General features: G+C 40.5%; 4 protein-coding genes across 7 annotated transcripts; 2 read left to right on the forward strand and 2 right to left on the reverse strand.

The window, feature by feature from the left end:
- Positions 1–589: 589 nt before the first annotated feature.
- On the reverse strand, positions 590–45,977 carry LOC116330903 (myosin phosphatase Rho interacting protein). Of its 4 annotated transcripts, XM_039616013.1 has the most exons (25): positions 44,942–45,977; positions 38,817–38,894; positions 38,565–38,630; positions 28,525–28,676; positions 28,332–28,416; positions 28,059–28,230; positions 27,377–27,815; positions 24,218–24,344; positions 22,981–23,085; positions 18,580–18,636; positions 18,116–18,184; positions 17,938–18,027; positions 16,760–16,869; positions 16,028–16,583; positions 15,029–15,166; positions 10,446–13,019; positions 6,180–6,327; positions 5,938–6,055; positions 4,204–4,363; positions 3,966–4,079; positions 3,723–3,809; positions 3,461–3,623; positions 3,283–3,368; positions 2,866–2,940; positions 590–1,541 (listed from the first exon to the last, which is right to left on the reverse strand). In XM_039616013.1, the coding sequence occupies exons 1-24, from the start codon at positions 45,062–45,064 to the stop codon at positions 2,908–2,910; spliced, it is 5,850 nt and encodes a 1,949-aa protein (XP_039471947.1). In that variant the 5' UTR covers positions 45,065–45,977; the 3' UTR covers positions 590–1,541; positions 2,866–2,907. The 4 variants fall into 4 exon arrangements, with proteins under 4 accessions (XP_039471947.1, XP_039471946.1, XP_031609225.1 ...); XM_039616012.1 differs by lacking the exon at positions 2,866–2,940; XM_031753365.2 differs by lacking the exon at positions 2,866–2,940 and having other exon boundaries at positions 12,960–13,019; positions 44,942–45,972.
- Positions 45,978–46,494: 517 nt separating this feature from the next.
- On the forward strand, positions 46,495–51,902 carry dhrs7cb (dehydrogenase/reductase (SDR family) member 7Cb). The gene is made up of 7 exons (XM_031753312.2): positions 46,495–46,627; positions 47,795–47,951; positions 48,041–48,153; positions 48,932–49,142; positions 49,233–49,325; positions 49,737–49,898; positions 50,030–51,902. Exons 2-7 carry the CDS (start codon positions 47,798–47,800, stop codon positions 50,236–50,238), a joined length of 942 nt encoding a protein of 313 aa, XP_031609172.1. The 5' UTR covers positions 46,495–46,627; positions 47,795–47,797; the 3' UTR covers positions 50,239–51,902.
- A 33,385-nt stretch (positions 51,903–85,287) lies between these two features.
- Positions 85,288–99,357, forward strand: hs3st3l (heparan sulfate (glucosamine) 3-O-sulfotransferase 3-like). Its single transcript, XM_031753347.2, has 3 exons — positions 85,288–86,013; positions 97,135–97,364; positions 97,802–99,357. Exons 1-3 carry the CDS (start codon positions 85,514–85,516, stop codon positions 98,188–98,190), a joined length of 1,119 nt encoding a protein of 372 aa, XP_031609207.1. The 5' UTR covers positions 85,288–85,513; the 3' UTR covers positions 98,191–99,357.
- Positions 99,358–99,511: 154 nt separating this feature from the next.
- On the reverse strand, positions 99,512–129,613 carry LOC116330892 (germ cell-specific gene 1-like protein). Its single transcript, XM_031753354.2, has 5 exons — positions 128,952–129,613; positions 127,947–127,994; positions 124,048–124,200; positions 107,217–107,328; positions 99,512–102,418 (listed from the first exon to the last, which is right to left on the reverse strand). Exons 1-5 carry the CDS (start codon positions 129,250–129,252, stop codon positions 102,118–102,120), a joined length of 915 nt encoding a protein of 304 aa, XP_031609214.1. The 5' UTR covers positions 129,253–129,613; the 3' UTR covers positions 99,512–102,117.
- Positions 129,614–144,179: the final 14,566 nt, after the last annotated feature.

A 144,179-nucleotide genomic window follows, 5' to 3' on the forward strand; every position in this document is an offset into this window, starting at 1 on the left:
TTTTATTCCAAAAAATAGATTCCCTAATATTTGTTTTATGTGGAGTTGTTTTTTTTCTCATTTACATTCTGCTCAAATCAACTGGTTGTTGTGTTTGTTTCATTCAAAACATATTACAGTGGACATTGCAGAATGCCTTCCCATGGAAAAACTATGCGTCATTACTAGCACCAATAAAATGGCTATAGAGTGTTTCTCACATCTTTTTCCATTTCATTTTCATGTCTCTGCAGTCATACATACAAATCAGCAAATAGCTAATATTAGGATAGAAATCCATCTTGAAATCTGGGATGCTGTGTGTTGCTGAAAGGTGAACTTCAGTCCTTCGTTCTGACTCATCTTTGCTGTAGAGAAGCGACTTCTTAGCATGAGCCTACCACCACTGCGATTGTATTAACCAGAAGCTATGTAGAGGTTTGTATTTACCAGATATTCTTAATGGGGGTGGATGTCAGTTTTAAACAGTTGTATTTGATTGTCGTGTTCAGTGTCTGTTGAGAATAATAAAAACATAAAAACCCCAGTAAACACACCTCGAGTTCAAATGTGGTTTGAAAGTTGGAACTAAACTTCAAAACACACAGAAAAGGGTGCAAAAATATTTATTGCTAATAAACCTGTAGTCAGTTGGTGTATATTTGCTTTATATTTACAATAATAGAGTACAGAGGAATGGGAATGTGAAAGAAAAATCCCAACCACTTAAATAAATACAAAGGGACTGCCACTGAACAAGACTACAAACATAAACCAACTCCAGCAACTCCTATACAGTTGGACCAATGATTGCAGTGAGAGAAAAAAAAAATCTATATAAACTTTCATATATATTTAAATTATAGTCAGTGAATCTTGTCCAGATGCATTCAGCTGTCGCGCACTGATTTTATCTGATTTTTTTTCCCAGGACTGCAGAAACATCTTTGATGTTAATTTCAAAGTAACACGAAGCAGCAACATGGGTGAGCACTTTTTTCTAATGCAGACAAGCACTTTTGTTCTATAGCTTGTTTACTGAGCAACACTTCCATCTGTGCTGGAATGATAACGGAGAGGAGCGTTAACGTGCAGACTGAACGCCAGACTCATTCCTACGGTTTTGTTATGCAAGTATTACTCGTCATTATGTAGTTGTGTTTAGCCATTTAACATCACATTTATGCTTTTGGCTAGCAACAGTCTAGAGAGTTAAAACAGTAGCTTACACAGTCATAGTTCTAGTGTATGCATGAAAAATGCTCATTTAAAAACAGTATTTACAGTAAGGAAAAAAAATACAAAAAAGTCACAGTTAACTGAAGTGCATGGAATGCAAACTAAACATCAAACTTCATAGCATGTTTTTAATAATAAATGATCTGTGTTTGGTGACCAGTGTGTAGTTGTTACTAAATAAGTCATTACAGAGCTAAAATATAGTGGGCTTCTAAACATGCAGCAAGGTAGGCGGACGTGACGTGTCACTGTCAGAACTCCTTAGTGTCTTTATTTTCAAACAGGTGGAGTCTCTGCTCCGCTGTCAGCCCTTCCTTCAGACTCTGGTGGGATGAAGAGAGAAAAAGCAGACGCTAAATAAGTTTATGATGAACACAACTGTGGACACATGTGCTGTTTCTGAGCAAGCAGTGTTTCTCCCAGTGTAAACCTGATGTCACCCAGTGAGTTATCCCTCTCAAATAGAGTGTTAACACACCACACTACAACTGATAGCAAACCCTTCTTTAGCATGTGCGCTATGGAGTCCCAAAACTGATAAAAGGTAGCATAAAATGGGTTTAACACAACTGTGTTAAGTAAACACTTTTCCTTCACCTCCAAGTTTCTCCATTTTACATATATAGGTTCTTTTAATGTTCAGCTAATTGCACATATTCAAAAGCAGACTCCAAACCTCTTTGTTCTCACTGTTAACTTGCATTTTATTTTGCTCTTTTCACTGTAAACCATATGTTGCTTTTTATGTTTTTACTTTGTGTACATTGAATTAAAAGTATAACAAAATGTGCAACAAATAAAATGACCATTGTGACTGAAGTTCATATCCTGGACTTCATTTCACCATCGCCAACGTTTTATATTTGATTTACATTTACCTTTGTCATAATGTCAAACTGAAAAAGCATTTTTCAAGCTAGGCAGCTTCACATCAAAGCACTGTGGCAGTTAGAAAGGCTGTCATCTCTTTACTTCCTCCCTTATTCATTCACAACTTCCCTTCATAGAGATCGTGCTGGTTAGTCACCAACCGCATCTTTGAACTGGGAACTGATGCATTGGTGCATTAGTAAAATTATGTGTTTAACCAACCAGCAAGAACAACAAAATATCGAGTCCACTAGATGCAGACACTTCTAGTATTATTTTACTGTGAATATTAAACTATTACTAAGACAAAAACTCTCATGTTAACAAGTCTATTTAAAGATATTCAAGCAAAATACTTTTTGATTTTAGCGAGAAAGTGAAGATGAAGGAAAAGTTTTTCCATTTTGTTCTTGTCATTTTAATCATTTACCTGCCTAACAGTGCTGATTAATTAGAATTCAGGTGCATCTTGACTTGTCTGACAAACAGCTTTTTTATTAGGTTTGGGACTTTATTGTTTAGCACTGTGTAAGTAACCCCCTCATACAATACAGTACATGGCTGATAAAGTGAAAGGACCCACATATTAGTAATCAAGCCCAGTGTTAAGTCAGATACACAGTCACTCTGCCAGACCTGACATTCATTCTTCACCACCATGCAAGTGTGGAGTATTTGTGCATACTAATGTGCAGAATCTGATCTTTTGAGTGGCTTGAGAGGTGGAGGACAGGAGGGTGTGCTTATCCACCCATGGGTGCGTCTGGTTTGGTTTACCTAAAGGAGAAGGGGGAGGAAGCTTACACGTCGTCAGCAGCCCTAACTGTCCCAGGGCATGTCTCGACTCACAGACTGAAGACAGAAGGGGGAAAACACACAGGCAAGTGTGTGTAAGACTACTGCGGTGTTTCATTTGCAATACAATGCCTAGAATGCAGTTCTGACGGGAGTCACGACATGGATCAGGAAAATGCAGCCGGTGTGCATGCAATTCTGCATGCAACTTAGCAGGTGACCTGTAGGTGGCAGCAAGTCATTGGAAACAACTTCTCAGGCTTTTGAAGGCTGGAGTTAACCACTTTCAATATCTGCTGTTGCTTGAGCAATGATACAATGGGTGATAGAGTTCAATGAGAAACCCTGAATTAACACATCTGATTACACTCTTTGTATGTCCATTCACAGGACACTCACCTTTGACCTCATGGTGCGCTCTGAGCGTTTCGCTGCAGCAGCTGCCATCTTGAGGATGTCAGGGTTGCTTTTGGACTTCATGATATCTGGAGGGAAAAATGTGTCAGTCACAATAAGATACGAATCTGGGTGTGAGTCGCTTCTAACATAAGGTGTGTTCTGCGGTGCGTCTTCGTACCATAGCCCCCTCGTTCCACCTCCTCCAGCGCCGGCTCCCCGAGTGCCTCATGAGCCAGCTGCAGCTGGTCTCTGAGCCGCCCCAGATCTCGCTCTGCTTTGGCCTTGACAATGCTCAGCTCTGTGTAAATGTCCTTGTACTTATCTGTTGCATATTTCTTATCCTGAAAGCACATTGTTTGGCAGTTCAGACAAAGGATTCATCTTCAGATCTTTGATGAATTTATGAGGGGGAAAGAAAAAAAAAAAAACCTGAAACTTACTCTTTGGGCTGCTTGTAGTTCATCTTTAAGGGAGTTGATTTCCTGCTTCAGGTACTGGACTTCAGACTCCTTCACTCGCATCATAACCTGGAAAACAAGACGAAGAAGAAAATATGCTAAAAATATGAGCCAAGTCACCTTGAGGGTTGAAGCGTTTCCTGAGGAGAGGCTATTAAAACCTTACTAGCAGAGACTCGTTTTCATACGTTTCATATCCAGGAACTTATGCGACTTGAACCTTACTTCTAACTCGTAGAGCTCCTTCCCCTGTATTGTGGTGTTTGTGTCTCCCACTCCATCCTCAGAGGTCATGGAGCGCATCTTAGTGATTTCTGCTGCCAGTCGGTTGTTCAGCTCCTAAAAACATCCCACAGAAGCAGATCAGAAGACTCAGAATGACAGTGCGCTTTCATGCCCACTGGGGCAGTTATAACACGGTTATTTGTGCGCTCAGGTGAGCAGTGTGCGTTTCTGTCGGCACCTGGTTGTGCGCGTTGAGCTCCTGGTTCTCTCTCTGACACTGCCTGAGGGCCTGTCGCTCTGCCTCCAGTGCCTGGGCCAGGTGGGCGTTTTCCAGGCACTTCTGGGAATACTGTTCCGACAACACCTCAATCTCCCGCTGGAAGGAACACAACTCCTCCCTGAAATACAATTCAACACCATGCTGAGAGGAAAAAAATACTTCAGGAGTGAAAAAAACCTGAAGGTCAGGCAGTGCTTCAGCATCTGTTAGTTTGGGGTTAATGCTGAGTAGTTTTACTTCAGAGCAAATACTAAGTCAATAAACAGCGGCAAACTGTTCCCTGCAATTTAAAAAAGAGCTTCTCCTTTTATCTGGCATCAAAGTGAAAATAGAGAATTTAAAAAAATCGAAACCATTTTAAATGAAATGCAGTGTGATTTATAGTCAACACCTGCACTTCCACACGTTCCCATGTGAAGCATCACAGGGTGTCAAGCTGCTGAACACAGTGCATGCATGCATGCATGCATGCATGTCCCAACAAGTCAGCAGTGACACCTGCACAGTCAGCAGAAACCTATTAGTACAATTATCTTACACTCGGAGTTGAGCTACACGAACCATTACTTTTTTCAGTCAACTCTTAAATACATGTGTAATATTTGTACAGACAATTTTTAACCTTGGGCTCAATTCCAACAGTTTTCTCCGTTTTAGTCATCTTGTGGATTAGTCTGAATTTTTTCTCCTGTCTAGTGGACTACTTAGTCAACAGGAATATTCTTTTATGTATCCATGACACGCACGCATGATTGTTGGGATTTTCTCTACATTAATGAATTATTATTAAGGTCTTTGTCTAACAATATAAAATGAATTGAATTTTATTTCTTCGACAAAAAAGCAGTCTAATGCTTTGATAGCTGATAATCTTCAATAGGTGTTCAACTCAGTTGAGATTTGAGTTGAGGCCAGCTGTGGCCAGAACATAACTCAAATTATATTCATCCTCTAAACATTTGTATGGAAGGCTGCTTTTCTTCAATGTCAGGGAGATAGACTCAAACCGTGCCAGCCAAAATCCACCACTACATAACAGACCTCCACACCGTGCGGATTAATGGTTCAGTTTTTACCTAAAATTGTCTTTATAAGATATTCTAAGTATACAGTGGTCCCTCGTTTATCGCAGGAGTTACGTTCTAAAAATAACCCACAATAAGTGAAATCCGCGAAGTAGCCAACTTTATTTTTTACAATTATTACAGATGTTTTAAGGCTGTAAAACCCCTCACTACACACTTTATACACTTTTCTCAGACAGGCATGAACATTTTTACACTTTTCTCTCTTGTTTAAACACTCTCAAAGTTCAAACCTTCTAGAAAAATAAGTGCAGTATTATAGAATGAAACCAAAGGCACCTGCAGGTGACGACGTTTCATTGACATTGTTGTGTTTGTTGGGGGGAAAACTTAAACGTAAATTAAAACTTAAAACGTAAATTTGACAAGCTGAACGCATCCTGTACTGTACAGGAGACACGGCACGATTGACTGACAATGGTCTACAGCCAATCAGGACAATGCGCTGTATCTTCTCAAACTACTACTTCACAGCATTTTTGACATGTTCCACCAATGATGAGCACCTGGTTCAGCCAGCCTGATAGTTTGTCACTCCTCATCAGCTGAGATGAGTGAGGGGCTTGTTACAAACACTTTGGTGCTTATGGGTATGAGGAGAACTCACTCGTGCTGTCTGCGGATCTCCTCGATGTCTGCATTCTCCGTATTGCTGTTGGCTTTGCGAGCCTTTTCCAGCTCCTTCTCCAGCTCTGTACGGTGGGCGTTTTTCATTGCTTCAATGGCTGAGATAACAAACAGAGAGTTTCTTTTTAATCAAAACTTATTATAACGCATTGTAAGCAAGTTATGATGAGCTAAAGATATAGTAGGAAAAAGATACAATTGGTATGACTTTTTTCTATTTACCTGCGATGGTGGCTGCCGTCTCCTCGGCCAGCAGCCTCTCCTTCTCCTCCTTCAGGTTCTCCAGCTCTCTCTGGTGTTTCTTCTGCAGCTCGTCGATCACTTTCTGATGAGACTCCTCCATGGCAGCGAAGCCTCTCTCACAGGTGGCCTATGGCAAAAAGCGAGCACACTGCAGCTGTAAGTTTGCAGGTCACCTGAGCGTGGGACCAAAAGGTTCTCCTGATCAGGAGCTGAGCAGGAGGAAAAACCTCCTGGACCTTTATATAATTTATATGCCAGTAAAGATCATCAATTTAGTTACAGCAAATCACTTGCAAGCTTGAGCTTGTCAGCCATGAGCAAGTTGAGCCTGTGTGAGTACAAAAAGGATTAAAAGGAATGACAGGATACACAATGCACTGAAGAAAAGGGCAAAGACAATGAGAAAGGAGATGTAAGAGGAAAAAAAAGCTGCCATTTCCTGTCCACAGCACAATATCCGAGCTTCTGGAAATCCGGACGCAAACACCACTTATATCCTACAGCTAACGCACAAATCCTAATCTGCCTGGAGGCCAAATCTTTGGTGGAATGTGTGGTTAAAGCTGACAATTAAATAACTGGGTGTCTCAAACACTACATGTGTCATAGGACATCCCAGTCAGCTTGCAAAACTGCCACTTCTGGATGGTGAGGATAAAGTGAGGGAGAATAATAATCCTCAATAAGAAGAGATTTCAATAGCCTTTGCACTCGCCCAACCTAAAACCTTGCCCTACTTCCGTCCTGTATTCGCTGCAACTAATCTGGGTGTTTGGTTGGTGGCTGTGCCCTCCAGGTCCCCTCTGTTTGCCTGAAGTCAAAGAGACTATATGAGGAGCCAACACAAGTAAAACTCACTGGTGTGCTACAAAGCTGTGTGAATGATGAATTAAAATTTAATCTTCATGCAATCTTGCTACTTTACCAGTCTGTATTGCAATAAGGCCTAAAGTAAATCGTAACGCCCGCTTTGACAGGTATGCTGCCAGGTTTAATTCAGCTTCTATTTTTGTGTTGTTGGTGCCTTTTAGAGCATTTTTCACGAAATTACCCAACAAATATGGTCTGCTGTGTGGTCCGGGCCACAAGGAAATGTGTGTTCTAGTGAATGAAACTGTAGTGTTTTATTAGTCTGTTACTCAGCAGGCACTTGTCTGCATGTTGCACCCTCAGCTAGAGTTAATTGACAACTTAGGTCTCTTCATTGCTTCTGTCTGAAAAAGCAAACATCCAAAAAAGAAAACCGAGCCTCAGGTTTCTTGGCTTCCTGAAATAAAGGGTTGACGTCAGTGGATGGGTCGATCTTTAATATACGGTCTAGAACAACGATCCCCGACAAACGCAAAAAGTTTCTAACTGTTTAAGTAATGTTTGCTAAACTAAAAAAAATAAACTGCTTTCTTTCACTTGTTTTTAAATCTTTTAAAAGGGGATATGTTGAGAAGAAACAACACCCCCCCCAAACTGCTAAAAATATATAGCTCAAAATATAATGCCAACTCTAACCACAGATGAAAGGATCAGTTGTTTCAACTACATAATTTTATGTATGAGGATACCTTGATTCTGATTTCTAATTCAATTTTATTCATTTTAAAATCAAACCCAAGGAAAATTCCTCCCACTTTCACTATGGAAGCAGCCCTGTATTAAAATACAGTTCTCATCAGAAGTTTACATAACCTCATCACATGAATAAATGTCATGGTAATTTGTGGCTTTGCGTCATTTCTTTGAACAGGCTCAAATATATACATAAACCCCTACTAAATGTGCATCTGGTTAAGTTGCATCTTACCTTTAGGTAGCAAACAACAAGCTACTAACATAATTTAAGCTGACCACTGTGTGTGTGTGTGTGTGTGTGTGTGTGTGTGTGTGTGTGTGTGTGTTGGAACATAGGGTTGCATCTAAGTTTAAACAATCTAGCTTTACATTTGAAGGGTTGTTGATGAATTTAGAGGTACTCCTCCATTATTCCATCCACCTTTTACAGCCTAGCAGCCTGGCACATGATGCTACCACTACCATGCTTGACAGCTGGTACAGCGTTCTTAGGTTTGAAAGCTTCACTTTTACTCTTCCAAACATACCTATTGTCACTGGGGCCGAGCAGCTCAATTTTAGTCTTGTCTGACCACATACATTTTCTCCTGAAGCCATCTGGCTTCCAAATTTATAGCTGCAAATTTGAGTGGAGGTTGAAGGGTTTGATTTTTGAACAGGGGCTTCTTTCTTTGTTAACTCCCTCCTAGTTAACTTTGTAGTTAACTAGCTAGTTATCACTAGCAAACTAGCGGTTTCCAGCTCATGGCAGACTTGAGCCTTGCTGGTTCCTGGGTTGGTCCTGGCCAATTTCCTATCATGTGATGGTGATTCTAGGTCTTACTGGTCAATCCAATAAGTACTGGCAAATAATGCTAGCAAAGAGAAATTACCAGCTGCAGTCAATCATGATCACTAATGAATAACTAACGTTAATAAGCCTTGGAGTTGTCAAGTTAAAAGATATATTAGAACCTTTGTGACCACTTCTTAAAGGTTTTAATGAATATACGTTTATATTTGAGCCTTTCAGCGGAAATCCAAAATGAATTTGAAATTGTTCACCCAATCCTTGTTTATAAAGTGAATAAAGATCTACGCTATACAATCATTCCAAAGAATTCATTATTAATAACCCCAAATTATAACAACACTCATATCCACGATGAGTGTAAATAAACTTTTGACCAAAGCCATATGTCTATTCCCTCTTCCAGACATGCAAAATTGTAACTAGGTTCCGTTTGCCCTGTTAAAGTTGAATTGTATTTTTCTGCAACATCTACTGAATTCATGGTGTCACAGATTTCATTATGACAGAACAAACTGTAGCTGTGAATGACAATTACTACCTCAAAACTGAAACTTAGCAGACACAACCCCAAACAATCATTCATGTAAGCATATCAAATTAAACCTCCCTGCATTAAGTGCTCAGACACTGTGTTTAATAAACAGGTATGGCTGATTGTGTTAATTTATTTGTTTCTGCCTCTGTTAGCTGGATAATTCAAAAAGTATGGATGGACCTACTTTAAAACTTTCTCTAAACAGGGCACAAGTGAAGAGTGGGCAATAATCAGGAAGAAAAAAAAATGATACTGGATTAATGACTCAAAACTAAATCACAGAAAAAAAACCCTTGCAGGATTATGATGCCTCTTACTGATTTTTGGGGGATGGTTTTATTTCCTTTTAGCTTTGGTAATTTATGGCCAGCAATGCTAGGCCTAACATAGGAACAAATAACAATTGGAAGCCTATCTGGATTCAGGATCTTTTGGAAGCATCTTTTATCTTTGCAAGTCAGGATATAATTATGGAATTTGTATTAAAACTTCTCCAAAACAAATCTTACTGAAAAACTAGGAACTGCTGTCCTTTATGTTCAAGAAAATATCAAAGAATTTCAGATCAAGATATTTATTCAGTGATGTGTTGTCACTGAGGGCATTTTCACCATTGCAGAGGTCTGCAGTTTTGGGCAACTCTTGGAGCCAAATGGGAAACCCGCCCCCAGCCCTGTATATGAGGACAAGCCTTTATTATCTTAGGAATGGCATTTAATTTTTCTGCATGAGAAAATATTGGGTAGATTAAGATTAAGATTACTTTGTTAAATGCACTGAAATGTTAGCTCCTCAGTTGTCTTCAGTCACAATATGGAATAAACAGTAGAAACAGCAAAAGGAAAAGAATTAAAGTTAATATTAATCTGAAAATAGAAATGGTCTTTTTAAAATTCCTAACTCTAAAAGACTTCAAGGTGCTGCAAAGGATCAGTTATTTGCTTTGTAACTAAAACTGCCGAGATTAGATCAGTAAGCACACTCAACTACCAATAGAGGAACTCATTTCACAGAACAGTGGGGCACTGACAGATTTCTGAAGCCCAAATTCGAGAGAAGCCATCAGCTTCAAACTCCAAGTCAGAGTTTGAGGCTTCAATCTTGTATTCATTAAGGTAACTTTGACGAAACATCAACAAAATGGGTTCCTCAATACACAACTAAAGCAGCATCAGTGATAACATAAACCTACAGGAGGTTAGTTTTCATGCAACACAGAAGAGAATTGGTTTACGGAACAAAGAGCGAGAGAAGGGAGTAGATGTTGGGGAAGGGAGGGGGATCTGGGAATGCCACAAAGGAAAACAAGGCATCACAGATGGAGGATGGCAAGGACAAGGAGCACTTCCACCTTCAGGTTTTCCAGGTCTTTCTCGTATTTCAGCCGCAGAATGGTTATGTCGTCCTGCTCTTCGCGCCGTCTCATCTCTTCGGTCATGACTGAGACTTGGGTCACCAGCTCTTGGATGCGCTCTTTCAGGGTTAAGGCGTGATCCAAAGGTACGTTGTCATCTGCTTCATTCCTGCCTGCAGTTGCTGGATTCATCACGCTTCGCAGCTCTTCCATTTCCCGGTCAAACCTCTCCAGGAGACGACTCCTCTCCCTCTCGTGCTGCTCCTTCAAGTTCTCCATACAGTTCGTCAGCGAGTCAATCTCTTTTACATTCTCTTCTGAACGGAGACGAAGTGTCTCGTTGGCTTTTGCTATTTCCTGCCTCAACTTATCAACTTCCTGCTCGTAGCCATCTTTGACTTCTCGTAGCTCTTTCCTGTGCTTGGCTATCATATCATGAAGCTCAATGGTTTTATCGACTGAATCAATAGGTTCTCCTTCAATCTGGATCAGAGTTTGAGACCCTAGGGCAGCTTTCAAATGCGCCTCAGATAGTTGACTTTGAAGATCTGCCAATTTGGACTGAAGCCCACTGACAACTTCTCTTAATTTTGGACAATTTGGACAATTCAAGCCAGGCATCTTTACTTCCTCTTTTTTCTTTAGCTCTTTCTCATACTGGACTTTGAGCCTAATAATCAAGTAAGATATGTATGCTTCTTTGAGAGATTCATGCAGATGTTTGGAAGATTGTGTTTGTTGGCCAAAGCTTGCTAATGCCAAAGAATGGAGTTTGTCATCTTTATCAAGCTTCAAACTGGAGGCAATCTGCTTAAATCTTTGTGACTTTTCCTCCAGAATTTCTTTTAACTGTTTAAGAATCAGAGCATTTGTTTCATTATCAAGCCAGCTATACATCGATTCCAAATCTGTCACTCTCTCACTTCCAACGTCTGCCTGTGAACATATCCTCCTAATCAAGAGCATTAAACTCTTCTCAGCCATCATCTCTTCTTCTACCCCTCTGTCACGGCTTTGTCCTTCTTCCTTTGATTTTGCTACAGTGGTGCCCAACAGTTGGCTCCAGAACTCTCCCTTTAACACAAATGACGCATCCTTTCCACTCGGGTAAAATGTCTCTTCCTCTGAAGAGCAAAATAAAGTGCTTTTTAATTCACCAAGCATTCTCTCAACATCAACATCTACCTGTTCTAACATTTCTACAACCTGATTCATCGATTCAGACCTCATCTCAAACTCTTGTACTACTTTCTTTAAAAGTCCTTTATCATCCACATGCTTCTCTTCTGCCTCAAGAGATTCAACATCCTTTTCATCTGTACTCATGTTCATTACTAGCTTCTCTCTTAGCATCCTTATTTCATTTTCTGCTTCTTCTAGCTTCTCTCTGTTGACCTTCTCAATTTTCTGATTTAGTTCAACTAGTTTACTGTTCCTAGCTTCTAGTTCCATACAGCGCTGCTCTGTAGTCTGAAGGCTTGACTTGGTCTCAAATAACTTTGCTTCTGAGGCTTCAAGCAGCTCTTGGAGTTGCTCTTTCTCTGGGTTTAATTCGTCATCTTCATAATCTCCCTGGAAGCCCAGACCTTTCAGTGTGGCCTCTCTTAACTGTAGCTTCTTTTCAGTGTCTTTAAGGGTGCTGCCAAGCTCCTCCAATGTAACGAGTGCTTCATGGAGCCTCAAGGACTTCTCGTTCAACTCCCTCTCATAATACTCCCGGTCTATGGCATTGGCTTGGTTTTCAGCCAGTTCAGCTTTTAGTCTTTTCAGCTCCTCCAAGACAAGGTGATGCTGTTTGCCACCTTGCTGGCTGATGAGCTCAGCTTTCAGTCTGTCTATCTCTCGGTCAGCCTCAGTCAGTTGATTTATTATCTCCTGACATCGCTGTTTCAATGCTCCATTTTCACTAGTTAAAAGTTCAATCCTCTGAGACAGCATCCCAATAGTTTCATCACTCGACTCTGAGTAGTTTTCAGTTTTGGACAGAAGACTGTAGGAGCCCTTTAGGCTTTCAAAACTTTGCTTGTGAACTTTCCCCACCATGTCCTCCATGGTTAGAAGACGAGCTTCATATTTGCGGATGCTCTCTCCTGCTCTAGCTAAACTCTTTTTTATGGTTTCATTTTCTAACTCCTGCTGGTGCTTCCAGGTCTCCAGCAACTTCTGAAGTTGATGCTTCTCTGCTGTGTCTTGATTGCAGCTATGTAATTTCAACACTTTCGCCAGCTCCTTTAGAGTCAGAGGATTGTCATGCGTTAAGTCCTCTAGTTCTTGAATAGCCTCTGTGGTGTCCTGGATTAAAAAGCTAACTGTTTTTTGGACAAGTTCAGGGGGAGGGCCTTCGAGGATGGATTTTTTGTGGGGTTCAGAAAAGTAAGGGTCCTTGATGGGAAGGTGAGAAAGCGAGAGGCCAAGCTGTGCCTGCATATTGCGCTTTTTCAGCTCTTGCAGCTTCAGGAGCTCTTTGGTCTCCTGGTACTTCTTTGTTAAACTCTGCGCTTGAGAACTAACCAGTTCGGGCCTCTTCATCTGGGGCGTCACATCAGCCTCCAGACCCAAAGGTTGCTCCAGCTTGGAAAAGGGGACCAGACAGTTGGTTAACACACAGCAGGGGAGACACAAAGCTTGCTTATAATTTCCAGCGCTAACTACTAATTATTTCTCTTTAAATTATTATTATTAAATTAAAAAGTGACATTACATTAAGCATTCCCACATAACAATCCCAAAATTATGCAAATAAACAGTGATTCAAAACAAATCCAAAAATTTCTTTTGGTTTAAAGGTGTAAATTAAAAGCAACTGAAAGATTTAAATAGCTGGGGTTAGTTAATACCAATAGCATGCACATTTAATGGTTAAAGGTTACTTTAAGTGGTAAGCAATGCAATATTAGTTTCAGCTGAATGGTTTATTCAAGGATAGAAAGGCATACCAGGTCCTACAAACACACATTTCACAGGTTTCACGTCCAAGTCTGAGAGGAGATAATGAAATGCATTATGCAGCTCAAGTCTAATGCTTCAAACACCCTCCCAACTTTCTCAAAATGATTCACTGACTAGAGTAAGGGCGCTATACTTGACATCTGCCAAAAACAAAATTATATATAATTTACACACATATATATATATATATGTATATATGTATTTAAAACATCATTCAGCCTCACTCTGTAAAAACCCATCCATACATCAAAACACAAGCAAAGAAATCGACATCATACATTTATGTCAGTACACTTCTACATATAATATTTGTTAAAAGAATAACAAATGGGTGTCTTTATAGCAGTTAATAGAAGAATCTGATGTCCATGCAAATAAGTAGAATACAGGCCAAGAGGTTATTATTCCATGTCAAGACAAACATTTCAACAAGTGAAGCAATCGTGCCAGAGACTATGCAGGAAAATGTCACTCGAAACTCAAAGACAAAATTCTCTTCATGAATTCGGCAAGAAATAACTGAAAAATGAATCAAAAAGAAAAGAAGTTCTACTCAACTTTTGCTTTTTCCATTCTCTATTGCTATTAGGGCTGCCACAAACGATTATTTTGATAGTCGACTAGTCACCGATTATTTTTGCGATTAGTCGACTAATCAGATCATGCATCGATTGGACGTAAAACGTACAGCTTGAAAATATGTTAAACGTTTATTTTGTGACCCAGAAAGAATAATAAGAGTAATATTAAAACTAACTAGCTGCCGCCATTGTTGACAACTGCGCTGGGCCGCACTATGAATTCTGGGACACAGCTTCTTCTTCTTCGGGGTTTAACGGCAGCTGGCATCCTTTACATGCACTGCTGCCATCTTCTGTTTCAGTCCGTTATTACACTTTTAAATCCTACTACTTATTCCTGCGTCTTTTGTGATCTTACAAAGCTTCAAACGACGCGTCGACTATTAAATCAGTCGTCGACGATTTTGATAGTCGACGTAATCGTGACTAGTCGACTAATCGTGGCAGCTCTAATTGCTATAAAATGAATGAATGATGAAGTCAAAATGTAAAAGAGAAAATTACAAGGAGCAAAAAAATGCCATCTTTTCACTTTCACTTTTCTAATTGATGAATTTTCATGTTCATCTTTTTGTATTGATTCTATGAGAAAAAAACTAAAATATGGTAAATGTTAAAACACACTACAACATTATTCTTATATGTGTGTGTCTGTTTATCACTTTTCACATGCAATTAACACTTACAGTGAAATAAACCTCTCTAGTTACTGTAAAACTACAGTTCTTTGGTCCAAAATCAAGAAAATTACTCAACTCCTCATATGAGTCCTGATAAAGTAAAAACCTACAACACAAAGCGAGCAGATTAACTAGTATAAGCCAATTTAGTAATGAAACCTTATCGTTTTCCACATGCAATGAAGTCATGCAAAGGTGTTTATCTGTAGCCACTTTGTAGCTTCGTCAGTTTGGTTGCAATTTTCTCTCGATAAAATACAACATGCAGAAAATGTTACAAAATGAAGTAGAAACCACTGCTCAGTTAAGAATGTACTGCTCGAGTTTACAACAGGACTTCCCATAAGAGCAGAATAAAGGGACAACTCACCGGAGAGATGTAACCAGATCGGTCATCCTGGTCTCTCTCCAGAGCCATTCTCAGCTGGAGCTCCAGCTCCTGTTTGTGCTTATTTGAGTCCAGGAGCTGCTTGTGACAGCTCTTCAACTGCGCCTTCAGGTCCTCAATCTGTAACAAGGGCAGGAAGAATATTAGAATATAAAATATATAATGTAGTACATATATCTATATCCATCCATCCATCCTCTTCTGCTTATCTAATTCAGGGTCACAGGGGGGCTGGAGCCAATCCCAGCTGCCATAGAGTGAGAGGCGATTTTTAATCACCAACTGTCATAACCTCAATAACTGCAGCAAACGCCCAGTTATTGGTGCTGTGGGAGAAGGCAGAGAACCCAGAGAGGAGGGAGGAGACCATGTAATCCCCCCACAGAAAGGCCCTGACCATATGGTTATTTGAATAGGAGCGACTTAAAGACAACCTGAGTAAATACAAACACGTAGTTTTTAAATGATGATTTCATTTATTAAGGAAAAAGCTATCCAAATTTACTTGGCCCTATGTAGGAAAAGTAAATTCCCCCTAAACCTAATAGCTGGTTGTGGCACCAAAAACTGCACCCAATAGGATTTCAGTCTTTTTGTTTTGGTTTTTAGAGCCCCAGACCATCACACTACCACCACCGTGTTTGACTGTTGGTAAGATGCACTGTTAGTTTTATGTCAGATGTAGCATTGACTTCATTGGATTCAGCTTTCACTTGTTTAGCAAATACCTAAACCATTACACTACAGAGTTATTATTCATGACTATGTTATACTGTATGCAGCAATCATTTCAATGACAAGTTTAAATTTACTGAAGCTCTTAGAATGATTAAAACTAAATAAATAAAATCTAAAATGCATCTTCCCCCTGAAGCTTAAATACAGGCTTAGCTCTGTACTTGCTGACTGGATTCTTCACTCTGTATATTTGAATTTCACTCAAAACAACAGCAACAATCTAAATCAAACAAGGAAACATACCCCTTGCTTATAACTCTCCAGTAGCTGCTCCAGCTCTACAGTCTCTCTTGATTGCACTGTGGTGGGCAGCGGCACCCTCCTTTCCTCCCGTATGGGCGTCTTCTCTACCTGTCGCCAGTGTTCTTCGATCACCTCCTCCACCATCTGCTGCCTCTCCAGAGATACGGGACCTAGCGAATCCGGAGGTTCGTCTCCCCTCTCATTGTCGGTCCTCCCTCCTTCTTTAACCGATGCGGGCTCTGAGCTCGTCACGCTCTCATACCTCTTCCGTCTCTCCTCTCTTCTCCGACTGCGCTCGAGCTCCCCCATGTCTGCCTGGAGACTCTCTGCTTCCTGCGCCCGCTGTTGAGCCAGAGCCTGGGCTATGGGCCTGAACTCTGCCCAGTCGAATGTCTTAGAGCGGCCTTCTCGCCTGCGCTCGCGAGCTCGGCTCTTAATGACTCCAGAAGTGGCTTCTTTGTCTACAGATGAGGCCTCAGAAGAAGGAGAGTCCTGAGTGACATCTGGTCTGACCAAACCCTCCAAAGGAGAGAATGAGCCATGATCCTCGGTCGAGCTGAACGGCAACGAAAAGAAAGCAAAGTAAGTTTCTGCTTTCATGTTCTTTTTTTCATCTCTAAAGTTCAAAATTTACCTTTTAATGTATTAATATACATGAATATTACACGAAAGCATTGAGTTTCTTTATAATTGAGAAGCATGTGTAACAGCTAAACTGTGACTTGTACCCACCTTGCCACATCAGGGGCAGTGGAGGGTCTGACATTCTTCATGACTGCCTGGATCCAGTTCCTACGTATCCCTGCTGTCATGGCAGACAGAGTGTGCACTCCTTCCTGCGTCTAAACATGAAAAAGCACAGTGAATTACACACAGAGTGATGAGAAAGAGCGATATAGAGAGATGTAGCGGTCAGAAAATCCTGAATAGAAATCTCTCTTTATCGTAGTAGATTCATTAGCGCTTCTCTAGTAGCAAAGTTAGAAAAGTACGAAAACCCAAATAATCACACATCACTACAAATACAGTGATTATTTTTGTGCCTACACAGCTGCAGCATGTTCATAGATGTCCAATAAACAACAGTAGCAGTTCAGACTAAAAGTTATACACTTTTATTGTTTCATTTTTACGTGCGCTGCTGCCATCGTCGATTGTTAAGTAAGAGTTGATGGAGCTGCTCCAACTTTCCAAGTTGGAAGCCTGACTTGAGGGGGCGTTCCAGTTAAAAAATTCCAACCAGGAAGTTGGAAATTCTGACTAAAGTTGAACGCATCACATGGAGACGTCAGCTCATGGAGCTGTGTGGTTGCGTATAAGGAGTACTAGCAAAAGTGCCTGCAGCACTTTCCAAAGCCTTCATTCAGTATTTAGTGGCGACTCAAGGAAAATTAATATAAAACAGAGATGTCAGTAATGTGTGTGAGACAATATTCAGGGAAAGTTTCTTGCAGATTGGAGGGTACATACACACATTCTTACATTCTGAGTCACCAAGCAGTTTTTAAATTGGATCGGTGATTTTATGACTGCATTTATAGAATAAACCAAACAGACAGCCTCACATTACTGTTCACATAGGGGGTTAAAAAGGACCACTTGGTGGCCACTTTTTGGCAATGGCTTTGAAATAAACTAAAATTAATAAAATTAAAATATTCTTTTTGTTTAAACTAAATACTGAGTGACAAAAACACCCAGATGAGAGACAATATGAAATTTCATTGTGGATATCAAGTGGAAAATCTGGCATTTACCCCAGAAGACAAGGAGAACCACTAGCAATACTTAACATGTAATCAAGTGCAACCAAATCTAGAGCCAAACACATGAACTGATACAATGTCATCAGACTGAAAGATTTTTACTTGAGTGGAAAGGTTCGAGACAAAACAAGCGAAGGCTCTTACATGAATCTGAAAGCCATAGTTTCGCTGAGCCTGGTATTCAGTTACATTGTAGCAGGTGGACAGGTCCATCTCACCATCCAGGTCAGAGGCCTGAGTTTAGATACAGAGAAACAAAGACGTATTTTAAAGGTAGAAGGAAATAAGAACATAAGGTGCGAAAGAGAACAAATGAGCCCACCTCCTCTGCAATTGAATCCTTGTAGTATCTCAGGCTGTGATCAGTCAGCACAAACCAGTACTTCTTCCACTTGAGAAAAAATTATACAGTTTAAAAACAGAGCTGTGTAATACAGCAAAGTAGCACAGCAAGTCACATATCGAGTGTCCACACAGTCCTATGTGTCAGTGTAGAGTTTGTCTCTTTATATATCTTATAAAGAGATATTTTAAAGCTTCCTAGCACCACCCTCGTCTTTCAAGTCCATTGAAGATGGAACATCAAAGTGTGGCCACAGGTGTGTAAAGGCCATCGAACGCTACAGACAGACAGTAACTCAGGTGGACAGTTCACGTGCTGTTTGAACAGACGTTCACTCTTTTTTTTGGAAGACTCCAGCAATCATTTTCATTTAGCTTTCAATGTTTAATACCATTTTCAGTTTCCTCTTTACGTTTCTCTTAATTAGCTAATAAAAATGGTACCTGGCCTTGCTCGTCAAGTTTCACCATCCAGCCTTTCTTGAAGTTCAGCAAGTCCGGCTAAAAAATAAAGAAATAAATCAATAAAGAGAGGATACAGATTCTAAGAACACTTCACAAAGCAACATGTGTTGCAGCAGCAAACTACCACCACCCATCTTCATTTTAAAAGAAAGCATCACTAAGGACTTTCTCAAACAGCACCTAAACAAAACGAGAGGTAATGCTAGTGGCAGTGTGTCAAATTCAAGTTCAATACCTCACTGCTAGCATTCAAAACTCAGCAGCAGCTAAAACACATGCTCACTCAGTCGGCTGCAGGGAGAAGTTGACCCTGCCAGCAGATCAGACAAGTATGAGGATTTAAATGTGGACCGCTGACTGGGCCCAACTTCTGCCACATGTGTTGCAGGGCTGTGCTGCCCACAGAACCCAAGTGCTCAACACGGTGTTGCCTGACACACACACACAGACACGCACACGTGAACAGTGACCACAGGAAGCAGTAGGAAGTTGTGACGGGCTCACACACACTCAGACAGTCTCCTTTTTCCACCTTATATCTAGCAGAATGAATTCACGCAGCATAGCAAACCGCACACAGAGAAAGCAGGATGAGAAGAATAACCTGGAGAGAAGGGAGGGAGCAGGGGGCTGCGCCGCGCCCTGCAGCACAGGGGTTACAGCACCCTTGCACCACCACAACAACGCCAAAGGAACATTAGGAAAGAAATCATACATTGATAAAGTTTGTCAGAAGTCACAGTTGGTTTGCATCAGATATTCTATTTAAAGTCAATCTTATTTCCATCAGACTATGGCTGATAGAAATAAGACATGATCAATATAAAGTCAACAGAACTTGTTCCACCCTTATTTTACCAGAAAAAGGCCGATGATAATGAATTTAGCGCTACGTCGCGAGCAGCAGCACATGTGCTAATGTTGGGGCTAAAGCAGTTTTACAAACCAATACATTAGGAGCATGAGTGAAATAAACAACAAAATGACAAAACAAAATGTTAACGCTCCCATCAAAGCAGCCCTCGGCTCAAAAGACGACAGTGTTGAAAAAAAGGTAAGTGGAATTCAGTAATGTGGAGAGATTTTACACATTTAAAGTCAGATGAAGAAGGATCTGAAACAGTGCTATATCCTTGCACAGTTGCCCGTTTACCTGCACAATAAACTGCAAGGACAGTTACTTTCTCCTGTAAAATGCTGCAGCCAGTAAGTATCAAAAAAGGTTGGATATGAACAGCTGACTGAAGTCAGAGAAAGTTGATTCTGTTCATCTCAACGTACCATTATCTACTGGAGAAACATTTCGCCACTCATCCAAGTGACTTCTTCAGTCTTCTGAAGAAACTTTATAGAAATCGTGATTTTAATCATAGACAGAAAGCAAAATTTTATTACATATTATGTTATATATTGATAGAATGAAAAAATATAAATAAAAAAATCCTAACTGTGTATTAGACTGAGCCATACAGAAGAGGATTAGAGCCACTGGAAGAGGAGGGGGGGGGGAAGACCAAAATAAAAATTGTGGACTTCTTTTGGAATTTTTGAAATCTGACAATAATCTCAGAATTGTAGTTAAAGATAAATAAATAAATAAATACTGACCCTAATCCTCTTCCATAGTTCCAAGAGGCAACCTCTAGGGCTGAAAAATAAGCCTGCTTTAAAAAAAAACAAAAAAACAGTTCCTTTAAAGGTCACTTAAGACTTGCTCCAAAAACAAGTCAGTCCCCATAGACTCTCATTACATACCATTTAGTTGGACTTTTGGGGGTATTAAAAAAAGATATTTTTATTTGGTGGTTTGACTGTTAGCGATGCTAGTACACCAAGCGGACAGCTATGGGCTAAGCCTCATATGATAAATCTGTTGCTTGGTATTAACTAGCTGTGTCTATGTGTTGAACATCTGCAGTTTAGCTGAAAAAGAATGCTAGCTGACAACTGAGCGTGTCATGCTCTCATTGAACACTCATCCAAATAGGATACCCAAGATAAGTGTAGCCAAATGCTAACATTTAACCTCCAATGTGGGATCCAGAAACCAATGGATATCTTTATGGTGGCTTTGTCCTTCTTTTATTTACAGTGTACTCTAAATGCTCAGTTTCTGACATTTTTCCCCCTCTTAGATCTAAATGATGCCAAAGAAAGGGAGCATCCTTCATACGGTCACTTCAGGCTTACAGTCCTGGTTGTGTGCGCAGAGCCCCATCAACCTGCTATTCAAACCTACTGTTTGTGAGGAACAGCCAATGAGCAGAAAGTTTTAGATAGTGGCTGGAACTGAGGGGCTTCACAAGACCCAGTAATAAAATCAAAGAACTATTTTGAGCTGTGAGACTACTTGTAGCGAAACAAGATTAATATCAAGGTGGAAATGAACAAAAACCCTTCAAGCTCAAAATAGCGTACAACAAACCCATGTGCACCGTAATGCTCCACTTGCACCAACAGTGTTAATAACCCCACTAAATCTGTACATAAAATGTTTTTTGTGGCATACTGTTGGGTGATGTCTGCTGAGAGTTTGCTCAATGTTTAATTCTCCTAACTGTGTTACCTAAGCGAATCACGCCTCTTAGCCTCGAACAACAACAAGCCAGCGATCTCTCTCCGCTCGGCTGAAGCCCTGGCACTGCGGCTGACCTCTGATCCTCCGGCTTAACAGAACAAGAGCAGCTTTGTTTACGAGGCCACAGACAGAACGCACTGACCTTTCAGTCCTGGAGCGTTCAGGTCTGAAAATTATTAGGACAAACTTTGAACCTGCTCCTTTATTCATCACCCTATTGAACCATATTCATTACTGGTTCACCGTGGCTTTTAGCAGCAGCATGGCATGACTTCAGCAGAGATTACAAAACAACAAGTACAGTGACAGTTAAATAAGACACTTTACTATTTATGGATTAAATATTAATGTCAATATTCAACTCCCATTTCAGCCAAACAGTCCAGATAAACTTACTGTATGCTACCTGCACAAGCGTCAAGCAAGCTTAAAACTTCCTTTGCTGAGTTGCTGAAGACAAAACGAGTAAAAATAATAAACTGGATTTAGATGCGATGTGTGGAAATGTGAAACTTTATGCGTACTCTTAGTTACTGTATATGACTATTTGTGCATTTCCCAGATTTTTCATGTTGTTCTCCAGCTGAACTATATTTTAAGTAAATTAATAAATATCTTAACATATTTATTAATATCTAATCTTTATTTAGATATTGAATAATATCTTTAATATTAAAGTTGATTCATTTTTAGGCAAAGATTGTCCCTAAAAATAATTCAAGATTAAAGGGGACTTATTGCTACCATTTGCTGCTCCATATTTTGTATTCATGGATTCGTAGCGTTTTATGATTCAGTGTAAAACATAGATGAAGATTCATTTAATGAGCCTTGGTTCTTCCCCTCAGTTCACACTGATTGAAACAAGTAGTGCTTTTCCAGCAGTACCTACTCGGCAGGAGGTTTCAAGCCATCTGAGGCGATCAGAGAATGTGACGTCGTCAGACTGCTGACTGAACGGCTAGTCAGCAGCTTCATTTGACGAGTGATGAGAGCATCCCCTTCACGAAAATTTAAAATTGTCATTTTTTGAAAGCCAGCAACCTGAGAAATAGCAAAAAAACAACAGGGGGGTCCTCGAGTCTGACAAAAAGTCACAGACCGAGCAACAGGTAAACCATCGTATACAAATGACGTCATGGGATGTTCGGCCGGGTTGCTGTAACGACCCTACGCACATTAAGTGGTACTTGATTGTAATGGAAAACAAGTCCTAATGAGTCGTGATGCGTGAGCTTGTGTTAAGCCAATCCGAAAAGGACACTCACAGGATTTACTTGCGCTGACATGGTTAAGCTGTACAAACTCTGACTTTACCATGTTTAACATGAGCATCCACCACTGTCCAAGTATACGAGCGGGGAAAATGTTTTTTCTTTAAAAAGGAAACCTACTAGAGTCCCTATAAACGGGGCTCTTTTAGCCCAGTGAAACGTCCCTATGAGTGGCTTTAAATGTAAAGCCAACATTACACAACATGTTCAATGAATGTAAACAAACTGCGGTGCTGAAGTTTTTGAATCATCTTATTTATTTTTTAAAAATCACAAACAGTTTTTTAGGTAACTAATGTGTAAGGCAAACGTATAACACAACAAATGACGAACTAACAATTCCCATCAACATACTGAGCAAACAACAGCAGCTGACTTCTTATCATCTGCGCTGCTGCAGTGACTCTTGCCAATTAGTGAGTAAGGCTGGAAAACAAACTGTGCTCACTTTGAGAGGTCACTTCTCCAACAGGAACCTTTGGAGTTTTAGCATGATCGCAGACTTTACATAAACAAGAGAACACTCACCGTCATGACTGACTCAGTGGTCCTCCGGTCCAACGATTTGGCTCTCCTCAGAGGGGGCAGGGTAGAGGGAAAGTCCAGACCCTGACCCACGTCTTGCCTCTGTTCCTAAACAACACGCACATATAAACACACTTAAAGGAGCTCTCAGTAACTTCCAAGAAACTACTGTCACTAATGACACCCACAGCTATTTAGTGAACTACAGTCAGCATTCCCATGCTCAACATCAACAATACAAATGATGAGTAATTTATAACACTTCCACACGCCCTTACATTGCACTGCATCCTTCACATAAAAATCAGTCCATAGTACAGACAAAAAAAGGAAGCATAGATGCATGTTTCAGTTTTCTGTGAGACTTGTGTAAATTGGCTCTACCAGAATGTTTGCATAATAGTGCAAGTAATAAGTAGCAGGCAAATGTTTTTATAGAAAACACACAGAATAGGCAAGAATCACTGACCCATTCTTTTGTAATCAGGTCTGTTTGAGTGGGTATTAATGAGCTGTGGAGAAATTTCATGACAAACACTACTTTGTCGAGCCCATGTGTTTTATGAGGCCGAATCCGGCACTGAATCAAAGAGACTGAAAACAAAAATACACACTGTTAGCATGAGGCTAAATGCGTCAGCTGGAAATGTGTGCATTGTTTCAACGCGACAATAAGGAGAACAGAGCGTTTGTGTGCAGTAAGAGACACACAAGCAGTCTTGGCTGCTTTATTTGCGTACGTGTACGTAACATTTTTATGGTGAAACAGATCCAGGGCCAAACGGTGTCCGAGTGGGGACTCTGTGTCGGGTCACTGTCTTGCTAAACTCAGGCCCGAGTTGTTGTAACCGAGCGCAAGGGGCTAGGGTGGGAAAGGAAAATGTAATCACCAGGGGAATCCCACCACAGAGTGGAAACTGGAAATGAATACAGCAACCCCTGCTGACCTCTGACCTACAAGCAAAACAAAGACAGGACAGAGAGAGGGAGAGGACGGAGGGAAGAGGGTGAGGATAAGGGAAAAGAAAGAGGAGCGGTGGGATAGCGGCGGGGCAGAGGGGGAACCAAAACTTGTCCTGGTAGGTCCGCTGCTGAGAACACATCTGGCTTGCCATGTGATGTTGTTGAAAATCACTGTTTACACATATTGCCATATCTATTGTGAACTGCAGCACAATATTGGCACTGTTGGACTGAACACACCCACACTCCCACACACACAGACCCACACACACGTTACCTCTCTCTGGAAGCGTCTGTGTTCACTTCGGCCCTGTCTGACTCTGCTTCTCCCCGACTCCTCCACCTCCATTTTCTCTGGATTCTCCAACTCCAAGGCCTCCAACTTCTCGATAACACCGGAGCGACTGCAAACAAATGCACACTTTGGTTAAACATGTAAGGCATTCAGTTTCTATAAATCGTCATGAATGGTAATGACACTGAAAGGCTCTTAGGGTTGGCATGTTGACCTAACTTGTACTGTGTTATAAAACTGGTCAAGACGCTGGAGTTGGGAATGAGTTAACTGGAAGAAAATTAGAGACTTTCTTCTACAGCAGCCTGACAAACATTTAGAGTCACTAATCAGATCAGTTGTCCTAGCTCTGGGATCATCTACTTGTTTCTGTTCTTACAGTCTTGCTGACTGATCACAATGGACTTGTGCTGTTAAGACTGATTGATTTACTCATAGTAGAGTATAAATCTACAGGTCTGCTTAAAGCAACCTGTAGCATTATAGTACAAATGGATTCCTAATTCAAAAGTGCGAGGCCTCTCTGTGTAGAGACCACATGTTTGCAAAATTACCCCCAAAAAAGCATCATTCTCCAATTACTTGAAACCCTGGGAACTTTTTCCCTTTGGCATTGATGATTGGTGCCAGATACTGGAAGCAATGTTGCAAAACTTGCTTATATTTCTGATCCTGCAGTCACACAGCAGGTAAAGTTGTTGATATGTTTAGAAAGATTTTACTGCTGTAGGATTGTGCAATAGAAAAGATCTAAAGTCATTATGGGTTAATCTTCAGGTCTGTGACACTGTAGCAGCAGGTTTTTAAGTCACGCCTCCTAGTGGGAAATGAAAGCTTACTCTGCCAGTGCTGTCAAGAAATGTTTCTTTGGGTGAAGGAAAAAAAAATGCAAATACTTTAAATGTAAATGTAAAGAGTTGAGACGTTCCCAGTAATAGTCATGGGTCTTTGATGTAGTGGACAAGCTGATCATTTGCAACAGATTACGTTAAAGAAACTGATTCACAGAACGATCTCCCAAGGGTAAAATGAGTGCTGGATCACAGATCCGAGAACAGCCTACGCTCGCTCAAGTCCATCTGCAACCTTCCTCAGTCTGTGACACAGAACACCGCCTGCTCTGACACATTCCCACACAGACCTTTTGTTCAATAACAGAAATCCGCATTACAGAGAGGAAGAGGGCAAGAAGCAGTGGGAAATATTATATTACTCTTTTGCTTAAATGCTGCCCTTATTTGGGGACACTTCTGCTACAGTTGCTGCCCTTAAAAGGGAATAAAGCAGAGGGGAGGAGGATGAGGACAGTGTGGAGGCCACCGTTTGCCCCAGTCAGGCTCACATGAAGTTGTCAGAAATACACATCAGATGAGGAACAGACAAGGACCAAGGGTGGGCGTGTGCTTTCTGGCTAAGTGCTGTTGCTTCTGTTACTTCATTTCAGTTAGGAAAAAGAAAAGTACCACTTGGTGCATGCTGTCTTTTTAAAGAGAATTTCCTTGAACTTTACAGTATTATTCAAACTAAAACCAAATGACTGAATGTGAAATGGGGCAAAAGGACAAAGGTTCTTCTGTTAGGCAGGCAGGCCTGAACCAGACCATGTAAGCCCATCATACAAGGACAAAGGCTCGTGGCTTTTGATAAACCTGCATGAGGTAGCCACAGTGTGAATGATGGAGACTCAAAACTAGTAGAAAACTAACCCAACAGTAGCACCGTCTAGTTATAGATGGATCTTGCTGACCAGAGGCTTTGCTTCTATCATCTCATCCTGACCTGAACTAACAAACTCAGCAGTGAATAAGTATGAACTTTCAGGAAAGGGATTTCGGTCGTAATGGGATTTAATGACATTTCTCGACCCTTGTTTATGGTCAGGGACCACAGCTTCGAGTTGTTGTGTCTATTTTCCATTCTTAGCCCCACATAGCAAGGAATGTCAAAAAATATAAAGCTGGCTGCTGTTGCTACGCAGATGCCTGCCATGTTAATGTGCCATTTACATAATGAGGTAAGTGTTGGAAAGCGGCTCCGAGGCTGCTCCCCTGGTTGCTGTACAGACAGATGTGTGCTCACTTGAACATGAACTGGTTCAGGACACTAATAATGTTCAAGGGCCACTTTCCTCCTCCTCCTTTTCCCTTTAGGCCTGGCAGGCATGGAGCTATCTGAATGGCACAGGAAGCTGGTTCTGGGAGGAAAAAGATGACCCCGCTACCCCTCTAACAACCTCACCTACTAGGTTTGTTTGAAGTGTTGCCCTCACTGGTGTCTGTGTGTGCGAGAGAGACCTTTCACAAACATAACCAGTGGTGGAGAGTCAGATTGCTGAATGGAAAGTACAAAATCTGCACTGTGCGCTCATAGACACGGATGACTTTTTTAAAAGGAGGAAAAAGTTGAAAGGCAGGGGCAATTGTTAAGGAACACATTTTCCCATAAAAACACGGGTGAAATACTGATCCTATCCAATATAACCCAGAGAGCTGAGATTCTAAGAAAGCATTCCACTGACCTGGTTCATCAGGTTTAATCAGATGCTGATTAAACTACCAGTTCAGAGCAGGATCTTATCACCTTTGCTTATCAACATGCTACCTGCATGCTCATATGTAGTACTTTTTTCAATCAAATCCATCTGAGCACAAAAAATACAACTAACACAGAGCTAGAGCTCATAGCTTGTGTCATATATTTAAATGTCTGTGGACAAATGACAACACCGAGTGACTTAATCTAATTGTGATCAACTCCCAGAGAGCTTTACTGACAGTCAGGAGTGGCTGGCTATCGACCGTAACTAAGACTTAGAAGAGGTAGTGTCATTTATTTTCTGAGATATTGGGAAGATGAGACAAGATGGATCCAAAAGACGGCACAATAACTGTACAAGTCTGCACAATTCACCATTTCCACTTCAGTCTGACTGAATTTGTGACATCACGTTTTTTAAAAATCAGCCAGATTGCATTGACAGCTGGTTGCATACAAAGAGAGACGTCTTGTAAATATCTGTGAAATCAGATTATCGTTAATGTAAAATGAAAACAGCTCAGCTTCTAAATGCTTCACTTGTTGCCGTTTTGCTGGATGATTTGTATAACATAAGAGCAAGTTTAGAAGTCAGTGAACACTGACCTCCTCTCGGGGCTGAAGACGGCCTCTCTCTCCTGCCTGTCTGGGCTCCTGAACCGGCTCCTCTTCTCGGCCTTTCTAGCCTCGGCCTCCAACCGCCGAGACCGCGGTGTGTCGTGGTGGCTGTAGGAGTGACCGCTCCTCTGGGTGGCCGGGTGGCTGTCTGTGCTCGTCACCGTGCTGCCGCTGGCATCTGAGTCGAGAGAGCTGACCGAGCCGCTGATGTGCGAGCCGTTGGAGAGCAGGGAGCTGCCAGAGGGGAAGGGGTCACTGGGAGCTGGAGAGAGGCAGCGCGGAATGCCTCCCAGGCTGGAGCAGGAGCCGGTCGGGGACAGCAGGTCGCTGGGAGGCTGGGGGGTGGAGCCGTGCAACGGCAGGCCACCCCGGTCCACTTCATCACCGTTCACTGAGCCTGCATCAGAAGCCTGGGCCGCAGAGTCCCCTACAGATGAGGAACAGAGGATGCCATGATGCCATATATTTATTTAAAACAAAATTAATTGAATACGTTTGACTTTTTTGTTCGTTTGAATGTTTTTGTTCAATAATAAACAAACCATTATCTAGAAAATAACTGGCTGGGTAAATCCTAATGAAAAACTTAAATGTGGTGTCTTTTTCACTTGGTTACATCCTTTTTGAATATCATCTTTGATCTTATCTATAATGTGTTATTCCTCCTTACCTGCAGGGGGCAGTGGTGAGCCTGAAGGTAGCTCAGCAGCAGTCCAGACTGCAGCCCCTTCAGCCTCCCTCTGGTTCAGTTCTTCCTGCCAGATGATGGAGCTTGAATCTGGAACTTTTTCTGCTTCTGGGATACCAGACCCAGTTACTGCTACCTTGGCTGGGCCCGGCTCCTGGATGTGAACGCACAATGAAGTCAAAAATGAAAGCCTAAAGAAGGTGGCGCATGATCCTGACCTTTGAACGTTTGTGTTTGTGTTGTGCGTAGGATTACCTGGGAGGTGGCAGGCTCAACTTTGCGTTTCTTCTTCTGGTTCTGTTTGTTGGTTCGGGGGTAGACAATCAGCTGTTCACTCCACCTGCAGGTGCGAGCGTGCACAAACACACATGCACAAAGATTTCTGAATATCAGACATCAGCATCCAACCCTGTGACAACCCATCAGTAATCATATCTGGACAAATTACCCATTGATGATTTCCTTATTCTCTCCTCTGATGTAGTACTCCTGGTCGGGTGTGATGATGCACAGTGAGTTCTTCTGGCCCGTCTTGGGCTCTGCATCAATGACATCTGTACAGAGGTTCATGTTGACTGTGCCCTGAGGGAGCGTGCTTGGCTAGAAAAGACACAATATGAAAAAATGAGCAGAGATGCATCCAAATATTTGGATATTTATACACTGTGGATGTATTCAGTTTTCACTATATGATGTGGGTAACTGTTTTACTTTTTTTGCATGTGACTTGTGAAAGATCTCTACCATCTCCTTCATGGAAATCTCCCTCATGGCCAATCATTATGTTTAACATGCATGTATGGTACTCAGCACAAATTAGCCTCCATATTTGCTTAGATGCTTATGCGTCACATAGCTAAGCGAAGGGAAGTCTTAGGTTAGAGACCTTATTAAGACCTGTTCATTTTAAAAAAGAGAGAGAACAAATGTGTTGTGTGGCTGCCAAGCTAAATGCTCATATCACGTTCCAAAGGAAAACATGCTTCAGATCTCTGTCATACTGTACGAACCCTCGGCTGTTATCACCACGTCACCATGGTAACGAGTTGAGCAGTTATAGCACACTGAGTGAAAAGTGAAGGTAACAGCATGCTCAGTGAAGAACAGAGCTGTTTGTAGCATGGAGAGACTGACAGTTTTCAGTGTCATGGTTGATCCACAAAACACAAACCACAGTCAAAGCTCTGACATCACTTCCCTGTATGTTTTGTGTGGTCCGACTGCCATTTGAACCTGTATTGTCTCGTTAATGTCGAGAAAACGCCCAAACTTCCTCTCCGACCTTCTCCGTGTCTTGTCAGAATCCTGCCGCTCTGTTATCAGCCTTTGCTGCACTGTGCCTGCTACAGATGTAAAACAGGTGCTGGGTCTTTTTCCAGCTCCTTTTAAGGCCACTGAACACAGATCCAGCTTTATTAAGATCTGTCTGTAAAGCCCTAGGGGCTGCCAAATATGGCAATTACATGGCGTCGTACCTCAGAACTGAGACGCTGTGGAAGAATTTCCTCCAATAGAAAGAAAAATGATTATGTGTGAAAATAAGGACCAAATGGCTGACAACTATGTGGAAGTCCACAGGGTTGCAAGACTAATGCCACATTAATAAATTGAATGATATTTGCTGTGATCAGAGAAGCTGAACCCCAGCAGCGCTTTAAGAAGTGGAAAACAATTCTGTCGGTGCACTCTAGTAATCTCTTCTCAGCATTAGTCCTTTCTGACTCAACCTTTCTACGAAACAAACAGCTAAGCTCAGGAAACCAAAAAGTCCTTTTGTGTGGTCCTTTCTGCACCACCATCTATGTGGGGCAGATTTAGAGCTCCAACTAATGTGTTGTTTCCTTAATCAGTTAGACAAAAACTAACCAGTAACTGTTTTTATAGTTTCATAGTCACTTTTCTGTTTTTTCTGGATTTATGTTCATCAAATGATTTATTGATTAATTCAGAAAAAACTGCAGATTAATGAGTGGCCAATGAATAACCTAAAAAGGTTTTTAAATGACTATTGAGCAACAACTTTCAGGGCTGCTGCACACCTTATAAAATCAATTTTAGGACTTTTTAAGAACTCTCCATCCATCCATCTGCTTCTGCTTATCCTTTTTCAGGGTCGGGTTCTGGAGCCTATCCCAGCTGTCTTAGGGTGAGAGGCAGGGTATTCCCTGGACAGGTCGCCAGTCTGTCACAGGGCTAACACAGAGAGAGAGAGAGGCAACCATTCGCGCGCACATTCACTCCCGCATTCGCACCTATGGACAATTAAGTGTTTCCAATTAACCTATCTCCACTAACAGCATGTCTTTGGACATGCAAACTCCGCACAGAAAGACCCCGGCCTGATGGTGGAATTGAACTCGGCACCTACTTGCTGTGAAGCAACAGTGCTAGCCACCGTGACACTGTGCTGTCAATTTTTAGGAACTAAAAATAGAAAAATGAGTACCATGTCCACAAAACAACAACAGCAGTTTTAAGAATGAAGGTCTTATCTCTGCTTTAAGGCTGGGGAACGGAAATATTGTCCCTTTGATGGGTGGAGACTTGCACAACACAAGAAACACATAAATGTAACGTCTCTCAGTTTGAAAATTTTTACTCATTCAGCATGTAATTATTGACATTTATGGCCTTTATACTGCCAGGCCACTGAGTTTCATACTCGTCCTATACACCTGTGGCCATTAAAGTAATTCGAACACCTGATTTTAATGATCTGAATGAAGGAATGACACATAAAAAAAAATGCTCCACCCACACATACAATAGTAACTAGGCCACAGTCTAGTAGCTGAGGCCAATCAGCCTGCATCTCTGCTATATTTTAATGTTATAAAATTTAGGAATTGAGCAAGAAAAACTACTGGATCCGACCCTCTGTTGGATTCAGCCTCAATCAGCACTATTTTATGCAATAAAATAATCTCTCTTTGCCCAAGCACATCCAAACTGTTTACTACATACATAAGTACACCACACCGCAAACATAACTATGTTTCTTGCCAAAGCATGACCAGGAATCTCATCAGCAGCATGTCTGCAGGAAAAAAATGTTTGATGTGTGCGACGGAGTACTTCATATGAGAAGTTAGTGAGTTGTTGGTGTGATATGCATGTAGTAACCTGTTATGCAGTAAACTTTGTGTTGTATTAGGGAAAAAAGAGAATATTTTATAAAATAGCGCTGACTGCATCATGCGAAGATCTGCTTTGCTGGCCTGGTGAAGTAAAGCTGGAGCGTGAACTCTAGCTTGTCGGTCTGGTATCGGCCTCATTACAGATACAGAACATTACAGATAACAGCTGGATTTTTCTATTTGAGTGCAGCTAGCCGAAAAACATAGAGCCACTTACTGCTAAAGAGACAGACAGTGAAAGTGGACAGTATATCCTCAGCTTTAACATAAAACTCAATGCTGCAGCCTGGGGCGCAAAAGTGATTTTTAGTTATAGTCTCCTTATTTTCCCCTCAGTTATCGATTCTTTCACTGGTTAGCTAACATAAGCTAATGTAAGCCTATTAGCTGCAACCAAACCACATGACAGTACTGACAGAAGATGGCGCTAAACATGTTTTTGAAACTTTAACATTAAGCACTTATTTCTTAAATCCAGCTTCACAGACAGAGCTGATGATGATGTAAATTAGCCTTTATATGTTTAGTGTTTCATGTCCACCTTAAGAGGGTCAAACCCAAAATTAGACGATGACTCCTGAAGGTTTTCCTGCCCGCTAGAAAATCCCTTGAAAATTCTGAAATACAGTGGCCTTACTGTTTTCCTATGCAACCAAAATGCTGACTGTAAAATATTTTATTGAACAAAGACCTCAGCAGCCTTACTATTTTTAATGTGTTCAGCATGTGAACTTTTAGGAGAAGCAAACTTGTTAAAACTGGATTTCTTGTAATATATTTACTGGTGTTTGATCCAGTAAGTAAGATTGATTTCGCTGTTCACAGTGCCTGAAGGTGGCTTTACTGTATTTTGTTGCTGCTAGGTGGAGCTAGGTGGAGCATGAACTACTGCAGTCCAGCTGATGCTGACAGCATATAAAGGCAACTTGTTGCTTAGAAACTGCCCTCTGCTACTGGCACCAAAACAAAGGAGATGTATCTGCCAAGGCTACTATTCAAACACAAATGAATTGTCCTGGGTTTGATTTTTACAAAACCGGGCCAATTCCATATCCTCCAATTGTGTCTGTCTTCCATGTGGTGACTAATTTTAGCTTGGCTATGGGGTATTATTAAAAGAAACGACTTTCACATACAGTCCTCTCAAGATCTCTGGGTGACACGACACAAGAAACAACAACACTGAGAGAAAACTGCACTCAAACAATACGGCCCACACGAGACTGACAATTAAAATGCTTCATGCTAAGAAAATGGACGCGTCTTTTAGGTAAAATCTGTATTTAAAAAAACATTTTATGTTACAGCCCCAGCCCAACAGTAAACTTTTCAGAAAACTGTTAAAACGGCATGAAAAAAATAAGTGGGCCAGCTTTAGAATTGAGTGGAGTACACCCACTCCATAAATGATAAATCCTCCAGGAGGCTTTTTACAGGCAGAGCCAAAGGCAAATCCGCCACAGCAGGCTCTGGAGAGAGACTGCTGTTTTATGTGCTGCTTGTTCCTCGATACAGTTCCCCTCCATCAAAACCTTTAACACAGAGAAGCCTAAACAATGTTAAAACAACCATGAACTGATTGAGATGTGCTAGAGTGGGTTATTCTAACAGCACTAGTGACAGAAATCCCATTGCTTCCCTTTCTAAAACATGATGTAAAACAGAAGCAGCTCTGGATTAAAGCGGTCACCTCCCGACCCCTTCTTCAGCGTGTTCTCATGGTCATTGACCTTTTAACCTAAAACCTTTCAGGGTGGTCCCACTCTGTGTTAGATCTTCGTGAAAAATGTCTCACTTTCCATTCATTTACTTGTTTAAGAGTGACGTTCAAGTATGGGAAGCATTATGATGGGCCAGCATCAGTGGAGCAGGGTGCTTACTGTGGCAGGCTGTGTGTGAGGAATGTCTGGGTCTGGGGCATATCTGACGTTTCCTCTGTGGGTTTTTTTCCCCTTTTCTTTTTTTTTCTTTTTTTTTTTTTTTTTAGGGGCTAGTGCTCCTTTTTTCTTTCTCTGTATGGTCCCGGAGCTGCAAGTACACTGCAGTTCACCAAATAAGGGCATTAAAGGAGGAATGCTGCATTAGACAGAAAAGCATCTTTCCCTCTTTTCATGGAGAAAATAGTTCAGCTTTAAGGGTCTACTGCTTCAGATAGACTGCTGCCTAGATGGCGAAGAATATCAGACGACGTCATTGCTCCAAGTTAAACGATCTTGGGATTCAAGGAAACCGATCATTTTTCCCTCTTATTTTATCTTATATACAGTATATACACTCTTCCAGTGGCAGATGCTCATAATTAAATGCAGCCAAAGCGTTAAGTCCAATTAATCCTTTTAATCCCTGAGATTTCAGTGAAAAGGGATACTCTTAGCGGTCGTCTCCAACACACAGTTCTGGCAGTGAGCACAGAAACCCCAGCTATATGTGTTACCTATTGTTTATGTTTGTGTGAAGAAGCCAATCAGAAGAAAGCTTGCTTAAATGTGGGTGTCCGTAAAGCAAGAGGAACTAAACGGTCGAGCAGAGCATGACTTTTGAATATTAAAATAGCCAGAAGATTAAGAAACTATATATATTTTGTTACTAATTCTTGTCTAAATTAATTAACACTAGTTATTATTATTCTGCCCTTGAAGAGAAGGAGTATGTAGTGCTAGCAGTCTAGTGTCCGCAGTTTTCTAGATATCGCTTTCAAATTTTGTGTGACGGTAGATACCAATAACAGCTAGACCTGATTTTATCTGTGTGAACAGTGGGTCAAGGTCACACGAAATGTGAAAAAAACAGTACAACCTTAAGAGATAATATACTAGGCCTTGGAGGACATGAATACCTAGGTTGGCTTAGCATTTGACCTTGACCTTCATTGTTAGCGCCCAAAGTTCACCTTGAAAAAAATTTCAAGAAACCATATTGAGTAATATATCATACGAAAGGGCATGGTGAGCACACTTTAAGCTCTACGACATTATAATGACAGCATAACAGGATGTCATCATATTGTACTAAAAACAAAACATCAAAGGTCAGTCTATCCTTTGCCCTTTGGGTGAGTTTCACTCTGCGTGGTCTTGTTTTTTGTTCTTTTTAAAAATTTTACCGGCATGTGGTAGGATTTCTGTCAGGTTTCCAGTCACTCCAAATGTTTACTTGTCCTTCCCAACTAAACAGCTTGTTTCAGACATTTGCTGAACTGTGGCAATTCCAAGGATTATTTTGAACTGCAGAAAACTACAGAGTGCCTTTCAAGTCATACTGCTGAGCTCTACAGTGACGGAGAGAGACAGCGCTGGATTCTATAGTCTTTAAGGACTTCGTCCGTGCACATGTTCAGCACTTTGGCTAGTGGCTGCTGTTTGAAGTGCTTTATAAATACATTTGCCTTGGCTTTGCAAGTGTGTGTCAAAAATCTGTCTTGTCTGTTCAGCAGAGAAGCAGCAATAAGGAATGGTAAATGGCCTGTATTTGTATAGCGCTTTTCTAGTCCTAAGGACCCCAAAGCGCTTTTACACAACCAGTCATCCACCCATTCACACACACATTCACACAGAAGAATAAAGAAGAGGAAGGGCTAGCATTCTGCTGCTCAAGTGCAACAAGTGGTCTACAGTTTAGAAAGTATTATTTATAGTGCAAATTATTGGTAAATAGTTTTACAAAATGTAAAACGTTACACAGCATCTCCACCTGACTGAATGAGTGTGAACCATAATTATAATTAAAACTATTGTTTTAGTCTTAGTCAGTAAAGAGAAACAAACACTGAACCCTTCTGAAGCATCTTGATAGCAACGATATTAAATAAGGGTCTAAATGTGTCTGTTTTCCTTCATGCGGCAATAAAAGTGGAGAGAATGCCATCAAAACAGTTAAAGACAAAGAGCGAGTAGGAGTGGCTCATCTAAATCTCTGATACAACAAAGCCAGAGAAAGTCAGAGAAACAGGAACAAATGTCAACCTCAATCACATCATTTCAACCCTCTATTGATGGCTCGAGCCACTCTGTAAACAACGATGAGCCTGATGAGTTTGAAAACAGTAACGGTTGTCATAAGCTCCGAGGGCTTGGAGAGTTCCTATCTTCAGGGGTCTAGAGCACAGAGCGGCCACTTCCCTGACCCACTTTTCCTGCCTTGTGGAGCAGATGAAAAGACCAAAAGACAATGAGGCAGACAGTTTTGGAATCACTGTTACAATGAGAGGAAAACAACTGCACACCAGCCTGGGTGTCGCTGGAAACACATTACACAGTGGAAACGTGCACACGCACGGTCACAAACACCACATTTCCTCCCATTGTCATCACTGGCAACAGAAAAGAGATTCACCATGTGTTGATGTAAAGTCAGCTCATCTCCCTCCCCCTCACTGTCCTGCTCACTCACAAAAAGAAAGATGAAAGGTAAAGGTAAACACTCGTGTGACCTTTGATTTCTACAGGATACGTGAGAAAGTCACCCTCTGTGTTTCCGGCAGGCTGGTTGGTAGTGTGCGGCCCCCAGTGTTTACTCACAAGCAGCCTAATCTCCAGCCTGATCGGCTGGTATGGGTTTGGTCACCCGTGTCGCATTCCCCTGGCGCTACACTAGCACCAGGCGCAAAATCAGAGCGGGCAGGAGAGACTTCCCAGCCTTTTACTCTCTTCAACTTTCAGTGCATTCGGCTCAACTCTCCAATGTTTAACTCAAAGTCTCCACAACATTAAACACACACCTTTACATATTTCAATGAACTGATTCAGTTCTATTCGCTCCTCCATGAACTAGTGAGGGAAGTTTCTAGTGCGGTTGGAGATTTTCAGCACTGCTAAGTGTTTTTAATCAACCTTCAGTATCAAGATCACATTCCCAGACAGAACTGAGAACACGCTACAAACAATAAAATACTCTAAATGTTTCTCCAGCACAGCAGAAGCAAGTGAAGCAAGCAAAATTCCTAGGAGAACATCTAAAATTGGAAATGTGTGAGTCAGAAATCATTAAGCCACATCACATGATTTTAGTAGCTGCATTACTTTTGACGAAGCAGCAACAAAACATATGAAGTGCTCACTAGCTGCATGCTTTATCCACAACATGCATCAAAGTCATTATATACACACAAGCAGGTATGGGGTCTAAACTGAGCACATTTTACTGGATGAAGTGAAAAATTGTCCATACAAATATTGATTGCTTATTTAAGAATCATTTACAATTTTTCCATTGTTCCAGTTAAATGACTAGAACTCAGTTTATTCTAACACAGCCTTTATACAACCGTTTCAGTCTTTTTTCCACTTTGCTTACTGGCCGTGGCTGCGTAACACCCAAAAATCCCAAAAAACAAACTCGCCTTGCATATTAAAGAACAACTAATAGGCAGTTTAACGGAGTAGTATTTTCAACCAGTGAGGACAGAAACATTTAGATGTCTAGTGGATAAGTTACATTCTTATTTTATAAAACGTTTAAAAAGAAAAAAGATCATATTCCTTACACTGGATGTGCTTGAAATGCTTTAACATTTCTCAATTGCTAACCAATAACAAGTTGCCTTTGCAGCTGTGTTAAAATCAGCTGGTCTGTGGGTAGCTTATGTTTGTTGTATGCACATTATAATATATATATAATTCCTCCAAGTTTCTAAGTAAAAAAACAAAGTTTTTTTTTTTTTTTTTTAAACTTAGTGAGGGAAAACACAGTTTTAAAAACATTCCCTCACAGCTACTATCTGTGCTTTCATGCTGCTTCCCCCCCCCCACCTGTTTCCTCATCAACACGAACTCCACTCTTACTCTCTATCCTGTTCAAGCCAACTTTTCACCTTACGCATACTGTTATCCTGGTCAGGTTGCATACCCCAAAATCTTTTACCCAGGTAAACTGACAAACACGATACCAAATTTGGCTCAAGTGCCTTTATTTTAGCCAGTCTTGTAGCTGCTTAGCAGAGGAGAAGCACAGTTTTTCATTTACTGTGGCATCAAACACTGTGCACAACATCTGAATAACTGTTATACTGAATCTCGGGTCTGTCTAGACAGTTTATGGTTGATTTCAGTAACATAATCACTGTTGCCAGCCACAGCTTCCCACACAGTTGCAGCAGAGACAGTGTCATTTACTTCTCACAACAAATGACAACAAAGTCATCTTCCAGCTAGCACATCACCTTCACATCTGCACCACTTTTTACATAACTCACGCCAGCTTTTCTAAACTTTTTTATGTCCTGACATATAATCATGTTAAATGTCACATTTCTCTTAAGTATACTGATATAGGAGGGTTGTTTTTAACCATATTGCAAAGCCTTAATGAGCAGTTTCCAAAACATCTGTATAGACATCACACAAGAGTATAATCAAGTAAGATCAACAGTTATTGTAGGAAATGCTCCTCTAAAGAAAGGGAGTGACAGTGTTAGTGAAAGCCCTGATGGGTTGAGTGAAACTCAGTGTAAACCGATTCACCAGCAAAGCCCTGCACCACAAGCCTCAGTCACAGCAAGCTGACTTTTTCAGTGTCTTTTGAAGTAGGAATCACACATACCAAGAAATAGCACTACCCCTAAATAGGGCTGTTCGATATAACGATATATATCGGATGACGATATAAAAACATCTATCGTTTCATTTTACGCTATCGTTTGTTTCGTGGTGTCGCAAAATAAACTGTTTACGGCAATATTTTTTCATTATTTTGATGGTCACTGTAGTGGCTATATTAATTTCCTAAAGTTCTCTCTTTCTCTTATATTTAATATAACCACACTACAGACGGACAAGCGCTTGTTTTTATGCGTTCTCGTTAGCAACAACCTTTCACAATAAAGCTCAAGATCCTGTTGAGACTTTTCAAAATAAACTGGATCACGTGAAAGATGCAGAGTATTTACGGATGAGAAGCAAAAAAGAGCCGTCAGGTGCTAAAAAATAAACCTTAGACTCAAACGTTAGAACAGGCTTTTAAATACTCACAAAGAAAACGGCGGCCATTACAACCTATGTCTAAAAATGTATCGTTTCATGCATCAGTTAAAACACTCGACTCCAGGTACGCGACGCCCAGCTGGAAACACTTCACGCAAGTCGAACTGCCCGACATTCACAGAATTTACAGAAAATGTTACATTTTTGTGATTTATATCGTTATCGGCCGATAGATGTCTTAATATCGGGATATGAGATTTTGGTCATATCGCACAGCCCTAACCCTAAACTGTACAACTGCAACACACAGACATGGACACCTGCTGTGCCCTGAACTTTAAGATTTAGAAAATTTTGATCTTCACCTTCACAGCCTGGCTTCCACGCCCATACAGAATGTAATGCGTAAGCAGCAAAAAACATCCTTTACTCACCGATTCGTCCAGGGCAAACCGCAGACAGCCATGTTCGTACAGCACAAAAAATCTCCGTTGCCATTTCTGTGAGAAGAAATTAGGCATTAGTGGCTACCCTCAATTTTATTGACTTAGAGGCATCATACTCAGTACTCCTGTTACAGGGCATTTCTGGTAACTGGAGGTAGGTATGCAAGCATTAATGTCCATACAGTACATTGTACCAACATTTTATAGAGCAACATGCAGGACTACAACAAATGCCCTTACCCGAGATCTCTGCATAGGATTGTCAAAGTCAGTTCCTTCAGGGGCCAAACACAGCCATCCACCATAAATAGGTTTGGCCTGTAAAAAGAAAGAGGAAGTAAAAAAAACACCAATTAAGGTAATCATTAAAGCTGGAAAAGAGTGGGAAATAAAGGCGATGGGAAGGAGAGGGAGAAGGTTTTTTGTGCTTTTTGGATGTTGCCTCTCTTCATGCATTGCATTTTACACACGAAACCGCTTTGCGTGTCTTTTGATGTAATCAGCTCTATATGATGACATGCTTCAGTGCCTCTTTCCACCCATGTCACCACAGTAGATGAGATCCATATGACAAACTGACGGATGGCGTGTTTGACTGAAAAGTACCTCAATGAAAAAGATGGACAGAACTTCCATATAAACACCAAATGTGATCGCAGTTTTTTGTCTGCCAGTAGCAACAACTAAACTCAGATGAAGCTGGACGTGAAGCCAGCTTCATCATCTGTCATTTTATGTATTTGAATACTGAAAAAAATGATTTGTGTATCATTTAAGCCCAACTAAGGATAAGGGTTGGGAATTCGCATCAGCTACAATTGTGTATATTGGGTGCAAACAACATTAAACTGATTATCCCTATTAAATAAGCAAAATTATATCACAATGACACCACTAGCTGCATTCCTCAGAACTACAGCATCAGAAGAATTTGGTTCCTTCTAGTTGGCTCGGAGTCTGCCACTATGATTTCAGTACAAAAAGTAAAAATGATTTAATATGCCGCAACTATTAGCTTTCTACGTGTATTACTATTTTCATGTTAGCTAAAAAGGCATGGAGCGTGAACTGTAGCAGATTCAGTTCACCCAGAGAAAAGGTGTGGCTCTTACACCCCTCCGTCCTGCAACCAATCGATTGGTTGAAGAGCAGACCAAGACCATCTCTGGTTCGCCACACTCCAGGCCAAAAGTGACATCATAAATGCTGGCTCAAGTGCAGCAATGACAAGCATAAACTCTGCGTCACACTCGGTCTCTGTGCTTTAAATGTTATTCATTAACAAGCATCTTGCATACAAGCACTCACTCTCACACCTCTTCAATAAAACCCAACCTAAAAAGATTTTTCTGGAAAGTAAATGCATCCAACCGGTAGAGTGTTATTCCAATTCTCCTCCATGTCACTGCATGCCTACCATAAATCTATACGTGCCTAGTTCAACTTGCCTTGGCATGCCACTTAGGGGAGTTTTGGTGGGCTGAACCCAGTATAAAGGATATTTAGCATGGGTAGGTGTGATACAGTTCAAATCTGGGGTCAAGAGCTCAGATTTTCATACAGTTAGACACTTCTAATGTGGCTCTAATCATTCACATGAACAGCGTTGATTTGTTTGCGCATACAGACATGTACACAAGGAGATCGCAAAATTCTTGTCATGCAACAACACGGATGTGGAAAATGTAAACATTGCATTTGTAGCAGTGCATTGAGGGTTTAAGGCACAGCTATGGTCACTAAGCATGCCTCCCATCATGTACCTGTCAGTACCTCCTCAGACTGCAGTGGTTGTCCAGATACTACATGAGAATAGGAACTTAAGTTTATCTTTGGACTGGCGACAACACAGGGAATCCAGCTCTCACCTACAAAATAAAACCCACGTGGTAACCGTCTACAGCTGTAAATCCAGCTTAACTTAGGCTTTAGAGTCTCTGTGATCACTTACTTTTAACACACAACAGAGGTGCTGACATCTTTTCCTGCTGTGCAACTATTCATTCTGTTCTCAGCTCACAACTGCTGTCTAACAGGACCTAAAAGTACTTCCTGGACAAACCTTTAATCATTTCTATAATTGTGCCGCCACTTGGCAGCATAAACATAACTATATCACTGACTGCACAGTGTTGTGTGATGAGTTTCACTGACATGCAAAATGAGCAATCACTGAAACGGATGACAGAATGTTGGCTTCAACATTGCTGTTGCACAAAGGTACACGGGTTATCGTTAAAAAGCTCTCTAAATGTTTCTTCAAGCACTGCTTCCCCACAGAAGACACAAAATATATACGTTTTATTTCAACAAAGCAAAAGGTCTTGACTGCATACCACAATAATTATGGTCGTACTGATTTCTCTGATAGGGTATTGAAAAAAATAAATAAAAAAAAAAAAAATCATAAGAGAGATGCATTGGTGGTTCCCAACTAGTTTTAGTTAGTTTATTTTAGTCTAAAGCTGGACAAACGGACTCCAAACTCCACAAAGTCTGACGACAGGGATAAAAAAAAAAAAAAAATGGATGAAAAGAAGACATTTTATATCCATTTGAGCGTCCTTTTTAGGTTATTGAGACAGCTAACAGCTAACAGCAGTTTACATTTACTTAAAGCTTGTAACTTTCAGGGCTCAACATATTGCATTGGTCCAGTGGCCTGGAGCAAGTTAAATAAAACAAAAAGAAAAAAGTCAATTCACTTTATTTTTATTTTTTTTAGCTTCATTCTTAACACAGCAACAGCATAATTTAAAGACGAGTAAAAGTAAAAATTTACAAGGCAGTAGCCATTGTTAAAAAATGTTAACTTTTTCCTGGTGCTGATACCTGGCACAGGTCAACTTAAGCCTGGCCTGAGACACAGGTGGAAATCATGGTTTATCCACCAGAAGACCCAGGAACTGTCATTTTACAATAACTTTTATTCAGGAAGTACCTCAATATCCCAGTTCGCCTAGCAGAATCAAGATTAAGCAAACTCACCCTCCACATGCCATCCTTTGCAATACAGGACAATTGGACTTTGTCAGTCATCGTTCAGAAAATCTCGTGGTCTGCTCTGACTTAATTTCGAGAAATGTTTGCAGTGGCTGGTTTTTAGGAATGCCAAGTAAGCTACCAAAATTAATATCATACTCTAATGATCGATCCTGTTCTCTAAAAGCTGCTGCAGCTTTAGAGAGCACTAAACATCTTGCTGAATTTGAACTGAGGCATTGTTTCCTCCAACTGAAATGCAGATAGAGGAATTGAGTGGTAGTCCTAACTGTTACTCTGAGAAGTACGTTTATTTAGCCAGGGGTGCTGTTTTCACTGTCCGAGCTTGTTGGTGACAAAAACAAACGCAGCTGGGTGTGACACCAGGGGACCCATGTGAAAGCCTCCACACAAAAGACTGGAACAGAACTGACAGGCACAGAACCGTGGATATGATCTCTAGCCCGTTGGGCATGTAGCGCAGCCTGCGGTTAGTAACTGCGTTGGAACATTTGGTACGTGTTAAACCTATGGACTGGCTCAAAAGCTCAAATAGTGGGATGTTGAGCAGCTGCCGGTGGGGAGCTCTACTCTATTTCCCAACCCCGCACTTCCTCTCTCTCCCTGTGACTCCTGCTCCCACTCCTCAAGTCCCAACACATCCCAGCTCGTCTTTCTCCGGGTCTCCCACGTGTGTGTAAACCTTCGCCTGACTGCATGCTCTATCACTGTCTTGCCTCCCACCAACGCTCCCTGAAAACACGATCAGTTTTCTCCAATGGGAAGCGACTGCCAGCTCCAGTCTGCGAGCACAAAGTCACAGATTGAATGCTGTGACAAAAGACAGGGACCTTGTCGGGGCACACAAACTCCTTTGGTGCATGCCGACTGTAACAAAAGAATTTGAGGCAAACTCCTCCCCCAACCCACCTTTTATTCCAACAGCGCTGAACCGAGAGATTGTTTATACTGGACACTATCCCTCAGACATTCGGCTCTCTTCCCTTTGCATAACTTTTCAATGCGGGCTGCATGTTTCAAAGCTGAATCTGCAATCTTCAGCTGCCTTTGAGCTCTGAATAACTTCTATTTAATTTAGGACTGAAATTCACTTAGCCAAATCAGCTCGTCATGGTGTTTTAACAGCATCACGCAGCTTTAGTGGAGCCTTCTTTGGGTTGTTGAGTTCATCCCCTCAGCCTCTGCCTGGATCAGTGTCTCAACACTGGGAACATTTTTATAACTCCTAACCCTCATCTTGGACCTGCTGAACAAGACTCAGAAGTTTAACACTGATTAAATGGTGTTACATAACACAGGTTTAGGCCAGTAATGACCTGGTGTCTGGTGCGGAGCGCTAACTGGTTTGAAGACTCTCCAGATAGCATCCTCACAAAATTTACTAATGTAACTGAGCTCTCTGCAAACTGTTTGAATAGCTGACAGACATTTCCCAAAGCCTGTGGGCGACTGGGACAACAGAGATGAGCAAAGACTGATTTCTAGAATGCTAGAGAAGTAGGACTCGCTGGTTCCTGTGCCGTCATATGGGCTGTGGGAGAGAGTGCGGGCCAGGTCACAGGGAGATTAAAGGAAGTGATGTAACCGTTACTCAATCCATCCAGACTTGGGGGTGTAAGAGTTAACATCCAATAAACTCTTTTTTAAAAAAGAAAACAAGTGCGTGCCCCCCACACACTCGCACAACAGAAGATGCTGACGTTGCTGTTACGGCTCTTAAGACACGTTCACGGGCACATCTGGGCCTCATCATCTGGGATCAATTACAGGATACAACAGAGACTAAACTGATCTGAGTGTGAGGGACTGAAAAAACTCATGACATGATCTCAACTGAATGCAGCCTCACTTCACAATCCCATTCAATGATAGCCATGTGGGGCTGTGAAGCTGCACCATAAAAGCAAAGAGTGACTATAGGAGTTGTTTTTTGTTGTTGTTAATTTTTTGTCATTTCTGTAGTTTTATTCAACTGTGGTGTGAACTCTATTGTGGTTTCCACAGGACGTTAATCTAGGTATTGGGTTCGCCACACTGGACCCAAAGATGGAGCTACTAAAGGTAAAGTAAAGGGCTACCTCAGAAAAAAAAGAGAGAGAGAGAAAAAAATCAATGACAAATGCTTCTGATCGGTTCTGTCCACTATGATTCTCTTCTTGTGAAAATGAAGAGCTTGTTATAACAAAACCTAACAATCAGTTCTCAAACACTTCCAAATACGAGCTGGTCCTGGAAAGTGACAAATGCAGAACTTGCTATTCGCTAAGGCTGAGCCATCGATCAAATATTTGGTTAAATTGAGATTTCGATTTCCAGAGATTATAAATCTAGGTAGTCAGGACAAAACTACTTCTTTTTGGCTTTTATGATTGGCAAGAGTCCCTCGGCAGGCAGCCAAGGCTTGGTGAGACTGGCTAAATGGGCAAATAAACCAATTATTTTCTCAACTTACTTCCTTTTCATTTGAATTGGGCTGTACTTGAAGTTTAAGGTCATCACATTAAAAAAATGTTTTTAGTCAAGCATTCATTGAACTTTAATGTTTACCACAAAGGCGGTAAATGTCAAAAAATACAATCATTGACCAAAATAATTGTGATTATGGTTTTTGAAATAACTGAGCAACACTACTGCTCACAACCACCGTGGAAAAGAGGTATCAGTCCAAGTGTAGGCACTGATTCTCCAAGTCTCTGGTCAAACACAATTTTTCCAATACATATTCCTTCAACTAGTCTTTTGATAAAGGTCATGGCTGTCTAACACTTTGTTTCCCTAAGTTTTTCATTACAGAGATGTACTCGAGATAGCACAAATGACGAAGCATTTTCATGCTCATACCATTCTTGTTCTTGTAACAGTGACAATAAAGATCTATTCAGTGACTCCTGGCGCCCCGCGGATAGGTGACCATTAAACTAAGACTGCAAAATGGCCCCGCACAGGATACCATCGTTTTCTTTCCTTTTAGGCTTTCACCTGTCTGTATATTAAGGAAGTACAGAAATCACAAGAGTTCTTGTGATTCAGCCAAAATAAACACTTCGCCTTGACTTTCTCTACGCAGACACTGCAATGCTGTCTCGCAACTCTTTCGGAGACTGGTTGCATCACAAGCCAAGAAAAATTGTTTCTTTATTGACGTGATCGTTAATCAGCTCGACTCATCAAGAGGGCTGTGCCAACCTTTTGTTGTTTAAATATAACACATAACAGCTTTATAGCAACAAGCCTGTCACGGCCAGCCTTATTAGCGAGCAGTAATAGCCCTTCTTAATTATTATTTTTTTTTTTTTTTTTTTTTACAAATTTCGACATAAAAAGCCTTTAAATCATTGACTCTTTTGATCTTTTTTTCTTACCTGGGTCAAATCCTGGTCTGTCAGTAGGTGCAGCTCCCGGGGTTTGAAGCAGTTCTGACATTTACTTTTGTTGAAGAAGTTTGCTTGGAATTTCCTACAGGGATTTTCTTTAGCGGTAGACATTATATTTCACCTCTTAATAATTATAATATTTTTAAAAAATGAATAATTTCCGTGGGGAAACGCAGAAGGTGCAATCTCGCTGTTTTCTTGTGCGTCTCTTCTTATCCTAACTTGGAAAAAGCCCCAGCACACCGATGCATTGTCAAGTTAAAAAAAAAAAGAAGACCAAACCAAGAGTTTAACAGTTCTGGGACGACGTTCAAAGCTTCTTTTATCGCTTTAGCTGTATCCAATTGCTGCCTCCCAATAAATAATTAGCTGCCATCAAGCCAGCCTTCTCATCCTTCAGTGATGAATGCCTTTCAGTCCATGGCCTGCAACCACAAAGCGTAGCGGCGAGAAGGTAGCTAATATCCTGTTAGCTTTCCAATGGGTATCCAGATCAATAACGTGATGGTGTGAGCCGCAAAAGCAACATTTGTACACAGTTATGGCCTTCGAGCTCCGGGAAAACAGTGTCATTTAAGTAACAACACACTCCCATATGAAAGACTCAATCCAATAGACGGCTCACAGTCAGACAGGAGGCTACTATCCCGTTCGCAGCACTCAGTCCATGCAAAGTTCATCCAGTGCTCCTTGCTAAGCTAGCCCAGTTAGCTCGCACACAGATAGGCTAGCTAATGAAATCCTTCCCTTGCTGGCGTATTCAACTTTTTAAAGAAAAAGAGTCGGTCAAAAAAATCAAAAAGCTTCATGTGCTTTCCCCCTAGGTGGGAACGCAGTATGCAGGGCGAGCACCTCTTGGACAGTCACAGATGCCAAAACGAGTACTTAGGGCTTGGTTCCATAACTAGCCTGGTTAGCAGCAGTGGGTTTATTTTCTTCTTTCCCAACGGAGCAAGGGGGAGAACACAGAAGAGAGCGCAAATACACACAGCCTCCTGGAATTCTACGTGCTCTCGCGATAACTGCTCACTGCCGCCACCCACCGAAAGAAGACAGTTAATGAAATGTTTTAGTTATACATACTAGGGGGCGCAGGCATAGTCATGCTTATGTTTTTGAATGTCAAATGTGATCCTTTATTAAAAATAGAATTAACACCACTATTAATACCACTTTAAAACAGATGGAAAAAACTTGTTTTCTTTTCTTGATTTGTGTAAATTGTGTACACATTTTGCCAGCTCACACAACAACACACAGTTCAAAATATGTATTGATAGATGTTTTTGTTTTCCCCTATTAAAAAAAACAACTGACAACAGAATAATATATAATTTGGGGAAAATGTGTTTCCTTGAAACAGCAGTACAATGCAAACTCTCTGAAGACCAAGTGCAAGTCACACTCTCACTTATCGTCCATCCCCTCAGGTTGGCAACAAGGAAACATGCCTTAGATGCTGCGCACCACATATGTGTGTATTAATGGCTGACTGAAGCAGAGGCTATTATAAGCAGTAGGTTCCAGTGGACAGCAGCAGGTCAGACACACAGAGAACAGAGCTGTGTGAATGGACAAGGGACACTGAGGGAGGAGAAGGGCCTCTGTTACCTAACTAAACCCTGAAAACATCAACGGCCAGTCTTGCTGAAGGATTAGCTCCTGGTCAGCGCTGTAAGTGAACCAATAATAACACAGATTATAGGTTTGTGCATGCTTGTTGTGTGGTTGCTATAGATATGCACTTCACAAGCTGACTTAACCTCCAATCATGTGTCAGTCCAAACATGGGGCTAAGCTGGGAATTGGATCTCTGGATCATCAGTTTTAATATGGCTTAGGGGTTTCCTTAATGTGTTTTCCTCAAGTAAAGCAGGGAAAGTAAGGTTATTTAATTTATTTATAAATTGTATTACATTATAAATGCGAGGCTCCCTGGCTGCCCCCCTTAGGGTATCCTATGACATTATCCTGGAGGTGACATAGTGCAAGAAAATTCTGTGGCGGCATCATGGCCAGAATATATTTAGCTGTTCTCCTTAAACTCACTTTACATGGCAAGTGTGTAGCAAGGCCTCCAAATGCAGTCTGTTACCCTAGGACACTTAACACAGTTATAACAGAAGAACACATTCACAGCAAATATGCCAACTATATTGGTCTTAAACTCTCTTTCAATATAGGGAAGGTACAAATGATATTTCTCATTATAGGGTATATACTGATCTGCTTTTCAGCTACAGTTTAGAAGAGATTGCTAACACCACCCTCACATGTGTGCAAAATTATAAGTTGGATCAACAGCTGATTATCTCAGCTTAGTACTAAGACTGGAAGCAGGGTGAAACAGCAAGCTTAGCTCTGTCTAAAGGTAGAAATTTAACCTTCTAACAAATGTACAGAATTTCTATTTAACATATTATATATTTATATGTAAAATAACAACAGCAAAATAAATAAATAAATAAAATAAAATAAAGAGAAAAGAAAACATATGTGGTTTTACACTTAGTTACTCCAGATATGCTGTTAGGCTTTAACTATTTTTTCAGTGTTTATGTATACTGGTTATCACAGTCACCTAACATGAGAAAGATTCATTTGGTATATTTTGATACCATATATTAGAATAGAATAGAATAATCCTCTAATTGTCCCACAAGGGGAAATTTGGTTGTAACAGCAGCCAAAAAGACACATATACAAACAAACAGTACACAGGACACAGAACAGAAACATACACAATTTTTCTTACATATTTACTTACATATTATACGATATTATATTATAGTTTTTATGAGTATTCTCCACACACTGACCCATCTGTTTTCTCTGCTACAGAACATGGGCCTGCCCTCGGTGATAGTGTTGCCCCTGTTGATCGTTGTGGCAGCAGGGGTGTACTACATCTACAATGAGATTTTGCACTTCATGTCCAAGTCCTTAGTACGAAACAAAGTGGTGGTGATCACTGATGCTGTGTCTGGGGTGGGGACCGGTAAGGGATCCAATTTTTGTTTTTATTATTTCATTTTACTTTGATCTGAACTTGACATTTAATGAACATAATCTTCTTTTTTTTTCCAGAGTGTGCCCGTCTCTTCCACAAGGGTGGGGCCAGACTGATCCTTTGTGGGACTGGCTGGGATAAGCTGGAGTCTCTGTATGACTCTTTGACAACTGATGCTGACCCCAGAGAGGTGAGGAATTTATCAGTTAACTTTTAATATGGCTATTTCAGTAAAAGTAATGTCTGTTAGTATGTGAAGGAAGCTTTTGCAATAAAATGACAACCTTTAGCACACAGCAAAGCCTCCTCGTACTATACCAGAACAAATTCCCCAACTAACTGACAGGAATTAACATGTGACACCACACCACACAAGTTTTACAGTTTTCTTAATTAACAGAATATCAGGTTCTGTCCTTGTCTTTATCGTAATCCTGCTCACTCACCACCTCACAGATCACCACTTCCTCTGGAGAACACAATAGCAGGATATCATGTCAGACAGCAAGTAGTCCACCACATGCCTTCTATGTACAGGCCCAAGCACATGGATGTTTATGGGATGAAATCTAGTATATGTATGACACAAAGCTGAAACTTTTCTGCTTAGAGTTATGGTTGTTATCCTTGGAGTTATTGTTGACTGGCACTTTCTTTTATCAAGGATTATGTTCTTGATCTTTGAAGACACAGAATGGTGACAGAATTACTCAAAAAGCTCAGTTAACCCTCATAACCTCTTTCTAATGCTTTTCAGTTTGATATGAAGTCAAGAAAAGAGTACTAAATTTTGTCAAATGAAAATGGAGCTAAAAGAAAATCTTAACGCTAATATGAAGCTTGTGATTAGTTTAGCTTAGTAGCCTTTAAACCTCCAAGCAGGAGGAAAACAGCTTCAGTCTATCTAAACATAATTGTCCATCAGTTACACAGGTGTTCAAACTAAACTAACCCTTGTTTATTGACAGACCTTTGCCCCAAAGTTGGTAATTCTGGACTTCAGTGATATGGACAGTATGGAGGACGTGATTGCTGAGGTGGTCGATTGTTATGGTTGTGTGGACGTGCTGATCTGCAATAGCAGTATGAAGCTGAAAGCACCGGTTCAGAGTATCTCCTTGGAACAGGACAGAAATATCATGGATGTTAACTACTTTGGCCCAAGCACTCTAGCCAAAGGTGGGGTTGGCATTCTTAGAAATCCAGTAGCATTTCTTTAAGTTTGTTATTATTAACATCTTATGAATGATATTTTTAAAAATGTGGCAGGTGTTCTTCCAATGATGATTTCAAGACGATCAGGCCACATCGTACTGGTCAACAGCATCCAGGGCAGACTGGCTGTTCCATTCAGAAGTTCATGTGAGTTCCCGACAAAGGTCACTGCAACTCTTTAGAAGTACACTTAGCACTGAATAAAAACAAGAGCAGTGAGCAACATATTTGCAAGAAATACATTTTTACTTTTTATATATATGTGATTCCATTTTAAATAATCTTTACCTAATTATTTAAAAATACATGGAATTGCTAGTTAATGGTTAGGTATACCTAGGTACAACCTATGGACTCTGGAAAGCCTATTCAGCCTATTCAGCCTGTTCAGTAGTAGAAAAGCACCTTCACAGCATGATATAATACACGTGTGGATGTCTAGGGACAAAACAGAAAGCAATTAAACAAATGCTGTATGGTATGTTTGGAATTCTTCCGTGCCTGCCACACTTCTTTTGTGAGTGTATCATTATACGTGTTTGTGTTCATACCTGTCAGATGCCGCGTCTAAGCATGCGGCGCAGGCCTTCTTTGACTGTCTGCGAGCTGAAGTGGAAGAGTATGGAATAATTGTCAGCACCATCAGTCATACCTTCATCAATGCTTCTGAACCGCCGCCAGTAGAGGAACCTGTTCCCAAACCAAACCCTGTCGCTGAATGTGAGTAAAACAGTAGCAATGAAGCATTAAGGTGACCGAATGGTTCATGGAATGAATACATGTTCAGATTTCTGAAATGTTCCTGTTATTGTGGTGCATAGGCAAATCTAAATGAATCTGTCCTCTCGCAGTTATTGCCAGGCAGCTGACCCACGGTGTGCGCCCGTCGGTCCTGGCCAATGAAATCATGCAAACCGTGAACAGGAAGAGGAAAGAGGTTCTGCTGGTCCACCCCATCCCCAGGGTGGCTCTCCATCTGCGCTCCCTCTTCCCCCCCTTCCTCTTCGCTGTGCTGGCTGCTGGAGTGAAAGACTCAGTGTTGGCTGAGCAGATGCAGTAGAAGAAAGGCTAGTGTGTGAGAGAAAGAGATGTGAAGTAAAGCTTAGAGATTTATTTGTTTTGGATATGCCAATTAAGTAAATGTATATCCTGAGGATTCCAGATGGGTTTGTAATAATAATGCTGAACAGATAGTTAATAATGACCAGTAAAGCACCTTAAAATGCAATGATAGAGGCCTTAAAGGTGCTTTTTGGAATTACCCTCTGCAGAAATGAATGACTATCACCAGGGGGCAGTGTTTTACCTGTGGCTGTATAGCGATACGTGCTGCTGTTTAACCTTTTAAAATCTGAACCAGAAAATAATGACCAGAAAACGTTCTTTTTTGGGGGGAAAATGGAGTGTTTATTGGAGCTCCTGACATATAAGTTTTAATTTGCATCATATTTGCTACATACAACATTTTTTTGTCATAATTTATTGCTTAAAAAAGTATTGTGCAATTTATTGTTTAAGTTTTTCAGATGAGTGGTGTGGTGGGAGAGAATCATACCGATGATGAAGAAGTCTCAAAAACTCACAAAATCTCTTGTACTAAATATGATACCATAGGAGCTAAGCAGTTAACTTGTAATCTTTTTTGCTGCCACTTTAATTCCTTACCTGGGTAAATAATGGTTACATTAACTTACTGCACCATCTAGTGGTACAACTAAGGTTACACAAAAGTACTACGAGCCCCTTCAGTTTCAAATGATAATGCTCAACACAACGCCTCTATCCGTTTTTGTTTTTAACTTTCTGTTGACAGCTGAAAAAGAGGAATTTCTAAATGAATGAATTTATAATAGTTGCTTTTAGACAGAGGATGTTTTTGCCCATTTGTGGCAGAGGAAACAAGGTGTGAACCCATTAATCTCATAAAGCTTGAAAGGCTAACATGATAGCATTTGATTAGAAAGCCAACAAGCAGATTTTTGATAAGATAAAAGCTCTCTCGCATCTCCACCAGCAAGCATCCTGCTCTTTGTCTTCATTGCTCAACAGCATGTGATGAAAACGAAATTATATCAAATCAAATCACTGACCTGGGATGACCTCAAATGTTCCTCATTTATTGTAATTATATGGGTTGTGCTTTTTCACCGTATCTTATGTTGCCTGCCTGTTTATTCCTCTTAATTTAGACATTAAATTTCATGTATAGATTAGATTAGAGTGAAACTGCACTGATGCCTGCAGGGAAATGGATCTGATTAAGTGCAAGTCAAGCAGGAAGCGCTTTTGATGATTACAAAACCAAGAGAAAATGGAATAATTGCAATAAATATTAGTCTTAATTAAATAGCAAGCTCACTGTGTTTCCTGTCTTGTATCTTGCAGTACATTGGCTGTGTCATGCTATTAGCAGATAAGCCCTTCTCCAGAAATTAGTTTTCCCATAAGAAAATATAATGCATGATGGTGGTGTTCATGAGCTACACACACATGAAATGATAGAAGAGTAAAGTGATTTTCATCATATAACCATATATTTTCTTTTTCTTTTTCATGCAGTCATGGTAACAGGTTACACTGATCATTAATATATCTCTAGAAAATGCCACCAGACCGTATTCTCATGGAAGGGCTGGTACTTGGTCCTAATTCAGTGCTCCTCCCATTTCCTAAAGGAAATGAATTCACTTTGTTGGGAGTCTAAATAAACTGTTTTCCTCCCAAGATCTCCCTTTCTCTCTTTTTTGAGGTGCTATCAATACAAGTGGACTTAGTTGAATTATTACTATGTCGATCTCTCTGCTTGTTGTGTTGTGAATGAACTGGGAATAATAAATGGGAGCTGACATACACTTTTTGGTAAAATATTATCATGTTTATAGCTACAAATCAAGTCTGGGAGACTCTGCGTTGCTGCAAGAAAGATGTGTATCCAAAAAGAACTGAGCGGGTTATTAATGCATCATATGGGTCTAATGATGATTATTGCCAGTTAGCTGAACCTTTTGCTTTTTGATGCATGATATATAGAAATGGCCTGGACCCACGAGCCCATAGTGCCGATTATGCTAAATTCAATACACAGACCTGCCAGAAACTAACAGTAAGTAATGTTTTGTGTTCTTCTGCACACTGTCCACGTCAGGTTTACATGGAGTAATATTTTGATGTAAAGTAGCTGTAAATTTAAGAGCAGCTTTATATGTTCTTCAGTTCAGTCTGTCATTTGATCACTTTGCTTTAGCTAAAACTGAATAATGTAATAATTTTATATTTATGCAAAATGAAAAGTGCATGAAAATGAACATAAAACACTTTCATTCCTGGTCTTTGTTTAACTATTATCTTTAAAATTACTGTTATTTTGTTCCTAATTATTTGTACCTGCTTGGTAGTTTTTGTTATTTGAATTTAACGTGAAAGGGTGTTGTGCTCCTGGAATCATAATTTCCCTGAGGGAACCACCCCAAGGTATTAATAAAGTTCTATTCTATTCTATTCTATTCTATTCTATTCTATTCGTCTTAGAGAAAATACACATGTGATCTGACTACTGGCCCCTTCAACATGGTCTTTTATAAGTAACTATAACATTAACTTATGAATCATGGAAGCATTACGTTATATGAGAAAGATGCGTAAGGGGGCACATGTATGCGAAAGTCAAACTATAAATAAATGTATTTCCCTTCTTGATGCATGCTCAATCATCCAAGTAAGTAAATCCCCAAAAGTTGATTCTATTTATCTGGACGTAGCGATCCCGATAAATAGAATCAACTTTTGGGAATGTATTTCCCGGTACATCCTCCAGGTGGCAGCAGCGCATAGTTATTATGACACCACCACATGACTGGCGATGATTCTCCTTTCATAGTCTTTATCCAGGGGAAAAATCGCCCCAGCATTTATTCTGATGAAATATTAACTCCCTCTGCCAATTTATGACTTTATGAAATGTATAATGTATGATAAATAGACACAAATTCATAAGCTGTGACCTATTTTTCTTCGATTTTGTTTTTCGTCACCTCTCACTATGGCACCTCTCATCTACTGTTGCAACAACTGCTTTTGCTGTGCAATAGAAAATAAGAAAAACAAAACCAAACAAAAAATTCCCACAAAAAACAAGAAACCATATGAATTCCAGTTTGTTAATAACACTGGTTATTCCCTGTAAAAACTGCTGCAAGACAAAGAGCTTTTTCATGATGTTTACACAGATGTCTTCCGTCTAATTACATGCCGCTCTTGGATTTATTGCCCTCATCACTTCAGGGTTGCAAGACACGAGCTGCTAGAATGCTTTGGGATCAATATTCACCCATGTGCTTGGAACATTTGGCACATTATATCAGAGACAACACGTCATACAGGATGTCCAGTTCTTCTTGTTACAACCGTGACGTTAATGAGGAGTAAATCCAGCAGATCTGGTCGAAGCAATGTGTGTGTGGGAGGAAGGGAGAGAATATGTGCACCGAGTCCAGCTGGTATGCGTGAGTCTGTCCTCCAGGTCACTCTCCTCTGGGGAGTTCCACATTTTTTGTCTCCGGGGCCTCCGGACAGGAATGCCCCTTCAATGTTCACATGAATAAATGCAGCCCTGACACATTTCCACATGTCACACAGGAAAGATTTCTTTAAAGCACTCAGCTGGAGTCACCAAATTGGCATTTGGATCAGACACATTAACATACGTCACATATGTCATGTATGTTGCATTGAGTGCAAAAGAGGCCAGCTCTTTCATATGAATAATTGTTTAACAAGAGTTTCCTGGGAAGACTGGGAGCACGCGGCATTATATCAGCCATAAAATTGTCACATTCATTTCTGCTTAAAGGTTGCTCAAATGGAAAAGCATCAAGGTGCACGGGGCTATCTGTGAATGATCTAAGCCTAATAGTTTCTCTCAATCATCTGTCTGGGCTCGCTGGGTGAGCAATATGTTGATAAGACCCAAACAACATGGCGAGGATGATTGTCCTGAAGCCATATTCAGAGAGATGCATCCTGTATGCAAGGCATGACTTATATATGAGAATCACCTCACAATGACGTCTGCTGCTCAGAAATGCTCTTTCCATGAGCGGGGTGATCACCCTTATCAATTTTTTAAAGCCCGGGTTATTGACACTATCCTGACTTATGAAGGTTATGTAGAGGCCATGGTAATGATTCCCTAAGCTTCCACATACAACACCAGAGGGGCTGGCTCTTACTCTAAAATATTGGATGATAGCAGATTTTACTGCGCCATTGAGCATTACTGTAATGTCTTCTTTGTCCATCTGGATATTTGTATTCTCCTCTGTGACATGCAAAACAAGACATATTACAGAAAAAAGGTCAAAAATGACCATGAAGCGTGCATGCTTTTCAATATCAATTCAATATTATTATTTACAAGATGCTGAACAGGTTTTCCTCAGCTAAACTAAAAGCTGCACAAAGAAGACTCAGACACCACAATCAACTAGCTTTTTATTTAGTTTTGCATTTACTTGGATTGTTTTAATCTTTCATTAATGATGAACTTTACAAATGATGGAGTAAGTCCAGGTGTGACAGCCATACATTAATTTGTGTAACACACATCTGCACAAAAAGCTCTAAATGAATTGCTAGTTTCCAGGATCAGCTCTTTGTAAGCACTCATTTCTCCTAGACACCCCTGGAGATGACCCACCACCAAAAGAAGATATTAACTTTTAAGGGAATGTGAACAGCCAGTCTGACTAGATTATCTATAGGAGGCAGTTAATGTTAAGATGGTATAATAGAGTGGCAACACTACTGCCACAAATTTGCAGGTGTCATAGGCGTATATGCTGGAAATAAGTTGTCAAAAATAATGTAAAGAAATTATGACTGTCAGCTCACACAGAGGCTATTTTGAGCAGATGTATATACTGAGGTTTGGCATGTGACATCATGTGCACATGCTCAAGAGCTGTCTGCCAGATTGGATGTGATCACGTCCAACAACTTATGTTGTTTAAAGAAAATAATTGCTGCTGTTTCTTTCCTCACAGTGCCCATATTCTGCTGTTGGGTGCAGCAATCATCAAGGACAGAAAGAGAATCTTTCTTTATCCCTTTCATGCTGATTTGGATAGAAAAAAATGAACCCCCTCCCCCCCCCCAAATATTTATCTGATACAGCAGCATCAAATTATTACTAGGGAGATAAAGATTTGTATCACTTATAAGTTAACTGATCACCAGTATCTATTTGATCATTTATATTTCTATTTTCTCCACCACTACTCTCCTCATCTCCATCTCATCCTCTTCCTCCTCACCTTAAACCCTCACTCCTGAACTAAAGTTTGGGTTTTAACTTAAGAAATCCTACAGAAAGATGATGATTTATTCTTGATATTCTCACAAATCGTTATTGACAGCATATCAGACATGCCACCCTACCAACTGTGGACAGCTGAAAACAAGATAACATTATCAACTAACAGAATGCCAGCTAATTTTAGACTGTAGTATCCTAAAAGTCTTAAGCTACTTTCAGGAAATCAAATATCTTTGTATATCTACTAATCTAATAATGTAATAAAAATAATTATCATGTAAAAAAAATAAGTAATTCAAACACAGCTTAAGTACCTTTGTGGAAATCTGTTATAATCAAAAGATAGACTGCTAAGCTAGTGTAGCTGTGTAGAAATCTCAGCAATAACAAGCTAAGCTAATGTGCAGATGCTACATTTAGGTTTAGTTTGGTTTAATTTAGTTTAGTTTAGTCTGTTACTGTTACTGTATTGGAGCAACTGTAACCCACATAATTTCCTTAGGGATTAATAAAGTTGCTGATTCTGAATCTGTAGCCGGTGAAAATCTTTGTAAAAGGTAAAATATTAAGTTTTAGGGATTTTTACGACAACTTACAACATTTTAAAACTAACTGCAAACAACTAATTGTGCAATCTGTTTGTATCACACATTTTTATATTAAAAGTAATAACTGTATAGCCAACTGATTTAGAGGATAAAATAATGTGTTAATTTATAATAATTTAATTTTGTTTTCACTTTGTATTGTCGATACATGTAGTTGCCATTAGGCCTATAACAATTCAGCATTTGCAAGATTTTTTTTTACAATGGCTGGTACCAAGAGAGAAACATTAAGACATTAGGAAATCAGAAATAATTACAGAGTGCAACACATTATACTGCGCAAGAGTTTAAACATTATTCTGTATTTGTTTCAGGGGTGTTTACAATGCAGGTTTTGGTTTAAGTACTCCATAATTCATCAAAGCAACAATAACGACTATTTTTCAAAAGACAGTGAAAAGCAGTAGTACTAGTGACAATTAAAACTACAATGCAGGGTGGCAATTTCAGAATTTAAATATACTGAATGGCATCTACTGAAAAATAAATAAAGCTACACCAATAACCTCATTTAAAGACTTCAAAGCAAGAGTGAATTTACCAACCAACTAAAAAACTCTACTTACTGTTTAAACCTGATTGAGCTCTACTAAACATCTGTTTGTAATATTTGGTTCCAAATGGAGAATTAAATGCACACAAAGGGGAAGACTTTGGACAGAAGCAACCAGTCAGCCTAAGCAAACTACACATGATTAAACTATTCTTTCAAGGCATTATCACAGCATCACGTCAAGTTGATAAGGGATTCTTTTAGTCATAGAAGTCTTCCTAATCCCTCAGTCTTGTTTGGTTTAAAGATTACACATATTTAATCTTAAAGCGAAAGTTTGCCTTAATCTCCCATAAATCCCAGCAAGCGCTACTTCCCACATATCCGTGCACTTCAGAAACAAGTTTCTCACAGAATAAGGCCAAGCTGCTAGTTACAGATTAGGGATTTTTAATGTTTAATCCTTCGATTTTCTTGCTTTTGAGACAGAAAAGTATTATAATGTTTCTCATGACCCTCAAATCAAGAGGGAGCGCAGATATAATTATGTTACCAGAGAGATTTGAATCAGCATTACAGCTGGCCAGGCGAAAGCCTTCAGTCTTAATCCAGAGTCTTTGTTCTGAAAATAGATTTGGGTTAATTTGATAAGTGCAGAACTTATGGTTTCTTTTTAAAGTTTAATTGTGACCATCGGTAACAGTTCTCTGTTAGGATGTCAGAATCCTTAATGATCCCACTCAAAACTAACTGAAGATGTTAATAAAGTTTGAGTGGCTCTATTGATTGTCTGTCTATTATCAGTCAATATATTGGGTAGTAACTCAATGTTCAATGTCAGGCGCTGCCACTGCCTTGGCTTTATTGCTGTCCTTGTAAATAATCTAGTCTTTTCGATTGCACGCACAAAAAAATGGACTGTGTTTGTAACCTAAGCCCATTAGTCTTTATCAGTGTGCAGTGCTCATGAACAAAGTATTTGAAAAGGTGCTACGGGGTAAGATTAGAGTAGGAATGGCTGTAGACTGAAGAGTTCATGCAAGACTGTAAATTAAAAGTTTGAGGAATTTGAAATGAAATTTTTCTGACATATAAAAAAGAATTCTTTCAGATTCTATTTCTACTTTTGAACAGATTACTGTTCGTGGCTTCTTTGTAAAATAAATTAAATTTCCACAAGCAGTATCTTTCCAATGATGCAGGAATGACACTCCTAATTTTAAGCAATCAGAATGTCATTTCTGTCATTAGGAGAGGGTAGGGACTTTAAATGTAGGGAATTTGGCTGATAAAAGGGGAGAGCTGGTTGATATGATGAGAAGGTGCTGAGGTTTTTGCTGGAAGTGACCAGTGGGGACAGGACTAGAAATGAGTATATCAGATTAAGAAGTTTGCAAACAAAGTAAGAGAGATAAGACCGAGAGGGTTTGTGTGCAGAGGAGGGATAGTGGATGCAATGGACAAAGGATGTTGAATACAGAGCTGCCAGGCAGGAGGAAAAGAAGAAGACCTCAGGGAGTAATCATGGATGTAGTGAGAGAGGACATGCGGAGGGTTGGTGTGGCAGAAGAGGATGTTAGGGATAGGCTGAGATGGAGACAGATGATCCTCTGTGGCGAACCCTCAAAGGACAAGCCAAAAGAAGAGTTGGCATCTTAGGCCTGTGAATAGGGTCTGAGGTAATAACTGGTTTCTGCAAAATGTCCCTTGTATGGTGGGTCAATTCAATTTCACACCAACAGTCACCTAAAGGTGTGAATAATATAAGGAAGATACAAGATGAGACAAAAGACACAGTTTAAGAGATCCAGAGATTAATAATAGCTTATGGTTAACTGCAGAGTGGAGTACAAACACAGTGAAAAATCCCCCAGCAGGCTAGACCTATTGCTCCATAACTAAGGGAGGATTCAGGGTCACCTGATCCAGCCTAATGCTTTATCAAAAAGAACAGTTTTAAGCCTGATCTAAAAAAGAGAGAGGGTGTCTGTTTTCTACATCTAAACTGAAAACTGGCTTCATAGAAGAGGGTGTTTTAATATCCTAGGAACCACAAGTAGGCCTGCAGTCTGAGAGTGAAGTGCTCTTTTAGGGTGATATGGTACTATGAGGTCTTTAAGAACAGATGGGGCCTGATTATTCAAGACCTTATATGAAGGATTTTAAATTTGTTTCTGGTTTCAATGAAGAGAAGCCAATATGGGAGAAATATGCTGTCTTATTCTAGTCAGTCAGTACTCTGATTGCAGTATTTTGAAATATATGAAGGCTTTTCAAGGAATTTTTAGGACAGCCTGTTAATGAATTCCAATAGTCCAGCGTAGAAATAATAAATGCAGGAAATAGTTTTTCAGCATCACTTTGAGATACTAAAGTTTAAAAACAGAGGTGCCTCTAGAAATAAATATAATTTGACACAGTGCACAAGTAAAGATTTCACCAAAGCTGCAGTCTGCAACGTGATACCAGCGTTTATGCACCTCGGCCAACTTGCTGAGCGGCAGCGTATTGGGTTCTGATGAGCCATCCATCTTTGTGCATATTGTATGAGAGCTATGGGAATCTAAATGCAACAATATTGACACTGTGCAATTAGAGTGGGGTCATTAGGGCTGCTTGCTGTTCACAGGGAGAAAAGCAAGAGCTGCATCACAGGAATCCTGTCAGGATGGGAGACGGAAAACACAAACACACACCAATAAACTTGGACACACACACACACACACACACACACACACACACACACACACACACACACACACACACACACACACACACACACACACACACACACACACACACACACACACACAAACAAACAGTCCTAACTCTACCCGCCCCCACCACAACACACACACATGCACCCTCACCCGCTTGTCCGCTCGTCATCTAAATTAGAGAGGGGTGATGATGGGCGGAGGTGGTGGCTAATGAAACAGAAGGGGCATCGGGCAAGCAGGATTTCTAAAGTCTGTCATCTCTTGATGCTTTGACCCCGGCTCAGTGCTTCACCTTTCCAGCCTCACTGGGCCACCAAAGACTGACCCAGCAAGTCACGGAGAGAACCACAAGCTTTTCGAAGGACCTGATTGGAGAGAGGGGGAGAAAAGCAAAACAAAACAAGTGTGTGTGGAACTGCGACTCTCAGGGCCTCACTTCTTAATGCAGGAGAAGCTTGTGTGTGTGCTGCAGCATAGCTATCACCATCCAGAGGATTATATCTATGTTCCTCTTGAATCACTTACAATAACCCTGCATAAGCTATGTTAGAGGAGAAGACACACTTGTGCACACACATCCTTACTTGAATTTCAACATGTGGTGTTTGGTCTCAAGCTCTACATCCACTTTAATCCCCCTTTAGTCTGTTGTCATGTGTGCTGTTTTCACATGGTAATCATTTATCATGAAAATCACTCCTTTTCATCAAACACTTAGAAGCCTAGCATACAGCTATCAGCTATAGCTTAAAATATATATAAAACACATTTATTAAAAAGGGGAAAATCACTCACAGAGACCTAAATATTTTGATAACAGGCTGAAAGTAAAGCTGGCCATTTTAACTTGAGAATTTATAGAGATTCACTGACTTTTGGTGTGGGCCTCAAGGGATCATCCAAGGACTGCAGTTTTTGGGATTTTGCAGTTTCAATTTTTACTATAAAATTAATCCTTCCTTCAGCCTAGTGCAATGCTAAAGCTTAATATTAGCAGTAAAGCAAAATAACATTGTATAACAAGTCAGGACAGGGCTTTATGGCATTGACACATTTGGCTTTAGCAATGCTGTAAGTGTTGCCTTTAGCCACATTACATTCCCTCACTGGTCTTTGTTTAAACTTTTCTTGTCTCTTTTTCATTTTAGCAGAAACTCTTAGCAGAAACTGACAGCCTAAACAGGCCTGAAGGATGGTCAGTCTAGGGGTTGAAAAGAGAGACACTGGCAGAAAGAGGGGGACCAGAGTGAAAATAGGGATAATGTGGGAGAAAGAGTGAAGGCATGCATGGATGCAGACAAAAACAGCAGGAAAAATCCTAATTGTCTGTTAAGAAGACTTTTGTTCCGTTATGTGGGGCTGACAGCATTTTCTTTATGTACCCAGTAAAAGGTCCAGTGTGTATGTGTGTGGAAGAGAGCGAGAGAGGGTGTGTGTGTGGCTTTTACATGGCTGCTAACAAGTCTCGGATCACTGGTTATGAAAAGAGCTGCTGGTACCCGTTGTGTTTCTGCCGGTGGAACTCTGCCCCTTGATTGGCTGGCGGGAGCTATGCTGCTGCTGCTGCAGGCAGGAAGGGTTATTTTGAATTAGTGAATGAAGGCCATGCGAGCTGTTGGGTAATCTTTGTGGTGAGCTACTGGGTGCTGGTGGAGCAAAGAACATGACTTTCTTCAGTGTATATGTGCTCCCATTCATTACACTATTATAATAAATATATATTATTTCCAAATAAGGTAATCCAGGTTAAGATGGGGGACAGAGCTTTATTGTAAAATTAGAATTCAAACTGCAGTAGATACATTTTTTGGCATTAGGTTCACTAAGTTATATTAGGTATCTTTATGTACTTCAAACAAAACTCATTGACCTGTTGGAGATAATATTTGTTGAATAAAGTTACAACAAAGTAAGGTGGGTGAACTGACAGAGTTGGGATTGGAAGAAAAACAGTGAAAACAAGTAAATGGCAGATGCTAGTGGATTACTGGCTGCTGTGTTAGCATTATGAGATAGAGTTACAGCTTGTTACAGTACATATTATATTTTCTTTTCAGAGGAAATATCTTTGTGCAAATCATTATGCTGCAGTTATATCAGTTTGCATTTTTACTGGTCATGCCGCTGTGAAGCAGAACAATCGGTTGTTTTTCACAGTTAGATTTCTACTATCAGATCACTGTTTGGCTGGTCACTGATCAAGACTGGTTTACTGATTTCTCTCTGACTGACTGATTCGTTCACCTTTTATAAATGTTACTCAAACAAATACATCAAGTCCTGGAAATTTTATTGGTGATAAAGAACTGCCCCATGAAACAAACAACAAACAACAAAAAACAACTAATGGCCAGTTTAATTGCATCTATGCAATTAATTAGCGATGACCTTCACATCAGTTTGGTGTTTAACGTATAACACAAGTCACAGAATTACTTCCCTACAACTCCCACTGGTGGTTTGTTGGTTTGACACATTGACATGTGTCAATGTGCATGGCAGAGGCATGAGCACAGGGGACAGAGAAGGACTTGTACTCAATGAAAAGTGGACCAAATTTAAATCTCTCTCTTTTGTTTTTGGAGAGGAGATTTCTAGAACTTTTTGATTTGATTACACTTTGTTTATGAAACAGGAGAAATTAGAATACCTTTAGATTTTAAAATTCCAGCTCAAGTGACATCCCTTTAACACATGGATCAAATTACACAAAGCCAGTTTGAAACCTAAAAAGCCTTTATGGGCATTTTTAACATAGCAATGGAAGATGTATAAGTCGTTCATTTAAATAAAATATATACATGATTATGATTACAGTCCATAATCATTTTAATATTATTACATATGCCACTATGTCATTTCAACTGTTCTTTGAAAATGTCCAGAGCTGGGGCATTGCGGATCTCAGAGGGGAGCCGGTTCCAGAGAGGCAGCAGCACTGAAGATTTTGTCCCCGAAAGACTGCAGTCTGGTGTGAGGGATGAGCAAGCTTTTGTCTGTGAATCACACAGTCCGGGATGGGGTGTAGGTCAAGGAGAAGATCAGATCAGAAGATCACAAGGAGAAGATTTTATAGGAGATGTGGGACTTCATTGGGCGTTATTGGAAGCAGATAAGGTGGGGATGATGGGTTGCCAGGACTTAGTGCGGGTACGAATTCTCACAGCTGAGTTCTGAACACAGTGCAGCATGTCCAAGGCTTTGATAGGGAGACCAAACAGGAATGCATTATAGAGGTCAAAGTAGGAGGTGATGTGGGCATGCAAGGTTTCCAATGCAGAGTCTGAGGGCACTGGCTAGAATCTGGGGATGTTCGTCAGTTTGCTAAGGCAGTTTTAGATATGGATTTAATATGTGATGAGAATGAGAGGGTGGAGTCCAGGGTGGACACCCATGTTGCAGATGGGAAACTGTGAGACAGAGAATCCACCCTAGTTGAGGCACAGATCAGTGATTTAAAAAAGGGTAAAAAAAAAAGAGTAAGAAACTGACTGGAGGATTTCATGCTGAGAACTCAGCCCTTGGTCCGATTAACTGTCCAGGAAGGGGGGCGTGCAAATGATGAAAAGAAGAGGCCCCAGTAAAGATCCTTGAGGGACTCCTTGGTTAACTATAGCAGAGGGAGAACATGAGTCTCAGCAGGTGACAGTGTGTCCTGCAAGCAAGGTAAGACTAAAAGCAGGAGAACACTACACCAGTGAGACCAACTTAGTTAGATAAACCATCAAGAATGATGGAATGGGAGGCTATGTCAAAAGTTGCTGAAAGGTACAAGAGAATGCAAATGCTGACATGTGAAGAGTCTGCAGCGATGAGGAGGTCATTTGCACTCTTGATAAGAGCATTCCAGGTACTGTGATGTAGTCTGAAACGAGCTCAGAAGAGTTCATGGATGTTGCTAGAGTTGCTAGATGTTGCTAGAGTTGGGCAGGAACTGCTCTTTCCAGGATTTTACTGATGAATGAAAGGTTTTGAGATCTCAGGGCACGAGTCTGATTTCTAAGGATTTGTTGATGATGTCAACTATGATGGTACACTGGTTAGGTAGGCAAGAACTGACGAAGGTTGTCAGCGTGCGATCCAGAGGACAGGTGGAGATCTTAGCTTTCACAGAGCTTCCACAGTGTTCAGTGAGGAGGGAATAAAGTGAGTAGGAAAGCGTTCTGAGAATGGGAGGGAGTTTTCATGTGACAGTATTTTTTGTTAGACTGAGACCACTTTGGCCTGGAAGAAGTCCAGGAACTTGACAGTGTGATGGGGGGGGGGGCTTGAAAGTCTAAAGTAACCAGTTTGTGGTTGAAAAGAGTGCCTTGGGTTGTTTTTCTGGTCTATCAGGTTAGAATAGTATTGTATTTTAGGTCTCAACAAAGCTGCTTTAAAACCACTCACATGGTCTTTATAGGCATTATAGTGGACAGTGAGGCCAGATTTTTATGGACCCTTTTCAGATGATGACCTATGGCCTTCACAGAGTATAATGCACTGGTGAACCAGGGCACAAGACGAAGGATGAGGCTATAGAGTCAAGGGATTGAGACAGCACACTACTGTAATATGCCACTTGGCCATCCGCTTTGTGGTTGGGAGTGTCAGAGGTCAAGTGAATCCCAGTGAAGCTGGCTAGATCTGATGTATTAACAGACTTGATGTTCCTATATGTGATGGTATACCTGACACTGCCTGGGAAAGGAGGACAGAAGCAGAGAAAAGAATGACGTGGTAATCAGAGACAGCGAGGTTAATACACTGCGGGTCAGTGGGGGTTACACCAGTGGAAAACACTAAGTCTGGTGCATGACCTTTGACATGAGTGGGGTCTTTTACATGCTGAAGCAGTCTAAGAGTGACATAAATTCTGCAGGACAGGGGCTGTTATAAGCATGGACATTGAAGTCCCCAAGGAGGAGTGTGGAGGAAACCAAAGGACTTACGAAGATAAGCACCTCAGGCAGCCCAAAACTGAAGACAGTGTAGGCTTTTGGCAGGTGCTAAACCAGAACCACCTACACCTGCATAAAACCAGCCAATGTAAAAAAAGCACTTTCAAAGGAGGTGACAGAAGGTACTGACAGCTCTTAAACCACAATGTCAGGATGATACGTAACAGCAAGCTCACCACCACACAGAAGCAGTGTCCAGGCCACACTAGTGTAAGTCCTAAAGATGTTTAAGTAAAGCACTTAAAATGAATATTCCTGTCAGTGATGATGTCATGTATAGGTAATGCTTTGTTAACGAGAGAGTGGTAGTGAAACACCTGTGGAATTAACAATGCCACCAACACAGACCAGTGGCCTCAGGATGCCGGGCAGCAATGTGGTTTGTTGTGATGACGCTGGTGCCTGTCATAGAGAAGAGCTGGGGTAGGATGCAGTGTAAACAAACCTCTGTTGGGAACCCCAGTGCACATAATAGTGCAGATGCAGAAGTTGGAGAGATAATGACATTGAGTTATTCAGGAGTAAGGTGATAGCAAAGACTCAGAAGGTTAGATTTTGAATATTTTAATGGTTATTGTGTTGGTAAAGCATGAAAACTGGCAGCTAGTGACTTGGCCCACCTTAGACACGCTGTTTCAGGTAATGCATAGTATCCAAAGGTGACCTGCAGTCAAACTGTTATCAGAGAGGTGATCCACTTTGAAACAGTAATGCATCACAGTTAGTTGACACTTTTACACAGTAGCGCAAAAGCAAGGTATGACATGAGTATGCAGGAGCAAATGAGTACTTTATCAGCAAAATGAATAACTTTTACAGTCAAATTTGCAAAAAAAAAAGCATAAATCATAATATTAGATTTCCTCCCTTTAAACTTTAAATGGGTATTTTCTCTGTTTTGCTTTTGCAGGGCAGTATACACAGTTTAACTGCATAAACACATTACCATTTGATGGATTGAGAATTGTTATCAGTTCTGATGGAGGCCCCACTTTAGTCATTACCACAGGGACATTGGTAGAAGCTTTGCTGGACTCATGGGACTCTGAGGATAGATGGAGAGACTGGTAGTTGTGATCTCCTCTGCTCAGCTGAAATAAAGGCAAACAGCTCTGGTCTCTGTGGGAGTATTAGAGTATGTAGATGATAGCAAGGCTGCTTTGGAGAAGCTTAGATGAGCCTTGGCAGAAAAAACAACAGCACACAGCACTTAAAAAAATAGCAATACACAAAGCCATTACAGCATAGATGTTTCTAAATATACAGTCTATTAAATGAAGCTTTTATGTCTAAGACAATGCTTCCATTAGAATTCAATGATGTTTACTCTTTCACTCAACAGAGAAGATGACAAATATTGGCAGACTGGGATTTTGGCCCTAGCAACATTTCTCTGGGGCTTTGGGGGCAGGAATAATATTGGTTGATGTAAATTATGAATCCAGTTTTATTTGTTAGTCTCAAATCACAACAGCACTTGGCGATCGTGGGAAGGAAAAACTTCCTTTTAACAGGAAGAAACTTCCAGGGGCAGCAACTAATGGCAAAGGCCCCTCAAAAGAAAGCAGAAAAAGTCTGTGATCAAAACAAACTTTTTTCTTATGAAGAAACTGTAGTGAAATCTGAATGCTTTTTAATGCAATTTCAGATGATCTCAAATGTATTTCTATATTATAATTTTTATATTTCAATATTTATATTGAAGTTAAAAGATAGTGTTGGCCAAAACGTGCAAATTGGAAGGATTTAATTTGTTTACCTCTGTCTGAGTGTCAAAAGAAGAAGCTGATAATATTGTGTATATTAATTTATTTAAAAATGTTGTTAATTCTGCGGTTACATCTTTAAGGTCAGAACTTGTTTAGTTGTAGCTCATAATTACTAAGAAACACCTGCAGTATGGGTCTTTGCTTGGATGTTAGGTTATGATCTGTATAGTGGCAAATTTACCAGACAAAATACTAACTGTAATAATATAACAAATTTGTTATATGTGATATTTTGTGAGCAGCCTGTTAAGATTTAATACCCAAGGGCTGCTTCATTCAATGTCCCATGACAAAGTGACCCATACTGTTGCTCTGCTGTGCTATTTTCTAGAGTTCAGCATTTTTATTTATTATCGATCAAGTTATCTAAATAAGCCATACTTATCGATAATCAGTAGGTGCTTAGCTGCACTGGGAAGATTAAAAATTTGTGCTGACTGTTAAATTTCCAAATCACAACAACAGTCGCCTCAAGGCGCTTTGTATTGTAAGGTAAAGACCCTACAATAACACAGTAAAACCTCATCAGACGACCAACTTTGAGCAAGCACTTGGCGAACATGGGAAGGAAAAACTCCCTTTTAACAGGAAGAAACCTCTGGCATACCCAGGCTAAGGGAGGGGCGGCTATCTGCTGTGACTGGTTGGAGGGGAGGGACTGGTGACCCCCCTAGGAGAGGATAGAGAACATGCAAACAGACATACACTACGATTATTATACTATGATTCTATAAACCTTACACTGACAGCACTGACAGGAATTATTGAAATAGTTGGAATTTGAGTACAAATTTAAACATTTGCATATTTTGGAGAAAACAAAGTGTGGTTTGGATATGTTATATCGAGAGCAGCTGTGGTCCATATATTTACGGTGTGGTGTCCTCAATAACCTTCTGTCACTGTAGATATTCCTTGATAAAGACAATAGTCTTGTCATCCCAAGAGTCATGCTGTGTGTGTTAGTCTGTTTATTGTGTAAACACAATGCAAAGTGATTGTGTGGGCCCATTAGGTAAAAGCGACATATGTCAGAGCTCAGTCACATGGGCTTCTTTCTCTGTGGGAATACAGACAATACACAGCTGGCAATCACAGGACACACAAAACCACTCAGACATGTGCGGACAGCATGAGGAAAAGATATGTAAAGCTGGCCTACATGCTTAATCTGGTTGCAAGATGTGATTATTTTCACTGTATAATTAGGAGTAATATGATGTTGGATAGAACTGGGCCTTTTTAGGTACAACAGAAAATAGTTTTGTGCTGTTTAGATATACTATATCCAGCAGAAATACAAATAATCTTAACAACCACTATTTATAAAAAATGTGTTTTGATATAATTTTTTGCATTTGTGTAAATCAGCATGTAAGATAAGTAAAATTTTTCTGGTGACGATGACTTTTTACCATTTATTTTTAAATGGAGTTTTACCTGTTAACAACTTTTCTCTTTTGCAACTTGCAGCTTTTTCTGAATTATATTAAACTTTGTGAATGCAGACTCACAAATGGATCTAAAATTGATTGTGTTATTGTTTATGCCACTATGTACTTTCAATCAAGGTATTGGTATTGAAAAGTAAACCCACATTTTGTCATGGTCCTGGGTCGGTGACCCAGTGTTTTGAATTTATTAATAGGCTTTGATTTCATTATTTATTCTTTAAGTTGTGTTTCTGTGCCCCTCCTGTGTTTCATGTTTCTGTGTGTCCTCAGTCAGTGTGGAATCTGTGTCCTTGTGGATGTCTTTGGTGTTTCCTGTTTTACTTTGATAGTCTCATTTTGAGTTTTGCTATGTCTGATTAGTCCCAGCTGTGTTTCCACCTGTTCCCCATCTTCTCGTGCCTGTGTATTTTAGTCTTCAGCCTTCTCATTTGTTGTTGCGTCATACCATCACTGCATGTACTGTGTGTTTCCTCCATATTCATCGTCATTCTCGCTCCTAGTTTATAGTTTATGGTTTCTCAGTGTCTTAGTTCCTCGTCCTTAGTTTCTAGTTCTCTGGTTTTCGATTTTTGTTTACAGTGTATTTTTTGCTACAGCACAATAAAGTTCAACCTTCTGTTTCCGTAAGTCCTGCTCATGGGTCCTTCATCCTGCCTGCTACAGTAACAAATCGTGACACATTCCATACAATAAACTGTTTGTAGATAATGTCACCTTTATAGAGTATTTTGTGAATACCCTGTGTAAAATCATACCCATCAACAAACATATTTTTAACAAGCTTAGAACTGGGCAATTACTTGAAAGCTAGCTAATTTTTACTGAATGTCATAAAAGAAGATTAAATCAACCTTATGGAGCAAATGGCTGAGTGCAGGGAAAGCAGGGAGACTAGCACCGGAATGTTTTGGTAAAGTTAGCAGCTAGCAACAGTGTTTTACCAGGTAACCAATGCTTTTAAAATCATCTTTAACACTGGAACCAGTGTCATTTTTATCCCTTGGCATTTTAAAAATCACGTAACTCTGTTTAATTAAAACTAGTACTGTCAGCGTTAATCTCGTTAAAATGACGTTAATGCCATAACCGCGTTAATGCAGCAAATCTCCACAAGCGAGTTAGCGCGAATCACCCCGTGCATGGGGCTGCACGGTGCTAACACGTTAACGAGCTAACCGCGCTAATGCATTGACACTGTGCAGCCCCATGCACGGATTTTAACGAGATTAACGCTGACAGCACTAATTAACACCCATGATCTCATATTTCATGATGTTTTCTAAAATTTGTTCATTTATCATAGAGTGAATTTTGGGGTGAGTTGGAAAAATAAATAAATAAATAAAATTACGACAAATCATACCTAAAACTGCTGAGGACGTCATTTTTTTGTAAAACAACATTTGCCCATGCTCGGTTGCCAGCAACAGTCATTGTTTATACATATTCAGATATTAAGAATGCCATAACATCAGCCAGATGTGACTGATAGATAAATATATACAGGGCTGTAATTAGATCAAAGATGAGCAATTACTGCGGGGCTGAATGGGTCACAGATGGGAGCTGGAGCTGGGTCAGAGTGTGTGATGGAGCTCATGGAGAACCTGGCTGTGTGGAGCAGTGGGAGAGTTGTAGCTGAACTGAGCAGAGGAGAGAGTTTTAATTTGAGCGGACACCCTCAGTAAAATGCGAAAGCAGAGCAGCCAAATCAGAAAGGTTCTGCAGGCAACATGGATGATGTCATAAACGTTTGATTTTCTTACCCTACTTAATTTATCAAAATGTGATTGTTGTTTTGCCAGCTGTGTGGTCAGTTCAGTCTATTTCACAGTTAGCCCTTTGTTTTTAATACCTTCTTTATTTTAGCGTAACTATATATATATAACTTCCTGCACTATCTCAGCAGGCACCTGTGACACTTTATTATAACTGTGTTGTTTATTGTAGACGGTACTAATTTTAGTCTTTATCATGCTGCTGTGAGACAACAATTCCCCTTGTGGGATCAATCAATAAAATATGTATGTATGTATGTATGTATGTATTTATCTATCTATCTATCTCATAATGTTCTACAATCATTGCATTGTTATTTGTGTTAGCTCTCTACCTCTTGTTGAATGCAAGATTTATTTCTATTATGAAATCTGTACCAGGTTTCTGGCCAGTTCTAGAAAGTGCTTTAAATTGTGATTTTCTAATAAGAGACAGTATTAGAAAATGTTACTAATATGTTAAAACCTAACATAATGGCATTAAGGCCACCATTTACACACCAGAAGTGTCAAATCCGTACAAATATTTTCTGTTTTTTTGGGTTCACATGATTTCACTGACTGAATTTGCTATCCAAACAACATTTTCAGACCCGAATAAACAAACTTGACCAATCAGAGCACTGCATTTGTGATACAGCTTCAACTCCTTCATCAAACCATTAAATTCTCCCTTCTGCTCGTGAGAATTGGACAAACCCAGGTTGTCCATTCCTTCTTTTTCTTTTTTAGAAAGAGCAGCTCATTATTGCTTGGTGCAATTTTTGAGGACAAATTTTCAGTGAATGAATGCAATGGTTTCAGTGGATGTACGTTACACGACATGTTTGGATCCAGGAAATTCAGTAATGGCCTTTATTCTTAATTAAATACATAGACACATACACACTCAAGCAAACACACTGGGGCCTTGATCTCATTGGAACTTGCCAATGAGATGGAGGCCCCTGAGGAACCAACTAAATGAACAGGGTAATCAGTCCACGGCTAGTTGCTGCCTTCAGGACCAGACTTGGGGGAAGGAAGCGGGGGAAGGGATGGACAATATCTGTATGTAAGTATGGACATGGGGATGACATTGAATGGGCACTATTGAGTATTGAATAATGCCTGAAGCTGTAATGACATTTGAAAACCAGAACATTAAACTGAGGAAGCTGACGCTGGCGAAAAGTAATTTAGCTGTCAAACTGTGACAAATCTGAGACAAATTTTGGAACTCCTGCTTTGTCCTACAAATTAATCATCTGATATCCTGACATGATTGCAAAGTTTCTGTGAGGAAAATATAATACTTTGTGAATCAACACTTAAACCGACGAAAGGCCAGTAACTACACTAAGCATCTAATCCCGCTTGAAATCAGAGGTTAAAGGTAGCATTAATCTAGTGGTATGAAATGCAAGAGGGAAAAAGTTAATCCCTTTTTCAGCCGTGCATGATTACTTTTTCCTCAACATATCCTGCTTTGGTGATCCAGCACTTAAATATGGACATATATATACAGCACCTTCCATTTATTTTATGAGAAAAACACTGTCAGATGGATAGCTAATGGGTCAAATAAACAAATGATAATGAATATGAATAAAAAGCCCTATTGTTTAAATCGGACACAATCCTGAAACGGTGCAAAACTGCAAATCACTTTATAGCCATGAAAATGTTCTTTCTTATTGTAATCAAGCAAAAGCCTGAAGTTGGACAGAATGCATAATTATTCCAACAAATCCATATGAGCAATGCTCGGGATTAATTTTCTTTCATTGTAAACCGTGGAATGAAAAACTGAAACAGCTTTCACAACAATGATACGTCCATTAGTTGCAGAGGTTGTCTCTGAGCCTCAAAATGAGCTTGTAAATGATATAAAAACACACTTGCGGAAACAATTTTGTGAAGAGAAGTCCTTCGTTTGATGACAGCAGGTTTTATAAAAGGTGAAAGAGAAAACTGGATGGGATTACTCTCATATTGCTATACTTTCTTTCTGTCTTTAATCCCCTTGCAGAGAGTATCCCTGCACAAACCCTGGATAACAGATTTATCTGGGATAACGTCCATGTCGTTACACTGTCTCCCCTCCTCTCAGAGGCAAAGGGGAGCAATAATCCGTCTCTCTTTACAATGGGATGTTAAACAATGCTAGCAGATGTGTCTGAAAGCCTGCGGAAATGAGGACAGGCTTTCCAGCAGGTAGTCTTAATCTCTTTTTTCTCCCCGTATCTGTCTCTCTCTTACGCACTCGTACACTTTATCTCTGCACTCAGCCCCGCTGAGTACCGGGACATTAACCTGTTGTCTCTAGCGGTTAGAGTCAGGTGGTTAGGCTGAGTGAGGTTGGATCCTGTCAATGTGTGTGTTATGAGTATTCATCCGTGGCCTATGTAATAATACATTTTAATGGCAGAAAACTGCGAGAAAAATACATCACACCACTGGTTCTCCTTGTAAAAGGCAAATCAATATGGAATGCAAGGTCTTCATGCTTCAGCTCACTGCAGACGGGTCAATACTAAAAATGCATCAAGACCCAGAGAGAGGCTCTTTGCAATTACAATTCATTATTATTCCATTAGGATCCATAAAGGAACACTTCTGTCGATACATACAGAGTCTTGCAGCACCTGTGGGCTTATTCCAGCTTCTGAACTAACTCTAAATGTTGTCCGTCCCTCCATGTGGAAAAACCTTCATCCCTTCAGCTGCGCTAATCTTTTAACTTAGGGCTTAAAGGGTGTGGCTCTGCTGATTAGCCTGACTGTGAGGACACGCGGCTATGCTGATAGCCATGGTGGCACCTGAACCAGGGCATTAGGGCAGATTAAGGTTGGCCTAGCAAGCCTGTTTACACCCCCCCCTCGGAGAAGTTCTTGAGATCTAGAGAAGTCACAACCCAGCCCAACTGCTGAACAAGACTTTAGTCAGGTAAGACATTGAAAGCAAAATATTGTGTAAATACCCCATTTACATCTAATATGATCCAACAAGTCCTCACTGTAACCTCTTACAACTTTAAACACAAGTTCAAGCTCCCAGTTCTGTCCTGTCTAAAGGTTAGTAAATGCTGGTAAACTAACACATAGTTTACAAGCACTTTCTAACACAGCTACTAAAGGGCCAGTGAGTTTAAAATGTGAATAAAATGTAATTGTAGGCCATAAAAAAGAGCACGCGCAAACAAGGTTGTTCTGGGAAAAGGTAGTGTCTGTGTTGTGTCTACATTATGATCTGTATATAATTTGGATAATGACTGCAGTAATGCATGAACTAATCTTGTAACCACATATTTTAATCAAGTTAATGCCACAATTTGACTTTTAGACATCTACCTCTTTTATAAAGCATAAAAAGAACTTTGATGAATTTTTAAACTGAGATTAATTTAGCTAAAGCTAATGTACTCTTCTTCTCTAAAGTGGTTTCTCCTGCAGTTTAAATGCTTCATTAACATGCAGAGCAGTGTTTATATATTTTTTAATCTTATTTTAACCAGGAAGTGAAATGCCTAAGATTAAGACTCTCTTTTGTGAGAGTGAACCTGGCATCAACAGGCAGCAAGGTTTTTCAATGGCAGGAAAAACCAGAGCTCCTGGAGAACACTCGTACAAACACTGGGAGAACAATCTATGCAGAAGAGCCCCAGGAACCTCATCAAGCTTTGCAACTTTGAAATTTTCAAATTACAACCACAGATGCTTTTCCTTATGACCTTGATCACCATGATTTATTTAGAAAGATGCACTATGTTTCACCACTCCAGTTATTAAGACTGCTGTAAAGCCTCAGGGCCTCATGTTTGACACCCTCTGCTTTCTGCAAACCATCTTGTATAATGATGGTCGTATAATGCATAATGCATATAATTGCATAATCGTATAATGACAACTTGAACAAGTATTGACGTGATAAATAATAATACAGCATGACTGTGTCATGTATATAAAAGATAAAAACACTGAACCTTGGAGTGTTTTATTATATAATGCTGAACACAAGAAAAAAGCTCCTGCCTGCCACTGAAAGGTGACCATAAATAACATTTAACCTTAACACAATTTCAATGGTTAGTAATGTGTAATAATTATTTCTGCTGTAAAATGATGCATTTTACATGGAAGTCTTTGGGACTGACTCACTTTTGGAAGCATTTGAGGAGGTGAATGTCATTATAATTATGGGCAACGTTTTACATCATTGTGATCAATTCACAAATCAAACTGCAAACAGGCAAGTGTGGCCTTGATGATCCAGTCAGTCCTGTGTTCTACACTTTTTACATGTAACAGTGTGTGTTATCATTTATCCAGACATGTTATTAAATACAAATCAGATGTTAATATAATAATAATAATTCTTTATTTAAAAGGGAAGTGCAGTTTAACATAGTCCAAGTATAAAACATGAAACTGATGTACTGCACATAAGTTTATACCTTTTGCTAATTTAATATTTAAATGTTTTACTGTATATCTTCTAAACACTGTAACAGATCATATATGATTGGGCGTAAAGACTGGATCAGAAGGTAAGGGTTAGTGCCAAAGCCTTCTCCTGGCCTGAACCCCACCCCCTCTCCTATTTATTTCCTCAATTATTAATGATCCGTAAACTGTACCTATGAGGGAACTTGCCACTTAACCTTTTATGTATGCCGAACTTTACCATTTACCTTTTGAAAAATTCCCTTTTATACTGAAGATTTTGACATAAGCTTAGCAACTGCTGACAACAAAATGTTGCTGCCAGTGACGTTACAAGTGTTAAAATTGGTTTTTAAGTGACTTCACTGTCAAAACATAATTGTGTGCTTATTTTCTTTGACATGATTTTGAGAATATTTTGACGGAAGCTGACTAGCTGGTGTTTGAATTGAATTTCAAAGACTGAAATCTGACTAATATTTCTTCTTGCTGAGTTTACACTGTATTCTGAAAAATACATTTAACTAGTAGGAATTAAAAAGCTCATAAATAAAACCTGGTTGCTACCTTCACACTTACATAATTGAAAGAGCTAAGTCGATCAGTGGAGCATGACCTGGATTTTCTAACCACGCAATAACCTCATCGTAGCTGCGACATGAAGGGGTCAAAGAAGCACCTTGCTCATTAAAACCAAGACCATACACACAAGAAAGCCCTGAGGGCTCACACAAAGGAACTGAACACACACACACACACACACACACACACACACACACACACACACACACACACACACACACACACACACACACACACACACACACACACGACCCTTCTGAAAGCAGCATAAGTAGAGCTTATCCATCTTGGAAAGCCTTGATCTGATCTGATCTGGCACCTACCTCTGATCTCTGTTCACCCTATGGGTCAATCACACACACACACTTACTCGCTCTTCACCAGGGCACTGTGTGGTTTCTTGGCCAGCATGTGAATCAAATGACAGGTGGAAAAGGTGCTGGGAGAGCAGGAGGTGCAGCCCTCTGATCAGGGTGTGGCTCTGGCAGGACTCATTGGCCCAGCAGTCCTCTAATTTAGAGACACCAACAGGACACCAAGTCTCTTCAAAAGAACTGTAGATTTGTTTGGTACTATATGTGCAGTGTTCATAATGCTTTACTCAAATGATTCATTTTGACCCAAGCAGCATTTTTACACTCACTCACAGTTACTGGAACAAAAGCAGGTCAGAATTGAATTACTTTGATCCTATAGTATTAGAAACATCTAGAAAAGCTAAATGATTATTTGATTTTACTCAATTCATGTTTCTAGGCAGCAAATAAGAGGTTGGCTAGCTCAGTTTATGGGGGTCTCTGTCAAACAAGTTCTTCACAGCCAACCATACTGTATCCCTAATGTGGACTAATCTTATACAATCTTGTCAGTGCTCTTAATGCTCCTTTAGCATAACGCCTGCTGTTGAGACATCAGAAGTCATACTATACGATGAGCTTCTTTATAGTGAAGTAAAACTGAGTGATAAACAGTCAAAACTCTCCACTGTAGTCACACTATGTGTATTCCTGCAACTTTTTTTTTATTGCACTTAGTCTGCTAGGCAGCTAGTTTCTGTGTTAGATGGATTCTTATTTATAAACTGCATATAAAACATGGTCATAGTCGCTACAGTTTGAAGCCTGAATTTAGGAATATAACCGCTGCTGTGGTTTTTTGGTACTTTTTTGGAGTCAGAAGTTAGCCCTACTGTATTTGGATAGAAGGTGCAATATGTGCTAATGCTCGCAAGCTTGGTTAGCTTGCAACTGTTAGCTGGCAAGCTTAGCTGGCAAGTGAGTGTTCCCCCTACTTTAAAAAGTAACCAGACACACACATCTAAATGTCTTTTTGTACCTGTAAACATGATTTTTATGTTTTTTGGTTTTTTTTTTTAACACTGGTGTATATGTGACCGACTTACTTTTGGTGCCAGCCATTGGAGAAACTCCAGTTTTTGGCACTTGCGCTTCATTTTTCAGCCTCTGTAGTTTCTGCATGAAAATGTCTCCAAGTCCCTGGTGGCTGGCTGCAGTATAGGTCAAACCCTTGCCCTGCCCCCCAAAATACAAGTGTGTCTCAAAAACCCACATGAAATATGTCTTCAGTTGTACAAAGTACTTTTATATTTTTACTTCCGAAAATCAGTGTTCCTTTTGTATGTATTGTACTGTATGAAAAACTTCCCCTCACATCCCCCTGTTTATTTTTGTAATTTATGCTTGTAGTTTCACAGAAAGATTACTGCCCTTTGAAAATAGGACATTTCAAACTGGATTGACACAATAAAAACATACAATGACTCGTGTCACGCACTAATGGCAGATGGGTTTTAAAGAGTATGGTCAACCAAATCCCCCCAAAACACATTTTGTCTCATTCTCGATGCCATTAAGTGAGAAAATATGCTCTTCTCTCTTTTTTGGTAATATGGGTGCAGTCACCTTGTAAGCGCTCCACAAAAACCACTGCAGCACGGCCTGTGGTGCTGAGAGATGTTAATACCAGGTCCTTATGTTTGAAATGGATGGTGAGGTCAGTTTGTTAGCTTGTGACTGTGATTGGCTTGCAGGTATGAGGCTCTCCACTGAGTGAGTTATGGCTGTAATTTAGCCCTGATTACATTTACCATTACTTTACCTCTAATTAGACTGTCAATCAGGGCAGGTGAAGATGAAAGATGCAGTCAGACTGGCTGTATAGGAATTATACTAAATTCAGGGTTGGTGACAAATGCATTGATTCAAGAGGAGCTCGTGTTGCACAAAACCACCTCTTAACCTTCTGAAATTAATTACACCGTCAAGTCAAAGAAACGTAAAACATCAACAAAAGTACAGAGCGACTCGTGTTCATATATTTATGTTTTTTAAATAAACACTCTCCATTTTATACATCGGGATACAGAATGTATTAATCACCTTGCTGTGTTCCCATTTCGGATAATGAATCCCTGCCTGGGTTTCAGCCCTGACCTCAGGGTCACACTTTATAGACGACCACTTCATCACAGAACAATCTGCAGGGCGACTGCAGACAAAAGACACACAGCCTCACCTGATGACCTTGCATCTTGATCCATGGAGGAAGGTTGGAGAATAAAATAAACGGGAAATAATAGGATATACAAAGTGTAGTTGTTCATTTCTATGGAGCCTTAGTGCACGCGTTTTTCATGTCTAGTCAGAAAGAAAGGAACACTTAAGGGTGACTTTGGTATAAGTGTTATTGAGTAATTGGAGCATATAATGACTCTCTTATTTCAGGGTCAATTGAGCAGTGGATAGAGTTTTTACTGAACTGACACTTAGGGGTTGGGTGGTTTTGGAAATTTATCAGACTAGGGATATTTTTGATGGTCTCACCAAAAGGCTTTTTAAGCAGTGGCAGTTAAGTTAAAGTAATTGATATTTTTCAATGTCCTGTTTCTTTTTATACATAATAAAAGTGCATAAGAGCTGGCGATAAGTAGTATCTCCAAAGCCAGTGTTGATCTGATTGTATTTTTTGGGCTTATTTGGGGGCAGGTCTGGCTTTACTTGGGTCACCCTTGTTTCATTTTTTTGTGCCATAGCTGCCGTGGCTGAAGAGGGCCATACAGGAGCCCAACAATAAAATCATTGTGAGTAATGTTGTCTGATTGCTGAAAGGGTCAGCCACGCTTGATGTTTTCAAAATGAATCTAACATTTGGCCCAGTGATCTTTGGGAACACTCCCCAAAATAAGTGATAATAAATAACAGTGGCTAGGATGTGCCTAAGGCTTTGACTTTATGTATATCAGGTACTTTCACACTGACAAGTACGAGATATCTGAAAACAACACAATCTATGGAATGGAAACTCTTTCATGTAAGTACTTTGCCCCAATCAAAAGCTGTTCAAACAAGTGATTGCATTCTCACTTGAACAGTGTGCTGCAGATTGCCCATGATTTTTCTGGGTAGAGTAAGTATGCTCTGACTTCTGGCAAAACTGGATCAGATGGAGTAGGGCATGCATGTCCTTGCCTAGACCATTTTGCACCATCCCAAAACAGGTGTGGTGCAAAATGCTTGCTATTACTTCTTTTCCCACCAACACAGTGCCAGTGCCTCATCTAGAATCAGTCCTATGGATCTCCACAAAGGCTAATTTGCAGTTGATTTGCATCAGTAGATCAAGGAAGGGAAATGTAGCAATGATTTGCAGATATAAGCCACAGGTTTTGTTTTCCATGGTTTTCAATCATGTTTGATTCCCAAACTTCCACAGTGGGACCACATCAGTGTAAAATTTAAATATGTGTCGAATGAAACAAAGACTGTGGTAATGGAGTCTAAAACACCACAGTTAGGAATACAGACCTTTCTTCTCTAGTTGGACCTGATGGAGCTTATAAGCTCCACAAGATGATACAGGGCATGTTTACGGAGACTCCAGTGACATCATGGAGTATTTGTAGTATGTTACAGCTGGTGGCTTTCATTATGACCCTGATTCAGGGCTCAAGCCTTGATTAAGCAATAAAGCTGCTCTGTATACCACAAGTGCAACTGCAGCGATGGCCCCTATACACCACCTCTCAGAGCTTCACCAGATTTACCAGGGAACTGACAGGGACAAGAAGTGTCACGGTTCGCGGGTGCAAGCCGTGTGGAATTATTTTAGGACCAAAACAGCAGCTCAGGTGCAGGTGAGTATTTATTGAAGGAAGGACAACGAACAACAAAGGTACTGGGAAAAAGAAACTAAAACCTAAACTGGGTCATACTAACAAAACAAACCAGAACGCAGATGCGGGGAGGTCCGAGGAAACACACACGGAGAGACGCAGGGACATCGAGGGGAAACAACACAGACGAACCAGCAACGACAAAGACACCAGACAGGACTAAAATACACTCAGAGAACACAGGGAGATTACACACAGGTGGGGGACACAGCTGGGAGTGATTAATGTGACGAGACAAGGGAGGCAACTGAAAACACTCACATGAGACACAGACCTTCACAATAAAACCGGAAATACATACACACAAAGACACAGACTAGGAAACGCGGACTTAACACAGGAGTAGACGGCAGAACAGAACAACACTAAACAGCAGGGAGAACAGAACCAAAATCACAGTAAAATAAACATAAACACGGAGTCACAAACACCGGATCATGACAGGACCCCCCCCCCAAAGGCTGGCCCCAGACAGCCCAACAAGAAAAGAAAACAGCCAAACAGAAAACAACCCGACCAGGGCGGGCGGCGGGGGCGCAGGACGGAGGGCTCGAGGCAAAACAAAACAGGAGCACTGGAAAGTCAGAAAACAAAACGCGAGTCCAGCCCCAAAAGAAACACACCGGAGCACAAGAAAACAGAGTCCAAAAACAGAAGAGTTCAGGGGGCCGGCCGTGCGGAAGGCAACGGCGGCGACGTGGAAGCAGTTCAGGGGGCCGGCCGTGCGGAAGGCAACGGCGGCGACGTGGAAGCAGTTCAGGGGGCCGGCCGTGCGGAAGGCAACGGCGGCGACGTGGAAGCAGTTCAGGGGGCCGGCCGTGCGGAAGGCAACGGCGGCGACGTGGAAGCAGTTCAGGGGGCCGGCCGTGAGGACGGCAGCGGCGCCGACGTGGGCGCAGTTCAGGGGGCCGGCCGTGAGGACGGCAGCGGCGGCGACCCAGGTGGAGGCGGTCCGGGGGCCGCCCACGACGGCGATGTCGCCTGGCCAGTGGCCTGGAAGGTGGCCAGTCAGCTGCGGACCCGACGGGTAGGACCAGGCGAGGCTGAAGACTCGGAGGCTGGACCAGGCGAGGCTGAAGACTCGGAGGCTGGACCAGGCGAGGCTGAAGACTCGGAGGCTGGACCAGGCGAGGCTGAAGACTCGGAGGCTGGACCAGGCGAGGCTGAAGACTCGGAGGCTGGACCAGGCGAGGCTGATGAGGCCGCAGGTGACGGCGTGGAAGCCGGAGACGATGAGGCCGCAGGTGACGGCGTGGAAGCCGGAGACGATGAGGCCGCAGGTGACGGCGTGGAAGCCGGAGACGATGAGGTCGCAGGTGACGGCGGCGTGGAAGCCGGAGACGATGAGGCCGCAGGTGACGGCGTGGAAGCCGGAGACGATGAGGTCGCAGGGTGACGGCGTGGAAGCCGGAGACGATGAGGCCGCAGGTGACGGCGTGGAAGCCGGAGACAAAGGCACTGCAGCTGGCGGCGTAGATGGTGAGGCTGCAGCTGGCGTGAATGAAGAGGCTGCAGCTGGCATGGAAGCCAGAGACGGAAGCGCTGCAGGCGGCGGCGTGGAAGCCGGAGACGGAGGCGCTGCAGCTGGCGGCGGCGTGGGAGCCGGAGGCGGAGGCGCTGCAGCTGGCGGCGGCGTGGGAGCCGGAGGCGGAGGCGCTGCAGCTGGCGGCGGCGTGGGAGCCGGAGGCGGAGGCGCTGCAGCTGGCGGCGGCGTGGGAGCCGGAGACGGAGGCGCTGCAGCAGGCGGCGGCGTGGAAGCCGGAGACGGAGGCGCTGCAGCAGACGAGGATGGTGAGGCTGCAGCTGGCGGCGGTGTGGAAGCCGGAGGCGCTGCAGGCGGCGTGGACGGTGAGGCTGCAGCTGGCGTCGGCGTGGGAGCCGGAGACGGAGGCGCTGCAGACGGCGGCGTGGGAGCCGGAGACGGAGGCGCTGCAGACGGCGGCGTGGGAGCCGGAGACGGAGGCGCTGCAGACGGCGGCGTGGACGGTGAGGCTGCAGCTGGCGTGGAAGCCGGAGGCGCTGCAGCTGGCGGCGGCGTGGAAGCCGGAGACGCTGCAGGCTGGACGGGTCCCTCGGACCCTCCAGCGAAGACTTGAGACGAAGGCCGGAGCGGTCCCTCGGACCCTCCAGCGAAGACTTGAGACGAAGGCCGGAGCGGTCCCTCGGACCCTCCAGCGAAGACTTGAGACGAAGGCCGGAGCGGTCCCTCGGACCCTCCAGCGGAGGCACGAAATGAAGGCCGGACGGGCCCCTTGGACCCTCCAGCAGAAGCCATCACAAAGCCAGCAGGCATGGAGTCCTCTGGCAGACACGAAGGCAACGGGTGCTGTGCTGGGCACTGGTTCTGCTCACACAGCGCTGACCCGAAGTTGTTCTCTGAGGGCTGCTTAATCTTCAGGGATCCAGTAACAGCTGGGGAATGAAACCTAGCTTCTGGGGAGGCCCTGGAGTGCATTACGGTGCTTGAAGCAGCTAAGGCACGAGAAACTCCCTGGGCGGAACTCAGACTTTCTCCCTGCATAAAGTGAGTGTGTGAGACTGGCGACGGAATGAGCGACGGAGCTACGGGGGACACCGGAGCCTGAACTGAAAGGGGCACAGGAGCCTGAACCACAGGCGGCACTGGGGCCTGGACTGCGGGTGAAACTGGGAGCACTGGAGACACAGGAGACTGAACTACGGGAGGCACAGGAGACTGAACTACGGGAGGCACAGGAGACTGAACTACGGGAGGCACAGGAGACTGAACTACGGGAGGCACAGGAGACTGAACTACGGGAGGCACAGGAGACTGAACTACGGGAGGCACCGGAGACTGAACTACGGGAGGCACCGGAGACTGAACTACGGGAGGCACCGGAGACTGAACTACGGGAGGCACCGGAGACTGAACTACGGGAGGCACCGGAGACTGAACTACGGGAGGCACCGGAGACTGAACTACGGGAGGCACCGGAGACTGAACTACGGGAGGCACCGGAGACTGAACTACGGGAGGCACCGGAGACTGAACTACGGGAGGCACCGGAGACTGAACTACAGGAGGCACAGGAGACTGAGCTGAGAGTGGCACAGGAGACTGAGGAGGTGTGGTGGAGCGAGGCTGGGACAAGGAGGTGGGAAGTTTGTGTAGCTCAGAACTTGGAAGTCCCAAATACAAAGCGAATGCTTGCAGTGGAGTAAGCCCAGTGTCTTCCACCACATAATCCCTCTTACGCCGCTGCTTGCCTCTCCTGCAGGGCCAGGATTCAGAAAGCAGCGGTGGAGTGACACCAGAAAACTGGGCTGAGGGTGAAGCTGGGAGCACTGGAGACTGCACTGAGGGCGACTCATGAGGCCGCTGAATGAGCAGAGGGAGGCTGCGAGGCCGCTGAATGAGCAGAGGGAGGCTGCGAGGCCGCTGAATGAGCAGAGGGAGGCTGCGAGGCAGCTAACTGAGCTGAGAATGACTGCGGGGCAGCTAACTGAGCTGAGAGCTGCAGAGCAGGCGATAAGCCGTTCCTATCGTTATCTGCCGCACAGAACACAGCCCCTGAATGAACAGTCAAACAGTCCGAAAATGGAAAAGAGTCCTCACTCACCACAGCCGGCGAATTAGAAGTCCGAACGTCCGGCTGTGGGGTGGCGTGCCGGCGGCGCGATCGGCGTTTTCTCCCGCAGATGGCTCCGGCGGGCGGGGCGAGTTCACCTCCGACGAGTCGGGCAGCGAGGCAGGGGTGGCGGAGAGAAGGTGAGGTGTGTGCCGGAGAAAAGCCTGCATGGTCGGAGAAAGAGACTCCAATAGCCATGGCAGGCCGGAAAAGAGCCGTTGTAGCCGGCTTTCCACTGCGCGGCGAAGCTCTTCCGGTGGATGCTCCAGCCACAGGCCGAGAAGATTCTCCACATTGTAGGTGACGTCGTCCCGGAGCTCCTCGGACGGATTTGTTGCTGCTGGGTCCATGGTGGCTGGTTCGTGCTGTCACGGTTCGCGGGTGCAAGCCGTGTGGAATTATTTTAGGACCAAAACAGCAGCTCAGGTGCAGGTGAGTATTTATTGAAGGAAGGACAACGAACAACAAAGGTACTGGGAAAAAGAAACTAAAACCTAAACTGGGTCATACTAACAAAACAAACCAGAACGCAGATGCGGGGAGGTCCGAGGAAACACACACGGAGAGACGCAGGGACATCGAGGGGAAACAACACAGACGAACCAGCAACGACAAAGACACCAGACAGGACTAAAATACACTCAGAGAACACAGGGAGATTACACACAGGTGGGGGACACAGCTGGGAGTGATTAATGTGACGAGACAAGGGAGGCAACTGAAAACACTCACATGAGACACAGACCTTCACAATAAAACCGGAAATACATACACACAAAGACACAGACTAGGAAACGCGGACTTAACACAGGAGTAGACGGCAGAACAGAACAACACTAAACAGCAGGGAGAACAGAACCAAAATCACAGTAAAATAAACATAAACACGGAGTCACAAACACCGGATCATGACAAGAAGAGTCCATATGGCCTTCATGATAAAGAGAGTAAGTTGGAAGAGTGGGGTAAGTGTGAGCATTCACAGAGTGAGATGTATAAGATATCATTCTCCACAGGTGTATTTAGGAATAAATAATAGAAATAAATGGTTGTTGACAAAAAGAATGATTTTGGTTTTTGGTTTTTGAACATCCACAGGTGCACTTGTGTTTCCCACATTTGAACTCTTTTGACTCACTGGGGGATTGATTTAAGCAGTCTGATGGCAACTTGTCAATAAAGTGTTAATGAGACAGGAAGAAGCAGAACGATAGAGTGGCTAAGAGTAGATTAGATTATCTCTTTCATCATCACATGAAAAGCACATATAGTAAAGTGAATATGCAGATCTATGAAAAAGGATCCCACCCCCCTTTCTGATTTAATTAAATATCAGAGAAAACCCAGTAAATACAAAATGCCATTTTAAAATGACAACTGCACTCATTAAGCGAAAAAAGCTATCTGGCCCTTTCTAAGTCTTTGGGACTCCAGTGAACCCCAGTAACAGTGATCATCCACACCTTAACAAAATTTGTAACACTGAGGAAGCCAGAACAACATCTGAAGACCTGCAAACACTGCGTGTCTGAGTTTTGATACAGGAAGGAAAAGGGCAAAAATGGGGGAGTTCGGGGGCAAAAACCACTGCTGACCAAAAAGAACACAAAAGCTCATCTCAAATTTCCCAAAAAAGATATTGATAATCATAGTCAAACATGGCGGTGGTGATAGTGTAGTGTTTTAATTCACCCTCCAATGTGGGTGAATTAAAACAATTCAACAAAAGGATGGACCAAAGATTCTTCCCCAGTGATGTAAAACACTCACTGCCAGTCACTGCAAATACTTTATGGTAGTTTTTGTGGCACAGCCAGTTAGGTTGGCATTTACTTTCTCACATAGGGCCAGGTGGGTTTGGACAATGTTTTTCCTTTAATAAATGAAATGATCACTAAATAAACAGCACTTGGGTTATCTTTGTCTAATATTAAAATTTGTGTGATGATCTGATACATTTAAGTGAGGCAAATATACAAAAACCACAAAAAATCCTAATAAATCAGAAATGGGGCAATATTTTTTCACGGCACTTCAGCTTTTCACAATACTTACTTATGAATAAATCTATCACTATAATACATAGAAGTACGATTATGGCTAAATAACATAAAGTTGATCTTGCTGTAAATAGATGGTGGCTCTTATTAGTCTATGCAGGACAATGCAGTGGTTTTATGGCATGGGTCACATCTGCTATGGGATAATGACAGGGGTAAGCCAAATGGAACATGAAGTATGTGCTTATTTGTGTGGGTAAGTGAACGTGTGTGTGTATGTGTGTGTGTGCATGTGTGCACACACACACATACACATACACGCATACACGCACAAGTGTGGTTGGGAGGGGGAATAATGAGTCTCCTATGAGCTATTACCCCTACCTTAGCTCCGCACTCTGCAATAATAAAAGCCAACATTGCAGAGCTCCCTAACAGGAGACTGCAACTCAACACACTCGTGATGCCAGTGATAAAGCGTTCACTTTTGACATGCAAACCCTTTTCCTGGATCAAAATAAGTACGCTTTTCGATTCATGTATCGATATCATTTGTCAATAGTTTGGGAGTTTATCATATAAGGGATCAGAACAGAATCACTGCATCCTACACAGAAAACAAGGTTTCAAGGCATTTCCGAATGATTCACTGTGGGCTGACAGACTGTCATTTGAGGTCAGTCAGCTAACTATTGGCGGCTGTACTACATCTAAAACTGTCTGACCCTTAAGCCAATTATGCCATAGGTTTTACAGCGCAGAGTTTCAGCATTCATCCAAATGACACCAATACTTCTTTGGGGATCCATCAGAAGAGTTTTCTATCTATGCACATATGCAATGGAGAGAGATAATAATACTTGATGCGCTGATGTGTGGCATAAAGTCCCAGAAATCAATCATCTCTTTTGATAATAATGATTATTGAACATGTGAGGTGATCTTTTTCTTTAATAACTTCTATAAGTCTTCCCCAAATAAATAATACTGTAATTAAAAGAGCCCCAAGCCATAACCCCTCAATCAAAGGTATGTGAGGGAAAAGAGAGAGAGAGAGAAAACTGTGGACGCGAATCCCTTAGGATAAGCCGTGGTAGAGAGACGCAGTGTAATCCAGTGAAGTGGAGAGAGAGAGAGAGAGAGAGAGAGAGAGAGAGAGAGAGAGAGAGACCCGCTGCAGCGAGGCTCGGATATCAGAGCGTTATTCTTTCCCCTAGTTGCCTGGGTGGGTGAGTAAGTGGGCGCATATCCTGGATGTCACGTAAACACTAGTTCCAGTGATTTACTGAGTTTGAGCGGCTTTATGGTTCGAAGAGTTCTCAATATGCTCCAAACGCGCAACGTGAACACGCAGGAAAGCAGCGGAGCGGACTGACAGAGACTCTCCAAGAGTTCGCGGGATGTTCACGGCGTTAGGATGTGAGCTGAACTTGTGGTAGAATGGCCCATTATCACACATGGGCCTGTGAGGAATGGCAACTTTTTACCACCACCACCACTCCAACCATCATCATCACCACCACCCTCCGAACACGGACCTGCGGCGGCTTTTCCACCGGCTCACCATCGCGTCCTCGCTGAGCATCCTCTGCTTTTCATTGGTCTACTTTCTTACTGGATGCTGCGAGTCGGAACTGACAGAAAACTCTGAAATAAAGTCGCCCACGAGCGAATTCCTCGTGTCGGGGTCAGGATGGCCGTACGAGAGAAACGGAACCAGTTTTGCCAAAGAGAGTGTCACCGCAGCTGGAGAAGGCGCACTCGGCAGCGAGCATCCCGAGCTGGAGGCGAACAGCTCCGGGAAAGAGTGGACAGCCACTCGGAGGTTACCCCAGGCGCTGATCATAGGGGTTAAAAAAGGAGGCACCCGAGCACTGCTGGAGTTTCTGCGGCTCCATCCAGACATCCGCGCCCTGGGGTCTGAGCCGCACTTCTTCGACCGGCATTACGCGCGGGGATTGGACTGGTACAGGTACACGCACTTTACGCACAGAATCCAACTCACCAGAAGTGCTGAACGTACTTTAGTTTTTGCATGAGTTGCTCTTTATTTTATTTTTCCTTTGCAAAGTTTATCCTAAGAAAATGTGTCTTACAGGAAGCTGTATTTTTTAAAAGAGAAAACCAAAATGCTACAGTGCCCTAATGAAACCCGTCATTAGTGATTCTTGTCATTTAAATGACACAAATGATTCCAGTATTAGGTTTTTGTATTACATTCGAGAGCCAATTAGCAACTGCCAGCTTCATCTTGAAGAAAAGAATGTCGTTCTGCTGTTTGCGTACCCAAACACATCTACTGCTATTCCGAAGAGGTTTAGGTGACAGTCAAAGAGACTTTGCCATCTGGCTATGCCAATCTGTGCATGCGTACACGTGTGTGCCTGCCATACTTGCTGTGTGCGTGCATACGTGCCTGTTTGTTTGTAGGGCTGCAGAGAAAGAGAGCAGAGGCCTCCCAGACTGACTTCTCACAGAGCAGCAAAGTAATCATCTCTGGAGCCAGAGCCAGATGTTACTGTTGTCATGTGGCTCAGTTCTTGGGCTGTTTCATGACAACTTGGAAACACACACACACACACACACACACACACACACACACACACACACACACACACACACACACACACACACACACACACACACACACACACACACACACACACACACACACACACACACACACACACACACTTCTAGGTCCAATTCAAGTTACTTAGACCTGGTAGAGGGGACTTTGAGGGAAAAAAAGTTCCCAACAGATGCTGGATTACACATTTTTGATTTTCATTCTGCTTTCCTAACTGTGCCTACTGTAAGCCTGTGCACCCACAGACCCGCAAACTGCTCCAAATATGACAGATTAAAACTGTATCCAAATCTGGATACAGTGTTGCATGCTGTTAACCAGCTTACAGTATATTACAGGGGCTCAATAATGGCTCCCATTGGCCTGGATCTGTTAGCCTGTTTGATACGTCAGCAGCAATTTAACCTATGACTCAGAGAGATAAAGTGAGAGAAGTAATATCTGCTTCCTGGGGAGTGTTTTTACATTGATGTGATCACATGCAAAGACAGGAAAACACACCACAGCCACCATCATGTCAAAAACTGTGGGATAGAAACATAATGAGAAAGTTCCACAAATCTGGAAGTACTGAGAAAGCCACAGAGGCCTCATCTGTCTGCCTACATGTCTGCTCTGTGTGAGACTGCGTATGTGTCTGTGTGTGTGCCACAAGGTTATGTGTATGTGACACCAGATTGTCACATCTTACCCTCAGACCAGATGGGCTTCGCTGCATGTTGGGCCACTTGACATCACTGTCAGCTCTGTCAATTGACCTCTGACTCTAGGTCACGTTACGCTGAGAGTTAATGATGTGTTCACACCACTTCATAACAAGCAGTTCACAAAGGACAAAGGACACGGACCCCTTTGTTTCCGGTTATTGAAAAAAATTCTTAAATTATTATTGTTTTTATTTGTATTTTTTAATGTTGATTTAAAAAAGAATTGCAGTATATATATAGATAATAATCATGTGAACAAAAGACTTTCTAGTGAAAGTCTGGGAACTCCTATTACTCCTATCACTGCAAAGAAAACAGTTTAATCACACTGCTGACCTATTTCTCACAAAACGAAAGCCAATCTATCATGAAGGTCAAAGCTGACCTGTAGAGGAAACTTTTCGGCATTATAAGAGAAACACAGCACTCAAAAAAATTACATTTATTTGATATCTGCCATAACACTGGGCAGCATGGTGGTGTGGAAGTTAGCCCTGTTGCCTCACAGCAAGAAGGTCCTGAGTTCGACTCCACTGTTCTGTGTGGAGTTTGCATTTCTATGTGTTTCATGTGGGTTCTCTCCAAGTGTTCCAGCTTCCTCCCACAGTACAAAGACATGCAATTAGTCGGGTTAGGTTAACTGGTCTAAATGGCCCATAAGCAACTGGTTGTCTGTCTCAATGTGTTAGCCCTGGCTGGGAGCCTAACACATAGAGTGTACCCTACTTCTTGTCCTATGGTAGCTGGGATAGGCTCCAGCCCCCCACAACCACAAGGATGGATGGATGAAATCTAACAAAGAAGTAAATATTGCCAAAAGCTTTAAAAACTTTATTTTGGGGAAAAGTGACCAAAGTTTTTTCAGATTTGACTGGTCTTTAATACAGTTTTATGTGTCAGTGAACTTAAAGTTATTATAGACAATGCTCAAAAACAAACTGAGTAAATGGGTGCATAGAAGTATTAAACTATTAAAGTTATGAGACTTACTTCTGGAGTGACCACAAATTGTTTCCTTAGCGACTGGTCACACAATCGTTATTATTATTATATATTTCTTGACAATTGACAATAAAGTTATTTTTGTTTCTGTGCAAGTTTGAAGGAAATTAATAAATACATTACAAAATATCCTTAAAAAGGGCTTCCTATTTTTTTTTATTTTTTTTTTAACAAAATTTAGTTGATTTCGTTTTGCTTCTCTTCTATAATTTATGTGTGAGATGTAAATGCCAGAACATGACATGCAAAAATGAAATTAGCATATTCAATTAGCATATTTTTGAGGGGGGTTAGCTTACTTATGATTTTTTTTTTGCATTAATTACTTGAACCAAGGATGGAGTTTGTATAATGCAAACAAACAAGCTAGCAACAAGTATAAATAGAAATAGCCTCCTTAAAAATGTGGATTTTCAAGACAAATCTGTTTTAGTTGTGATAACATTAAGGCTGAATAATAGTTTTACAGTTTACTTTCCCTTTAAAAAAGTCTGGCTAACCTGTAGCTAGACACAGCTCTCTGTGAATGGTATTCATGGCCATTGATCAGTGGTTGTTGATCAGTGGTTGTTGATCAGGGGTCATATTAATGATCAAGAAACTGACCTAACAGCCCATTGTTCCTTCAGTGGTGCTAGTTTCAGTCATTATGCAAATGTACTGTTTATAATGTCGGGGAAACCTGCAGTCAGCTGAGACTGAAGAAGTCACTTGATTGAGTGACGAAACATTTCTCCCACTGAAAACGCCACGTGCAGATGAACAGAATCAGCATTTTGGGAGCAGTTTGTCAGACTGCTCATATTCTGCGCCACGTTCCAAAATATCAATAATTATAGCTTAACAATGTTTTGCAAATGAACTATAGCTTAGAGAATACAAATAAGACTCAGAATCAACTTTTGGAAATAAGACTCATGTTGTAATAAATGAGAACGATCCCATGAGGCAAAATGCACTTTTTCTAACAGATGGTTAATGGAGGGTCAGCTTCAGTGCTTACTTTGTCAACATGACATTTTTGTGTAGATACTTTTTGTTTTGTTTTTTTCAATTTAAATTAAAGAGGATGAGATATAGTGTATCTTCTTTAGAATCACCCCCTCTTCCATTTGGGAGTAAAATAACATTTAGCTTCCCCAGGACTATTGAGATCAGAGTCCTTGACAAAGATCCACTAATGGCGTTGAAGCAGAGATTGGATCTGGAAGAGCGCTGCGATGGGCCCTGAGATGGACTGGAAGTTTCCTCCTTACTGTGCTGCCTGGGATCGATAGCGCTATCTCCTCGCTCTGACCTTGGGTTGACTCCAGCGTTAGAGCAGTTAGCTTTGGTCAGCTCGGCTTCTGTTACAATTAGCAGGAAGCTTTCTCCTACATTGGCATAACCACCCCCTCCCTCCCTCTCTCGCATAGGCACACAGGGGTCATGTTACTCACAGCTTTTTTCTCTCCAAGCAACTCTGGACGAATCCATTAAAATTGCTCAGCTAGCAATTCACATTCTCCCTCATGATGCTTTCTTATTGAAAGATGGCATGACTGGCGGATGGAGAGCAAAAAAAGGAGGGGGTGGGGGGTAAAGTGGATGAGGAAGAGATAAGGCTTGGGTGAGCTGGAGGTTAAAGGGTGAAGCCAGTGTTACCGCAGCCTCACACATCTCTGCTGACCTTTGCTTCAACCCAGGGGACTGTTATCAGAGATGGGCTCATGTGTGTCTGTGTGTTTGTGTGTATGTGTATAGCTTTGGGTTTGGCTATAGACGTTCTGTCCTCCAGACAGCTGAGCTGGTTGTATTTCGTTCCTGAGGTACAGTGAGATTTATCAATATATTATTGATTCTGATTTACTGGCAGTAAAAAATGTGACTATTTTAATAAAAAGCAGCTGTGTGCTTTGTGGTTGGAGGACCATGGATAGCCATAGATAGTATAGAGGATGACTGTGGCTTCCACATTTGAAAAGTAAAGCCAACATAAGCGTGTAAAACCTGCACCTGTGACGCTTTTTGATTGGTAAAAAAACCTCCAATTTTGCTGCAACAATCTGTTGTAAAATGGTCCTCAGATATCCGTTTCTGTGAGCTTAGCAAACACATTTCTGACCATATCCAGTTTCAAAACACTACGATGGTGAGAAGCACGCAGCTCAGGGCTTTACAACAACCAGTGGCAGATGTCATGGAGGCTACTACCTGGCTAACTGTATATAAAAGATAGATCATTAGTGTTTTGATTGCCGAAATGGTCGATTACTGGGGTAAAAACTGGCTTTATTTGGCTGAGAGAGTGTTATCTGTTAAGCATTCATAAGCAGTCAGGTGCAGTGCAAATAGACACGAAGGTCAAAGTCAATAATTCAAATTAGCAGAGGTGAGGCCTAGCAGACAGCTGCAGTTTAAAAGTGTAAGGGAGAGATCACCCAGACTACAGCGATTATAATGTGGAGAGCTGTTTATTTATTTATTTATTTTTTGGTAGCGTGGTTGAAAAAAGCTTTTTCATACTGTAAAGTTGGGCATTTTAACATTTGATTTTATGGGAGGAGTTTATCTAATTGTCATCTGAGACAGCCTCATGTGACCACTAGAGGAGCTGCAGATTCTGGCACTTCAGTGTAAGCATCTTTTTTCAGGTGTGGAGGCAGCTTCTTGTTCATTACACACCAACTTACCTTGGCATAAACCTACAAGTTCCTGAAAATTGATTTTAAAAACCCCCCCCACAAAAAAAACGTTTGCGGAGCAGCGTGAAATCCTAAAGTTCTGCTTTATTTATATTTACTTTGAGTTTATTCTTCAGAGGTGAATGTCAGATTCTTCCTGAGCCACACAGATTATTTATATTTCACTACCTCAACCTGAAATTTATGCTTAGCATCAAAAATGCCAATAACATTTTAAGATATTTAAAGGCTAAATTTTTATGTATTTTTATGTATTTAAACAAGACCAATTTCATTGAAACTTTTTTAAATATAAAACTATTTGTTGAAATTTATTCCATAAATAAATAAATAAATAAATAAATAAATAAATAAATAAATAAATAAAAATTAATGTTGCTTTTTTTTCCAAACTGGTAATTTTTGTTCCTTTTCACCAGCACTGATATCAGTGGTTTGATTTCATAGTAAGCTGTTTAAACTACACTGACTGAAAGGTTTTCTAATGCTGTTTGAGATCTATTGGGACTTTTAATTGCAATCCAGGATCAGCTGCTCTGATGGCACCGGTGCATTTGCAATTAATCCTGAACTCGTTAAGGGATGCTTTTAAATTCATACCAATACACTGCTGAGTTTGTCTTGCAATGACACAACACATGGTGTTACTTTTGTGTTTTGTGTATGTGTAGTAGAAAATAATTATCATGTAAATAACACAAAGAGTTGCCAAAACATTTGATGTCCAGCAGGAGTTAGAGGTAAACATGAAACCCAAATTTTTAGATGAATCTGATCTGATTTATTAATATTCTTTGGTGATATTTCACACACACACATTTGTGTGCACATGTGTGTGTATAATTTTGAGAAGTTGTTATGAAACAACACACTAAAGTACGAAGTAATTAAAGCAATACTTGATTTTGGTGGCTTTGTGTAACTGGGGTTCAGGTGTGATCTCTCTGTTCCTCGTACTGTACAGGAGGTAATCACCATAAGGCCTAGACGGGTGGGGCGATCTGGCTCTCATTAGGGCACTCCCCCGGGGTTTGGAAAGCAAAGGCTGGGGGTGGTCTGGGGCCCCTCTATGATGGATGTCTCCTGGAAGTGGACAGGGCACATCCACAATAGACCGACCACTTAATGGTCCCCCATACAGAGGAAATGGATGAATGGTCCCTCAAAAACACAGTCATGCATACGTACAAACACAAAAATACACACCCAAATCTCATATTTGACTCATAAGCAGGCAGCCAGGTGTGTATAATGAATTCCGCCAATATGCTGCTGCTCTTTGAATGGCTATTGTTTCCTCCTTGGATCAAACATCAAAGATTAACAGACCACGTTTTCATTCTTTGATCCAGCACACCCTCAAATCCTCAGATTCTTTGCTGCATATTTCCTGCTATACATGATGAAGAATGCAATTGCTTCACATTTATTAACACACACACACACACACGACATGACACAGTATGCTACTGATGAGCCTCTAGAGGGTCCTGGCTCCTTTAGTCTCCACCTGCTTCTCTTGGTCCCAGCTGAGGCCCAACGCTGCATTACCAGTTGTACTCCATCCCTTTACATTTACACCAGCACCCCCTCACTTCCCACCCCATCATAACATTCATCCCAGTTCATGTAATCCCTACTGTCACTGGCTAAGCACCATTCGCACCCACCTACACGCAGTTACCCCTAAGCCCCTACAGGATCAGCAGCCATTGGCCTTGGCTGGCCTGCAGTAATTCACCAGGGAGGTGTGCAGAAATATTGGAAATCAGGAGACAAAAGAGTGATTCCTCAAAGGAAAAGGGGCTCATTGTAAGCGGCTGGATAATCCACGTGTTCATCTTCCTGGATTTTTGATCTCGCGCTCAGGAGTAAATGAGCGGTGAAAGGATGCAGCTAAAACAGGAGCTTCAAAACTGCCAATTTATTATGCTTTGTTTGGGGGGGGGACATTTCCTCTGTAACACATGGTGTCTCCAGGCAGTTCTATTCACCTGCCAGTGAACACAGGAGGTTAATACTCTCTAGTCCCCCCCCCGTGCTGGAACCCATGCTGTCTGATAGAAATCACTACTGTGACAAAAGCAGAAGTTTCTATACTGAATTCTCAGTCTGATTAGTAAACACATTTAAGAATTTGGGAATTTGGTGAGCAACTTTGAGTTTGGAAACTGTGAGAGACCAAAATTTAGCACAGAGTATTTCACTCCTCTTAAGTTCAGTTTAATTTAAAAATTGTCCCTGATGTGGGGACATAGACCATAAAAAGATACCACTTCATCTTACTGTACAAAATAATACAATCACAGCATATTAATGTTGGCATTACTTTGGGAGGGTTTGTGATGCAGTATTCCTATTTATCCTGGCTCAGGATCACAGGCTAGTGACATCCTGGGGCTATTTATTAGGTCTACTTTGGGTTTTGGTCATGCACTTTAGTGAAGTTCAGGGTACTTAAGTTGGGAATAATATTTCTTCACATAATGTTCTTCATAAGCAGTCATGCAGAACTACATGTAGAAAAAGCTGACTTTTTAAAAATACTTGTAATATTTAATTTAGTTTGTTACTGTTCTTACTGTCTTGAAGCAATTGTGACCACAACATTTTCCTTCTGATTATTCATTTATGTATCATACCAATAACAAGTAAATATAAAACAACACACAATATAGTTTTTCCTAGCAAAATTACTCTTTTTTGATCCTGCCCAGTCAGCACTACTTCAGCCAGTGACATTATTTCTGATTCTGACAAAATGTTCCATACATTTATTCAGGTATGAGATGGAACTGAAGCCAGAGTCATATCTCCAAGAACACAAAGTTCCCTATGCCAAAAGTAGGATGAAGCCATATTTAGTTATCAGAAAAACTAATGGCTATTTTGTCAATCAATTAGTGTGTCTGTGCTAACCTCATAGCAGAAGCATATTTGGAATACATCTTATCTTTTGATGGTGCTCTTAGGAGCAGTAATTAGCTCTTTGTGCTTAGGTAATGGTATGGGGGCTCTTGGCTCTCAGGCTATTCACAGACAGATTGCTAATGGAGGTGCATTTGTATCCACTCCCATCATTCCTTCATCAGTCACCCACCCCTTTCATTTAAAACACTCTAGCAAATGCTCTGGCACACACACACACACACACACACACACACACACACACACACACACACACACACACACACACACACACACACACACACACACACACACACACACACACACAAGATCTTTTAAAGGGTCTGGTAAAAATCCACTACACTCACCATTTATGTCTTCAGAGCATTTGTGTGCATGTGTGTAGGATGTTTTTTTTTAAATGTGTCTTTTTCTGTGTGTGTGTGTTAGACTGTGAGAAATGGGTCCACAGGGAGACCAGAAGCATGACAGCAAATGCTTGACTAATGAGTGAATAATGAGTGTATGTTTGTGTTTTGCAGAATGTGTGTGTGTGTGTTTATGGGACCATGTAACAGACTGTACGGCTCCTCCTGTCTAGGGTATTGGAGTTAAAAGGGAAGTCTTCAGGCTAAGTGGTGGTGAGCACTGCCTCACACTGATCAGATCAAATGAAATCGCTCTGAGTGTGTTTGTGAAACTCATAGAAGTAGGGCCGTGTGGTGGGTAGTAGGTGGATGTATTGACAGGAAGTTGCAGGTGCGACTGAAGCCTGACTGAGCTGACAGGTAGAACATCAATTGATCAGCCGTGTTTCTCTCTGTCTTTATCCTCTTTTTGTAAAAAAAAATATTCTTCTTCTTATTATTAAGGTGTCATTTATGAGAACATTTTTATTGATTCTGTTTTCTGATACAGCCTTTAAATAGGAGGCTGCACCACACACACACACACACACACACACACACACACACACACACACACACACACACACACACACACACACACACACACACACACACACACACACACACACACAGAGCGAAGATACTGTGTGTGTTACTTATGATTTTTTTCCTTTGTGACAGAGGGATGAACCAGTGATAAACCAAAGACCTTGTATTTAGCAAAAGTGAACAACTTAAGGCAGCAGTAATCGGTCAGAATACTTTACAATTGTCATCTTGAGGTGCTTTATATGGTAAAATAAAAATAATAAAATATTAGAGAGAGCACCGCATCAATTAGAATATTACTTAAGGATTTGGCAACAGTGGGAACAAAGAACTCCTTTTTAATAGGTACAAACGTCAGAAGCAGGCTCACAGAAAATTACGACCAGTTTCCAAAAGTTCTGTGGAGCATTTCAGTTTTTCTGAATACCATCACTAAACAGGTTTATAGTGTTAGTGACATTTATGACATGACATGAATCTGGTGTTTGTAGCAAAGCATTTAAAAGCAGCCAGTGATCTTATATACCTAAATTATATAGCACATAATAGCATTGTGGATATTAATAGCAGTCAAATTATGAACATAATTCATTCTGAATCTCAACTGAAGCTACAAGAAAAGTTTTGTTAAGAGAATACAGAATCCTAATTTAAGGTGATACACAGTAGGATTAGCCATAACAACTTCCCATCTTTATTTATTATTTATTTCTATTTATTTATTATTATTATTTATCTATTTTTATTATTATTATTTCTAATAAATCTATTTCTATTATTTACATTTTTATTCTTGGATTCTTCTTGAGTAGCTTTGCATCATTCGCATTTCAAAATAATCCTAATTTACTGAATACTGGCCCTTTGTGCAGTCTCTTAGTTCATCCATTATCTGAAACAAGCCTTTTTAGCTTTAAAACAGCTTTTGTCTGATTGGCTGCAACTTGCAAATAAAGGTTTAAACAGGAGGTGGAGCTGAAACAGAGAATTTAAAAGCCTGAGCGTGGCTCACAGGCCTGACTTATACTCATTATTTGAAAGTTTAGTATATCTATGAAGTAAAATCACAGTAATACTCCAAGAGCAATACTGGAGTGGTTGTAGCTCAGGAGGTAAAGCAGGCTGTCTAGGTTGGTGGGTCAATCCCTGCATCTTAATTCTATAAGAAATCTGTTCTATTTCTTAAAGGTGCCCAAAATCACTAACTGAATAATTGATAATGGAAATAAAGAAACATAAAAAGGTTAAATCCTTTCTTCGCCAAATTTGTTGTGATGTTTTTATCATGGAAAGTGATTGACAGTCATCTTACTGCTAAATAAGACCATGTAGGGTCTACTAATATTCAGTATCATCAAATAGGCTATCTTTACATTTCATGTAAAGATTAAATTATAACAGGACACCTTGTCCATTGGGGTCTTTTTGGAAACAAATGAGATTTTCCTAAATCCGCTGAAACCCTGTGTTTGCCTTAACTACCTATTTAGAATGCATCAGCTCTTTAGCTTACAACGTAACACCAGCTGAAATGCTGATTCAGAGCTGGTTATGATCATTCCACTGTGGCTGCTTGTGTTTGGTCAGCCAGTCAGGTGTGTGGCAGGTGTGTTAGCAGATGTCCCTGAATCCCCAGACAGTCCTTTGGGGCCTCTGGAGTCTTTTATCTCTAAATGAGTCCCATCTGCTGGGCTTCTGCTGCGGAGGTGGAGGTGAACAGAGTGAGATGCATTCAAGGAAATCTGTTTTACGTACCTGCCCCCTTTGTCTGGTTCACAGAAGAAGTCTTGCTTGGACACTCTGATGCGTTTTGTGTCAAAATGATTAATAGGGTCATATGAGGGAATGTGTAGAGACCTTTGTGATTACTGCACCCGATTTTCAAGAAAATACCTATATGTATCCATATGTGCAGATACATGTTTTTAACCCCATGTTGCCAGCCTTAATGCTAAAGACTAAGCAATTATAATTAGATTAAAGACAACAAAAAGGCACAAGGATATAATTTCAAATGCTGAACTAGTCATTTAAAACCTTTATTTTTACTCTTTAAATAGTCACATGCTAGACAAAATCTGACATGATGGATAATGAAGAAAAACATCTTTCCATCATTTTTTCAGTGGAGTAATTCCTCCATATACACGCATATCATACCAGCCTCATATGAACAGAACTCTAAGGCTTTTGCAAGGATTTATGTTTTTGACTTGTGTAAATTCATTTGCTTCCTTTCTTGTGCAGAAGTATAATGCCTAAAGCCCTGGATGGCCAGATTGTTATGGAGAAGACGCCTCGTTACTTTGTTACCGTGGAAACACCAGCACGAGTCCATGCCATGTCTAAAGATGTGAAGCTGATCGTGGTCGTCCGTGACCCTGTGACCCGAGCCATATCTGACTACACACAGATCATCTCCAAGACCCCAAACATCCCCGCCTTTGAGAGTCTAGCCTTCAAGAACCAAACCACAGGTACAGATACAACTACTATGGGGTTTTTTCAGTTTGCCCAGTATTCAGTCAGCTATGCATAGCATCTCTAACTTTATGAGTCAGAGATTAGTTTATTCCCAGACAGCTCCATTATCTGTAGGCATTTGCAAATGCTGCCACAAGCTGCACCATTTAACAGTCTGTAACAATTAGTGTTTGTTTACACCTGCCAAAGTGTTTTACATCCAACATTTTGACAATGAGAAATTTCCTATTTCCTTACTAGGAGCTTGGCATACTTGGTGTTTTCGAGACATAAGCATTCATCTTGGTTCTAGTGATATAGATGATTGGTGTGGGGTCAAAAAGTGAACACAGTGGGCAAAATCCTCGTCATCTGACTGTCCTTATCTAGGAGTAAAGATGACATAAATCACATGCATTGCTCTCTCTGCCTCCCGTGTCTTTGTCTCTAGGTCAGATCGACTCTCTGTGGAGCCCGCTGTGGATCGGCCTGTATGCCCAACACATGGAGCGTTGGCTGGCCTGGTTCCCCAGAAATCAGATCCATCTGGTCAGCGGGGAAAGGCTCATCTCAGACCCAGCCGGGGAACTGGGCAAAGTCCAGGACTTTCTGGGCCTCCAGAGGATTGTCACAGACAAGCACTTCTACTTCAACAAAACTAAAGGCTTCCCCTGCCTCAAGAAGCCGGAGGGAAGTAGTAAACCACACTGCCTGGGCAAGACAAAAGGGAGGACGCATGCCTCCATCAACCCAGAGGTGATTCAGAGACTGAGGGATTTCTACAAGCCTCACAACCAGCGCTTCTATCAGATGGCAGGACAGGACTTTGGATGGCAGTGACCCTTTGACGGGCTGGAACTTGAGGCTTTTTGTTGGCACTGCTTTGAATAGACGCCTGTGCTAACATGCCATCTGATTGAGACAGATGCAGCGACTCAGAGTGCAGAAGAGAGAGCCAGTTATCTGCTTATGGCCAGCCAAGCAGCATTGCAGAGACTTCATAATAAAAACCCTGTGTCAATCCATTCAACTCTACCAATCAATCACCTTATGTTTGAAAGACAGCCATGTCTTTTTCTATACGACAGATTGCTCAAAGTGGTTAACTAAGGCGTTTATGTGCAAAGGTGGTCATGAGAATGTGCTTGCTGTAAGTTGTGGCTGTATAATTGTAGAACAGTGAAACACTGTAGCATTTAGTGTCTGCAGTTTAATCCCGGTGCTCAGTAGACTGTACAAGGAACTCAAGATCTGGCGCATTTTCACCATCCTCAATTTCCATAACTTTCTCTTTCGACCTGTTTGTTTTCTAATCTTGCTGGTTAAGAATTTAAGAGCAATCAGTGCCTACATGTTGAGCACCATCCTCCAAGCATTGTTTCTGAAATAAAGTGGGATGAATCTTTTATGCGGCGAGCAGCAGAAGGGTGAGCAAGAGAATCTTTGTATGAGCTCAGATTTGACTGAGTGGTTTTGTATTCTTGAATAATGAATGCGGATAAATGGATGTAGGGGAAGCGGTGTGGATCGCTTGCCGCTTGGCACATTTATATGAAGGATTTAAGTTCGTATCCCGCTGCAAAACCAGCCTCCTGTGCTGCACCTTGAACAAAGTAAAGGGAACCACTGGAGGACAACAGAAACATGACAAGTTAAATGAATGCACGGAGGTTCGACCCATCGATGAGCCATTTCAGTGGAGTTTGATGTATGAAGTTTTTCCGCTTCTGCTTACAGGGTTGTCAGTTTTCAGTTTGCATGTATTTGCACTGGTATGAAAGCATAAAAAACACACCTATTTTTCAGCAAAGATTTCTTTCCCACAGCTCTTCTTGCTCATTGTTTTCTGTTGCTATAAGCTCTTACTGAGCTCGAATGACAAATGATTGAATTTCTATTGAATGGCATTAGTGCAATTGCTTTGCAAATGTAAGGGCTGCAGATTGCCTCGGTGGTAAGATTCAAAAAGTCTGGTGGTATCTGTAATAAAGTGAAACAATACTTTAATGTCTGAACACTCACGAGTGTGGTTACTGAGTTGGACTACAAGGGTGACTGAGTTCAATCTGTTGATTAAAAAACAACTTTATGTGTGCGTGTGTATGGGGGCAGTGTTGGCTCACCAATTTCTTCTAATTTCAAAGTTAGGCAACACCGCCATCTTGTGGTGAAAGCAAGGAACTGTGGGGTTAAAGCCCAGCAGAAAATATGATAAAAACAACTTCTTTATTATGACATATGCTTCTTGATTGCCTTCAAATTAAATGTTTTCATAAAAACGTATTATTCATATTAACATATTAAGCTTAAAACAATTATCCACAAAAAGCAACTAATGAACACTACACCAAAAATGCCACTGTAAATAAGTCATGACATACTTGTAAAGACACAACAATCCATGCTTCAGCGTATACTGCAACCCAGGAAAGTCAAAGATAATTTAAACTCAAGAAGAATAAGCTGTCAGGTCATCTACATTACATTTCACTTTAAACTGAACAAATAAAGAAGGTACACAAAGATATACTCTGAAATGCACTTAAATGACTGTAAGTAGCAACAATCCCAGTGTGTCAATACAAGAAAAATACCCCCATCATCAAGTAAATATTAACACAGAAAGCTTGAAAAGACGCGCGGTTCTCTCACTGATGGGTTTTGGCAGTTTGCACAGACAGCTACATGTTTCCTCTAAAGCAGTTACTTTTTCAGAGAAACAGCACTGCCCTTATTCATATGTTATGAGTACAGAGCATGCTGCGTGAGCGGAGGCATGCTGCTGGAAGTAAAGGCACTCAGCGTGGCCTGCAGGCATCCTCCACCCCCAGAACCTTCTTGCTATACACCTTAGAATCATCTTTTGTTTCCATGTGTTAGACGGAGCAATGCTGCTACAGTCCATCGATCGTGGTCGTACTTCTCGGTTCTAAAGACCTAATGCAGTGTGTTTGACGCCACTAAATCCCATTTGGTTTACATGTTTGGTTTGGTGTGAGGCAGTGTATCAATATATGGATACGGTCAGTCCAGCAATGTGTATTTACAGCTGAGTGAGTCATGGACACACGCAGCTTTAGCAACTTTGTACACCTTCATCAATAGTTAAACTTTAAAATTCAGCAACCCAATACTCTTTACTCCTCACTGAGCTAATTGTAGATGTTGGAGAAGCGATCAGATCACTGTCCTTTCTATGGAGCTTTTCTCTTGGCTTTTGTTAGGTTCCTCAGCTTCACCTGTTCTCATTTATACTAATGGCCACCATGGGGTGACTTCTAAATGGAAAATAAGAACTATTGAAGAGTGGCCTCTATACAGCCAATGAGAAAAATGTAACCTATTTCTCAGATGATTTACAACTAGAGTAAACATTTCAGTAATGTTGCTCGTTAAAATAAAATATTAATTAATAAATAAAATATTAATATTATCATTTAAAATAAAATAGACAGTTTATATGCTTTGGGGCACAGCTAACCTTCAGGCAGTGTCTTCAGGTTCTCATCAAAGCTGAACCATGCTCGTCACGCCCCCTGATGGAGAGAGCCAAAACACTTAGGATTTAAAACATTATGATGGCTATGTCTGTCTTTTATGAACGGGGAAGAATGGCTGTGGTGGGCTAGGCGACTAGAAGTACTAGACATGGAAGGAGCTACATGCACCACTTGAGCATCGGTGTAGGCAGAAGTATCCTAGTTATGTTTTGTATATGTTTTGGTTTCAGAAATGTGGATAAGGCTATAACCCAGTTTTAATAGGACAGCTATGTAGGCTATAGGGGGCTTGATTAGCTTTAAACAGTTGGCCTGAACCAACTGGTCCCTGTAAAGGCTTTTATGTATCATGTTCTGAATTTTATCACAACCAGGATAAGATTCCAAATCAAATTTCCATGTATATTTCATGAGATCTGAGGTAATAAACAATCACTGTGATCAATGAGATCATTGCTGAGGAGACGGCAAATCTTCATTTTGAATTTTACAGTAGTATAATTAGCTTCAATGGTATATTTACGGTATATTGACACTATATTTGTTAATATGCTGTGCCACAGCAGATCAGGTTTGACCATAATTTAAATGTTGAAAAGCTTCTTCTTCAGATTTTTTGTTGTTTTATCACTACACAAATATACAGAATAAGTGTTTAGTAAATTGTTTCCCTGCTTTTTGTGAAGGGCTAAACTGTTTGCTAACAAAAGATGATGTGATGATCTGAAAATGCAAGTTTGTTTTTTTTACTTAAATAGTCTTCCTGCTAGTAACAATACTTGTCGTTGTGACCTTGTTAACAACGCATGAATAAAAACCTAAAACTGGATTTTTTAAGGATGTGTGAAAAAAACAAAAATCTTTAAATCTTCTGCCTTAACTATGAAGATATTGCACTGAAAATATGTAACATCCTGCTGTGGTTTTATGGTTTTGGGTTCATTGCTGTCATCAACCGTCAGTAGCTGTTGAACACAGTGAACCATTTGCAAATTAAACATCCTGTTGTAGTTCTCAGGTATGGTGAAGACCAAACAGAGCTCAAATTAAAGCAAATGTCAGAGTTTTGTTTATCAAGTGATCCGAAATATGCTTCCAAATTGGTGTTCTGATTTACGAATGCTAAATGTTGAAGATTTTGGCTAATCACTTAAAATCCCCAGAGGTCTCAATCATGATCTCATTATCCTTAAAGTATTTACATCCTTGTAAGACACTGGACATGACAGTGACAGAATCATGTTCCAAAATGCTCCACGCTGCTCGTCTAGCAGTACTCCTCTCCCTGTGGATCTGGCAGGTCATTGAGGTCTAGGAAGATGGAGGTGTTGGACAGCTTGCGTCCATCTGACGACAGGTCGAGCAGTTCCTCGGCAGTGCTCGGCACAGAGCTGATGTACATGTCCCACACCTGCTCCGGAGAGTCCAGCTCCAACAGCTTCTGCTTGATCTTCAGGTTCTTCTCAATGTTCCTGCGCTTGTGCTTGAACTCCAGGATGGTTTTGGTGTAGCGGTTGATGGTGGTGACTGAGGATGCCATGCAGGCCGTGAAGGAGCTCCATGCCAAACTAAGGAAAGAAATGAAAACAACATGAACTCCTTCATTTGCTCCATATTCAACACCCTTTGTTCAGTTTTCAATCCTTTACACAACCTGAGCTATTCCTCTGATATACTAACATTTAAATCGTGGCCACTCCCAATAAAAATTTGACATTCTTCAAGTCTGGCACCCAAACTTCCACCTCATGTGTTTTTGTTAGCGACATCATCTCCATACCACACGTCATACCAGTTCTCACAACTATTTTACTTTAAATACTGATAACAGACTAGACATGAAAAATGCATCCTCATGTGAAAACATGTATAGAAACATAAAAAAATGATTTTGAAAACTTTATCTTGATAGAAAGTCTCTTTTTTATAATGATCAAAACACAAAAAGCCTGTTTCCTCCAAAATTCAGACTACTGAAAACAGGTTGTCATATTATTTCGATATCTTGGGAAAACAGTTACATTGTGCCAACATAAAATGCTGTTAAGGTAATGTTTTTGTCACAATCAAGTCATAATTATTATTTGACAAGTAAACAAATGGGCTGCTTTGATTAGGGATCAGAAGACAAACAATAGCTAAAGAAAAAAATACACGCCTGTTTAGATTACTTTTTAATATTAAAGTTATGAATTTTACCACAGTATATTACACGTGTGCACTATTGTTTAAAAGTTGCTATTCACAGTTTTATAGACTAAAAGACTATCTAAATCTGTTTTAATGACAGCACACTATGAACTTTTTAGCATAAGGAGAATTGGACTATTCCACTTCTGCAGCATAACAGAAACCCCTGAGAGTAAAAAGGTCCTTTTAAAACACAAGATAACGGATAATGATGAGAGGAAAACCATAAATCCCAACAGTCAGTCAGAGAAAGCATTGGATGTGCAACAATGGCTACTACACCAAACCCATGGTTATAGATAAACTAAATACAAGGAGGAAAGGGCAGGTGACCTTAAAGCTACAGTACAGGGAGTGCAGAATTATTAGGCAAATGAGTATTTTGTCCACATCATCCTCTTCATGCATGTTGTCTTACTCCAAGCTGTATAGGCTCGAAAGCCTACTACCAATTAAGCATATTAGGTGATGTGCATCTCTGTAATGAGAAGGGGTGTGGTCTAATGACATCAACACCCTATATCAGCTGTGCATAATTATTAGGCAACTTCCTTTCCTTTGGCAAAATGGGTCAAAAGAAGGACTTGACAGGCTCAGAAAAGTCAAAAATAGTGAGATATCTTGCAGAGGGATGCAGCAGTCTTAAAATTGCAAAGCTTCTGAAGCGTGATCATCGAACAATCAAGCGTTTCATTCAAAATAGTCAACAGGGTCGCAAGAAGCGTGTGGAAAAACCAAGGCGCAAAATAACTGCCCACGAACTGAGAAAAGTCAAGCGTGCAGCTGCCAAGATGCCACTTGCCACCAGTTTGGCCATATTTCAGAGCTGCAACATCACTGGAGTGCCCAAAAGCACAAGGTGTGCAATACTCAGAGACATGGCCAAGGTAAGAAAGGCTGAAAGACGACCACCACTGAACAAGACACACAAGCTGAAACGTCAAGACTGGGCCAAGAAATATCTCAAGACTGATTTTTCTAAGGTTTTATGGACTGATGAAATGAGAGTGAGTCTTGATGGGCCAGATGGATGGGCCCGTGGCTGGATTGGTAAAGGGCAGAGAGCTCCAGTCCGACTCAGACGCCAGCAAGGTGGAGGTGGAGTACTGGTTTGGGCTGGTATCATCAAAGATGAGCTTGTGGGGCCTTTTCGGGTTGAGGATGGAGTCAAGCTCAACTCCCAGTCCTACTGCCAGTTTCTGGAAGACACCTTCTTCAAGCAGTGGTACAGGAAGAAGTCTGCATCCTTCAAGAAAAACATGATTTTCATGCAGGACAATGCTCCATCACACGCCGTCCAAGTACTCCACAGCGTGGCTGGCAAGAAAGGGTATAAAAGAAGAAAAACTAATGACATGGCCTCCTTGTTCACCTGATCTGAACCCCATTGAGAACCTGTGGTCCATCATCAAATGTGAGATTTACAAGGAGGGGAAACAGTACACCTCTCTGAACAGTGTCTGGGAGGCTGTGGTTGCTGCTGCACGCAATGTTGATGGTGAACAGATCAAAACACTGACAGAATCCATGGATGGCAGGCTTTTGAGTGTCCTTGCAAAGAAAGGTGGCTATATTGGTCGCTGATTTGTTTTTGAATGTCAGAAATGTATATTTGTGAATGTGGAGATGTTATATTGGTTTCACTGGTAAAATAAATCATTGAAATGGGTATATATTTGTTTTTGTTAAGTTGCCTAATAATTATGCACAGTAATAGTCACCTGCACACACAGATATCCCCCTAAAATAGCTAAAACTAAAACAAACTAAAAACTACTTCCAAAAACATTCAGCTTTGATATTAATGAGTTTATTGGGTTCACTGAGAACATGGTTGTTGTTCAATAATAAAATTATTCCTCAAAAATACAACTTGCCTAATAATTCTGCACTCCCTGTATGTACAATCTCACCAGTAGATGGTAAATGGACTGGTGCTTCTATGTTTTTCCTATGCAGGTGCTTTCTATCTAACATTCACACTCTGAATGGAGACTTCGCAGAGCAACTTTAGGTTAGCATTTTTAACGCTGGAACAGACAGGGACCACCAACCATCCGATTAGTAGGTGTGCTAGTCTACTGCCTGAGCTACAGCCACCCCAAAAGATGTCAAAAGACTGCAAATTGCAGTCAACTGAATCCTGTTTTGTTATCCCGCTCAATTCAAGTGCATAAATCTCAGCTACACTGGCCACTGTAGGACAAACAACTCTGTAGGACTGCTGGTCATCTGTAGTAAGTGTAGGCTGTCATTTTACTGTTTAGCTCAGCTGTCAAAAATGCTCATCAAGGGGAAGGTGTGATTTTTAGGAGAATCTAGGCTAACTTTAGCTGGAATAGCTTATAACCAGTTGTTGTTGTTGTTCAGCTGGCTCATTGTCCAGAGTGTCCAAAAACTGGCACTCATTTCTATGTAATTTAGTGATTTGATCTTAATTTACAAGAATGCATAAATTATGATATTTATGAGTACAAGATTCTTTTTTTTCTATATTAAATAACCACCAGAAATTATGCACTATGCTGATAAAAAACTTTCTATGTGCTCTCATTGTGTTTTTGCAGAATAAAAGTCCAGCCAGTGGGAACGAGGAATTGTCCTCCTGGTGGCGCTGATTCACCATAAAAACCCTGCAAACCTGTCTGCTTTATTGAGGCATAATTGTTAGTTTAACAAGGACTAAACATTGGCCTGATAAGGTTTAAATGGTTCAAACCCATTTATTGTCAGGCTGATGTTACTGGCCAATATTATCTGTGTGCTGATTTATCAACATTAGCATTTATAACGATTGATAAATAAAAATTAAAACCAGTAAAAGAAAGAAAGAAACACCCTTCAGTTATGTTATGAGAGTTGATGTTAACTGTAACTTCTGCAGCTCTGTTGTGTTTTTATATCTTTTACCCTCTGGCCTGTGTTTGTCTTTGATATTTGGTGTTATTGTACAGCACTTTCAGTCAGACCTGTTGTCGTTTTTATAAGCGGTATGGCACCGTATATTACAGTTTGACCACAAGAGGGCACTCTGAAGCTTTCCTACTAGCAACACAGAAAAAGAAAAAAATATTGGCTAATCTGTTGAAATGTTTGCCTTTCAAATCACCAAATACTTGTATCAGTATTCGGTGATTTAAAATTCAATATCAGCTGGGCTCCAATTTAAACACAAAACCCCCCCAAACAAACAAAAGTTGAGAAAAGAACTGCAATGCATGGTAAAACGAAGTATTACATATTTTTGCTGTTCTTGTGAAATTTAAATTGATCAAAGATGAAATAACCAGTGTGTAGAACATTTTGCCAAATCATTTCAATGCTTTGGGAGGACAAACAAGTGAGGACTCAAAGCGCCAGGTGGCGAAACAGTGGGATAAGAGAGAAATTACTACAAAGAATGTAATGGGAGGGAGCAGGGTAAGGAGAAATACAGAAAAGTAGGCTGAGAGCAACAGCACAGGAGACACAAAGAGAAAAGACTAAGCTATCTTGTAGAGTGGGCTTTTTCCTTTATCCACTTAACAAGCTCAGTTTTTGGACCTGTGATTGCAGCAGATGAAAAGACTGAAAAGTAGGCTAGAACTGAGGTGCTGAAAGGTTCAGTCTGGCCCACAGATGGCTTTGGAAACTGTTAAAATTGCATAGAAGCAAGGCATAATTTGTGGACAATTTACTGTACCAGGAAGCACAGGAACACAAAAAAACGCCCCTGTAAAAGCTCATGTTTGAAGTTTAACAAGCTCACGTTTTTGGCAGTGAGCAGAACATAAATGTTCAAATCCTAAATGTGACAGAAAAGGAGTTTCATAAAAAAACATCTTGCAGTTATGTCCTTACACATGGTGTTGGACATGGGCGCATGACAATGTGTAATTTATAGATGTGCTATCTGCACAAAACTATGATTAGAAGGAATCATTGTTGAGTTACAGTCAGTTAACTGATTTTGCTACAAATAAATTAAAAAAGAAGTTAGAATTTAATGCTCAGAAAAATTCTCCAAACTCGGCTTGGAGTGACTCACAAACTCTGTTCATTTTTAGATTATATGTCCGAACAAAAACTTTGAAAGACTTCCAGAAAGCCTGGAGATTTATTGCTCAAGACCACTTTAAAAATGACAAGAATGTCTGGCTGCCTGGGAGCAAAATAGAAAGAACCAACATCACTCACATGTATGACCAGCTGTAGTCCCACGTCTGAGGTTTCCAGTCCTCTGGGCCCAGACTGACTGTCAGCTGGAAGGCTGTGGTGAACATCATGTGGGCTACCATCCCCAACAGACCTGGACACACACAAATACACAAACACTGATAAATCAATAAGATTTACCCACACTGACAGCCAAAGAACCTGCTAAGTGTATTTCTTGATAGCCACCACTTGGTGGCAGTATTTCACAATGTAACACACAACGACGCAAACATGAGCAGCTGTTTGCAACCATATACAGGTCAAACACTGCTATTACACAAAGTTTAAACGTCTAAGAACTCGATAAAAAAAGTAGAGCAGAAGAATCTTTTCTAATTGCCTCTCAGCTATTTAACACATCCTTTGACCAATCCCAGGATATGAAACCACAGGACTAACTAAAATGTTATTAAAAATGAGTATTAACAGTCTAATAATTCAATAACAATGTGGACTGATTAGTCATACTCTGTATTTGCCGAATCTGCATGCTTCCTTCACTACTCCTTTTACTGCAAGGGGCACTGAGCTACGTGAGTCACTGTTTAAGTGAGTCACACTGAGCAGTGCTGCTATCTACAGAATGTATTTCTTTCTTTTAGGGTTGGCAAATGATCACATACAGAGAGAAATATTACAGGAGCTGAAATTCAAACTATGTGGCCAAACTAGGCACCGATTCTCTGTTTCTTTACTTATTTCACAAATTCTTAAGACTAAATAAATACATAAATAAAAATAGGAAGCAAAACCATGCAATAGAAAGAAAAAACTAACAGGACGAGACCATCTGTTGATAGGATCACAAGCCAGTGATTCTTCAGACACACACAATATGGAAAATATTCTTTTATGTTGGTATACCACACATCATAAGCAAAGCTACAAAAACATTAAAATGCCTAAGACTGTGTGATAGTGGTGTAAACTGGGGAGAATGCCCCCCAGATATCATCTCTCCAAGTACAAACCTGTAAAACCTGCACATGTTGGCAAAATCTGTCTAAAGTCTTGTTGTCTTTGCAATGATCTGTGGTTTCTGTAATGAATCACATGATTCTTTTTCTGTTAGTTCCATGTGGTTTTACTGTATTTTCATTTAACTTCCCTTCTCTCCTTTGTTCTCACTTCTTAGCATCACCTGTGTCTTATTAACGTTCTCTCCCAAGGACTGGGTCGTTAAACATGTCGCGTTATAAACCCACTGCAAGCAAAGGACTTTAGCTCACAGTGGGTTCATGTTATCATTTAGCTGTCAAGTAAAACACTGATTTTCCTCAAATTTTATTCTTAGTACTGAATTTGAAATAAAGCAGCAAAACAAATAATTCATGAAAGAGAGAAAACTCTATTACATCAACTCTAAGATAAGACTTTACGAACAGCTGAAAAATCAATCAGAAAAGTCCAAGTGGAGCATAAAATGAAAATAAAACTGTGAGAAATAAACAGTGAAATTCAACTTTCAGGTGTACCAACTTTTCTTTGTTTACTGCATTAATTATTTTCTCATTTATTCCTTAATAACCAGAAGTAACAGCGCACAAAGGAACTGGGAACAACACAGAGAACTCGGATAAAAAAATGTAAAACATATCACATAAGCTGCGGCATTCAAATCACACTCGGTTGTTCGATTTTGGCTAGCCTGTGACGCAGCAGGTGCCACTGTTTCTTATTCTTAGCTGACGGAGTGGTACATGGTGTGGTCTTCTGCTGCTGCAGCCCATCTGCTTCAAGGTTCACCTGGTTCATTCAGAGATGCTCTTCTGCGTACTGCAGATGGAACGAAGGGAGCTTTGTTGCCTTCTTATCAGCTCGAAGTATTCTGGCGTTCTCTTCTGACCTCTGACATCAACAACACATTTTCTCCCAGTTTCTGACAATTCTCTGTAAACCCTGGAGGTGATTATGTGGGACGCACCCAGTAGATCATCAGTTTCTGAAAGGACCAGGTTGTTGCCAGGCAGACCAGCTTGCCTGGCAACAACAACCATCTCACGATCAAAGTCACTTAAGTCAGCTTTCTTCTCCATTCTGATGCTCGGTTTGAATATCAGCAGGACATCTTTTCCGTGTCTACTTACCTAAATCCACTGGGTCCCTGTTACAGTGTCTGATTGATGGATTAGTATTTTTGCCTTAACAAAGTGGCCACTGAGTACATCTCATAAGCTCATAAGATTCCCTCTGTCACACCAAACTTCTCCATATCCTCCTTTTCTACATCCATGAATCCCAAACTGTCTGTCTGATGTACTCATTTCTAATCTTGTTCATCCTTTTCAATGAAACATTTAACATCTTCAACTCTGCCACCAGCTCCCACTCTTGTCTTTTTGTTAGCGCCACCATCTCCAAACCATATATTATAGCAGACCTAACTAGTGTCTTGTAAACTTTGCCTTTCACTTTTGCCGTCCTTGTGTCACAAATCACCCCTGACACCCTGCCTGCTTTGTTTTCTTCAGCTCTCCTCTGCACTTTGTCAATGTTTTAAACCACTCATCGAAGAGAGCTTTTTGTTATGTTAGTGAGTAATTAATGTACTATTTTTCATTAACTATTAATTAATTATAAACTGGGTGTATTTTACAGTTTTATTTGAAAACATGGCACAGCTACTGCTCCCAAAGCAGCCTCTGTGAGCAGCTCCTGCTAAAGTAGGTATATCCAGGCCCACAATTTCCCATGATGACAAGCTGACTCACGAGGTGAAAACAATACCATCCACGGTGCTGCTGCTGCTAATAAATCTTGCAGTAAATTTCAGAATACAGCAGTGTTGGTGGAGTTATTTACTTCTGCACGTAAGCAGGCTTCTGCTTGGGAATAGGATCAACTAGTGCAATGAAAGACATGAAGGCATAAATATGGTAATTACAGCCAATCTCAGCGTGTTACTGTTTGTGAGATGAAGACCACGAGAGTCAAGGGGAAAATAGAGAGAGAATTCATTTTTCCCTAAACCCTGTTCCCTTTAAGCTTCTGTTGCTAGGCATGCTCAGCTCAAGGCCAATATGCAATTTTCAAGGAAAACAACAAAGGTTTTTAACTAATTGTAATTTTTCCACTACATTTGAATCAAACAGTTGAGTTAAACCAGCACCACACCTGTGAAAAACATTATATTTTGAAGAAACATTCATCCATCCAGTTTTGGCTGCTTATCTGTGGCTGGGTTGTGTTGGCAGCAGTGGAGCAGAGAAACCCAGAACTCAGACCTCAGGTGATGGTAGGAGGGTAGGGCTGAATTTCTCCCAGCACTGCCTTATTCTCATCTGCCTTTCATCCTAACTGCACTCTAGTAAACATTCAGAAAAGCATCTAGCACAGATGCAATGCACCCCAATGATACAGATGTGGTGATTTATGATTCCAATATTCTGATATATCAGGCAATATTTTTTCTTTTACACACACGACAGGAAAATAGATTTCCCTATAATTTGGTGTTAACAACACCCAACATTCGACCCCCGGATTGGAGTGTTTCTCATACATTTTATTTGCTTTTAAAATTTTAATTTATTGGCCATTATAAATGCTGTTGTTAGCAGATCATCAAAAAAGCTAATAGTAGCTTTTAATATCAGCCCTCCTATAATACTGATATTATTAATTTGATAAAATGCATCCACAGACAGAACTGTATATAGCAACCTATAAAAGGACTCAAAACTGCCTTCTCAAAGTGTCCTCAGGGTCACATTTGTCTTGAAGAAACGTGTGAGTCATTGCAATACAAAAACACATGCACACACACACACACACACACACACACTAGACTAAACAAAAAAAAAAATTAGCCATGCTGTTGCTACTGCTAGCACATGAGCTGTAGTTAGCAAACAAGCGACAGTTAGCTTACTTTGTGAATTGGCTGAAGTTTTTATGTAGCTGACTTTTTGACAAACAGTAACATTCTGTTAGTTAGACGCGATGCTGAGCAAGTAAAAGTAAAGCTATGTATCTTGGGCAGCAAGTTAGCTTTCCAACTAGCTTAAGATCCATGTAGAATATATCTCCAAAAGTTGAATCTGTTCATCTGGATGTGGCGTTTTGTGGGAGAAACAAACGTTTCTCCCACAAAACGCTACATCCAGATGAACAGATTCAACTTTTGGAGATTTACTTACCTGGATGATTGAGAATGCATCAAGACATGTAGAATATATGTAAATACATAAGGAAAATGCTAGATAAGAACATGCACAAGCTTTCCTAAATAACTTTTTTCAACTTTGTTAAAATTATGAAGATTTTCAATGTATTATACTAATTAGAGATAGTAAAGCTTTATACTCTAAGGAACCATTAACTGCCTGCGACAAGCATGCTTTTTGTTCATTCCAAGCAAATTTACTCCTTAGTTTTTAGTTTGTTAAAAAAATACAAACGGTTCATTAATAGTGCAGTACAGTGTCTCGGCTTTTATGATGCTAATAATGAAAACGCTAGCCACGAAAGATTCTTTCTCTATTATGCATATATTATTTATACTGTGGTTTTTTTGCTCTGTACTTTTTAAGCAACTCTTTATTATCTGGCCACATTTGAGGGCTAAATGCCAAAAATTGAGATTAAAACTAGAAATTAGAAAAAAGTAACAGATACAGAAAACACCAACGTATGACATGCTTGGTGCCATTTGTAGTTCTCCCACATTTGCAGTGTTAAATGTATTAGAATATAAGCCGTTTAGCATCTTGGTGTCCTATCCTGTCACATCTACCAGTTCAGCTTCCTGTGTACTTCAGGCATAGTTTATTTACAGTAGTGCAAACATATCTGAAGGATGAAATTTTCTGCTGTGGCAAATGTGAGAAAGGACAACTGTGAAAAATATTCCAACCTGATTTTGTGTAAAAAATGGAAAACAGCAAAGGTGTTAAAATTGTCTATCTTTGTGTAAATCATATTTAATGTTTTTTTTTCTTTTTATGAATGGAAAAGATGGAAAAAAGAAACAAAAAAACATGCTCTGACTTTCAGCAAGATGGATAACACTGATGGGAGATTGTACTGAGCTGGAGAAGCTAGTAGAATAAAAGATAGCCCAGACATTACAAGACACCTCCTATTTATTTACACCCTTTTCATTATGTGAAGAAATCTCATGCTCGACACGCCTGTTTTCATCCTGTAATAGGACAACTATTGTTTGTTGGAGGTTTCGGCAGTCCAGTCCATATACACCAAGAACTGAGTGCAAAACGTAAAGTAGAGATTAGCAGCATCTTCCACTCATCCAGTATACTCTCTGTCCTTTCATATCCTTCCTGTCTCTTCCCCTCATCTGCCTCTTGCTTGGTTTTCATTTATTATTTTCATCTTTGCACCTGTTTTTTTTGTGCTGGATTTTTCCTTGCCCACAAAACAGCACAGGAATAAAAAGCTACGGATTTGTAGCCTACCAATCCGATTACCACATAAGCCCCCCCCCCTCCACAAATCCCTGGGCCGAACACGAGTGCACCAGATTCAGTACCAAACACCTAAATTCTCATCTCATCCCTATCAGAGCTCATGTTTATTCCTAAAGATATGACAGTGCTACATTATCATAATGCTATGCAGATCAGAGGCAGCCGTGCATCAGGATGAGTGGAACAAATTGGAGTTCCGAGTCTCAGCACGTTCTGTCATCTGGAAATTATGCTTGTTCTCCTAACACAAGGTCACTTTTTTCCAAAAGAAGTCAATACATGCCATTGCAAGGTTATTTATTTTTAGTGTCAAAGCACTTAACATGGACAAGCAGCCTCAGAGATGTGACGCTTTTGATCCAGTTCAGCCGTACAACATCGAGAAAGCAGTTTAGCCTAATCTGTGCTGCAGAGCTCTCTCACTGCCAACAGGGGGCACCTAGATTTTTTTAATCTGTTTTGTCATTGTGCACAAGCTACAACTGAAGTCTGACACTAAGGATTATTTGTCCTTTATCATGCTGTTTGGAAAATGACTATTCATCCAGTGTACAAAAGGTGGTTGAGCTTTTAATCCTGCATTTAGAACTGCAAGAGAAATCTGTCACACGACAAAGCGGATATGAAAAAAGACAAAATACATATGTTTATGTGACTAATACAATACAGGTCACAGGATATGTCAAACTTTACACTTTTCATTTTTCGCCATGTCAGACCTATCAAATTGTAGCTATACAATATGCACAGCAACAACATCAAACTGCAAGTAGGGCCATGTCATTATTCTGCAATGCTCTCATGTGAAAGATTATACGCAAACAATATGCTTTACTCAAAGTCACAAACACACGAAGAGCGATGAATTGTTTTTTTCTCTCTCGCGGGGCATAATGCCTCGTCTAATTCCAGTCGGCTGAAGAACAGTCTTTTTCTGAGTATCTGGTCAGAACATCAGAAACAATGCTCACAGTGTGATTTCATACAAAAACACAGCAGAATTATTTTAGTACAGACCGAAAAACATTTGTTGTTGAGAGATATTGCGCAACATATTCCCTCGTATTGGAATATTAGTAAATAATAGAACCACAATGCAAAAAAGTTGGAATAGTGTATAAAGTGTAAGTAAAAGAAAGAATAAACCCAACTGTTTAAACTGAAAAATAATATTAGCTTAATGTAATTTAATGGCAGCAACACGTCTAACGGTTTGGTACAGGACCATGTTTACTACTGTGTAGCATCCCCCTTTTTTAACACCACTGCCCTAATATTGTCTGATATAATAGTCTACCTAGTCAACAGTGTTGGGTCTTCTTTGTTTTATTTTTCATTTTGCAGTGCTTCAAATGTTTATAGGTTGAAGGTCTGAACAGCTTCACTCTTCTACTACAAACCAACGCTGTTTTAATATCTGCAGTATGTGGTTCATGAGAAATACGATGTGGCATCAATGTGTGAAAAAAAACAACAAAACGAATTTCAAATTTCAATTCCTCTGACTACAAGAAGAGAGCATTCACAGGCTTCACAATTTTACATTGAAGATCATTATTATGAAATTTTCCCACAACTTATAGACACATGTTCTTGAACAGTGGGACTGGGGCAGCATGGTGACATGGTGGTCAGCATTGCTGCTGCACAGCAAGAAGGTCCTGAGTTTAATTCTACCATCAGGACCAGGACGGGGTCTTTCTTTGTGGAGTTCGCATGTTCTCCCTGTGTTTGTGTGGGTTCTCTCCGGGTACTCTGCTTCCTCCCACAGTCCAAAGACATGCAGTTAGTGGGGTGAGGTTAATTGGAAACTCTAAATTGCCCATAGGAGTGAATGTGAGTGCGAATGATTGTCTGTGTCTATGTGTTAGCCCTGCGACAGACTGGCGACCTGTCTAGGGTGTACCCTGCCTCTTACCCTAAGACAGCTGGGACAGGCTCCAGTGACCCTGAAAAAGGATAAGCAGAAGCAAATGGATGGATAGTTCTCCTCATCTTTACTTCTGAGAAACTGTCTTTCTAAGATGCTCTTTTTATATTAAATTATGTTGGTTAAAACTCTTTTGGACAGTTCTTAAGTCTTTAAGAAGTCCCCCTTTTTTCAAACTGGGTAATACCAAAGTAGAACCCTGTTTTCAAGGTCTTTTTTTAAGCTGTAACTGCAGGGTATGTGCTATTTTGGCTAAAGAGGAAGTTTTTTTGTGTTGAAAATGTAACGTCAAGGTGTTACATCATGGGTAAGCAGTGTATTAAAAAGAGATTCATATATATCTTGTAGTTGGAACATACCCAGATTGTTTGACTGACAGTGAAATACTATGTAACTTTCACTGCTTAATGAAAAACCAAATTACCACTTGGTCAGCTGCATACCGTGTTAATCTGTACTCAGCAAATCAATGAGAGGGACGATGAAGAAGCTGAAACAAGATTACAGCGACATAGCCAGGCTGTTCCATCTGTACCACACATACATTATTGTAATAGCAACTTTTTGTTGAAAATACTGCCTTTCCAGCCACAACAAGCAATAAGAAACAAGCATATAGCTCTGATTTTGTTGTTGTGTCTGTATTTATGTTCTGCCAAATGCTACAAATGCTAGCTATGAGCAAGCACTGTCACCAAGTGCTTGCTCATAGGGGGTCGTCTGATTGTCGGAGTGTTCTCTGCATTATAGGGTTTTTATTTTACAATATAAAGTTCCTTGAGTTGACTGTTGTTGAGATTTGGTAGTGTATATATTGTTGTTATTAGTCTTCCATTTGACTTTGGGCAGGACATTGATAATCACACACACAGCTATCAATTTAGTATGCACCACACTCCTTCACACCCCAGTACTCACCAACTGCTCCTCTGTCTATCCTGTGTTATTGTTATTTAAATTTTGGCAAATAAAGTTATCAAAACATTTTATTTTTATAATAAAAGAAACTATTTATCTTTACAATTTCCCCCAAACTGCAGTAAGGGTTTTCTTTAAGTAAAACACTGACAGTAAAGTGGTCTACAATTGGAAAGACATACAGATAAATGGGTTGTTGTCTTTGTTAGCTTCTTTACAATGTAAACATATAATTTTGTTTCAAGGTGCTCCGGATGTTTTCATAGTGCGTTGTGTCTTTAGTCATAGTGCATGTTTTGCTGAGTTACAAATACCTCTGAACTTGGCTTTCCAAAAAAGAAAAACAGGATTTGCTAGGTAGCTAAGCTAGTTAGAGCCATTCATGTATCACTAGCAATACAACATAATACTTTTTTGCTTTTAAAACAGCTGAAGCACATTCATGTATACAGCCTGGTCAGTGCTCTGCATATGACTTGTTTAGTCAGTCACACATACACAACATTGGCAGTACAGATTAAAGGTTTTGCAGTTTTACCTTTGCTCATGTTCAGTGCTGCCATCTTGGACTGTTAACTCGAGGGTTGGTAGGGCTGCTCCAACCTTCCAAGTGGGAAATCCGAGTTGAGGGGGCATTCAAGATTCAAATTATGACCGGATACTAAGAAATTACAATTTATTAAGGAATGTGGCATTAGTGTATGCTTGTGAGTGTGCACACAACCATTTCCCTGCACCACTGTGGATTTTCCACAGGCATGAAACAGGAGGACTTATAATATGTCATACATGAGGCTGACTGGCCAGTCAGTGGTCAGGGCTGAGAATCCTGGAACTCGTTTGATTCTGATCTTTGGCTGGTTGATCTGTGCATCTCTACTTACTTATCAATGAGCCGCCATGGCGCTATCACAGCAGCTGCACTAGGTGCCATCTTCTACGCATAATTTATTTTACTGTGCTATGTAAAGCTTCTCCTGAGCTTGTAGGAATCCTGTTTTTTCTTCAGCATCTAAGGATAGATTAGTACACTTGTAGGCATACAGTATGCAGCCCAGTGTACAGGACTGAAAAAAAGCACTGCTGTGTTTTCAGACTTTTGGTATTGAAGCTTTTCATTCATTAGTATTGGTTCTGATGACATCCCAACTACTAGCTAGCATTCACAGGCTTGTCACTAGGTTACACATACTTGGTGAGCAGATGACTTCTCTAATATAATGATTGCTTTACTCCACTGACATTGGAATATTTATTCTGTACATATAAAACAACGTTTTTATGCACATACATAATCATCAGACCAAATCTGTTGTCTGCAGTCCTCCAACATAAAATCAAATTGTTACTTCTTGTTATATTTTGGTAGTTTCTTAAATAATTACAGGTTCATTGTGCCTTAAGTAGTCAAGCATCCATGCACACTTTAGTACACTAGGTACACACTAATTTAAGAAATAGAAACAGAAAGTGGGATTATCTAGCAGATGTTTGTCTCCATGTCAGAGATAAGTAAACTTGTTGCTGCTGCTGTGCCACATTTCTCTTGCTTTGGAGCTCCGCTGCTTTAAGCTGCAGGTATTAAGACAAGGTGCTGGAAGGTGCAAAAAAAAGTTGTTAAAATTGAGAACACAGTGTTGTTAATCTAACCCGCCAGAGCATGTGTTCTTTGAAGCAAAGCTATATTTTTATGAATATTTCATTTCATATTTATTTGAGATAACACATTGTAGAGCAAGGTGAATAGGAAAACTTGAACATTTTCAAAGGTGTTTTTGTAGTTTTCAAAGAGGTCTGTTTATGTGCTCTTATCAACTGAAGGCATGCAAAGTCTATGCTTTGAACTCCTTTCATCTATATGGTCCAGTGGAAAAAGCCAGAGTTTCAGATTTTGTCTTGTGTATAGTTTTCTCATTAGAATGAAACTTTGAGGCTCTTTTTGTTTGGGCAGCATGAAAAAGGCTGAAAACAGCTGACAGTTGGCAAGTTAGAGTGTAACACAAATGGAGAGTAGAGAGTCTGGAGTAACTTGTTTTTTTGAAAAAGTCAGAAAAGATATGAAAGACATGATCTCTTTCATATCAAGAAAAATTGTTTTAATAAGCTGTATTTAAATGGTGCATAGCCGTTTTGTTTTTTAATAAACTGCATCTTTAAAAAGATTTTCTAAAAGTAATGCAAAATATAATTAAAGGAATACAAATGCTTTTTTGGTTTTGTTTATGAGAAACATGTCACATTTTTCTCAGATTGTTAAGTATCACCTAAAATAGCTCCAGATTGCTCAGTATTTCCTTGTGTCCCCTCAGGCTCTCTATACACTAACGAGCAGTAGTCTCTGTCACACACAGTACAGTTAGCATGACCACTCGTACTATTGGAACAAATTGGCAATTCCGCAGGCACCCGCTATTAAAACCACAGTCTTTATATTTTTAACACACACTCAGCACAAAAACTGAAGCTTTTACTCACATTAATTCCCCGAATTCAGCTCAACTTAAGTTCATTCCTCACATCAAAGTAAGCCTGTCTTTCTTTTACTTCCCCAATACGTCTGTTTTTCATCATCACCTCACACGCTTCATCATACGTCACATAACTGACAGCTGTAATAAAATTTCAGCTCAGACCTCAGTAACATAACATATTCACCCCATTAAAAAGAGAAACAAACTGTTACAAAGCCACTAAACCGTTTGTGATCTTGAAAGTCTCACAAGACGTTTGAGAGCCGACAAACTGGAACAAAAGCCGTAAAAAAATTCTAAATGATTTTGTTTTTTAGAGTGATAAAAACTACACTCACACTTGAGCACCAGCCTCACAGATTTCACCCTCTCTATTTATGCAAACAGCTCACTTCTTCAGACAGCGAGCCATATATAAATAAAACATAACCCATACGGCCTGGGTTGAGAGTTCACTCACTATGTTACTGAATGTTACAGCTGGCAAAACACTGGGGTAAGTGTGTGAAAACACAACTCCTGAGTTTAGTTGCAGGAGAGCATGCTAGGTTCAGCTCCTATCAGGTGAAAATGAAAAGATCACAGGACCACAACAGGATGACTGAGTGATTCTCAGTAGTTTTTCTGCTGTGATAGACAGACCCTGGAAAAGGTGTCAACCTTCAGCCTGCCCCTGCCAGTAAAATGCACCAGAAATAAATAGAAGATAAAATAAAATCATCCAGCATCGTCTACATCCATTTAATGCAATGTAATGGCTTTTTAAATGCCAATTACTTGGGTATTTCAACACTGAAGTCTGGGGGGCTGACTCACATATGGATCTAGCTTCAGTTGGCCATTAAAGGAACTGCAGATTTTGGCACTTCTGATTAGCTTCATTTGTCAGTCTCAGAGATTCCCATTTGGAAAGGAGATCATAAAGTCTCAAAGTGATGCACAATCCACAACGTCACAAAAGCAAACTGTCAATATGATTAACAAGTGACATAAAAAATCGGGTAAATCTTTGTTATCTTTTCCATCTTCTAACATCCTTGCTAATACGTTTTAAACCTTCACCAGTTTTTTAAACAGACAATAGGTTTGGAGGCCCATTTTCTCACTCTAGCCTATCCCAGGCAAAAGATGGTCACCTGAAGTCAAACTTTAAAGGCTTGAGCAGAGTGTAATTACTGTTGCCAGCTTGGTGATTTTAAAATGAGGAGTGAGAAAACTGATAATCAGAGGAATATGTAAGGTACTGATCTGAACTGATCAGGAAAATTCTTACTAAGGTCAAAGGAGCTGAAGGCTGTTTTTCCATAGACTTCCATATAGCTTGACACCTTTTTGAACATTCCTCCCTGCTGGCCATTAGAAATAATGCATGTTTAAGGCACTTGCATCCATCTTTTATATACAGTTTGTGGTGATTTGCATGTAATTGCAATGTAAGTTTGAAGTCATTGTGATTACAAGCAGGGTGGGGTGGAGGCTGATGTCATGACGATAAATACGATTACCCATATCACTTTTGTAAAAATCTATTTGAATGAGAACTTTCAGTTTGCTTTTTACTTCTTTTTTTGTAAATATTCCAGTTTAAGAAAAAGAGTAGATAGGTCATTCCCAGTTTATTCATCTGCAAAAAAAAGAAGAACATATAGGATTAAGAAGGCACCTGGTACATGATATGAAGTTTTGAGGACACTTAACTAGTAAGACTATAGCTCCATCATTGCCTCATATGCCAACAGGATCAAAAGAGAACTTGGGTTACTCTGTACTTACCCTAAAATCAAAGCAACAGTCAGACTAGGGGAATCCAACTCTAACTTCAAACTAATCAATATGTAGCCTCAGGCTCACCACATATCCATATATGTCTCTTGAATGAATTTCTCTAGATCTTCTTGGTCTCTTAAAGTTTTAAAAACTTTGCCTTCTGATCGAGGACTTCTTTCACAGACATAAAGCTGGATTCTTTGAGGAAGACAGTAAATATGACAGAAAATTTGATCCAAGCAGAGACAAAAAACCTCATTCTTGCACCAATTTCCTACAAAATACATTTCACTAAAACAGACTATTTGAACAAAAGCATCAATCAAAGCAATGTCTTGTCTTACAGTTAGATCGAAGAAGTAAAGTTCCTTTGGTTTGAGCAAACGTAATATTTCCATTTTTTTGTAATGCTTTAGGACACTGCTCTGTATCCACATTGTTCCTGATAGAGACTCTCCTTGTCGTGACCTTCTATCAAAATAAACAGATTTTCTTTCCTACAGTAAGAAAGTCAGTATTGGGCATTAAAAGGATTTTAAAACACCTTTTATTCTGGTTTTACTGGTGATTCTATACATGCAGTATTTATGTTCCAGTGACCACTGAAATTACAGTTAATTTAGCTAATTAATTAAATTAGGTTTCAAGATGTCAAAGTTACAAGCTTGAAACAAGGAGAAAATGTTATTTTGGATCTGACCAACTTATATGCTTAAGTGAGTCATAGGTAAATGTTAAGTGGCTTAAAAAACATTAAGCAGACTAGAATGAAAATGAGTGAAAAAGAAGCCAATGTCCACAGGAAAACTTTAAAAGGCCTTCAGAAAGCCTGGAAAACTATAGCTCAAGATCACTTTAAAACATCACAAGAAGGCCTGGTTTCTTGGAAAGAAATGATCTGTAGCTCAACACTTGTACATTACTGTATGTGGCTTCTTGGTTTTCTGTACAAACTTGGCAAACTCAAATGTGAACTTTCTATGTCAGTGGCTGTAATCTGCAACATTTTTGCTCTAAATCGTTGTCAGTATGGTACTGGGAAGGTCAGGAGAGAAGTAGAACAGTGAGTGTCTACAACCATCTATGAAACACAGGGCAGGCATTGTCATGGCTCTGTGTTGGGGATCTTGATAAAACTGATAAAATTATGAACACAAAAAAGTGCCATCAGAGTTTGATCCACCATGCAAAACGATTTGGAAAGTTACTGATTGGTTTCTTTTTTCAGCATGACAATGAAAAACAGAACAGAAAAACACAAAATGAACACAATCAGTCATGGATTTGCCTTCCCAATGCCTGAATCTCAACATTGATATTGAAGCAGTGTGGGATCATTTTGACAGAGAAGTGAAAAAGAGGCAACCAACATCCAAAGAAGTGCTTTAAGAAGCCTGGAGAACTATCCTAAAGTCTACTTCAAGTCTATTTCACTTAAAAGAAAACAATATATATATCTATATATGGTTTCAGTCTCTGCATCTATTTCCCATTTTCCTCACAAAACAATATATCAAGAAATGAGAAGTGCTCAAGACTTTTGCATATTACTGTATTACAGTTTATGAATGGTATAAACAAATTTAGCATATCATGCTAAATTGTGATGTTTGTGACAATGTTTTAGGCATATTTCAATAAAGCTAGAGTAGCTGTTCACTGCTTCCTCGAGTCTCTAGATTAAGCAATGCTATATGTCTCTCCAGATGGACATGAGAAGGGTACTGATTCTCTCATGTCACTGACATAACAAAAGCTGGTAAGTGTGTTTCACAAAATACTAACAAAATGTGGGTCAAGTATAGCATCAGTTTTACTCCAGGCCTACAAGACGCTTACTAGAACTGCCTGTAGTTAAAGAGTAGATACAGTACAAACAGTATGTTACAACCTTTAAGCATTAAATAAATTGGTCAAAGTGTGGACCTAGGTTGTACAGGTTGTACAATTCTTCAGCCTGTAGCCTTTTCTGTTTTTTTAAAAACACATTTTCTGAATTTGACCTGTCAAGGCAGCAAAAAGCTGTGAGTCACTGTCGTGGAGTCGAGTATCTTTCACTGCTGAATCACTGCCCAGAGTGTGGTGGTCGGGATCATTTTCACAGAGTGGATTAGAGAGAAGGTCATTGTTAATTCCTCCACCGAGAGAGGGAGGCAGACTGCAAACCGGCTGGAAATCTTTTCAGGGGCTGAGAGGCTACAATTGGCCTGAATGTATGACTGGATAAATGCCAACAAGGAAGCAGAACTAAGGACTCAGTGGTTTAAAAGTTAAACAGAAACTGAATATATCTCAAGTGTTTGCTATAGTTTTCTTACAGTACTTGGCAAAAGTGTATATAAAGCTTGGATAAATGTTCCTGCAGTGAATGTTAATTTTTATTTCGGGGTCCTCTACAGGGCATGACTTTTCAGTTTTATATTGACAATGCGGTGACTTTATGGACAAGGAGTGTAACATCAATGCAATACTGTCACTATTCATTTGGTGCATCGGTTTGGTACCACAATCACGTGAAGTTACAGGATGCTGTCTTTTTGTGTGTTATGTAATGCTGAACAAATACATTTTTAAGTGCACAGGAGCTGCAAATGACTCAACAGCACCTAATAACATTTAATAGTAACCTTGCCATTAATGCTAATAAGGAAAGTTAAGAAAGTTTCACTCTGGAGTTTCAGGTTCTCATACTATCCAATAATCTAGTGCAAAAAAAAGGGGAAGGCCCTTGTCCACAAAAAACTAAGTGTGGTCCTTTGTAGTTTTCCACATTTCAGCACTATAGCAGTCCATAAATATTCTGTTTAAAAGATCAGAGTTTAACTTTCTCCTGCTTAAATAAATATAAACGTAATACTGTACGGAGTCGTAAAAAGGAGAGCATGGCTTAAACCACGACAAAAACTACAACTGACTGAAAAATGCCTCAAATTCAAATTCATATGCTCTTCTTCATAGTGAAAGTTATCAGTGCATTTGCTAACAAACCTGGCTGTCAAGTCTCTTAGCAATAATCAAACCAGAACACCAAAGAGACCACGATCCACCACAATTCACAGGTTTTTGGAAAGTCTGAAGTACAAAAAAACAGGACAGCCATCAGTTCTAGCACCTCCCAGTCTGTCCCATTTGAGCCCCAGCCTATCCAAGCATGCAGTTGCCTCCATGAACTAATCATGCCCTGTCCTTGTCCCTTACATTGAGTGCATGGCTGACAGCTACTCCATCATCTCATTCTTTCATCATGTACAAAGATGACATCACAGCCCCTTAACGCAGAGCTAAGTATAAAAAATCTAAATTGTCTGCTTTGGTTTTGATATAAAGCTCCAGATTTCCTCCAGTGTCCTTGATCTGTCTTACTACTGTTTACCTGGAGAGGGGTAAATTCTAAAACACCTCTTTTTTTCCCCTCAGGGCATATTATTACACTCTTTTGGGAGTTTATGAACTAGTTCTCCATGGCTGAAATGGGAAGAACTGCCAATGTATATCCTCATCAATATGTATGGAAGAGATCAGGTGAGAGGTACAACAGTGATTGTCTAAAGTCAATTGCAAAACATGGTGGAGGCTGTGGCTGCATTTCAGCCAGTGGTGCTGCAAAATCATCTGGACAGCACTGGATTAGTAATAGCTTCTTGTTTTTTAAGTATGACAATTATCCAAAACAGTTGCAATAAAAGCATAACTGGATATGAATATCAAACAATGGAACACTATCAGTTATGAACTGGACATAAGTAATAGTAATGGAAGCAACATATCAGTTTATATGTGACAAATGTAAGACAAAGACTCCTGGAAGCAGCATCTTTCTGATTTAAATTTCAATTCTTTATTTTACTGACCAACACAGTCTGAGCAGGTTTTGGTTACAAACATGTAGAAAGCAGAAGAAATCTTAAGCCAGATATTCATTATCTGCTCCCCACATATGATTGGCTACACTGAAAATCCTCCCTTTAACACAAGAGAACAACAATGAGTTCTAACTTTGGAAGCTACTTAACCTAGTTTCAAGGTTTTCCAGTTGACTTTTGGGAGGCTATAAGAGTCACCAATGGCAGCAACATATAGTTATATATAGTATAGTTAGTAATATGTCCAAATAAAAGCTCTTCTCATCTAAAATGGAAAAAGATACTGATAATGATCACAGTATGTCTAATCTTTTCATTGGACAGCACAAAACAAACATGAACAAAAACAGCATTCATTGAATCACAACTATTTGATTTGATGCTTTTCACTAACTTGATGGCAAAAATGGTAATTATATTAATGCTTCTCACCTGACAGCACAGTGAATATGGCGGCAAAGGCATTGAGCTTGAGCCCGTCGATGACGTTGCCGATGTGACACACTTCTATGGACATAAGGATGCCTCCGGTGGCCAGCAGCAGAATGTAGAGGCACTCTGCAACTATGCACAGCCACAGCACACCTGTGAAAACAGTTTGTTATAGCAAAGTAATGGCCAAGAGGAAGAAGACAAATGATCAAGTTGTGGAAATGGTGGTGTTGAATGTGGCTGAGTGAACGATGGAAGTGTGATGTCATGGTGAGAGAGAAGGGAAATTGGGGCGTGAGGGAGAATATGGGTGAGCAAGGGTGAAGGAAGGGAGCAGAGACGTGAAAAGGCAGAGGAAGCGGGGAAGAGTGAGTGGAGAAAGGTGCACCGGCGACCCCATCCCCCGTATCATTAACCTTCACAGTCAGGGAGAGGATATAGAGCATGATCTACCAAGAGACGCAGAGCATTGTGAGCTGGAGTCTATATACGTGTTAGGACAAAATATCAGCGGATTTAAAAACCTGTCAGTGTAAGCTGTAGTGTAATTGCATATCACCCAAGGGCAGGCAGTTAGTGTGTGGTTAATTAATCATAAGGTGTGTAATAAACGTAACATGCCTGTTACCCAAAATATCCCTGAATGAATTATGGACAGAAATACGTCCTTCAGCTAAAAAGTCTTTTTCTTGCTTGCTTTAAATTGACTTCAGTAAAAGATTTCTTCAGCTTAATTTAGAGTAGGCAGGTGGAAAAGATAGAGGCTTTAAAACACTGCAATTAAGCCCCTTCCATAGAAATTTTTCTTTGTTTTGCTATATCCTAGTATTTTAATCATGATGCTGGCAAATGGTCTGCAAAGAGATGGATGCTCCCAACTTGTTGTACAGGGATAACGGTACAGGCTTCTGTTTAAACAGTCTGGCATCCAAGTTGTTGTTTCAGTCGCTGAAGATCTCTTTATACGAGGAATTATCTATGTTTTCTTTGCGGCGAGGCTCATATGGAGTTGCCTGGTTACAGATTACTAATTTGCTGCCCACATCTTGTATTTATGCAGCATTTTACATGTGTGCACACTGTTAACTGTTTGCATAGTTAAGGAAAAGAAAGAAGCAGATGTGTGTAGGAGGGATTAAAGGATAAAGATGATAGTTTTTTTTTATTGAATTTTCTTCTTTTTGTATAAAACAATTGAATGAAACAAAGTGTTAGCCTGCCAACCTCAATCTTTCAAAACAGGTGTCATTTAATTGTTTTTTCTTATTTTAAGACAGCAATATTTTTCTAAAAAGATGTACGCTGTAGTTTTTAGGCACTACAGTTCTTAGTGTTACTGAAACAGAATGAAATAAGGCACTTTTGGGGATCTGGTTTAAATGGAGGAGTGATCTATAAACAGAGGTGGGTAGTAACTAATTACATTTACTCAGTTACATTTACTTGAGTAACTGTTTGGGAAAAAATTACTTTTATGAGTAGTTTTACTACACTGTACTTTTTACTTTTACTGGAGTAACATTGTTACGAAGTATTGCTACTCTTACTTGAGAAAAAAATTCTGGCTAGTCTACTCAGTGTGAGTAACTTCACTGAATGAATAATAAACATGTTTTAACCACAAATGCATGAGACACAGACACAGACCTAAAGTTTATGTCAAAGTGAGACTTATTGTTTGTTGTTTTAATGCTATTCTATCTGCTGAGCCTGTTGTGCCATTTGGAGAAGTAAAGTAACACCATATACTGTCACTGGAAGTATTTTACCCTTTTCTAACATATATTTATATTACCTTTTATAAATATTAATTTAATCATGATTTGGAAAAGTGTTTTTTCTACTTAGTTATTTTTTTTTTTAAATTATTTTTGCTTTTCAGTCTTTAAAATACCAAAATTTCCTCTAAATTTTATATTTTTGTCTGTCTGAGTATCTCATTTTAAAAAATTAAATCAGATGTTATGATCAGTTACTCAGTACTCAAGTAGCCTTTTTCACTAAATACTTTTTTACTCTTACTTGAGTAATTTCTTAGATGGCTACTTTTTACTTTTACTTTAGTAAAACTATCTTGAGGTAGTGCTACTTTTACTTGAGTACAATTTTTTGGCTACTCTACCCACCTCTGTCTATAAATGACACAAAAAGGAGGATTTCTGACAGCAACTACAACTGACTCAAACCCTCCAAAAAAACATTGTTGTCAGTTTTTTTGAAATAAAGAAGCAGGTTGGGCACAGTGGAATAATCAGGCTTGGGATTTACATTTTCCCCTCTCTTCCCCGCTGATGGTCTAGTAAATATTCCCATGTGCTGCTTTTTGAAGCACATTTATGATAAAAAAAAAAAATCATTTTTTTGTTTTGCTAAGTCTGGTACAATTCGTATCTTCTCTGTCATGTCATATTGCCTCCTGACAAATATCATAAACTGAACTTTTACTATAAAATTCTGACTGAGAAAACAGAATAAGAAAAACTGAGTAGCAAACATAATATACATAATATATTCACTATGTGCTAGCTCTAATTAAAATTTAGGAGTTGACATTTTGGGAAACATTTTTGACCCACAGGAGGATCTGCTCAATTAATGGCACTGTTGGTGCCAGGAAATATAACACAGATATTTTTCTCTTCTGCTTGGTCTACTTTAGGACATTAACATATAGGACATAAATAGTAGCTCATAGCAACTTGCTTTCCTTCTAACAGCCTGCAGAGGGTTACAGCAAGAAGTACAATTGTATCTAAGTCCATGAGAGCATAACCCTGCTTCCTACTTAAAAATGACATCAGTTATTAGTTTCCTAATGACTTTATGATTTTAATCACGAAGTTTATTCTGCTATATTGCAAAGTTTTTTTCATTTTTCTATGTCAGTCTCATTTGGAGTCAAAACATTACATATGATTTAGGGTGTTGCTGTTTCAAGGGGGGGTAGTGTCCCTGGGCTCACATTCACCTCTTGTTTTTCATATTGGGTTGGAAAAACAAAAGCAGGAAATTAACAGATAGATTATTTTTTGACAATGGTAGTTCATCAACCAGTGTGTGACATCATGATGACTGTTTCCAACCTCCACCCAAGACCCAGATGTGGCTTAACCCTCATTTTGAAATGATACGAGAATATGAGATTGACCATTAGAAAAATTGACTTTTAACACACTTCCCCACTGACTGTCAGACCCAGAGACCAAGATCATCTTCCATTTGTACCCTGTGTGCTAAACATTGAGAATGCAACGAGAGGCAGATTTTAGCACAAGACCAGGGTTCAGGGCACTAATTAACTGGGAGAAAACCACGTGGATCTGATTGATTTACTGTTTTGGTTTCTTATTGCCTAGCAGCAGCACAAGTGATTAGGTCATCCACAACACCATGGTGTCACCAATAGCTATTGATCTTTTTTCCAATATAGGATAATTATGTGAGAAAAAAATCTGGGGTGGAACCTGACTCACTTTCAACTCACAGGAAGTCAGTGCTGATGAAGAAGAAGATGAATAAAAAACTGAATACATCACTTGGAGGCCTAAAGACACTTAAACAAATGTCTACAAAAAAAATATCTGAAACAGGGTCAGTGGAGAACTAAATGACTTTGGCCAGCATTTCATCACACTGACAAAATTACTGAAACGTCCACTTCAGATTAAGCTGCTTATTTAGAGTGACAAGAAAGCAGCCATACAGATGACAGAGATCTCTGGGTTATTTTAAGCCTTGAGATGACAAAACTGATAAAGGACATCACTCCTATGCGTAACTTCCCACTAGTGAGACCCTGCTCTGACTGACTGGGAATTTTGCCATGTCACTGAAACAGTCTTTATTTGGAGTCACATTTTATATAAAAACAAAAAAAAACAAAAAACAAAAAAACTTACCTCTTTCATTTGATGGTGCAACATAAAGGAAATTTCTGCAATTCTCACCTGTAAAAGAATGTAAATTAAACATTTAATTCATGTACCAAGCCAGTAGTGTGTCAGACTTCATGTTTTTCCTCCATATTCCACAAAGATAAAGTTGTGATGTAAAATTTTAAAGAAAAACTTCCAGTCTGTGATTATGTACTAACAAGAACACCCCCCCCACCCCCACCCCTCTCTCTCTCTCTCTCTCTCTCAGGGTGTCACAGTCTTCTGCCTGAAATGCAGTGTGCAGTGTGTAGCTGTGTGCTGGCCAGAAATTCTACTGTCAGTGCAACAAATGCTTTTATGGTGGTCTGCACACAGACACATAGTGCTTCGCTCAGCTGGCTTTTCTGGAACTGTCTCTTAAATCAGCTGAACAGCTTTCACACTCAGTGATAGAAGAACCACTGAAGCAGGTGAAATATACCTTTAACCTTGCTTTGCTCATGTTTTTGCCCATAAAAACTATTCCAAGAATCATTCAATTAATCAACATTACATATATTTAGTTTGCTCTTTTCAGGCTCCCAGACATGATTATTCCATTCTCTGCTTGTTTAATCATAAATATTACTAAATTGTGATTAATTAGCGTTTTATTCATGTATTTGTGTTTGCAATTTAAATGTCTTTGCGTGTACTGGCATTACATCCTGAACCTGAGTTTACATAAATCTGGCTATGAACTTCTCTATCTGATAACCTTTGAACAATGGACACAAAAACCTGTTAGTTAAATATAATACTCATTGTCAGATTATGACTTTAATTTTCTCAGTAGTTTCCGAGATTAATCCCCAAATCCAGTCCTTGTTGATGTGGAATTGAATATAAAAGTCAATGCATTAAAATCCGGACTTTTAATTTTATTTCATCGCAGCTGGAGCAGCACGTCTCCCTCCTGACGCACCTCCTCAGCGCGCACAGCGGTCCCGCCGTCAGTCCGCCGTTACTTCTGTAGAAAACCAAACTTACCGGTCATGTTGATGTTCTGCTCGCAGGAGAACCAAATGCCGGTGTGAAACTTCCTCAACACGTACTTGTCCTCCCCGGTCTCCCAGATGTACTGCACCAGCCGCGTGTCGTTGAGGTTGGTGCTGTTGAACCTGATGCAGAAGGACTGCTTGGTGGTGACCGGTCCTGTGCAGAACGGCTTCACCACTTTCCGTGTCCCTTCGCACCAGTAGCTGGTGGTGAGAGCCGACACAGCCAGGAACAAGGCGAGAAAGTTCAAGGTGAGAGCCAGCGATGCTCTCCGCCGCCGGTCTATCCCCATAACGGCAGAGGGAAGAAGTAAAGACGCCTAACTTAATCCCTCGCCCTGCGCGACACCGGATTCTGGTGACTTCTCCTCAAATCCTCATAATCCCGTTATTCCCATTAATATCCTCGGCTAATTATCGCGGTACATCTGGCTCCTTCAGCGCGCCTCTCGCTTCTGTTTCTCCACAGCGGCGGACTCTCTCATTTTGTAGGTTTTCTCTCCCCACTTCCATCCTCCACCCCTACACACACCCGGCGCACTCCCCCCTCTAGCTCTCACACACACGAACTCTTCGGTGTCGGAGCTCGGGGCTCATTTATTCCTTCTTGGTCCCTTTTAAGAATTTTCACCACACGCCACAAAATGTCATAAAAAATCCCCCCCAGTATTTTTGTTTCTTTAACGGCTACGTTTCCCTCTACTTGATCATTTCTGATGTTTTCAATGAACAGCACAACAGAATCTGACTGTGTACCATGCACTCAGAAAAAATGGATGTCACAGTCATTTAGCCAGTGTTTTTACACTCATTGTCTGATCAGAGGATGCTTTTATGTTATTACTTTATTTCGATAACTCACTTTTGTGTCGGTTTATAGCCCATTTATCGAAGCGTTGGGGGAGGTGGTGGGGTTTCCATTCTTTACGACGGCTGTATTTGTCAGAGTTTAGAGTGGAAATGTCTAACTATTTGGCTATTATGGATAAAACAGAAGAATAGAAATGGAAACAAAATGGAGCAAAAAACCCCCCAAACAAAACAGCATAATCTGCCTTGGACAGTAGTGCATACTGGCCCCCAGGCTGACCCTCCCAGTCTATAAATACTTTATTTTCTTTGTTTCACTCAATTCTCCTTTATTTTTGATATGGAGAAAAATACACATCACAGATTCACCTTCTTTAAGTACGTTATGGTTTTATCTTCAAGTTGATCCACATTAACCAATGAGAAACAACTTCCATGTTGGGATCCCTCTATGCGTTTGAAAATTGACCTCTGCTTTCGGCAGAGGTGGGTATTAAAAAAAAATGCTGTAAAACCAACTAAATTGTCACATTTGATACTTTTTTTGTCATGACAACCATGCATTGACAATATCCATAATATTGAAACGTCACTATGTCATTAATGCACATATGATAATATGAAGTAAATTTGTAATTATACTTTTTGTCAGCTTTTGTGGCGTTATAGTCTCATCCATGCACCTCTAGTTAATTTTGAATTGAATGAGTTTACCAAAAGAAGTACAACACAATGACTTACAGAGACGGATTTGACATATGCCAAATTGTGTTCATGTTATTGTGAATTTCATGATATTAGTCAAGTAGATATTGATTGGCATCAATACAGAAACTACAAACATAATATAAACCCCATATTTTACAGCAGAATAGACTGCATCCTATTCAAGAAATGATTTGCAAATCATTTTTTTACTTTTTCATGTCACTATGTCAGATTTCTATTCTGTTGAGGTATTCTGTTATAAAGAATTATTTTCTTATCTGGTAACAAATACAAGATACCGAAGTAAATAAAAAAGTTTTTTCCCTTTGACTCAAGAATGTTTTTTTTCTGTGACCAGATTTAAAGCTACCTATGGTATCTAAACAGTGCAACATTTCTATTTTGTATATAAAACTGTGTAATATGACATGAATCTAAACCATAAGAAAAATTATGGTAAAATTATTAAAAATTTTAGATGTAGCTATAGTATATATTTAACTTTATTACATGGTATTTGCTAATTAAATTTAAATAGTTTTGTGTTGTGCTGATCTAATTAACTTAAGAAAACATATGCAACCAATAGATTTTTGAAACATTTAGATCAGAAAACAAGTGAACAGTAACTTACAGGTATAAAATAAAAGTGATCGGGCAAAAGGCTTGTTGCGGTTTGGGGAGAAAATTATTTTAGAATTGCAAAGAGAATCACCATGTGACCCATAGGGAATACATGTAGGACAGATAGAGGAAGTAGGTTAGCAAACGAGTGGAAAAGGTTTGGTGATGCAGCAGGAAGGAACATGGGGTAAAAGTGTCTGTTCTGAAATGGCCAGTGAATTCATTCAGAGAAAATTTAAAGATAACAAGGCAGAAAAAATGAAATATATCAAAAATGTGAGAAGAAAACAACAAAATAGAAATGAGCAGCAAATACAGGAGACACAAGCAAATCCTGATGCAGGGACTGCAAAGTCAGACTAATAGGGTGGGGACATATGTTGACCCTAAACCAGAGTTTTCAGTGTCACAGTAGTAGCTCTCTGCTAATCTGGCTAGATCACCATGGTAACATTTGGTTTAAAATCGCTACATTTTCTCTCATTCCTTTCTCTCTGAGCAATACTAGCTCACATATCCTGTATGAAAACTTATTTAGCCATAAGTTTGCAATTCCAATGAATAAGGCTGTGCAGTTACAGTAGAGCAAGCTGAGTAATACTGTTAAGGGAATTTGCATGCATTCAATTGGTGATGCAGAAAATGCTTGAATTGGGATTAATTTGTTGCCAAACCCATTTTATACTGCCAGCATTGCAGGTGAGAATGCAGCTAATAAGACACAGATTAGAAAATGCATTAGACACAGAATATTCAACCAATAAAATTCACCTCACTTTTTTGTGACATATAACCCATGTGAGGTGTAGGAGAGAAGATTCCGATTTACTATTCCTAAATCATCCTGTCTCCACACAGCTGACCCCTGACTATTCAGTATTCGCAGATCATTATCTCTGATTAATTGGAGGAAAGAAAAGAAAAGAAAAATCAAAATTTTCCATATTCATGGAAAAATCACCTATTCGCTGATTTTTTTTGGAAAGCATATCTAAATTTCGCTAATGATGTCATTTTATTTTTGTGCATAAATACATTTTTATGATATCTAATTTTCAAATATTAACATGAATGCAAACACAGCAAAATATCAATACAATGTTTTTTTTTCTTAAAAAACTTTCACTAAACAATGCAGAAATTCCCCAACACAAAGCTGTTTTTGGATGATGGTTTAATGTATATTTGGTATTTGACCTATTAAAATAGATAGTTATAAGTGTTTTTGGATCAGGTCTCAAGTATTTGCGAATTTCAGCTATTCGCACACGGTTGTGGTCCCTAACCTGGGGGTCGATTGCACAGGAAGCAAACAGTGGAGATTCTAGAGTCTTTTGGGGCTCTAGGCACCTGGGCCCCCACAGCCAGCATTCATCACCATTTACATTATTCAAGTGTCTCTCCCTACGAGTTAAGACTAGATTAGCAGTATTTGCATTATATTTAATGTTATTTTTTTTCACCAAAAGTTGATTCTGTTCACCTGGACGTAGCATTTTCAGTGGGAGAAACGTTTCGTCACTCATCCAAGTGACTTCTTCACTCAGCTGACTGCAGGTTTCCCCAATCTTATAAACAGTACATTTGCATAATGACTGAAACCAGCCCACTGAAGGAACAATGGGCTGTGAGGTCAGCTCCCAGGTCAGCTTCTTGCAGTTAGCTGACACCGAAGAAGTCACTTGGATGAGTGACGAAACGTTTCTCTCACTGAAAACGCTACGTCCAGATGAACAGAATCAACTTTTGGAGATTTACTTACCTGAATGATTGAGAATGCATCAAGATATTTTTTTTTGACTCCCAAAGAGGAAACTCATTCATTTTCAGTAAGTAGCTTGTGTTCTTGTAATTAGGTTTGTTCAACATGATCGGAATCAAGGAACGCGAAAGGTAACCTTCGGCGTCCCTATTATACGCCCCGGACTGTGGATGGAATCCAATAGAATGATGCTTCTGACGGTAACACACTTTCGAGCTGTGTAGTCCAGCCCTAAATCTAACCTTATCTCTAACCTTAACCACAACCTTAATCATATTAAATAGTGTTTTCCAAAGCGATTCATGATGAGAAAGTAAAATAAATGTACATGTGTAGATTCATTCCAAACGGTTATCTCTACTTTCAAGATTGGGCTTAAAACTTTCCTTTTTGCTAAAGCATATAGTTAGGGCTGGACCAGGTGACCCTGAATCCTCCCTTAGTTATGCTGCAATAGACGTAGGCTGCCGGGGATTCCCATGATGCATTGAGTTTTTCCTTTCCAGTCACCTTTCTCACTCACTATGTGTTAATAGACCTCTCTGCATCGAATCATATCTGTTACTAATCTCTGTCTCTCTTCCACAGCATGTCTTTCTCCTGTTTTCCTTCTCTCACCCCAACCGGTCGCAGCAGATGGCCGCCCCTCCCTGAGCCTGGTTCTGCCGGAGGTTTCTTCCTGTTAAAAGGGAGTTTTTCCTTCCCACTGTCGCCAAAGTGCTTGCTCATAGGGGGTCATATGATTGTTGGGTTTTTCTCTGTATTTATTATTGTGCGATCTATTGTACAATATAAAGCGCCTTGAGGCGACATTTGTTGTGATTTGGCGCTATATAAATAAAATTGAATTGAAATTGAATTGAATTGAATTTCTGAAGATGTAACATACAGAGGATTTGTCACATAGCATTGGTATGGTACGTTTTGGGATGAAAACGTATTGACTCCACTTGCAAAAGGAATGAGTGGTGTCAGGTGAAGAACCCTTAGCGGGTCGGACCTGTCCTACTGTCTCTGCAAACTTATATGGTGGGAATAATTAGCTATATTGAAATAATGAAGTTACAGCTATTGTTCTCACTTTGGGGATGTATGTATGCATCCTGTAGGTAATTCCGTGCTTCCTTGAGTATTTAAAAACTCAGATGAAAGACTCCTACAAACAGCTGGAAACAAAAAACACAACTAGTCCACCACTAGTCCACTCTTCAGAAGAGAAAGCCAAATACTGAAACAATTATGTTCTGAACAACACAACACGCAACACAAATGAAAACATCTCTTTCCATAATGTAACAAATTTTAGGAAACAGAAGAAACGGAACACGTTGTAATGAAAAAAGGTTATACCGTGTATCTAAAAACATGAATGAACCTGTTTTTTTTTTCCTTCACAAAAATGTGAAGCTATAACCACAGACAGTGGAGAAAGCTTCAAAATCTTTAAAATTCCTGCTTGAATATGTGGTTTATTTTTCTGGGGCCATAACATCTGAACGTTTTACAGCAGGGCCCTCCATGAAAGGAAGGAAAAACTAACTGCTGACAGCAAATGTTTATCACCCCACAAACAGGCAGATAGCACCTCCATGTAATTGCTACTAGGGGAATTGCTCTGCTTGTGTCAGGTCAGGATGGGCAAGACAGCTTTCAATCAGTGACAGAGACACACAGCGAGTTGATGAGAGTGGTTAAATGGCTGCTGTAGGTAGGTGTGAAAATACCAAGACTATCCAAAGTCACTTAATATATGGGGCAAGTCTTATCTCTGTGCAAATATTATGTTTATATGACTGTGTCTTCTTGCTTTTCTGAGAAGAGTCAGCACACTGGGATCTCCATCTGTAATTTCCTCTGCCTACATGTTATAGATATGAAAAAAGTGAGCAAAATAGTTTGTGTGTGTATGCGTGTGTGCATTGGTCCCATTGTGTGTGTCTTGGGAGGCTGTCAAAGAACTGCACATGTTTGTCCTGTGAGATTACACGTCACCATCCTTTCTTAAATTCCCTCCCCCATTTTATGACCTATAACATACTAAACTGGTGCAAAACTGCTGTAGCCCCAGAAGAGACACAGTATAGACCTCCAATACTGTAGTTTCAGGCCCCATTATGGTTTTTCTTCCAAAGGTTCATCAACATAATTAATATCAGTAATGTATGCACTCACTCTGCTTTCTGTCACACCCAACATAACCTCAATCTGTGTCTGTGTGTGTGTCCTTTCCAAGGGGAATTACAGATAATCAATAGTGGGTTGCAGTGTCTACAGCGCATAGATGTGCCACACCCAGTGTTTAATCCTGTAACCCCAGACCTGTTGTCCTGATTCAAGGCTCTCTGTCACCTTCAGGTTGATGTATACTGTTAACATATGACAAGGAAGGAGGAATCACTCCAGCTGGAATTTCTCATAAGAGGACATAGACTACTGCTTGACTCATTTCCTCTCTAGAGCCAGAGAAGAAAAACTCCAAGGTCGAGCAATGCGGCACATTCTCATCATATGGAGTGACCCTGTGGGGGCCAGATAAAAGATGTCAGGTGTTTCATGTTCCAGCAGCACCATTCATTGAATCGGTGATGGCGAGCAGCACAGGCAGAGAGATAAATATTGGAAATGTTTCATCCGCCTTGGTTTACATAGTCACTTTGGGTGAGAAGAAGGGTGGGTGAGGTCAAATTTAGAGAAAGGCAATATATACAATATATATATATATATATATATATATATATATATATATATATATATATATATATATATATATATATATATATATATCTACACTGAAGAATACCAACTAGGATATTTGGAAGATTTGAGGCATGACAGATTTGGTCTGGAAGCAGACTGACACAAGGCCTGTTGGCTTATTAATATTACCGCACACTTACAGTTAATCAATCTAACACCACCAAATTGACTACAGCAGAAATCAGCAAAAGAATGCAATTTCAGTCCAAGCTAAAAATGTTCCATGCTTGACAGCCTTTTAAAAATGATGTCAATAAGTAATGATTCTAGCAAATAATTCACTCTGGTCCAGGGCAGAAAGGGCAAAATCTGGAACATTTTTGGTATATAGTTTAACCTTCATTAGATACTTATATTCTGACAAATTCTTGTGATGAATAGAAATCAGACCAAGCTTCAGCTTCAAAGGTTAAAAAGTGAAGCCAAACCTACAGTTCCTCAAATGGCCACTTGAGGCTCACTCCAAAACTGAGTCAGTCTCAAAGACAGTGTAAAACTGGTTTGAAAAAAGAAAACCAACATGGAAGTTCCATTAGCCTGGATTCTATCTAAAGGTCACCAGAAAGCAATAGTTGTGTTTGCACACATACTTCTGGTCCTATAAAAGTTCGATAAAATGGTTTTGTGACTTGACCGCTCAGGGAGGGGCGGCCTTCTGCTGCGACGAGTTGGGGTGAGGGGAGGGAGACAGGGCAAAAGACATGCTGTGGACGAGAGCCAGAGATGAATAATAAGTAATGATTCAATCCAGAGTAATGTATAAACACATAGTGCGTGAAAAAAGGTGAGTGAAGAAAAAACACCCAGTGCATCATCGGAATCCCCCAGCAACCTAGACCTATTGCAGCATAGCTAAGGGAGGATTCAGGGTCACCTCATCCAGCCTAACTATATGCTTTATCAAGAAGGAAAGTTTTAAACCTAATCTTAAAGGAGGAAGACATTAAACACAGAATATTCAACCAATAAAATTCACCTCACTTTTTTGTGACATATAACCCATGTGAGGTGTAGGAGAGAAGATTCCGATTTACTATTCCTAAATCATCCTGTCTCCACACAGCTGACCCCTGACTATTCAGTATTCGCAGATCATTATCTCTGATTAATTGGAGGAAAGAAAAAAAAGAAACCCTGTCTGTCTCCCAAATCCAATCTGGGAGCTGGTTCCACAGAAGAGGGGATTGAAAGCTGAAGGCTCTGCCTCCCATTTTACTTTTAAATATTCAGGAACCATAAGCAAACCAGCTGTATGACAGCAAAGTGCTCTATTGGGCTGATACGGTACTATGAGGTCTTCAGGATAAGATGGGGCCTCATTATTCAAGACCTGCTCTTTCTAGTCCATGTCAATATTCTTGCTGCAACACTTTGGACCAACAAAGGCTTCTCAGGGCATTTTTAGGACATCCTGGTGATAATGAATTACAGTAGTCATACCTATAAGTAATAAATGCACAAACTTGTTTTTTAGCATCACTCTGAGACATGATGTTTCTAATTTTAGAGATATTGCACATGGAAAAAAGCAGTCCTACATACCTGTGCATTGAAGGACATATCCTGGTCAAAAACAACTGCAAGATTCCTCGCAGTGTTACTGAAGACCAAGGTAATGCCATCCAGAGTAAAACGGAGACGTCTCAAGGCTTAAAAATGGGACTTCAGAAACCAGTGGACTATATCATGGTAACTATGTCCATCTTTTCTACTGTCTGTCTGCAGATTCACACAAAGTTAGGAATATAAAATAAAAAACAAGAAATAAGAGATACAGTGAGAGGGCAAATTCACAACATAAGAAAAAAAATTGACACTTGCAGTAAATTTATGGATATTTACAGGGATGGCTTATGGGGGTGACAGGTGAGTGCCATTTTGTCTTGTTCAGCTGTACTAAAAGACACTAACATAGTTCTATACAAGTCTTTTTTGGCTAGGAAAATATTTAATGCTACCATGAATTACTGCTGCACCTTGGCAACCAAGCTAGCTATTTCACTGCCTGTGGAGACCTAGCCACTGCTAGCGAATGCTCTCCATTTCCCCTTGTCCAAATATGGTCTTAAGAAAATAGTCCATGAGCCAGTGGATGATGTCATGGTGGCTTCATTCATCTTTTTATATCCAGCCTATGGCCCAGGCCCACGTAATTTAAATGAAGTGGACAACTGTTACCCTAAACATAACGGCCTTTTGAGACTTTTAGGCGATCCTATAATTTTTGAACATCCTGGGACCATTTTCAAATTTAAACAAGACTGTTTAAGCTTTAGCATTCTGTATGCACACAGGGTCTTATTGACTGCTGCATGAGGACTGAGTATACGTGAGGGGTGTGTGCCTGTATGTGCTTTACATGTGTGGCCTCTATTGGTGGTGAGAGAGTAATTATGTAGAGGGATGAATCGGCTGCCAGCATCTGTCACAGTCTGTCTGTTAGTTACAGCTCAGAATCATTCATCACAGACATGAATCAAGAAAGACAGAGAGAGATTGAGAGACTGTGTTGGGGGGAGTGAAAAGTAGGAAACATGGAGAGGAAGTGACTCACCTGCCTCCATCGTTAAATTCCTCTACTTGCATGGAAGCATATTTCACTGCCTGCGGAGGCCTGTCGGGCTTTTTTAATCAAAATATCAAATGCAACAGACATCTTTATATTTATGGTGGAAATCTGTTCTGCACATCATCCCCAGCATGCAGATAAATGAGTAAGTGTAAAACCCAATCTACTAAATGAATGTAAAGGCTTTTTTTTACAGTCATATAAACTATGCAGCGTTATATGAGTCTGTTAGCTAATTGATGAACAATGTGTCCAGAAGTCTGCTATACCCTGACTATAAACCATTAATACTTGCTCTGTTATTTTCATTATGTAAATGTATTATTATAGCAATGGTCAGAACTGGCCCCTGCAGTAAAAATGGTCTTTAACATTGTACTTTACCATCAATAATAAGTAGCAGTTCTCATATAATCAATTCTATTTTTTCTTTATTGCTTTGTATTGCCACTTAATACACTCTACCTGCAGATTGCATTTCATGAGCCCTATAGAATGTATTTTAGTAATTTAAGATGTTGATTGGTGGAGACAGACAAAGTACCCACGCCTGGTTGACAGAAGAGTACACAAGGACTCTAAGACCAGGCTGCCACACTTAGACACCACGGGAGACACAATTGGTACCAGTGGTAATAGGAGTATTAGGAGCTATAATCCTAAAACTGGAAGACTGGTTCCACCAGATCTCAGGCACAAAATCAGAGGTCTTTGCCCAGAAGAGTGCAGTCCTAGGAACAGCTAAGATGCTGTACAGAAGTCTCACCTCACAGACCTCTATTAGAGGACTCGTTACCTTACACACATGGCTGTGGCTCAGGTGGTAGAGCAGATCAGCTACTGATTGGAAAGTTGGTGGTTCAATCCTTGGCTTCCCCAGTCTGCATGCCAAATATCCTTGGGCAAGATACTAACCCCAAGTTACCCTCCAATGTGTTCATTAGAGTGTGAATGTAGATTAGTTTGCACTTGTGTTTAGAAGTGAATGTGGCGTGTTGTATACAGCGCTTTGAGTACTCTGGGAGAGTAGAAAAGTGCTCTATAAGAATCAGTCCATTTACCAATTCCCAGAGTGTAAGAGGGAGTTTTCTTTTCTTGTGGGAAAGGCAGGTCTGCATGAGTCTGCCAGACTGTTGCCCCTGCCTCTGGTCCCAGACCAGATAGATGGATATTTGTCATTAAGCTAAGTTGCTCTCCACGTTTTGGCTCTGGTAACGGTAACCCCATATCTTCCCCAATTTAACAAAGGTATTGGATCAGTACTCAGTGTCAGCTGAATTGAAAAAAACAAACAACAAAACCCCCCAAAATGAACTGATGCAAACAATTATTCAGGAAAACACTGGGTTGTACACATGAATGAAGCCAGAAGAGTACAGTCCTCCGACTACAACTATGAAACTAACTTGTACAATGTTACAGCAAATGGTTAACACAGACCTCCCCATTCAATCAAGAAAATGTGAGTTGTGAGGGGATTTATGGCACTACCTGACCATGCAACATTCAGTTCTGACAAAGCATAAATCCTGCTTAACTATGGCTGCATCCTTAAACATCTACATTTATACCAGAGCATTTAATACGAGGAAGCACTGGAGGCTCAGTTCAGAGCAATAAAGCCCCATCCTTGTCATTTGCAACTGATTTATTCTTACACTTACATCATATATTGTAAAAAAATGTGTCCCTTTCTAGGATTATAAGATTTCATAAATGTGGGATCATTTAAACTATAAAAAATATATATCCACACCAAACTCTTGGTTTACTAATGACAGACACATAATCTATCAGAGTCATTTAGCATTGATCACTTCTTTTTCAGATTTATCTCAGAGAGTATTATTATTGGGGTATTCATTTATCTTATCCTATGTGGGATAGAAAGCGCTGATAAAAAATAAATATATAAATAAAAACTCTGTCATGTAGCATGGATGGATAGCAGCAGTCTGTGCCATTTCAGTACTATATTTAGATCAGGTATTGGACAAATGAATCAGTGAGGGAAAATAGTGCAACCACACACTGTATTATAGCTCCCCAAAGAGTCAGCACATGAACTGTACATTACTGGGTTTTCATTAGGTGTAATCTCAAACATGGATAGAGAGAAAAATAATAAAAATGCTAGAAAAAAATTGAAACAGTCCCTGTTCCCATAAAACATCGCCTCATTTATTTTGTTGGTTGTGAAACATATTTTTGTGTACATTTTTACATTGAACATATTTCTCTAAGCTGAGAAAGGTCACCTTGCTGTGTTTACCACTATGGATGAATCTTCCATCAACCCGCTGCCCTCATTTGGTTTGTGGACGTAGCACACATCCCCACACAGTCGCAGTCTCCCTCCTCCATCCAACTCACTGAAGAGGACGTGGTTCAGCACGTTCAGTCCACCTTCATCACCTCATCACCAATCACTCTGGTTGACCACAGCCTCTGAGGTCATCCTCTTACCTCCAGACCCTCGTTATCTCATATATTCCATGATTTTTCTTCCCCCTTGCTGCTGATGATGTCTGCTCAGTGTGGCTGATTACGAATGCTTAAAATGACTCACAGCTCTAATGTCTCTCATTTGGTGCAATGGACAATCATTTTCAAGGTTGAGAAGGTACATTTCCACTGAAGGCTTGTTTGTGGGTGACTTGGGATGTGACAGTGCGTGTATGCCTGAGCATATGTGTGCCTGCATGTTTGTTCTCCATAAATGTCAACGTGAGTCTGCACGTTGCAACGGGGTCTTTCACTTTGTCATTGCTGAATGTCAGACTTTCACTTCCTAATAAACTAATCCCACCTGAGGTTGAAACTCATCCTCCTTAAAATGTGATTTACTGCTGACAATAACGTCTAAAGCGCATCACTGAATCGTTACCTCCACAGCTAATGGAGATGCTTGGATTGTTCGAGTCATTACTCCTTTTGCCTCAGCTTACACTCCTCGACTTCAACACATATCATTAATCAATCCTAAACATGCTGTATTCACTGTTCCTTCAGGCTGTCAGGGGGAGTAGGGAATGAGTGCAGAAATCAGCTCCCATTTGATGGGTTTATTGGCTTTGGAAAACTTATAATGTTCCTTTGAGGCAAACTAACTCCCAGGGGGCACAATTTGTAACTTTGTCCCGGAAAATATGTCTATGATGGCAAGATAATGAGACTAAATCTCCAGAATGTAATGACTCAAGTATCTTATTTAATTGAAAACAGTACAAAGACAACTTATCAAATGTCAAAACAGAAAACTTTTATTGGCAAATGCTCGTTTTGAATGGGGCAACAAAAGACTGTTTGAGGCTTTGAAGTGAATTATCTTGGAAAAAATAAAACTATTAAAAGTGAAAACCTCACTGGAAATCATGGATACTGTATCCACACTAAAGGGGAATGTATCCATAACCCAGAATGTGGAAAAACAGTACACTCCATGAGCCCAGAGCTTGGAAGACCACTTTTAGCTACTTCAAATAAAGTAATCATCTTTAGTATGATTTCATCAGTCTTTCTTACTGTTGTGGAGGAACTTTAATTCCCTCTTTTATGCAGTGTTCCTTCAGTTTATTGGGGTTTGTGAGCAGTCATGGACAGCTTTCTGAAGGTGTCACCGCAGCATTTCAGTCACATTGAGGTCTGGACTTTAGAATATTTTGCACACCGAGGGATTCATGGTTCTAATGACTGCAAAGTGCTCGGGTTCTGTGGCTGCAAAACAAGCCCAAATCATCAGCCTTCTTCCACCATGCTTAACCGTTGGTTGTGCTGATTTGCCAGTTATGGTTTTCACCATACATGGCGCTGTGCATTATGCCTTTACTTTGGTCTCCTCTGTCCAAAGGATATTGTTCCAGAAGTCTTGTGGTTTGTTTAGATGCAACTTTGCAAACATAAATGATGCCTGTTCAGCCTTTTTCCAACTGTACAGTCATAAACTTGAACTTTTAACATCGCTACAGAGCCCTGTGGAGTCTGAGATGTGGCTCTTTTGTTAGTTTGCAATTTCTCTGTGCATTTCGCTGACCTTGGGACATCAAGCGAATTCACCCCAGATTCAGATTATTTGGAATTGGCCTTATAACCTTTGGAGGGATGGGCAGCGTTGCTTCTCTAAGACATCCTTGGCATCAATTTTCTGACCTGCAAACTGCAACATTTCTGTTTTCATAGAGTTGGTCACACTTGCTCATGATCATATATTCAAGTAAACGTTAAATTGATTATCAGCACCTTGCTGCTACTTTCCTATGCGAGCAGTAGTGTTTCCTAACTGTGTTTGTCACAAGCTGCTTTGGAACTTTTGCTTAATTTTGTTAAGAAAAAAACCCCCCAACAACCATCATTTGCCATGTTTTGCATTTCATCTGGAAATGTTTTTAACTACATTTAAAACTCTGGACCACATTTTTATGTCCTAATACATCAAATCTTGGATTTTAATGAGGGCATACTTTCTTCTCACCATGACTATGTATACACCATATCCTGGCTTCCAGATGACATCTTTTTCAGGGTGGGTCTTGCTTAACCCTTAGATGCACACGTGGGGTCAAAAATGACCCCACGGGTTGTTTTTCTTCAAAATCTTTAAAATGCAAAGTTGTAATATATTCATATTCCAGGTATTCCTCATAAAATACGTTTGTAACATGAGGCCATTTGCATTTTTATTTATTTTTACATTCATTTAAAAAAAATGCAGTTTTTGTATCACTACCCCACTCTTCCACACGTGGGTCAAAAATGACCCCAAGCAGTTCCTATGGAATCTTCTATGAAACTTTCATTCTTAGCAACTCTGACTGACCCACTTACACTTCTGATGGATCAAGAATTAATTTTTACACAGTAACATACATGATTTATAGTCAGGGCTGCACATAAGTGGTCCGCAGGTGTGCATTCGCTGTCAAAATAAAAGTATTCCCGGAAATTCAGAGAATACGCACTTCTTTTGCGGTGGAGGAACACCAAAGTAATTGCTTACGGAGCTTGCTTCTTCGACATCTTTAAGAGTTCCTAACAAATGTCTGTCCTCCTCCAGAACATCTAATGTTCGCAAACGAGCGTTCCAACTTCTTATCAGGTACGCGTCTTTTATTTTGACAGCGAATGCGCACCTGCGGACCATTTATGTGCAGCCCTGTTTATAGTTTCCTGTGCATTTCAAACATTGTCCTCTCTGATGTTTTTTTTTAAATATTTAAAGTAACATGGCTGCTATGAGGCCAGCTAGGATCCCTGTGGACCTTGCCCTACAAACGATCCAGGACGGATTGGATGAAGAGCCCATCGGAGGTATTGACTCTGAATCTGACATCTCAGATATAGAGGACCCAGACTATTGTCCCCCCCACTGAACAAGGCCAGTCAGATACAGAGGAGTCCTCTGTAGAGGAAAGGGATATTGAGTCTAACAGAATGAGCCCCTCTTACTGCTCTAGCCACAATATTCTGAATTAGTCGCTCAGGGCTTGCACCTGGGTTTAGTACTGTCTCCCCAATAGATGCATGGAAGATGTTCATGTCTGATAATATAATAGAAGAGGTGCTGTCATACACAAACATGGAGGCACGAAGAGTAGGCACAGACAGGGGAAAAGAGTGGAAAAATGTAATCAAACATAAGCTCCTAGCCTTCATTTGATTGACCATTTTTGCAGGAAGTGAGAAGAACTGGGATGTACAAGTCGGTGTGTTTTTTGGGAGTCCTCTGCATAACCCATTGTACAAGGCCACTATGTCAATTCAAAGACTTAAAGATATTTGCCGTTTCTTGCACTTTGATGACAGGACCAGAGCCTACCGACTGAAAACAAACCACGTGGCAGCTTTCTGCTACATATGGGACCTGTTCCTGGTCAACTGCAGGCAGAAATTCATCCTCAGTGATTGTGTTACAGTGGGTGAACAACTTGTGCCTTTCAGAGGGAAGACCCAGCTTCTGCAGTATATGCAGAGCAAGCATACAAAAGTGATAC

The sequence above is a fragment of the Oreochromis aureus genome, linkage group 8 (assembly GCF_013358895.1).
Source record: "Oreochromis aureus strain Israel breed Guangdong linkage group 8, ZZ_aureus, whole genome shotgun sequence".
Taxonomy (NCBI): Eukaryota; Metazoa; Chordata; class Actinopteri; order Cichliformes; family Cichlidae; genus Oreochromis; species Oreochromis aureus.

Coding starts and splice junctions, on each gene's coding strand:
- LOC116330903 (XM_039616012.1), bottom strand. CDS start 45,064: ATGTCTACCGCTAAAGAAAATCCCTGTAGGAAATTCCAAGCAAACTTC. Junction 18,028..18,115: donor AGGATTCAATTGCAGAGGAG/GTGGGCTCATTT, acceptor ATCTAAACTCAG/GCCTCTGACCTGGATGGTGA. Junction 13,020..15,028: donor GATCTGGTTACATCTCTCCG/GTGAGTTGTCCC, acceptor CCCTTTTCCAAG/CTGGAGCAACCTTTGGGTCT.
- dhrs7cb (XM_031753312.2), top strand. CDS start 47,798: ATGGGCCTGCCCTCGGTGATAGTGTTGCCCCTGTTGATCGTTGTGGCA. Junction 49,143..49,232: donor CCCAAGCACTCTAGCCAAAG/GTGGGGTTGGCA, acceptor AAAATGTGGCAG/GTGTTCTTCCAATGATGATT. Junction 49,899..50,029: donor ACCAAACCCTGTCGCTGAAT/GTGAGTAAAACA, acceptor GTCCTCTCGCAG/TTATTGCCAGGCAGCTGACC.
- hs3st3l (XM_031753347.2), top strand. CDS start 85,514: ATGGCAACTTTTTACCACCACCACCACTCCAACCATCATCATCACCAC. Junction 86,014..97,134: donor CGGGGATTGGACTGGTACAG/GTACACGCACTT, acceptor TTTCTTGTGCAG/AAGTATAATGCCTAAAGCCC. Junction 97,365..97,801: donor CTTCAAGAACCAAACCACAG/GTACAGATACAA, acceptor CTTTGTCTCTAG/GTCAGATCGACTCTCTGTGG.
- LOC116330892 (XM_031753354.2), bottom strand. CDS start 129,252: ATGGGGATAGACCGGCGGCGGAGAGCATCGCTGGCTCTCACCTTGAAC. Junction 127,995..128,951: donor GCAGAACATCAACATGACCG/GTAAGTTTGGTT, acceptor ATTCTTTTACAG/GTGAGAATTGCAGAAATTTC. Junction 107,329..124,047: donor CATATTCACTGTGCTGTCAG/GTGAGAAGCATT, acceptor GTGTGTGTCCAG/GTCTGTTGGGGATGGTAGCC.